This window comes from Juglans microcarpa x Juglans regia, chromosome 7D (assembly GCF_004785595.1).
Source record: "Juglans microcarpa x Juglans regia isolate MS1-56 chromosome 7D, Jm3101_v1.0, whole genome shotgun sequence".
Classification (NCBI taxonomy): domain Eukaryota; kingdom Viridiplantae; phylum Streptophyta; class Magnoliopsida; order Fagales; family Juglandaceae; genus Juglans; species Juglans microcarpa x Juglans regia.
This window is the reverse complement of record NC_054606.1, coordinates 2,307,745-2,449,469: the sequence shown is the minus strand read 5'-3', so window position 1 is coordinate 2,449,469 and position 141,725 is coordinate 2,307,745. Positions and strand designations below refer to the sequence as shown.

General features: G+C 34.6%; 15 protein-coding genes and 1 pseudogene across 27 annotated transcripts; 5 read left to right on the top strand and 11 right to left on the bottom strand.

Moving 5' to 3' along the window:
• Positions 1 to 5,968: 5,968 nt before the first annotated feature.
• LOC121238529 (hydroquinone glucosyltransferase-like) lies at positions 5,969 to 7,648 on the bottom strand. Its single transcript, XM_041135441.1, has one exon. It carries the CDS (start codon positions 7,628 to 7,630, stop codon positions 6,092 to 6,094), a length of 1,539 nt encoding a protein of 512 aa, XP_040991375.1. The 5' UTR covers positions 7,631 to 7,648; the 3' UTR covers positions 5,969 to 6,091.
• Positions 7,649 to 27,267: 19,619 nt separating this feature from the next.
• On the top strand, positions 27,268 to 30,275 carry LOC121238527 (MATH domain and coiled-coil domain-containing protein At2g05420-like). The gene is made up of 6 exons (XM_041135439.1): positions 27,268 to 27,411; positions 28,343 to 28,472; positions 28,894 to 29,063; positions 29,197 to 29,476; positions 29,591 to 29,760; positions 29,887 to 30,275. The coding sequence occupies exons 1-6, from the start codon at positions 27,405 to 27,407 to the stop codon at positions 30,051 to 30,053; spliced, it is 924 nt and encodes a 307-aa protein (XP_040991373.1). The 5' UTR covers positions 27,268 to 27,404; the 3' UTR covers positions 30,054 to 30,275.
• Positions 30,276 to 31,749: 1,474 nt separating this feature from the next.
• Positions 31,750 to 36,005, bottom strand: LOC121239439 (annotated as a pseudogene).
• Positions 36,006 to 56,116: 20,111 nt separating this feature from the next.
• Positions 56,117 to 57,754, bottom strand: LOC121238526 (hydroquinone glucosyltransferase-like). The gene has a single exon (XM_041135438.1). It carries the CDS (start codon positions 57,677 to 57,679, stop codon positions 56,255 to 56,257), a length of 1,425 nt encoding a protein of 474 aa, XP_040991372.1. The 5' UTR covers positions 57,680 to 57,754; the 3' UTR covers positions 56,117 to 56,254.
• A 4,807-nt stretch (positions 57,755 to 62,561) lies between these two features.
• Positions 62,562 to 63,915, top strand: LOC121239438. The gene is made up of 2 exons (XM_041136687.1): positions 62,562 to 63,307; positions 63,708 to 63,915. The coding sequence occupies exons 1-2, from the start codon at positions 62,562 to 62,564 to the stop codon at positions 63,913 to 63,915; spliced, it is 954 nt and encodes a 317-aa protein (XP_040992621.1).
• A 5,108-nt stretch (positions 63,916 to 69,023) lies between these two features.
• Positions 69,024 to 71,229, top strand: LOC121238525. Its single transcript, XM_041135437.1, has 4 exons — positions 69,024 to 69,445; positions 70,317 to 70,472; positions 70,590 to 70,698; positions 70,915 to 71,229. Exons 1-4 carry the CDS (start codon positions 69,113 to 69,115, stop codon positions 71,124 to 71,126), a joined length of 810 nt encoding a protein of 269 aa, XP_040991371.1. The 5' UTR covers positions 69,024 to 69,112; the 3' UTR covers positions 71,127 to 71,229.
• Positions 71,230 to 72,109: 880 nt separating this feature from the next.
• On the bottom strand, positions 72,110 to 74,591 carry LOC121238524 (transcription factor DUO1). Its single transcript, XM_041135435.1, has 3 exons — positions 73,683 to 74,591; positions 72,963 to 73,221; positions 72,110 to 72,786 (listed from the first exon to the last, which is right to left on the bottom strand). Exons 1-3 carry the CDS (start codon positions 73,871 to 73,873, stop codon positions 72,274 to 72,276), a joined length of 963 nt encoding a protein of 320 aa, XP_040991369.1. The 5' UTR covers positions 73,874 to 74,591; the 3' UTR covers positions 72,110 to 72,273.
• A 600-nt stretch (positions 74,592 to 75,191) lies between these two features.
• Positions 75,192 to 82,472, bottom strand: LOC121238523. Of its 2 annotated transcripts, none has more exons than XM_041135433.1 (7): positions 81,941 to 82,472; positions 81,714 to 81,810; positions 79,549 to 79,820; positions 78,817 to 79,468; positions 78,531 to 78,730; positions 77,396 to 77,640; positions 75,192 to 77,127 (listed from the first exon to the last, which is right to left on the bottom strand). In XM_041135433.1, exons 3-7 carry the CDS (start codon positions 79,818 to 79,820, stop codon positions 75,692 to 75,694), a joined length of 2,805 nt encoding a protein of 934 aa, XP_040991367.1. In that variant the 5' UTR covers positions 81,714 to 81,810; positions 81,941 to 82,472; the 3' UTR covers positions 75,192 to 75,691. The 2 variants fall into 2 exon arrangements, with proteins under 2 accessions (XP_040991367.1, XP_040991368.1); XM_041135434.1 differs by having other exon boundaries at positions 81,719 to 81,810.
• A 621-nt stretch (positions 82,473 to 83,093) lies between these two features.
• Positions 83,094 to 85,410, bottom strand: LOC121238522. The gene is made up of 2 exons (XM_041135432.1): positions 85,083 to 85,410; positions 83,094 to 83,318 (listed from the first exon to the last, which is right to left on the bottom strand). The coding sequence occupies exons 1-2, from the start codon at positions 85,299 to 85,301 to the stop codon at positions 83,244 to 83,246; spliced, it is 294 nt and encodes a 97-aa protein (XP_040991366.1). The 5' UTR covers positions 85,302 to 85,410; the 3' UTR covers positions 83,094 to 83,243.
• A 5,359-nt stretch (positions 85,411 to 90,769) lies between these two features.
• On the bottom strand, positions 90,770 to 92,931 carry LOC121238520 (UPF0481 protein At3g47200-like). The gene is made up of 2 exons (XM_041135431.1): positions 92,683 to 92,931; positions 90,770 to 92,381 (listed from the first exon to the last, which is right to left on the bottom strand). The coding sequence occupies exon 2, from the start codon at positions 92,362 to 92,364 to the stop codon at positions 90,979 to 90,981; it is 1,386 nt and encodes a 461-aa protein (XP_040991365.1). The 5' UTR covers positions 92,365 to 92,381; positions 92,683 to 92,931; the 3' UTR covers positions 90,770 to 90,978.
• Positions 92,932 to 103,632: 10,701 nt separating this feature from the next.
• Positions 103,633 to 107,092, bottom strand: LOC121238519 (UPF0481 protein At3g47200-like). Its single transcript, XM_041135430.1, has 2 exons — positions 106,901 to 107,092; positions 103,633 to 105,325 (listed from the first exon to the last, which is right to left on the bottom strand). The coding sequence occupies exon 2, from the start codon at positions 105,287 to 105,289 to the stop codon at positions 103,898 to 103,900; it is 1,392 nt and encodes a 463-aa protein (XP_040991364.1). The 5' UTR covers positions 105,290 to 105,325; positions 106,901 to 107,092; the 3' UTR covers positions 103,633 to 103,897.
• Positions 107,093 to 110,939: 3,847 nt separating this feature from the next.
• Positions 110,940 to 112,953, bottom strand: LOC121238518. 4 transcript variants are annotated; one of them, XM_041135429.1, is made up of 3 exons: positions 111,663 to 112,953; positions 111,522 to 111,572; positions 110,940 to 111,252 (listed from the first exon to the last, which is right to left on the bottom strand). In XM_041135429.1, exons 1-3 carry the CDS (start codon positions 112,677 to 112,679, stop codon positions 111,247 to 111,249), a joined length of 1,074 nt encoding a protein of 357 aa, XP_040991363.1. In that variant the 5' UTR covers positions 112,680 to 112,953; the 3' UTR covers positions 110,940 to 111,246. The 4 variants fall into 4 exon arrangements, with proteins under 4 accessions (XP_040991363.1, XP_040991362.1, XP_040991360.1 ...); XM_041135428.1 differs by having other exon boundaries at positions 110,940 to 111,193; XM_041135426.1 differs by having other exon boundaries at positions 110,940 to 111,193; positions 111,501 to 111,572; positions 111,663 to 112,952.
• A 2,086-nt stretch (positions 112,954 to 115,039) lies between these two features.
• On the top strand, positions 115,040 to 135,540 carry LOC121238515 (homeobox-leucine zipper protein HAT3). Of its 2 annotated transcripts, XM_041135419.1 has the most exons (5): positions 115,040 to 115,063; positions 132,774 to 133,002; positions 133,609 to 133,916; positions 134,042 to 134,121; positions 134,851 to 135,540. In XM_041135419.1, the coding sequence occupies exons 2-5, from the start codon at positions 132,807 to 132,809 to the stop codon at positions 135,206 to 135,208; spliced, it is 942 nt and encodes a 313-aa protein (XP_040991353.1). In that variant the 5' UTR covers positions 115,040 to 115,063; positions 132,774 to 132,806; the 3' UTR covers positions 135,209 to 135,540. The 2 variants fall into 2 exon arrangements, with proteins under 2 accessions (XP_040991353.1, XP_040991354.1); XM_041135420.1 differs by lacking the exon at positions 115,040 to 115,063 and having other exon boundaries at positions 132,582 to 133,002.
• On the bottom strand, positions 115,078 to 117,788 carry LOC121238514 (transcription termination factor MTEF18, mitochondrial). Its single transcript, XM_041135418.1, has one exon. It carries the CDS (start codon positions 117,292 to 117,294, stop codon positions 115,621 to 115,623), a length of 1,674 nt encoding a protein of 557 aa, XP_040991352.1. The 5' UTR covers positions 117,295 to 117,788; the 3' UTR covers positions 115,078 to 115,620.
• Positions 118,563 to 123,704, top strand: LOC121238517. Of its 8 annotated transcripts, none has more exons than XR_005935136.1 (7): positions 118,563 to 119,177; positions 119,624 to 119,688; positions 119,796 to 119,884; positions 119,986 to 120,098; positions 120,768 to 120,829; positions 122,138 to 122,214; positions 123,316 to 123,704. XR_005935136.1 is itself a non-coding variant. In XM_041135422.1 (6 exons), the coding sequence occupies exons 1-6, from the start codon at positions 119,061 to 119,063 to the stop codon at positions 123,326 to 123,328; spliced, it is 453 nt and encodes a 150-aa protein (XP_040991356.1). In that variant the 5' UTR covers positions 118,563 to 119,060; the 3' UTR covers positions 123,329 to 123,704. The 8 variants fall into 8 exon arrangements, 4 of the variants coding, with proteins under 4 accessions (XP_040991356.1, XP_040991355.1, XP_040991359.1 ...); XR_005935139.1 differs by having other exon boundaries at positions 119,095 to 119,177; positions 119,630 to 119,688; positions 119,794 to 119,884; positions 119,969 to 120,098; XR_005935137.1 differs by lacking the exon at positions 119,796 to 119,884 and having other exon boundaries at positions 120,047 to 120,098.
• Positions 135,541 to 137,353: 1,813 nt separating the features above from the next.
• Positions 137,354 to 140,543, bottom strand: LOC121238513 (actin-related protein 2/3 complex subunit 5A). The gene is made up of 4 exons (XM_041135417.1): positions 140,361 to 140,543; positions 140,182 to 140,254; positions 139,701 to 139,801; positions 137,354 to 137,639 (listed from the first exon to the last, which is right to left on the bottom strand). The coding sequence occupies exons 1-4, from the start codon at positions 140,456 to 140,458 to the stop codon at positions 137,504 to 137,506; spliced, it is 408 nt and encodes a 135-aa protein (XP_040991351.1). The 5' UTR covers positions 140,459 to 140,543; the 3' UTR covers positions 137,354 to 137,503.
• Between the last annotated feature and the right edge of the window lie 1,182 nt (positions 140,544 to 141,725).

Genomic DNA, 141,725 nt, shown 5'->3' with positions numbered 1-141,725 from the left:
ATCATTTTCTGGGAAAATGTTTTACGGATATTTTGGGCCAAAATGAGATTTTGGCGTGTGTTGAAATAATTATTTTAGGGGAAAATAATGTGTTGAGTAAAATGCATATTTTTCATGTGCATGCATGTTAGTTGCATTTAATGTATTTTATATTACGTTGTTATTTGGGGTCATACTTACCTGCGATACCATTTTATGGTAACGCAGGTTTTGATGCAGATGAGGAGGAGGAGGGCGAGCCTGAGGAGACGGCTCCGCCCGATGAGTGATCTGGGATCACTCGTTTGTTTATTTGAAAACTATTGTAATATATTTTTATGGATGACTGTATAACTGCTATTCAAATTTTTACTGATGTTTGATTGTAAATAAATTCTGGTACTTAGTTGACTATCCGCTGCGTTATTTTATTTGTACACTGTTGCATGTACACACACTGGCACTTCGTTGGGATGTGTGACCATGTTGTCACCATCCTGGCGTCTCGATCCCTGTGTATTTATATAAGGAAGATTGGGGGCGCCACAATATTGTAGATTCATAAGAGAAAGAGGAGTTGATCAATCGTGTCAGGGAATTGAGCTGCAATATTGAAAAATTTGGAAATTTAGAAAGTATTCCAGTTTTGGTATATTTTAAAAGTTGTTATATACATGGACTGAGGCATTTTTGGTGTAATGTTGCAAGCTGATTTCATCCTAGATTGGAGCAAAAGGAATCATCGGGAGATGGTCGAGAAGAATCTCGGGAAGAACTGCAATGACTTCCACTAGCAGCTTCATAAAATATACATGGATTGTGCAACACACCAAGGGGCATTACTGAAGACAACATCATTGGTGGAACTAGATGTATAGAAAAAGTTATGTGAGAGATGGGGGAGTGACGAATTCAAGGTAACAAGTGACGGGTAGAAGTTTGAAAATATAAGATAGCATTTGATTTGATGAAAGGTTATTGGAATGAGTTTCAGTTTTGATAATTGTTAACATTATCATTATTAATATTGTAGAAAATATCCAATCAAAATAAGGCCAATAGGAAAAAGCAGCGTGCGAATCACACAGCAAGCAGAAAGTCATTTGTGAGATTAATACAAGAGATGGTAATATTCTATTGATTATCAAGATCTAAGCTGATTGGTCTATAGCTAGTGTGTTTACAAAAGAATGTAATTTGTTTTTTCATGTATATGATTGAAGGGTCCAACCTCAAAAACTTGGTAAACTTCTATAAAGAAACTAGATGGTCAAATAAGAGATGGGCATTTGTTACTCCCATGACAGAAACACTCTATGTGCGTGCTCTCTAACTTATCATCTATACTATATTGTTCCGTTCATAGATAAGATAAGGAGTTAGTTATTTCTCCTAATTATAACTCATATAAGATATGTGCGTGCTCTCAAAATACGATGATTGAGAAGTTAGATGAGATCGAGCTTGATGAGCGCACAGATGAGGCTGCTAATAAAATATTCAGAAATGTGCTAGGGCATAGGTCGGGTTATGCAAGAGGACTTGGTGGTTCAGTTATACTCAAGCCTAGACCATCATATATGTCGGCACAACTTGAGCACCTAGCCCAAGAAAATGTGAAACATAAAAATGAGGCAATGATATACAAGACAAAATTGGATGAACTGAAAAGGGATGTGAGACAATTACTGGTTTGGCAACAATCCTATGACCAGAGGATGAATGGCTATGAAATTGAAGGAGTGTCTAATAGAGACACTCAAGGAAATCTTTAGCTGGATGGGCATGATCACTGGGAGTTTTTTTTGATATTTTGTTAAGAATCATAGGCTAACTTTTACTTACATGCACATATTTTGTTTAGTAGTTGTCTTAGAAAATGGTGCAGGTTTTTGAAGTTGGTCTACAGCTTGGTGTTCCATTTTGTTAAAGGTTATTTTTTAACTTTGTAAGTATGCTTTAAAGCCCCTTCCAATTGCATGTCTTGTTAGCAATTGTTAAGAGAGTTTGGGTGTATTAGGTTGGTGATATTAAAACCTGGAATTTGGGGGATGTCTTGTTAGTAATTGCTATTGTTCCTTACTTATCAAAAAAACAATGAGAGATATTGTTCTTAATATTAAGGAGGAAAACATGCGTGTATGTTTGTGTGTATATATATATATCTCGATCGCTAGATGAATAAATAATCTGCTCAAATCAACAAGGCTGCCAAATATTTATACATTCTTTCTTTATATATTGAGAATAATTTTACTTGTCATGCTTGGTAGTTTTCTATGATATGGGAGATTTAACAAATTGTTGGTTATTTGTTGAAAGACGTGATGCAGGGTGCTGAAATATTAACCATTGCTACTTGTTTGAATTTATCTAACTTGCAGGTAGACATAAGCCGTTTGAGGTTGATTAAAGAGACATGACAATTTTTTATGCACCAATGAGCCTGCATGCAGGATACAAAAGCTATACTTCACTCCCAGGTTAAAATGTATAGCCATGTTAACAACAAATCCAATTTTCATCTAGATAAAAATTTAGCTTTATGTGTTTAGGAAAATTAAGCTTCATCTCCATATTTATGTGTTTAGTGGCAGTATATATTTAGGAATTTAAGCTTGATTTTGCATGACATTAAATCTTTCTACCTGCTATAATTCCCAGATGTGAAAGTAAATGTGATGTTCATTCAAGCTTGTATGAAAACTGGATGGCAATGTACATGAAAATGCAAGTAAAAAATATAGCATTTTATTTAAGGTTGTATCCAAGCTTGACATTCAATCTTTTATTTATACATGGATGTCTATTTGCTATATTAAAATCTACAATAAATTAAAAGGCCTCAAATACAGGCTTGGCATAGTACCAATTAGATGGAGAGGAATCTGATCAATGAAGAATTAAATTGCAATTTGAGATATAATGAAATTTGTTAAGAGTTTTTGTTACATATAATGAAATTTGAGATATACAAAGGAAATGAGATATACAGACTGGCAGAAATGAGATATATAGAGCAATCTGTTCAATTGATACATATATTTGAGATATACAGAGATATAATAAAATTTGCAGTACTTCAATATTTCCAATAATAATTCTATGATTGGCGGAAATGGGTTGAGATTGAGGATTAATTACCTGGATTCATCATCGTGAGCTCCAGCCATAATAACAATTAGTTATGCTTTTGGAAAAACTAGAAATAAATCCATGGATATATTTCTAGCAGATGGTAAACCCATTGATTTGCTGAGTTCGTTCCTCACCGATTCTGGGAATTCTTGTAGAGCAAATACCCATGAATTTTAATGGCCAGAATTTGAAAGGCTATAAACAAATTATTCCTGCGCGATTCATCCCTCCCCTCAACCAATCCTTACGAATTCCGGCGTAAGAAATATATGGCCGTGTTGGTATGAGTTTTATTTCCGGCATGCCCCAAACACGCAGCAAGGGATGGCTTTTGCAGTGCCCTAGTATCGCTGTAGGTTGATGATGGCAACACCCTGACATTTGCGGGATATGTCGGTGGCAAAATATTTTTGCAATTGCGGTGACCCATCCTTGCCAAAGATTGCATTTGCGGTGACCTATATTTTACCGTAAATTTCGTGACTTCCCGACGACGTCCCAGCCGTAATTGCCCTTCAAACCCTACCTATTCATCGAGTTTTGCTGCGGGATAGATTGGCAGCAACATCTGCAGCAATTGCGGCCCCTTGCAGTTATCACCGAAATTGGTCTGACCAGACGTTTTACTCTCGACCGATTAGCGATGGATGAATATCGCAGCTGCTACTCGGTTGTTGTGAGAAACCAGAGAAATTGTGGTGAGCTTGCTCCCCGCAATAAGCCAAATTCTTTGTAGTGGGCCTAAGAGCACTCACAATGGCTCTCGTAAAATACAGTTTTTTGTATAATATAAAGAAAATTGGTCAAAAGTAGATTCCAATGGATTTTGTATTTTCTTCTTTATTTTACATTTTACAACAGTAATTCTCTACATGCAGAGAATACTATTCACACCTCTAAAACATTTTTAATTATTTTATCTCTCATTTAATAGTTGTTTAGTGTTATGAGTTTCATGCACGGAGATTAGAGAAGATTAAAGGTGGAAGCTTGAGATGCGGCAGAGGCAACATACCAGGTGAAAGAAAGAGACGAATGCAAAGTGAAAAAAATAGGGCTCGCAATGCATTAGCAGTGGCTGGAAAACGATGTAGCTTAATATTCAATAAATGGTGTAGTTTTGGGTTTATGCTTTAGCAATTAAACGGTGTAGTTTTGTATATAGAGATATTGTAAATATCAAAAGATACAAAGATATTATAAATTTAATGGTAGTTAGAGAAAGTATTTGAAATGGATAAAAAATATTAAAAAATAAATATTTAAATGATATAGAAAAAAAATAGATAAGCTGATGTATGATCTATTGTAAAACTCAATATGTAAAATAGAAAAAAGTAAGTTTTGGTGATGTATTTTGAAGGATAGGATAGATGAACCATTGGGAGTGCTTTAAAAGCTCTATATTAAGAAATATAATCCGGATGTAGTTTTTTTGTCGGAAACCTTGGTGTCAAATGATCGCACCATATCTATTGTAAATAGTTTAGGTTTCCATCTTTCTATTCACTATCCTGCAGTGTGTAAAAAAGGAGGATTGCTTCTTTTGTGGAGACCGGGTGTAGAAATATAATCTGTAAATATAAATACTAATGCAATTTCAGTTTTAGTTTACTCTGATCCTACACATCAACTTTGGATGATTACCTATGTTTATGCACTGGCCCAATGGAATAACAAAGCTAGCTTTTGAAGCCACTTAGTATCGTTTGGATTCGAAGATGAGTTGAGATGGATTGTGAATAGTAGTGAGATGGGTTGTGAATAGTAGTGAGATTTGTGAGTTAAAGTTGCTGAATAATAGTGAATAGTAGTGAGATGAGTTGAGATGAATTGAGATGGGTTGTGAATACAAACCGGACAGACTCATTATATCAAGCTTTTCTAGGGCCTTGAATTTGTATGGGAGACTTTAATGACCTCATTGATCAAACTGAAAAATCTGGTGGAAGACCTATCTCTTATAATCCTAATAAGGGCCTAAAAGCTCTGATGGATAGGAATGGCCTTATAGACATTGGCTATATGGGACCAAAATTTACATGGACTAATAATAGACAGGGTTAAGCACTCATACGAAAGAGATTAGACCGAGCTATTGCAAATCAAGAATGGAGACTACTTTTTTCAGATGCTACTTTGCAACATCTTGCATCTTGCATCATCAGCATCAGATCATCATCCCATCTTGTTATATACTACAGCCAATATTCTTCAAGCTCATTCTTTCAAATTTGAAGAATTTTAGACTCGTGAGCCATTAAGCCATCAAATAATCAGTGAAGCATGGAGTAAATCTCACTTGGGCAATCCATCTTATATTCAATGTAAGAAAATCAAGTCAATCAAAGAAGCTCTTAAAGTCTGGAATAAAGATTACTCCGGAAAAATCAACCACAATATACATCAGATTAAAAGTGAACTTCTCAAGGTACAAGAAGACAATATGACTGACTCATTCCAATCAAGAAAAAGAAAGATTCTTGTAATATAGACTTCACAAGCAAAGAGAATAAGAAATCTTATTAAAGCAAAAATACAGTCTCTCGGAGGTCTCCAAGCAAAATACTCTAGCTTTCCCTTTCATTTAGGCTTCGTTTGGTAACTAAACTCCTCTCAACTCATCATTACAATTTTTTCAAATCTCAACACAAAATATAATAAACAATTCAACTTTTTCAAATTTCAAAATAATAATAACATTAAAAAATAATATTCTAACAATATTTTATCATCTCAACTCAACTTAACTCAACTCAGTTCAGTTCAACATTCAAACGCAGCCTTATTCTTTATTATTTAGAGTCACAAAAAATGGTCAAAGACAACGACCACCAAGGAACCAACGACGTAAAACAGGGCATGACCAAATTACCAATCATCCGATTTTCACTTATTCAACAACAGTACATGACAACGTGACTTAACTAAAAAAAAACAAAAACAAGAACCATAAAGAAGAAGAGCAAGAAAACTAAAATGATCTCGGTTTAAAAGCAAGTTTCGATGCTAATTCAGAGAGTGCCCTTGTGGAAGAACCACCTGCACTTTTTGCTTTCTCACCAGCAATCATTAGCTCTTTTGTACGCTTGCGAACACTCTTCCCCTCTTCTCCGGCCATTAGACCCTGCACGACTTTCGCAATTTCTTCTCTACCTACAAGGCCTTTCTCATCAGCTTTTGGTCTTAATGCCACTTTTAGATCCTCAACTAAGAATACTGCATTCATTCTTTGCTCTGCATAAAGCGGCCAAGCAATCAATGGTGTGCCATTGATCATGATGCTCTCCAGGGTCGAATTCCAGCCACAGTGGGTTAGGAACCCACCCGTGGAGGCATGGCTTAGGATCTGGGCCTGTGGTGCCCAAGAGGGTACGACTAGACCTTGACCTTTGGTCCTCGCTAGAAACCCTTGTGGTAAGAAAGCAAGAGGATTGTCATGGCTCTGATTTTTAAGGTATGTGGTGTTAGCAGATTCATTGTTTGGGCTTCTAGTCACCCATAAGAATTTTTTCCCACTCGATTCCAATCCTAAGGCTAGCTCGTTTATTTGATCAGACGACAGGGTCCCACCACTCCCAAAAGAGACAAATAGGACAGAACCACCTGGTTGATTGTCCAACCATCTTAAACACCCTGACCCGTCATTTTCATCATCAGTACCTGAGCCACTTTGAATGATTGGTCCAACCGGATAAATTGGAGGATATCCAGCTTCGTCCTCTTTTAGAGCTTTTATAACTCGTCCTTCCAAGTCGGTGAACGTGTTAACAATGATCCCCTCGGCTAATGGGAGACGTTTTGCACTGCGAAGAAATAGTTTGTACCATTCACTTTTTCGGTCTTGAATTGGGTATATTAGATCTCTACCGTGAATAGGTATGCACCCCGGGAGTTTCAATGGTTTTGGTAGGTCTCTGTACTCACATGGAATTGTCTCGTCCAGTGTCGGAAGATGCAAGAGGAGCGACAAAACCATGGCATTTGTGGGGATGAAAAAGTACGGTGACAGTTGTAATTCCTTGGCAACTTCTAGTACGTCGCTTGCGAAAGGGTCAAAGACGAGAGCAGACAACCGAGTTGTCTCAAGTAATGACTTCAACACATCACGAAGGGATGGTAGAGAGAGAGTAATGGTAAGGAAAATCTGGATCCCAGGGTGTGCTTCCTCGAGGTCCTTGGGGCTCACTGGAGGAAGAAAGACATGGTCTATGTTGGTGGGGAGGCCTTCAAGAACGGCTTTCATGGCTTTTGATGGATACCCAATCGTGGGAATGATGCACGTGACATTGAAGCCATGGGGAAGAGCAAGTAGCACCTTGGCAAACTCGATTAGTGGGATGAGGTGACCCATCCCTGGACTGGTTAGAATAGCTATATGGGGTTTTTCTGCCATGGACATTAATAATAACTCCTTGTTTTGAGATTTGAAGGGATATGTGGTGTTGATTAAGTAGAGATAAGGTGGTCTTTTATTTATCGGAGGGAGAGAGTGCATGATTGGTGTATACATTATTTTATGTTTTATATATTTTGAGTGGTACTAATTATATCAGTCGTGCAAGCAATCATGTTGATCTTCATATAATTCTTCATATAATTATATAAATTGAATTTTTACTCATCATCTTTACCCCACATGACCTTACACTTGATTTTTTATTTATTTATTCTTACTAAATGAAAAAAATAAATTATTCTATCATCATCCATATACTACATATGATTTAATCAGAAAAAAATAAATATAATTAAGAAAATTATGTGTGATGTGTGGTATAAGAATGATGAATATAATTTTTTTTTTGTATAGAATCCAACTTTGTTTGACTTTGTGCACATGAAAACTTAAGGATATGGAAAAGAAAAATACACGCTAGAGGATGAATGATTTTGAAAATGCAACCGATCAAACGTTGAAAATTCATGCTAGAGGATGAATGATTTTGAAAATGCAACCGATCAAACGTTGAAAATGCATGCTAGAGGATGAATGATTTTGAAAATGAAAAGAGGAAAATTCCAGAGAAAGGCCAGGATGCGTCTGTGTAACGTTACTTCAAACGTATATTGAGGATGATTTTGTGTTAAATTTTCATAAATGTCCTTTACATGATGTAAGTACGCACGTAACGCTTATGCCTCCTCCCCTCCGCCCGGGTCCCCCATTTTTTTTTTTGAAATAACGCTTATGCCCTTTAGCTGAAAATATTTCTTTTCCGTCTCGTACGTTCATAATATACATAACATTCACAATATGGAAAACGACCACAGATGGAAGAAAAGTAAATAATTACACATGAGGCAAGACAGCTAGATAGCTAGCTAGCTTGGACGATAGGGTCAAACATTATAAATTTAACACCAAATTAAAAGATAGAATACAACTATCGACGAAAAAGAAATATTTATTTATATATATATATATTAAATTATATATATACCTACTATATATATAAACACTAATGATTGAGTAACAGTATTTTCGCCTAAACTTTTTTTTTTTTTTTCATTTCTGTCCCTACTTTCCTGGTTTTGATTCTCAAGTCTTCTTTATATAATTGTTTTACTTTTACCAACTACCTAAATCTATTATTTCCTAAAAAACCCCTTCTTTTTCCAGAAAATTCTCACTTGTTTTCTCTTCTGCTTTCATTTGCCGGCAATGTTTTCGGTCTTTATGTTTTGCAACGTTATCCCTGCCGCATCTTTATCCTATATATATTTTACACGCCGCTTTGCCATACAACTTTTCATCAACTTCAATTCACAGTATATCTATTTCTTCAAATCTTCAGGGTGTCCTTCAATTTTCCCAAATTTGGTTTTCTACGTGTTAATCTCGACATCACGTGGTATGCTTTCTACTACTTCTTCTTAGTAGTTAAATGTTTTTGATTTTTTTTTCTTTAAGAAAAGTGTTACTCTATATGCCAATTGCTAAAATAATTGTAATAAAAAAAAAATTGAAAAAAAAAATTCTAAATTTTTGCAGCGTTGTTTTCCGTCTATTTTGTACTATAATAACTAATTCAAATTTAGAGACAGTATTTGAGGACTTTTACAATTTGTAATGTCCTACGGTTTATTTGCAATCTTTTTTGTAGTTATAAATGATGAAAATTTATATTATAATTATATGGTTAAATTATTTAACACCTAGTAATATACTTTCTAAATTTAAAATTAACACATTATATATTTAATTTATAAGTGATAAATATATAACATATTCATTCGACTGTAATTAATAAAATTAACAATAATAGTTCTATTTATTCATATGTCATATTTAAAAAACATATGAACTTGTAATTATTGATTATATTGATTCGATATTTCTTATATGTAAATCTTTTTTTTCTGTAGTTGCAATGATGAAAATTTATATTATAATTATATGATTAAATTATTTAATACTTACTAATGTACTTTATAAATTTAAAATTAACATATATGTAAATCAGTTAATTTGTTGAATATAATTTAATTATAAATTTTCATAAGATAAAAAAATATGTTATTGATAATTTAAATAGATTCATATATTGATTAAATCACTTAATGTTTTCATATAGCCTTATTTAATTTAATTTATTACTAAATAAGTTCGATATTTTAAAATTTTAATATTAATAACTGAATATTAAATTTTCTATTATTAAAGAATCTTATATTTATGACATTATTAATGTTGTTTTTAGTAACACTATTAATAGAAAATTCTGTCTCGTACAATATAATATTCTGTTTAATTTTTTATTTTATAAATTTCTATCTTATTGACTGTATTTGTTATTATTCTTAATATTTTATTATAGCCTCATTCAATAAATATAAGTCTAACTTTATTATATTCTATTTTTTTATATGTTCTTTGATTTGCTGATTTTGTTCTTATTTCGCTCGTCGTCATTCCGCTGCCTATTGATTTGCTTCATTTCCACTGCTCTTTTATTTGTCCTATACTTTGTACTTTTTATCCTTTTGAAATAAAAATGCTTATTCTATTTTGTAATATTTATTCTATTTATTCATATGTCATATGTAACAAACATATGAACTTGTAATTACTGATTATAATAATTTCATACTTTTTATATGTGAATTTAACCTTTTATCTCGAAACAATTTAATGTTATATTTGTTAATTTAATGTAATGTGTAGGGGTTTTTTTGAAATTGAATGTTTCTTTCTTGTGCTTTAAATATAAATAGTTCTTATATTGTTTGTGTGTTATATTTTCATATATATGGAATGTATATTTGCATGTTTTGCTGTTTATTTTTTAGATAAATTGGCGTGGAATCCCTAATTTTTCATAAGAAATGCCTACGGGTAAGACGATATTATTAGATAAAAAATTACATTTAAATTTTATAAATACCACCTTTATTAACTTTTATATAAATCTTTCAATAAAAAAAAAAGGTTTTAAGAATATGAACAAAAAGCCGTAAAAAGAAATTTGTATGCTGCCAATCAAAGGAGAAGAAAGAAGAGATTCGCCAGAAGAAAAGAGAAAGCATATGCTGAGTTAAAAATATCTTGAAGTCACAAAATTCAAAAAGTAAGACAATATATACTTGCTAATATAGTTGTGAATAGGTTTTTGTGAATTGTTGTATTATAATTGTAGATATTTTGCATGTGGTGTATATGATACGTGTTATAAATATGGAGAAAAATTTAAAAATATAGACAATTGTATCTGTTTATAGTTTAAAATTTGAGACATTACAAAAAGGGACTTGCTAGATACAAGTAGTTTGATGCACCAAATCGCGTACCAACACTTACATACCTTTTTTTATTACAAAAAAATTTAAAATTTTTTTTTTAAAGAAGAATAAGGTCCTCTGTTTCACGAAAATTATTTTTATTTTCAATTTACATTATTTCATTAAATGAATGTCTTACATTTAATATTAGTGCGCAGTTTGATATGCGAAATTGCTTGCAAAAAGACTTTTCCTTATAGAAATTGTCAACTAGGCAAACGTGCAACGCACGTTGCCCTTACTAGTGTGTGTGTGTGTGTGTGTATATACAAAGTAGAAGATTTGGGATTGAGAAACTTAAACCGTCTTGGTTTAAAATCCTGCTTGAATGGTAACTCAGGGAGTGCCCTAGTAGAAGACTCGTCTGGGTATAATGGTTTCTAAACGTTCCCTTCCGCCTTTCTTGGGTTGGTTCCCTCTAACACGTTTGGCACCCTGCAACAGTTCGTTTGCACTATCAATAACTTGATGACGCCTCAGGTTCTTCCCACCCCCTTATCATCCGTTGGTTTAAGGCAGCGAGAAGCCTGCCCACACACTAGGTGGGATATTGGACTGTGCTTCCCTCGCACCAGTTGCTTGCTTTTCATACTTTCATGGGTTCTCATTGGTTGGGTTCCACAATACCACTCTGTGCGTTTCTCGAGACCTAGCATGTCTCTTGGATTTCTGGCTCGAAGTCACTTCATTGCCTGCAGAAGGCCAACCGTCACGCCCTTCTCTATATAAACTCTCACTTTTCCTCATTATTTGCCATTTCCATTCTTCTTCCTCCCCCATTCTCTTTCGAGCATACTTTCTCAATTTCTTCATTCACTCTCTCACTTCGTTCCTTCTTTCATATAGTTCTTGATGGATCCCAAAAGATTTTCCAATTACCAGTACTTGTATATGTCTACATACATTGATACTAATAAGTAATGACTCTTTTCCTTCATTTTTTATTTCCGAGTAAGATGACAATGATGATTTTAGCTTAGGGATCGATTCGATCAATTATTGTCCCATCAATTTTGATGCATCAGCGTGCTACTAAATCTTGAACATCACACATAATATATTTTTAAATGATTTAGTTGAAAGTAGTGATGCCAAGTAACTTACTGATATGACGTTGAGTCTAAATATGGATATCAAATTTAACAAACTCAAAATTATATTCTTGATGGAATCAAAATTGTAAAAAGGAAGAGAGAACATTTTTTCTGAATTTTTCTTTAAAATGTTTGTGTTATTAGAAAATTTTTACACTACACACTATACATATGATATTATTTAATTTGTAAAATTTAAAATTTATCTTTTAAAGTTAATGGTGTATAATATAAAAACATTCAAATTGAAGTATGGTTGATAGAAAGTAGTCTGGTGTGTCATAGTCCTATATCATCACGCTGCTAGATTTAGACTAAAAATTAGAGTACTCTGGTCAAAGACGTTCAATTTGGTGAACATCAACCGACGTGATTTTATTTATTTATTTTTATTTATTTCTTGAAGCCGCCATTCACCATCTTGAGAATTTTAGGACCGTTTGGTTACATTAAATTAAATTATTTTATCTCATCTTATTTTATATAATTAATATAATTTTTTTAAACTCTCATATAAAATATAATAAATAATTTAATATTTTTAAAAATTAAAATAAAATTAATATTATAATAATATTTTATTTAACTTTTAATAAATTATTTCATTTCATCTTGACTGCGCTATTCATTTCATCTTGACTGCGATAGCGAACGAGACCTTAGAGTTACAAAGAGACAAAGACAACGACCACCAAAAAACCAACGGCGCAAAACAGGGCAGGACCACTCATTCTATTTTCACATATTCAGCAACACGTGACAAAGTGACTTAACTAAAAAAAAAAAAAAAACCAAGAACCATAAAGAAGAAGAGTAAGAAAACTAAAAGAAAAATATTTTAATTATAAAGAGATTAATATTTTAGTTATAAAGAGATTACATAAAAGTAAATCTATAAATTGATGTAACTTTTAATCAGCAATGCTAACGGCATTAGAAGAACTAGTGCCTTCCGCTTTATTTTTTAGTTTAGAACACTCATTTTTGTAATGACCAAACTTATGATAGTAATGATATTTAACATTTTTCTTGTTAAACTTTGACTGTGACCTGCATTTGGATTTATCATTATTCTTCTCTGAACCCCTACTTGAAGAACCATTAACAAACAAACACTTGTTTGATTATCCGTGCTATTCACATTCAATTTCGTTAACAATTCCTTAAAATTTAAAATAGATTTTACATGTGTCAAGGAAATAGTATCTCTACCATATAACATGAAATTCACAAAATTATCAAAAGACATAGGTAACAAACACAATACAATTGAGGCTTGATCCTCTTCTTCAAGCTTATGTCAATATTCCTCGGATCCATAATAATTTTATTAAATTCATCTAATTATTCAAAAATTGGAGTACCTTTCTTCAGCATGTATAACCTTTGCTTCAAATACTAATGGTTGGTGAGATTTTTCTTCATATACAGGTTCTTAAGTTTAGTACAAAGACCAGCAACGGTCTGCTCAATAGCACTGTGTGTCTTCTCTTCTTCTTCTCTTAATGGCGCAGGAGAATCATCAGACACATTCCTATCCAATACCTTGGACAACCCTTGTTGTCGTAACAAAGCCTTCATCTTGATGCACCATAAACTGAAACTGTTCTAACCGTCGAATTTATCTACTTCAAACTTTTCCATAACCATCCCTCAAGATCTTGCACAGATCCTGACGCACTGATACTAGTTTGTTGGGATTAACTGGTTATCAAAGGCTAAGTTAAAGTGAAATAGCAGAAGTAAACAAAAGGAAAACATGACAATCACACACACAATATCGAGATTTAAGTGGTTCGGCTCAATGTGAGTCTACATCCATTGGCAGGGTCGGTTTCAATGAATTCACTATCAACAAAAATGGAGTACAAGAGATCAATCACAAAAATCCTCAATCCCAAAGCCCCAATATACCCATTGAACTTTAAGATTCTCACAAGAGGACAACTCTCTCTCTCTCTCTCTCTCTCTCTCTACCTACTATAATTATACGACTGCTTCTAATGCCAAAAGTGTTCAATACGTAAAGAACAATATGTATATATAGTGAAACGACACGGAGCACTTAAAGCAGAACATTTGATCGAGCAAGGCTCGAGCGAACGTCAGGGTTTGCATCCTGCTTGAGCTGAGTGTCAAGCGGATGTCGAGTGAACTCAAGGGTTGGCATCCACTCGAGCTAACTGTTGAACGAGTGTCGAGCAAACTCACAGGTTGTGCACTGCTCGAGCTGACTGTTGAGCAATTGATGAGCGAACTCTCGGGTTGAAACTTCGCTCGAGCGACAAAAACACCGCTCAAGCAAGAAATTTGTAGAGGCACTTTTTTAACAGGATTCAAGCCACCTCTCAATAGAAGCCATGGTGAAGAGCAAGTAGCTTGGCTAATGTAGGTTCTTACAGTCAGTCCAAAACTTCTAGGTTGATGAACACCATATTCAAGGTTGCACCTTAAATGTCCATGATTACGAGCCTAAGAATGGATTACGATTATATATATATATATATATGACATGAAAAAACAAAAGAGCCAAAGAATAAGGGAGTTATGGTTGTGTATGATATTTTAGGTGTAGTAGTTAGGGTGGTTTTTGGGATTTTAGGTGTCATATCTCTTTTCTCCGGATCATTGAGAACATCATAGGCTTGAGCTATTTCCTTGAACTAATCCAGGATGTGAGTAGATGAGTGTTAAGAGAGTAAAATAACATTACACCAAGTAATGCATGCCATCAAAAGGTACAAACTATTATGATTAGCATAATTATTCTTCTATGTAACCACATAAACCCCTTTTCCTCGATAATATTATGCAAATGCCACATTACAACCTTAAACAATACGTGAATGAAAATCCTTTAGATCATGCTAGTTAAGTATAGCATATAAAGACAATATCATCAAGCGAAATCTAAATAAGGGGAGACGTGGCCGAAATGACCAAATCCATAGGTTGGCCATCTTAACCACTTCAGTAAGGTTTTTCATCTGAAGGTGTGAACTCTAGTATACATTCTCGAGCTTCTTGAAAAAATGATTTCCTGGATCTGAATTTAAAAAGATTAAAAAGTCTTAGAGATTGAGATATTCTTATCAATGTTGTACTTATCACGACATATAAAAAAATGTTGTACTTATCACGAACAATATCATTTTATCATTCATGTGAAAGAGTATCTAAGACACCTTTGAAAGTAGCTTTCTTTATATGGACAGCTTGCTTGGGAAAGATCCTCACATTAGACAACCTATAGATATCCTGGATCATCATAGTGGAGTGGTGTTGCATGTGCAAAGTGGGTGGGGAGACTGGGAATCATTTACTCCTCCACATTGAGGTAGCCATGACCTTATGGAATGAATTCTTTGTCAGAATAGGGGTAACTTGGATGATGCCAAGAAAGGTAGTTTATTTTCTAGCAAGTTGGAAGGGCTTGCATGGTGACTCACAAATATCGGCCATATGGAAGATGGTTCCCATTTGCCTATAATAATGTCTTTGGAGGAAGAGAAACAATAGAAGCTTTTTGAAGATTGTAAGCAGTCAATGAACGAGCTTAGAGTTTTCTTTTTAATATTTTATTTCATTGGTTGATTGAATTAGACTTCTTTAGTTTGAATATCCAAGATTTCGTTGTTATCCCTAATCACTCATGATTAGGTGTTGCTCTTGTCTATATCCTGTGTATTTGGGCTATGCGTAGTCCTCATCAATAAAATTCTTATTTACTAATAAAAAAAATGTTGTATAGCCTTTTCAGGATAAATACTCTTAAACTAGCACTCGAAGATCTAAATTCACTGCAATATATATGACTGAGCCTAGAACGAATTGTTTATCAACCACCATATAGAGATAAGGCCCAATAGTTTCTCTAACATGACAAATAAGGCAAGCATATGACATACATCATATATATAAGGTATTTACATATCAGTATATATACAAGTGTGTGTCTGTGTGAGGCCTTCTCAGGATCACCACCTTTGTTCGGATGATTCTTGATTGAAGCTTTTTCATATGCCTTCTTCAATTCATCTTGACTTGTACTTTTTTTTGAAACACCAAGAATTTCATAGTGCTTGGTGTTGTCACTCTTCTAATTTGGCCCACGCCCAAACATGATGAAGCCTTCAAAACTTCTGCATATTCAAAAAAGGGATAAACCATAATCGAACTCCACAGAACTCTGAAGGCCAATGCAAAATTTGAAATGAGTTTGTATAACAATAAATTTTCCAAATAAAAGACGTGATCAGGACGCTAGTTGGTAGTAAAATCACATAAAAAATATATATATATATAGCCGAACAACCATGACAGAAATAATGCACATACATACAAAAAAAAATAAAAAATATATAACTACATACAAAAACAAAATAACACACTAGGCATCCATGTTACACCTAAAAAAAAAAAAAAAAAATCTCCCCATAATGGATTTTTTTTATGAGTAATATATATTTATTGGATAAGCGCAAAAGGCCCAACTCGAGTACTTGAGGAACACCCATAAAGAAGGCGAAGATCAGCTCCCCAGAAAAGTTTCCAACAATTTTCTTCCAGGAACGCTAGCTACTCTAGATGAATATATTATTTTTGATTTAGAAGAAATCTCAATATGCCAATTCCATTAGTAATTGAGAGTAATGATTGACAAAGAAAAGTCCCCAATAAACTTGAAGAATTTCAAGTAATCATAACAATTCACAAGGAAGAAGACTGAAACTAAATAACAATAGACGGTAGCAGACCAACCTCGCAACCAAATCCAGTACTAAAGGCATTATTAACCATTAAAGGCAAGAATAGGGCAATAGTCGTCCATTTCTCATCCTACCAAACCTAGCATTTAGACTTCATCAAACATAAGCTATGGATACGCCAACAAAAATAAAAGGAAAGATCCCATCTATATACAAAATGGGGGTTACGGATCGGAATAAGTGGGTCTACACTCTAATATTGTACTGAGATATAAAATTTCAAACAAGTGCTTATGCCTGATGGAGATGGGGGTTACGGAAATTCGGTAAGTTTCTTTACAAATTTACGCAGATATGATCATCAATTTGTTACCTAGTAGCAAGCATCTTATATAATAATTCTGAACATAGAAATTAAAATTTTCCCAACAAGCCATAAGAACTCCCTAATTTCATTCAAATCTAATTGAAAGACGAGAAAAATATGAGCTTTTGACGAATGAATAGGCTTCCTGGGAAAGAAAGTACAAAGAAAGATATCTTACGAGCTTAGAGAGAGAATATGGATGGTACCCTCTAGTCTCTCTCTCTCAGATGCAGAAAGGATTTCGAAGTTTTGCCTCGTTTCGTTGTTATGCGTTGACGTGATGAGAAATTTGTGGGACAGTAATAAGATATTTCATCAAGTAAAATGATTTGACTTAAAATTGAGAAATACTTGAGTCACAAATGGATTACACAAATATAGAAAAAACCGTTCAGCGGGTCGGGTTGTCCAAACTCAAATAACAGCCCTCCAATAACAACCTTTCACATAAGTCATTTAATTTACATGACCTTCACCTTTCTACACCAGATCAATTTCTCACAAAACTCCTCAATCTTCTCCCGTTCCCAGTTTCTGCTCCATCTCCTTCGTTGTCATCTCTCTTGTCCTCCAAAGCACCCCTATTTTCTGCTCCTTTTCCTCACTTGGCTGCTCCATCTCCTCCGTCGCCGTCTCCCGGGTCCTCCGAAGCACCATGACTAGCCGAGAGCGGTGCCGTTTCCAACCATCTCGCACTCGCTAGATCTGTGGCTCTAGCCGTATGGGTTTTTGATAATCTAGTTGTGATAGAGCTGCTCAAAATATTTTACATTTTTACCATGAGGCTTACAGATCCTTAATTATTTGTTTATGTACTTAATAATATTCATTTCGGCTATTTATTTTAGGAAATATAAATTTCTTGTTATATTCTTGGATTTGGATTTGGGGTTGTTAATGTAATTTGAAGGCTGAGGATTTTGGGATAGGAATCTTTGAGGGGAGGTTGGGTGGGTTCTAGAAGTGGTGGTGGGTTCAAAAGTGCAGAGAGTGAAGAGAAGGAAGGTGATGAAGATGAACAAGGTGCAAATAGAAATGGTGTATTGGGCTTTAGAGAGGATAAAGTTGGAGCTGCTGCTTCTAATTCCAAATTTCGACGAAGAAGAAGATGATGAAGAAGAATATGGAGAGGAGAAAAGCTTGTCTTTGCCATTAATGGAATGGTTATCCTCGGGGAACAATACTAGAAGAAGACCAGGCTTATTTTGTCAACAACTTTTGGCAATTTCTAAAATTTATAATAATTCTTGTTCGTGTTTGTTCATTCTAGACTTAATTGTCCTTATAAATATGCCATTTCTACGTTTTCTCTTCTTACAGGAGAATGTTCTCTCTTTGCAAGAAGCAATTTTTCAACTGTCCAAGGTTTTAATTAGGTGTATGTTTTGTAGTGTGCATTTAGGCCACTATCCTACATGTCTTACTGTAATTGGCGAGCTGTTATTTTGCATTTAGTAGATGGGTTGTTCCAAAGAGGAACTCACAAAAATAAATCTACAAACAGATGTGACTTGATGCAGTGCGTCAGATTGTAAAGTTACTTTTAGTATAAAATAGATCTAACGGATCACATGAAATCATGTCAATTTGTGAGTTTACTTTTATGTAATATTTTTGTGTCCTATCAGTTTTCCTTAAAATTTTCATAAGACTTTGAAAGAAAAAAAAGTTGAATATTATTAAAAGGGGATGTTCTTATTTTACCTGAGGGGTTTGAATTAGCCCCTCCCGATCGTACTTCACCCGAGATTAAAGAAAAGATAGGCAATCTGTCTTTTCAGAACTATCGCCCTACTAAAAACAATATTCTTGTGATAGGTCCTGTTCTTGGTCAGAAATATAGCAAAGTAATATTTCTTATTCTTTCTCCAGACCCCACTACTAAGAAAGATGTTCACTTCTTAAAATATCTCATATATGTAGGCGGGAACAGGGGAAGGGGTCAGATTTATCCCGACGGTAGCAAGAGTAACAATAATATTTATAATGCTACAACAACGGGTATAGTAAGCAAAATAATACGCAAAGAAAAAGGAGGATACGAAATAACCATAGTGGATGCATCGGATGGATTAAAAGCTTTTGGTATTGTGTTAAAAGTATTAAAAAGTATTTAAATCGGTTTATAAGCTTTATAATAGAAAAATTAGGTTGTTTAGGTGTTACATATCAAAGTACTTTTAATCTCAAATAAACTAAAAAGTACGTTTGAGAAAAAAACATATATCATTTTGATGTTTTTTCTCAAAAGTATTTTTCCGAATAATGCAGAACATAATTCGAATTTTAAAAAGACTATCAATAGACGAAAATGCCCATACAACTTTCAGATAATTACAATTTTCAAACTTTCATTAAAATGGTTATAGTCTTTAAAAATTTAAATAATCATCATTTTTACTTCAAAATTACCTTTTTAATTTGTTTCAAACAAATGTAACATGATTGAAAGTGTTTTAAGCATATGGTTACTAAACGGTAAATAACTTTTTAATTGTAGAACTTATTACTTAAGTTATCCGCTATAAGCCCTAACATGCACTTATTATATAATTTTTTAATATAGTTTTTATTTTAAAATTTAAAGAAAGTTGAATTCTTTTTTGTATTTTATTTAAAAATTTGGAAAAGTTGAAAAATCTGAAAATTTAAAACTTTAGGAAAAATATTTGTGTTTGAGTTTGAATGGTATTTAGATGTTGTGATGAGATAATCTTTAAAACCAAACGGGACCTAAATTATTCTTTTGATTTTTTTTATAATATATTTAGATATATTTGTTAGACAAATTATACTTATCACCCTTACACTACACACTACACACCACATATAATTTTTTATTTTTTTCGTACTAAATGTGTGGTGTATGGATGATGAGCAAAAAAACTCAATTAGTTTAAGAAGAATAAAGTAAAAATAAATAAAAATAAAAAAGTGTGGTGTGTGGTATGTGGGGATAATGAATATCAAAACTTTATTTTTTATTCCTACTCTTTCTTCAAAACTAGAAACAATATCAACCAATGGGTTCTTTAACCCACTGCGGCTGAAACTTGACCTTGGAGAGTATCGTCGATGGGGTACCATTAACTGCATGGCCGCTTTACTCAGAATAGGGGATGAATGCAGTATTAGTCTTCATTTGGTTACACAGATGAGATAAAAGTTGAAAGTTGAATAAAATATTGTTAAAATATAATTTTTTAATATAATTTTTGTTTTGAAATTTAAAAAAGTTGAATTGTTTATTATATTTTGTGTGTGAGTTTGAAAAAGTTGTAATGATTATATGAGATAAGATGAGATGAGATAGTTTAGTTTACTTAACCAAACCAGGCCATACTTGTTGAGGATCTGAAAATCACCTTGAGACAAAAACTGATGAGAAAGGCATAGTGAATAGAGAAGAAATTGACGCGCCTCCACAGACGTGCATGAAGAAAGTTGGTTCACTGTAGTTTAGTCCATTCGATTGTGGCCAAAAACAATTGGCGCGAGTAAGTTTTGGACGCAAGAGACTACAATTTACTTTAGCCGCATTTTTGTTCTAGCGATCGAAAAAATTCGCCACAAAAAAGAGCTTTTACGGCGACTTTGGGTCATCACAAATATTTTCGCCTAAAAGGGGCGGAAATCACAACTAACCACATCAATATTATAACGTGGGTGTTATGATGTTACATGTGTCGATGTTTATGTCGAAGCCACCAGTCAGCTACCTTAATTTCTCGAAAGGTTTAGGGCAAAAATCCAACTGAAAACTTTCCTTGTAATAAGAGTCACATAAAAGACAACCACCAAGGCACAAAAAATTAATATTAAGGTCTCATTTGGTTGTACAAATCATCTCATCTCATCTAATCATTATAACTTTCTCAAACTCCCGCACAAAATACAATAAAGAATTCAATTTTTTTAAATTCCAAAATAAAAATTATATTAAAAAATTATATTCTAATAATATTTTATTCAACTTTTATCTTTCATCCCATCTCATCTCATCTCATCTCATCTTATCTGTGTAACCAAACGAGACCTAAGATTCGTAATTCTGTCAAACCTTTTGAATTCAACTATAACACATGATAAAATGATATAGAACTGAACTCTTGAGGAAAAAAAGGACCAATGGTAGAAAGAGCGAGAAAACTACAATCGCCTACACTTAGTGCTCTCTCTCTCAACTAGTTAGTATTAAAGGCCAGCTTTGATGCAAATTCAGAGAGTGCCTTGTGGAAGAACCATCTTCGCTAAAACCTTTCTCAGTTGCAATTTTGAGTTCTTTCATACGGTTGTGAACTCTCTTCCCCTCTTCTCTGACCATTAGTCCCTTAATGCCTTTTGCTATCGTAAGACTTTATTATCTCATTCATGTTTCTTTGAAGCATGAAAGACAAAAGTATGACCCAAAAAAGACAAGTATAAAGTCACTTAAAAACTGTAACAAATTCCTCCTTAGAGAAATTTAATATACATGTTAGTCTTTCAACATTGTTAAGTCCTCATCATATATAATAAAAAAGTGAGGTGTCTACATGATATTGAACCAACTCCTACTTCATTTTTAATCCACTTTTTATAGCCTAAATGTCCAAACAACAACAACTACACATATTTGCCAAATAACTCATATAACAAGTTTAACAACAACTCAATCGATTATAACCAAACAAACAACAAAATAAGGTTTCATCACTTGAACCACAAATATATAACACCAAAGTTTCTCTTCCTTTTCATGCTCATTGGGACCAACAACTTCACCAGGTTCAAAGGAGATTACAGGCACAAAAATTGGACAACATTTTCCATTCTCTACAACTATTTCTTTTTCAATATGTTGCTTTCAGTTAGCCTCATCCTCGGATTAAAAAAATAAAAATAAAAAAATAAAGGTCCAAAGCTTCACCAACCTTTCTTTGCACCCCCCTCATCCTCACATCGAGATCTCTAAATAACATCCCTAAAATCAATCCATTAAAAAGAACCTAAAATCTCTAAAATCTATCCAGCTTCAAATAAGCACAAACCAATAAACAAAAACCCAAAAGAAGAGCATATGAGAAATCAACCCAAATCTCACTTAAAGTCACAAACTAGTAATATAAATTTGAATCGATATAAGGTCTTGATTCTTACCCTTGATAGAGGAGCTCTATGTGGTGATTGGAAGTGGTGCATCACTAATTGAAAAGCTTTGTGTAAAGAAGAGGAGATAAATGAACCCAAGATGCAATAAAGCTAAATGAGTTTATGAAAATGGCAAAATTAAGATGTAGAAAATGGCGAAACAAAGATGGCAGCGTGGATGATGGAGGAGTTCAAGCAATGCCGATGTAAGTGGATGGAGGAGTTGCATCGGTGATGGAGGCACAATCACAAGAAAAATTACCAAAGAATGAGCTATGAAGAACAAGGTGTGGAGAAGAAATTTTGGGACTTGGAGAAAACTTTTCCTCCGTGAAGAACAAATTGACCCCGTGAGGAAGAAATTTTGAGAGAGTGGAGAAGATGACGAAAACTTCACTGGCGACAGAGAGGAGTTGGCGATGGGGACGACCTGATGATGGAGACGAGGTGGAGTGAAGGAGCACAAAAGGAGGGAGAGAACATGAAGGAGTAGCGGGAAAGAAACAGATGAAGTAGGGTCTATGAAAAAATAATAAAAAACACATTTGACTCTGCTACAGTGCGAGTCATATATGACTTGTGGGATAGATTTATTGTAGCTCACATGGTGGATAAATTTAGTTTGACTAATTCAATGTGGCTCAAATAATGATGATATTAGCTAAATCTATACCTTAACTTGGCCAATGCGAGTGCTCTAACCCATGATCAACTTCATCACTAGTACCTGAATGACTTTGAATGATTGGATCAATCGAATAAATTGTTGGTGCAAAATGGGCTACAAAACAGAAAATAATGAGAGAAAAGTTTGCTTTAAAGCGTGTTACAAATATCTTTTTCCTTAAGACAATATTCACTCCTATCAATAATGATATGTACATGGGTTACAAGCAAACTTGCCTCTAAGATACAATGAAATCTAGAACAAGTCTATTTATCTAATTACGTTATGCATACACGAAATTATACCCTGAATACCCTCATAATGAACAGATCGTAATGATAAGTTTTGAATAAATGAAAACTTTTGAGAGAGATAGAATTTAAATTGCCTTCTTTCCATTCTATAATTCTATGTTAAAATTTGTAAGCCAATAGGTCTATTTATAGAGGGCCAAAGAATGTGAATGAAAAGCTGTAACTTTTCATTTTTCTAAAATCTGATCCGAACAGGTATATTTATTATGCCTATTACCAAGTGACACAATTGTTGGATCTAGTCCAACGGTCACATTGCTTCCCTCCATCCCCCTTGCCCAATTTCAACTCCCAACCAATGCACCTTTTGCATTTTATTTGCAAGCACCTGTGTGGCTGTGTGCCAAACGCCTTGGGCCGCACAGATACATGGGTTGATTGTGTCCCAGCCCTTTTCCACAATAAAAATCTTAAAAACGTATCTTATTGTGTTTCGAACCTCTATCCACTTGATCAATTTAAGTGTTCTACACCACCAAGCCAAGTATCTAATTTGACTTGTAATGCAGACCCAAAATATTATAACTATAAGCAATAGCTTATAAATTTCTTATAAACTTTCCTTAATTTCTCTATTTCCAAAATAATTCACAACTTCTAAAAATAAATCTCAATATATTATTAATAATAAATATAATATATATTATTTTAAAAATATTTCTAACAATCCCCCTCCCCCCCATTTTCAAAATATATCCTAGTTAGAATAGGAAAACTTATACATAAATGAAGGTGTCTTTTAGACTTGAACCTTCACATAGTGAAAATAAATCAAAGCTAATAAGAATGGCATAGTAGAGATGCTTTCAACTAGTGATTCTATACGATTAGCCGAATATATCTCACATATAAATTTTCTTCTCTTCGGATAGTTCATAAAAACCGACACGTGGATTGACCTTGTGTCTATATCTTGGTTTCATGAGTGCTCTAGAGACAAAGCCTAATTCGTATAGGAGGCGGCACCACCTCCAACACTAATATAGGAAGACTTATTGAAAGTGTCCTGTAACTAAACACTTTAACATAGCCATGTTATAAGTATATTAAGAGCTTATTGTCCAACCTCACATTTAATTCATTACAGTACTAAGCACTTAAAACTTTGGGATGGTAAATTAGTTTTCAAACTAATTTTAATATCATAATGCTTGCAAACCACGAACATATAATGTACTTTGCTCATCGAACCCAAGTCATGATATGTTCAAAAGTTGAGTTGAGTTTCCATTATTGGTGATTTTATTGTTTTGGCTTTAAACCCATCCCTTTGATGTCCCACATCAAATCTGTTGCAAGTTCTTTAATTAATAGATATGCCAGTTCTAGCAATATCTTATAAAATCAATTATAATTACTCAATCTGTGAGTAATTGACTTAATATGCTTTGACTTGCTATTATATATATGGCTTAGGCCCGTGACAATATAGTTTGATTGTCATAATGCAAAGATGTTGGTGGCATTGATTTTGGCCAAATCTGAGACCTCTACAAATAATTTCTTAGTCACTCTACCTCTTTGCTACAAGAAGTCAATGCTATAAACTTAGTCGTCATAGTTGAGTAAGTTATGAATGTTTGCACATTTGATTTCAGGAGATTACTCATCCACCAAATGTAAATATCCAACTACTGGTTGATTTGTGATCATTATGCTCAGTTCCCAACTGGCATCTATATTCCTTCTACAACCGAAGGAAACCTCCTTCTATAACTGAAGAAAATCCATTTTTCTCAATACCATAATCCATGATATTTCTCAAATACCATAAAATGCTTTGTACAAATATCCAAATAACTTGATCCTTTAAATGCATTATATAAACATGGAAATATATATAAAGAAAAATCATATGTAGAAGTCACATTTTTTATTTGTTTGCATGCATATTCATAAATTAAATCATATAAATTCTAGGCATCTAGCATTTATGTGTTCTAAATAACATAAATTAAGGAAAATATTAACTTAATTATTAATATAAAGTTTGACCATGTCTTCGCTTAAATGCCTGTGACTCGGAAGTCATGGTGAAGTGCAAGTACCTTGGCCAGCTCGAATGGTGGGATGAGGTGACCCATCCGGTCCTGGACTCGATAGGATTGCCATAAGCAGGTTTCAGTGCCATGGACATGAATAATTGTTTGTTTTGAAGAGATCATGGTGTCAATTAAGGAGATGAGCCGATGATTTATAGTGTAATCATATGTTTTCTATGTTCTGATCGATATAATTTATTTTTGTCTTTTGAATGCGCATGGTTGTAAAACAATGGGCGAGATGGCCTTCCTTCCCTAATACAGCTGGGTGCACTGTGCACGTAGCACATGATATGTATGCACCCTGGATTTCAAACAGGGAGAGCACCTTCTCGCCATAGGCACTCATGTGCACGTAGCACAAGAACCCACTGTGGATCGCATGCACAGTGGCATACGGGTGCATGTAACGTGCACCCGTGCACCCATGCGGGTCATGCAGGCCTCCAACAATGAGCCCGGTGTGGCTGCCGGTGGCCAATAAAACTCAAGTTTGTTGGATTTTGTACGTATAAATTCAAGGATTTGGTAAATGGTACAATTCAAGGATTTGGGCACGTAATTACTACATCAAACGTAAATTTAAAAGCATATATATATATATATATATATATATATTTCGTCAATATATTTCAAAGGAAAAATCTTATTGCAAGTAAGTTTGTGCACCAATTCGTGCACCAATATTAATATATAATACATATGTTTAATGAAACGATATGAATTAAAGATGAAAATAATTTTTATGATATAGGAGATTTTCTTCTTCTCTTAAAAAATTTTTTTTCATTTTTTTTAAATAAAAAAAATCATTGGTACGCGATATGGTGCACGAACTCGCTTGTATCTAGCAAAGCCCTATTTCAAACGACCTTGTGTATGATTAATGCAAGTACGCATATATGCACGAACCCATTTAAAAAAAATGAGTTTGCTCTTCGCTAATTATATATAAATACACGCTGTAATTGGAGGAGTACTGCGCTCGGATTTTAAGCCTAAAAAAATCACAACATAGAGTTGGAATTAATGTTGACGACGTGAATAAAGTACATGATATTTTAGCGGACAAAACTCACTTTAGATTTAAGTGAAAGAAATTGACTTAGACATGAATATCTAAAAGACTAAGTTATACAACCATGTTTAAAAATGAATGTGTTTTTTTTTTTTTTTTTTTTTGGTTCAATGATGATATTTTTATAAATTATTTTATAAAAACGTTCCTTTTTTAAAAATTATTATGATCAGTTCTATTCTTCACGTACACGATCATTCATTTTCTCAAATATCAGCACCCGAATATTTCTCCACAATCAAGCAACCACCTATTTTCTTAGGAGTTTTATGGAATGGCCGGAAACAAATATTTAGTAAGGCCAAAAAAAAAAAAAAAAAAAAAAAAAAAAAAAAAAAAAAAAAAAAAAAAAAAAAAAGGGTGGCCTATCCACTAACTAGTTATATTCTATTCGGTACCAATAATTCATCCCAAACCTTCATTAGTTTCCGGTTCACACTCCCTTTACCTTTTTATAAACAATTCACAACTACTTGAAAATTGGAACTCAAGCTGCTCGATCAACCATTGATAGCTGTAGCCTGTACCTTTAAACATAGTGGTTGTCTATGCCTGCATCACAGCCGTACGTTGCATTTATAGAACCATGTCCACAAGGAGCCTATCCATGTGTCCACATGTAATTGATTCTTCCACTTATACTTAATATAAGATTAATATATTGTATTTATTTGATCTGTTTAAATTTTAAAAGGTATTTGTGTAAAAAATAGTAGGAAATCCTCGTCCATGGCATTGACGCTGTCACCCAGGTTACAGTGAGCTAAAGAGCGGAAAGATCATGTCTCATTGGGCCCACCACCCTAACTAAACGGTTAAGATTGGCTGCTAAGCTTGCGGGTCAAGATTGTGGACTAACGCGCATATATATAAATATATATATATATATATATATATATATATATATAGTTTCTACGGCCATATATACCCATGCAAGTCACCTAACATTGGAATTAAATATAAAATTAGTATTTGAAATAAGCTACTCCTATCTTTTAAAGCCAAGATGGTTGAATAGAAATCCCAGATCTATGCCTGCCTGCTCACTATCTGTGGCCTCCTTCTCTAGCAGTTCAAATATCGTTTGAAGTTATTTACTCTGCCATGGACAGTATGTTTCTATCTTCCCTAGCTAGTTCCATTTTTTTTCTCTTGTTTTTTCTCTTCATAAATGTGACCAATTTTCTCCAATCTCGACTGTCATGTGTGTGTGTGTGTGTGTGTGTGTATATATATATATTATCTGCACATATAGTACGTATAAATTGTATAGATCCCAATTAGGGTTAAGCAATAGCATCACGATCATCTAAACATGCGTACTAAGATATATACTTGCCGATTTGAATTTGATCTAATTTATTCTTCAGAAGTTTGGTTGGCAGGAAAATAGATTTAGGTTTAGGATCATCAGGTAACAAATTAATTGGGCTAGTTTGATCCTAGCTAGCTAGTAGTCGATCTAATATTTTTGTTTCTTAAAACCTAAATGAGTCAGGCTAAACTTTTAACACTTTTCGTTCTTGTTGTTTTCGAAATATTTTAGGTCATTTTTGGTTAACACTTCAAAAAAAAAAAAAAAAACTCAAGTTGAATTCAAATATCTTTTAATAAAAATAAAAATGATCTAATTCATCTTTTCATCTAATTATTTAGCCAGATTTCAATTAAAATAGAAAACAAAACACAAAAATCAAAATTTCATTTTTTATTTGTTGGAAACTATATATCCTAAATAAATTATATTCAAACAATCTTTCGATTATAGCTATCCGCTTTCACAAAACACAATACAAATTAAATATATATATTTTTAAAAAATATGTACAAGTTCTTCTATCTACTTTCACAAAATTCAATAAACAACCTGAAAAACCTGAAAAAATCTCAAGCATTTTCAAAACCTCTACAAAACCAAACATAATTCTCTTACATTTCATCAAAAGGCTTAGCTGAACATATATATGACGGCAGTGATTTTTGCCAATGTGCTCCTGTTTGATGGTACGTACAAGTTAACCATGAATGGTTGACATTTTCAGGGATTTTAAGGTCTAAGAGAGATTATGCGCCAGCTCACTATAAATTGAAGATATTGTCATACAGCTTACTATCCAAAGCACATCAAGAGAAGTATGAATCTAGTTCCTTTGAAGCGGGGGAGTACAGATGGTAAGTCCGATCATCAAATGCTCCAATACGTCGCTTTTAACTGATCACTTACAAGTCAGATACATACATACATACATACATACATACATATAATAAGCTCAGTAAGTTTATTAGCCAAGATCAATGGTTTGATATTTTTCATTAGTTATTAAGCCTGCCTACGTGTTAAATTCACATTGGTCTATTAATTGACCAATTCGAACAGGAAATGATGAATTCGACCATGCACGTAATTTCTACTTTTGACACTGAATTTATTTTAAAGGAACTCCTCTGTTTAGCTTCTTTGTGCTCCTTCCTAGAGGTCTAGTTTGCCCCTTCACTTAATTACCTTGTGATTTTTCTTTCATTCGCCATATAATTAACCATTCATATTATATAAGATGCTCATCAAATTAAAGCTGTTGTTTTATGCCTGCAGGAGATTGTCCCTTTTTCCAAATGGAAACATGACCGACCATGGAAATGGTTATATCTCCCTCTACTTGGCAATTGATGGCCCTGAACAACTTCCTCGTGGTCAGGGGGTTGATGTCAACTTTAAACTGTTTGTGTTGGATCAGAAACACAACAAATACTTAACTATCCAAGGTAATTTAATTTCATAATTGAAATGTCACACAAATTAACACGTGTACATAGAAATTTTCTAGGATTAGAATAATATGATTTATAAATGACTATTATCAATTACATGATGCACATGAATAATTTGTATATATAGATTCTGAGGTAAGGCGCTTTGATGAGAACAAGACAGAATGGGGTTTTGGGCAGTTACTTTCCCTTGAAGATTTCAAGGCTAGTTGTAATGGATACCTTGTCGAAGACACTTGTGTTTTTGGTGCAGAGGTTTTTGTTAATAGCCCCAGTGGCAAGTGGGAATGTCTTTCCATGCTTAAGAAACCTGCTAATGGCATTTACACTTACAAGATGGAAAACTTCGCAACTCTGAATAAAAGTTACTATCATTCTAGGGCTTTCAAGGTCGGGGAGAGGAATTGGTATGTACTTTCTAATATTAATTGCTGCCTTCCAAATCATAAACTAGTAAACTTAGATGGGTAAAGTTTACTGTTAGGACTTAGTTCTGCTTTTTTCCCCTTAATTTGATGCAGGAAGTTAAAGGTTTATCCAAAAGGAAATGACAGTCACATGGGCAAGGCATTTTCCGTATTTCTCGAGCTAGTAGGTGAGGAAAGCTGGCCACCTAAGAAAACAGTTTATGCAGAATTCAAGCTGAGAGTAGTGGACCAACTCATGCAGGGCAAGGACGTCGAGAAAAGAGGTGAATGTCATTGTTCTTAACTGCTTGATTATAGCAACTTTCAAACATCCTTCTAGTTACATTAATGCACTGCAAATCGTAGACCTCAGTCATATATATACTACTGACTTTAATAATCTCTTGCAGCTCACCACACCTTTTCTACCGCAAGCCATTATTGGGGCTACGGGGCGTTCATGTCCTTGGAGGATCTCTATAAAGCCTCCAAGGGCTTCATAAAAAATGGTACTTTAATTGTGGAAGTTCAAATCCTGGTCATGTCCCAGACTGAGGTGTACTCTGAATGTCCCTGATCAATGTTTTCTCGTAAACACAGTACTTGGCATTAAGTTTGAAACTCATGTATGCATGGCTAGAATCCATGCCAGTTGGAGATACTGTAATATTTCCGAGATGGGAGAACTATTTGGATGTGTTGCTTTTATAAAATTGAATCATGCTAATGATCTAATAATTATGTGCTAGCTAGCATGCATGTGTAGAAATTTATAAATTTGATTTTTGATTTTTGAATATGTTATGGCTAATGCATGCTAACTACGTACATCGATGTGTTATATATGTATGTTTTTTTATCAGTAAATGTGCAGATGCTAATGAAGTTATAACAAGCATCAATATTAATTAATAAAATTACATCTATTTAAACCCTGAAATAGGTCAGCTGGTCGCTCGTTGACGACCAAGCAGTTTGCATCTAGCTACTTAATGCACAAATCACATTCTTAAAATGCAAATGACTATTTCCAAAGTATCAGCTAGCTGCCTCGTAATTATGAAGAGGAACTTCACTTTTGGCACCAACATGAACTAAATTTAAAAAAAAAAAAAAAAAAAAAAAAAAAAAAAAAAAAAAAAAAAAAAAAAAAAAAAAAAAAACCTTACCATGTACATAATTTTTAAGGTACCCACAAATTAAACAACATCTAAGCGTGTTAGTTTAATAACATATAGCATTTATGAAAGGAAAAGTCATGAAAATCAATTACAATCGATAAAGACGTTCGTTTAATTAGACAAAAAATATAAGTCCGGTCAAATATGTTCGATTTGATCAACAACTGACGACTGACGTGTTCTGTGTTGAGTCCGGTCAAAAAACCCAGGTCAAGATTTTTCTTCTCGTAATAAGCTGCGTCTCGTGGAAATTCAATTAAAAATCCTGATATCGTCAAACCTCCTAAATAATTCCACAACAATACATGTTAAAGAGATATAGAATCATACCAAAGAGAAAAAGAGGATCAATGTGCCGTTTAGATAGTGAGTTGATATGAAAGTTAAAAGTTGAATAAATATTATTAGAATATTATTTTTTAATATTATTATTGTTTTGAGATTTAAAAAAATTGAATTGTTTATTATATTTTGTGTGAGAATTTGAAAAAATTGTAATGATAAGATTAAATGAAATTAAATGAAACACTTTTAGTACTATTCAAATGGGGCAAAAGTAGAAAGAGCTAGAAAAAATTCAGATAGTGCCCATGTGCTTTCTCGGAGCATTAGTAGTGGCATAGCTATTCTTTAGTTAAGATTTGATTAGAAAATTCATTTTTTCTAACCTAGCTAGCCACTTTTCAATAAAACTAAATAACAAACTATCTAAGTCTATCACTATTCTATTAAAATATTGATTTTGGCATTTTTATTGATTGTCATAATTCTAATGGTAATTGAAATATTTATTCATTATTAAAAAAGTGAACATTAATTTTTATATTATTCTAACGGATATAATTTTTTAACAGTTTTTTTTTTTTATAATGATCATATTTTTTCAACGGATATATTTTTCTAACGGTCATATTTTAATAAACTACTTCATTTCTTGAGCAACAACTTTGAACACACTAACAAAGCGAGTGCTAGAAAGAATTGATATACTTCATTTCCCAACTTCATGCTGCAAATAGTACTGGGAAAAATTGCTCTTTGGAATGAAGAAAGTATCGATATGAGATTTGATGGAGACTAGAAAGTATTGATCTAAAGAATCAAAATCCAAAATAAATCATAGAGTAGTCTTTCTGAGTCATTTACACAAGCACTTGGGCTAAGATAGAGGAAATACCCTTTACATTTTTGGCACAAGATATTCCTAGAAAGGGAGAGTTTCTTTGATTTGCCATTGTACAGGTCATCCAAAGAAACCTTCAGAGTATGCACCACATCCTCTCCATGTTCCTACTTCTTCCTCGTGAGCTATCGCCACCTGGATCAGAGTACCAGAAAAATATGCACTTACGATTAAAAATTTATTTGAATGAAAGGCCAGATATCTCAAAAGAGTATATATACATATTCTCTTACCACCAAAGGCTCCTCCGCCAACAAATGCCTCATGTATATCAAATGGATTATGAGAGGGACCAACTCCTCCCATTCCCTCCTTGAGAGCATCTTCACCATATTGGTCATAGATTTCTCTTTTCTCTGGATCATTGAGAACATCATAGGCTTGAGCTATTTCCTTGAATTGATCCAGGATGCGAGCATAATAGTGTTAAGAGAGTTGTTAATGTCGTGTTTCGTAGCCTGAACAACTCCACCATTCTAAGTTGATCCGTTCATGCAATGAAGGGGAGAAATATAGGCTCGGGGTGTTGGGGGGATACCTCCGATGCCTAAGTCAGTTTGGATTTTGTGTGCGCTTCTAATTTTTTTTTTTTTTTTTTTTTTTAGGGAAACCTCTCCAAGGCAGGACCCTTCGGACCAACTCCTGCAGAGTAAACTTCGGTCTCATGCACCGCACCCTCGAAAGTTTTCCTACATGGAACTAGTTAAATTGCTAGCTTTTCACCATGAGGTATGGTCTCAAAGGATTGATACCTGGTGGAGGTATCAATCCCAAGACCAAGGCCTTCACCACTTAGGCCAACCACTTGGGATTAAAGTAATGTATATATGCCAAAGAGTTTTCCCCCCAGGGGGAATATTTATACTTGGTGGAGGTGGTCCCTTGTCAGGTTGTTTGTGGTGCATCGCTCCATATCGAGACCATGTTCTCCTGCCATCTCCTTGCCAGGTGACAAGCCAGCCATACCTAGTCATGGCGACCGCTAACAGCCCTGGGCCTTTGTCGTGATGTGCCCACCTCCGTTCTTCATTAATGCGGCTTGGCCTTAGTTAGGTGCTCTCACCTCCCAGGTCTTGTCCAGTCGTTGGCGCGTATGACTCGTCTGCCAGTTAAGGTGATCACGGGCCTCATGTCCTAATCCCATGCTTCACACGTTGTCGTTGTCCCTCTGGGCTCTGTGGGCTGTTGACCCTCTAGGCTTGACCTGGGTCACCCTATCCTCATACAGACTTTGCTTTGCCAGGCTGTTGTTAGGCCCACCTGTATCTCGTGGATTAGGCTTGCTCGGTCGGGCCCGTTACTAGGGACAACCCCCCTTCTCAAGAGTAAAATAACATTAGACCAAGTAATGCATGCATCAAAAGGTACAAACTATTCAAAAATTCTACTTACAACCGACTTGGGGAACCGCCGCATCACCGCGTCTTATGTGGCATATTGCAAAATGACGTCGTTAATTCAAACGAAGATGAAGTTGCCTCCATCCTAGTAGAAAGTTAGAAAGCCTCCATAGTCCATCCCTATCCCTTACGAAGCCAGCCTTCATTGAATCGAAACCCTCTTCTACACGAAGCTTGTGGGTCTTCGTCTTCTCCTCGAACCCAAGAGTCATGAACCCACAAACCCATGAACCAGAGCTATGAATGACTACGATGCCAAGACGAAGGAGGCTTAGTTTAAATTTAAATTAAATTCTCCTCCTCTTTCACTTGCTTTAGTAATTTCGTAGGCTGTAAAATATCTATCAATGGTTGCCTATTTGGCAATGTAAAGATAATCTATTATACTGCACATCTCTCACGCTCTGCATTTAATTTTTACGACGTCAAAGTTGTCTTTGGCTGTTTTTTCTTCCACGCATTTAATTTTCATCTGGATAGATTATGTTCATCCATGAAACTGGCATTGGTGACATGTCACTGTATTTTATTTTATTTTATTTTCAACTCCGATCCCCCAAAAGTTTTGCTTCTTTGCTCTTGTATGATTGGCTGGGGCAAGCTGGGTAGTAAGAGTGTATCAGTTTGGAAGAAAAGAACGAACAACCACGAAAATTTGTATTAATTAACATACCAAAAACGGGAATTCTTCCTTTTAAAAAAGGAAACGAAGTCTGTAATTCAACAAGCGAAGTGATGCACAATAACAAAGTCCCATTCAGCTTCTCCACGAACCCAAACTAAATAAAAAAATTCAACATTGCTGGTGCTTAGCAACTCAGTATTCCATTTGTGGTTAACTAATTGTGAAAGAAGAGAAATCTTATGCAACTAATTGTGAGGATCGTGGTTGGGCTGATCAATGCTGCAACAGAAGCTGCTGGGATGACAACAAGAAGAGGGGGCCTGGGGTACAGTGAAACTAATAGAGAAATAAATGGAGGTGTAGAGAACAATTTCGTTTTTCATTGAACGGAAAAATGAAGGGGAGAAAAAAAGGGAGGAAGGATTACAGAAAAAAGAGAAAGTGGGACCCACTGTATCAGTCGGTTACACGCCGGTTGCAAATGCCAGTTGTACATAGCAAAGTTGCAAACTATTATGATCAACATAATTATTCTTTTATGTAACCACGTAAACCCATTTTCCTCGATAATATTGTGCAAATGCCACATTGCAACCTTAAAACACTATGTGAGTGAAAATGCCTTATAAAGGGGCATGTTTGTCAGGCACGCCAACCAAGAGACGTGGCCGGAATGACACATCCATAGGTTGGCCATCTTAACCACTTCAGTAAGGTTTTTCATCAGAAGGTGTGAACTCCAGTATACATTCTTGGGCTTCTTGAAAAAATGATTTACTGGATCTGAATTAAATAAAGATTAAAAAAGCCCAGAGATTGAGATATTCTTATCAATGTTGTACTTATCACGACTTAAAAAAAAAGGTTGTACTTATCACAAACAACACATTTCATTCCCGTGAAAGAGTACTACTATCTAGAAGATTAAGGGCTCGTTTGTTTTCGGATATGAGATGAGATGAGTTGAGATTAAAATTAAAAAGTTGAATAAAATATTGTTAGAATATATTTTTTAATATTATTTTTGTTTTGAGATTTGAAAAAGTTGAATTGTTTATTTTATTTTATATTGGAAGTTGAGAAAGTTGTAATGATTAGATGAGATGAGATGAGATGAGATGAGATATTTTCTGAAAGCAAACGAGGCCTAAGACACTTATGAAAGCAGATTTTTTTGTATGGACAACTTGTTTGGGAAAGATACTTACATTAGACAACCTACGGAGACCCCGAATCATCATAGTGGAGTGATGTTGCACGTGTAAAAAGAGTAGGGAGACTGTGAATCATTCACTCCTCCACTGTGAGGTTGCCATGACCTTATGGAATGAATTCTTTGTCAGGATAGGAGTAGCTTGAGTTATGCTTAGAAAGGTAGTTGATTTTCTAGCAAGTTGTAGGGGCTTGCATGGCTACTCACAAATATCAACCATATGAAAGATGGTTCCCATTTGCCTATGATAGATAGAAACTTTGAAGATTGTGAGTAGTCAGCAGACAAGCTTAGAGTTTTCTTTTTAATATTTTATTTCATTGGTTGATTGTATTAGACTTCAATAGTCTGAATATCCATGATTTCCTTATATCCCTAGTCACTCATGATTGTATCCCTAGTCATTCATGATTAGGTGTTGCTCTTGCCTATGTCCCGTGTGCTTGGGTTATGCCTAGTCCTCATCAATAAAATTCTTATTTACTGATCAAAAAAATGTTGTATAGCCCTTTCAGGATAAATAGACTCTTAAAGTAGCACTCAAAGATCTAAATTAACTATATATGACTAAGCCTAGAACGAATTGTTTATCAACCACTATATAGAGATAACGCCCAATAGTTTCTCTAACATGACAAATAAGGCAAGCATATGACATACATCATATATACAAGGTATTTTTTACATATCAGTATATATACAAGTGTGTGTCTGTGTGAGGACCCGCCTCTCGGGATCACCACCTTTGTCCGGATGATTCTTGATTGCAACTTTTTTATATGCCTTCTTCAATTGATCATCTTTACTTTTACTTTTTGAAACACCAAGAATTTCATTGTACTTGGTGTTGTCACTCTTCTTTGGCCCACGCCCAAACATGATCGAAGCCTTCAAAACTTCTGCATATTCAAAAAAGGGATAATCCATTATCGAACTCCACAGAACTCCGAAGGCCAATGCAAAATTTGAAATGAGTTTGTATAACAATAAGTTTTCCAAATAAAAGTCATGATCAGGACGCTAGTTGGTAGTAAAATCACATAAAAAAAATATATAGCCGAACAACCATGACAGAAATAATGCACATACATACAAAAAAAATATACAAAAAATCTCCCCATAATGGACTTTTTTATGAGTAATAAATATTTATTGGATAAGCGCAAAAGGCCCAACTCAAGTACTTGAGGAACAACCAATCTTGAAGGTGAAGATCAGCTCCCTAGAAAAGTTTCCGACAATTTTCTTTCAGGAACGCTTATCTAGATGAATATATTATTTTTGAATTAGAAGAAATCTCAATATGCCAATTCAATTAGGGTGTACTGCATTTTTGTTTGCGACGATCATGCAGAATAATTTTCGAGACCAGTACTGGAGCCTATAAGAAGGAAACCATCTTCTCATCCCATTATATATTGACTTTAATTTTTTTTGTTGCGTTTGAATGTTGAGTTGAGTTTAATTCTTTATAATTTATAATGAGTTAAGTAGTAAAAAAAATTATATAAATTTCATCTAAACTGAGTTTAAAGTGTGTTTAGATATTAACATGAGTTTAGTATTTTTTATGAGAAATTGAAAAAAATTATGGATCTCATGTATAAAGATATATTAAGTTAAAAAAAAAGTTATGGGTTTCACGTGTAAGCAAGTTTTGAATTAAGATGAGTTTAGTAATTTGAGAGTTTGATGTTTAGATATTAGACTCAACTTAAAATTAGACTGAACTTAACTGAGTCTTACAATCAAATACAGCCTTAATGTCTATATTGCAGTGCGTTTTCTGTCCACTTTCTTCCTTCCCATAGAAATTATATGCTTCACAACTTAGTTCTAAATATATATATATATATATATATATATATATATATATATTTTATAATTAACTTAGTTCCAAATATAACTAAACTAACAAGATACCGATTCTGCATTCAAAATTGCTAGTAATGATTGCCACGGAAAAGTCCCCAATAAACATGAAGAATTCCAAGTAATCATAACAATTCCAAAGGAAAAAAGTGAAACTAAATAACACTTGACGGTAGCAGACCAACCTCCCAACCAAATCCACTAAAGGCATTATTAACCATTAAAAGTAAGAATAGGGCAATAGTCGTCCATTTCTTATCCTACCAAACCTAGCAAAAGACTTCATCAAACATAAGCTAATAGAGACGCCAACAAAAATAAAAGGAAAGATCCCATCTATATACAAAAGGAAAATGCTGGAGAGAGAGTAAAAACTAGAGGTGTAACCAGTCCAGTTTAGTTTTGGATAAAATTTAGGACCAAACCGGTATATACCGATTTTATATTTTTGAAAATCGATTATGCACCGGTTACCCTCCTAAATCTGTACCTCCGTTTTTACCGGTTCTAGTCCGGTTTTCCGCTTTTAATAGTATTACTATTAGGGCATAAAATATAATTAATATACTAATATACATTAGTATACTAATTAATTAAAGTGAAATGTAATTAATATACTAATGTATATTAGTATTACCAATATATTATGTGTTTATCAAAAGGAATATGTTGAGAATTTATTAGGCCATAAAATGTTATTTATATATATATTTTATGTTTAAAGTATATGATCAAATAAATTTTCATGTTTAAGATTAAAATTTTATATTATAAATTATAATAAAATTATCTTATATATAATTATAATTTATATTATTATATATAAAAATTATATATAATATTAAAAAAACTAATTTAACATATATATTATTTTGAACCAATCCAATCTGGGCCTAAAATGTCTAGAACTGGAACCGGACCGGTTCCAACCGGTTTTGCCATTACGGAAATCAATTCCAGCCTGGACCGGTCCAAAACAGTACCGGTTTGGGCCGGTCCGGTCCGATTTTTTGATTTTTTTTTTTTACACCCCTAGTAAAAATCCAATTCTAGGATGAAAAAAAGGAGTCATTATACCGTCAAAACTACAAGCTTACTACAACCAAATAGTTACACATTCTTTAATTTCTGAACCACACCCTCCCAGCCAAAAAAAGCGTCCCAAAAAATAACCTCCTAATTACCTATAAATCTGAAAGATGGCCAATTCCACGAGAGAGAAAAAGGAAGCTTCTTTAATTTTAAACAACAAGGTTGTCACTAGGCCTACAACCCGAGTTGACAATACCAGGTGTGTGCCCGACCCAAAATGAATATCTCCATTTAAGGCACCAACCCGATCCGAACCAGTCCTTCAAAACAAAATCGGGTCAAACCCGTATGACCCGACCTGGTCTTAAAAAAAAAATGAAAATATTACCCTATTTCTTCTTCATCGGCAGAGGGACCTTGTACCCATACTGATCAAAGCTTCAACTTGCAATCTTATCTACAATTTCCATGTACTAATCTCTACAAAAATGCTGAGATTAAAAGAAAAAAGAGAAAAATTTAATGAACAAGGAAAAATAAGTTTCCTACCCCTTTTACATTTTCTTGGAAACCAAGCATACTACAAGAAAAACAAGTATTTGTGACAGATTATTTGCAACGATAACGACTATTTGTGACAAAACAGACTCATTTTGACAAGAAATAACTGGTCACAAATAAGAAATTTTCTTGTAAGTACAACAAGTAAAAACCTGATCCAAAGCCGCACTACATTTCCAAGAAAGAAGCCCAAAAAAAAAAAAAAAAGAAGATACCAAACCAAATATGGCCTTCATGTATGAAAGGAGCACAAGGGACTCAAGAAATGACATTGGGCTGAGCCCAGGTGGCATGGTGATGCAGGCAAACCTCGAGAGCTTGAATGGAAATGAGAAGACGAGGGGATCTCATACTATACGGGAGCTTGAAGCTAGGGTTTGATCTCATACACTCATTCTTTCCACGAATCCTTACATAAACACTAGTAGACCCAACAATTCAATGAACCCCGGAGCTCGCCAATAGTGTCCTCAAGTGCCTTTGGAACCACGAACACAAGGCTCCCTACTTCTTCATAACCCTAAACCACCACCACTACCACCACCCCACCTTTGCTCACTCATCTTTCTCCTTCAACCTCGGCATTGAGATTGCCGCCCGCATGCGCGACTACAAGGCCGTGTGGGTCTCGTGGCCTGGATGCGTAATCATCGCTCACCATTGGAAAGAGTGGGGCAGATGGAGAAGCACGTGAGACTTGAGAGTGGGCAGATCTGGACCTTGTGGAGAAGCAACTGAGGGGATGATGCGGCAAACGGCGACAAGAATTGTGACGACGAACAGCGACGACGAACTATGACGACGAACAATGATGAAGAACGGAGAGTTTGCTAGGGTTTGAGGAGAGAACTCTATTCAACCATATTGTGAATGTGTGATCGGTTTCGACAGATATTATGTGTAGCCAAGCCGTTATTCAACTTGATCCGATGAACTCGACTTTTGTCCGGTGGGCCAATATCGGGTCTTGTGGACGGATCGGCCCTGGGCCTTTTATGCATAGGCCTAGTTGCCATGATTACATGCATGCTCTGTACCCTTTTATCTCTAGGAAAATATCAATAAGTGGGTCTAAACTCTAATGTACTGAGATATAAAATTTCAAACAAGTGCTTATGCCTCATGGAAATGGGGGTTACGAAAATTCCATAAGTTTCTTTACAAATTTACGCAGTTATGATCATCAATTTGTTACCTAATAGCAAACATCTTATAATTCCGAACATAGAAATTAAAATTTTCCCAACAAGCCAAAAGAACTCCATAATTTCTTACGAATCTAACCGAAAGACAAGAAAAATCTGAGATTTTGATGAATGAACAAGCTTCCTGGGAGAGAAAGTACAAAGAAAGATACCTTACAAGTTTAAAGAGAGAATATGGATGGTACCCTCTTGTCTCCGTCTCAAAACCACAAAGGACTTCAAAGTTTTGCCTCGTTTTGTTGTTACGCATTGATGTGATAAGAAATATGTGGGACACTAATAAGATATTTTGTCAAGTAAAATGATTTCACTTAAAATTTTCATAATACTTTGAAAGAGAAAAAGCTGAATATTATTAAAAGAGAGTTAGAGCTTGTTTGGTAATGTGTTAAAAGTCTTAAAAAGTATTTAAATAGGTTTAAAAGCTTTTTAATAGGAAAATTAGATTGTTTAGATGTTACATATCAAAGTATTTTTAATCTCAAATAAGTTAAAAAGTACATTTGAGAAAAAGTATTATTTTGATGATTTTCTCAAAAGTGCTTTTTCGAATAATATTTGAATTTTAAAAAGACTATCAATAGACAAAAATATTCATACAACTTTTAGATAATTACAATTTTTAAACTTTCATGGATATGGTTATAGTCTTTAAAAATTCAAATAATCGTCATTTTTACCTAAAAAATGTACTTTTTTAATTTGTTTCCAAACAAATGTAATATGATTGAAAGTCCTTAAAATATATAGTTGTCAAACAGTAAATAATTTTTTAATTGTAGAACTTATTACTTAAGTTGTCAGCTATAAGCCCTAACATGCACTTAGAATATAATTTTTTAATATAATTTTTATCTTGAAACTTAAAAAAAGTTGAATTATTTTTTGTATTTTATTTAGAAGTTTAGAAAAATTATAATTATTAAGTAATGATTAGATGAAAAATTTAAAAATTAAAAAAAATTAAAATTGAAAAATATTTATATTTGAGTTTGAATGGTATTTAGATGTAGGGATGAAATGAGATGAGATAGTATTTAAAACCAAATAGGACCTAAATCATTCTTTTGATTTTTTATAATATATTTAGATATATTTGTTAGAAAAATTATACTCATCATACTCACACTACACACCACACATAATTTTTTCATTTTTATATTTTATTTTTTTTCTTACTAAATGTATAGTGTATAGATGATGAACAAAAGAACTTAATTAGTTTAAAAGGAATAAAGTAAAAATAAATAAAAACAAGAAAGTGTGGTATGTAGTATGTGAGAATGATGAATATCAAAACTCTATTTGTTATTCCTACTCTTTCTTCAAAGCTAAAAACAATATTAACGGGTGGGTTCTTTAACACATTGTGGCTGGAACTCGACCTTGGAGAGTATCCTCGATGGGGTACCATTAATTGCATGGTTGCTTTACTCAGTATAGAGGATGAATGCAGTATTAGTCTTTACACAGATGAGATAAAAGTTGAAAGTTGAATAAAATATTGTTATAATATTATTTTTATTTTGAGATTTGAAAAAATTAAATTGTTTATCATATTTTGTATGGGACTTTTAAAAAGTTGTAATAATTATATAAAATTAGATAAGATAGTATAGTTTGTGTAACTAAACCAAGCCATTCTTGTTGAGGATCTGAAAGTAGCCTTGAGACCAAAAACTGACGAGAAAGTCATAGTGAACAGAGAAGAAATTGTGAAAGTCATTAAGGGACTAATGGTCGAAGAAGAGGGGAAGTGAATTCACAACCGTATGAAAGAACTAAAAATTGCAGATGATAAAGCTTTGAGCGAAGATGGTTCTTCCACTAGGGCACTCTTGAATTCGCATCAAAGATGGCCTTTAATGCTAATTAGTTGAGAGAGAGAGCTCTAAGCGCAAAATATTTTAATTTTCTCGCTCTTTCTACCTGCGGTACTTTTTTTCCCTCAAGAGTTCAGTTCTATATCAATTTATAGTGTGTTATAAATGCGGAGATATTGGGGTGCAGACAATATGGCCCCATGGCCCCAATATCCCTTCAATCTTATTTTCTAGTGAGATATTGGGGTGCAGACAATGGTCTGCACTAGAAATCCAATGGCTCGAAATCATTGTCTGCACTAGAAAATGATTTGAAGATGTGGGCCATTGTTCACTAGAGTACTATTTATAATGGGCAAAGAGTATTATAAATAATTCAGGGTTAGAGAGTTAAAAAAAAATTTTAACTCTCTAACCCTGGATTAGAGAATTTGGACCCGAATGGGCCCCATTTTGCTTTTTGCGAATGTATTTATAAGTCTAGCCCCATTTTGCTAGGAATTAGTGAATGCATCGAGCTAACACTGATCAGAGAGAATAGTTGCAGATGGATAGTAGCAGCAGCAACTCCAATCTGAGGTTAGCAACTTAGCCATTATAGCTATTTATAATGGGCAAAGAGTATTATAGCTATGTATAATGGGCAAAGAGTATTATAAATAGCCATTATAGCTAGGACTCAGATCATTCACCATTCCAGTTTTTAACTGAGGCAACCCAGGGAGAGAGAATAGGAGAGCAAATGGCCGATAGCAGAAGCATGAGCAACTCCGACAATCTGAGGTTAGCACTACTACTCCACATTATTTCTTGTCTCATCATTTGGTACTTATAAATTACAACGGGGTGTTTCCAATTGAGATCTCTCTTCAGATGTTTTGTTAGATCTTTATTCATATATTTTTGGTAAAGAGACAATATTAATATCGTATATGCGTCTCCCGGAATATATAGTTTTTCATATACTAAATATTATATCTAATGCTCTTTGAGATAAAATTTGACTATATATTATAGTTCATCTCCCGATAGTTCGTCTCCTGGAATATAGTTTGTCATATACTAATATAGTATATCTAATGCTCTTTTGGACCTGTGTTTTACATGCTTTGGTCTACTTTTATTTACGTTTGTATTAGAACTGGACCATGGCCTCTATTGCTTACTTGTGGAAAAAGCATTGTCCCTGCAAGAAAATTTATAAAACAATATTTCTACAAATCAGATAAATCTTTATAGAATATCTTTCACCATAAAATAGATCTGAGTCTAGACGTGTTTATATATATTATCAAGATCTTGATTTTTTGCGAGACTTTTCAAGACAGTTTCTTGTATTTTTATTAGCTAATTTTCAGCCGGATCTTGCAAGATAACTGAAGGAAGAAGAAGACAAAAAGGAGACTGAGTAAGACGGAGGGAGACTCTGTAGGGCCGGAAGTAAAATTTCGTTTGATTTTGCATATGATAGATGAGTTGAGATTAAAGTTAAAAATTAAATAAAATATTATTAGAATATATTTTTTTAATAGTATTTTTATTTTAAAATTTAAAAAAATTAAATTATTTATTTTATTTTATATAAAAATTTAATAAATTTATAATGATTAGATAAAATAAAATCAAATAAAATGAAATCCTCTAAACGATCTTTGGTACATCGATCTTTCAACTACGGACAAAGGTATAGCTACTACTATTCGACCTTGCAAATTTTTATTGTTTTTCTAATTTTAACTTTCTTGGACCTTTTACTGCGAAACCCTAATTTCTATCTGGGCCTCGTTTCTGGCGAACGAGATGATGACAAAATTTGAAGATTTTTGTCCTCATCGAGAGCGAATCAACTATGAATCTTGGATTTTTTTTTAAAGCGGTAAATAAACTGTGATGTAAGTTTGAGAGGAAGAAAATGCCTAGAGGCAAAAGGTCAAGTTCGGACAAGAACTGAAGAAAGTGTAATTTTTCAAACGCAGAAAGGGGCAGGTGTGTTGAGTCTGTAGACTCTCGTGATTATTGTTCAAATCAAAAGAAAAGGCAACAAAAAGCGACCGGCAGACGGCTAATTTTTTTTTTTTTTTTTTTTTTAAACTGTTATGAACCCAACTACACTGAACCGGACTTGATAGGCTTCCTAATATTCCTTAAACCTAATTTATTTACGATTATAGTTTCTTTACTATAGGACTTAATTGGACTTTTTCAATTACTTAGAATTGGCCTGGCCCATGGCCTTAGTATTTGGTCTGGCCTATGGCCTTCATATTTTCCTTAATGGTTGCCTGATAGTATATATATATCTAGGAGGAGGGAAGAGTGGAAAATCATATGAAATATTGTCAAAATTTTTTTAGAATTCTATAAGGAGATTGGAATCTCTCGAAGTATTCCCTTATCAATGAATGAATGACTCTTTGAAGCCTTTTCACAAACAGCTTGCATCCTTCTTCTATTTCTTTGCTACCATACCATTTCTGCTACTACATTCATTTCCTAGCTACACCCCGTCATCACCACTACAATCATAGTAGGATCATTACAAGTGGTATCTAGAGCCAACAATCTTATCATGGAGTTGACTAATGCAAAACTTCAAGTATATTTTCAAAATTATCACCGTGCACTCTATGATGAATTGTATAGAGATTCTGGAGAAATGGTCCTTACAGTGAAATGTTCAAACGGAAAAAATTTAAAAATCTTAGTTGAGCCTTCCTTTAAGATTTATTATGTGAAACTGAACGTTGAATACGCACATGGAAGGCATATATATCCATTGGAACAACAAATATTGAAGGATGGAGATGTTCTTCTGGAAGATGAGGTTGAGTTAACAGGCACAAAAAAACTGAGCACTGGGTATCTTCTTTTGGATATGAGGAAGGATGAATTCGGCTCAAAAAAATTAGAGAATGAGGGAGTAGAGAAGGAAGCTACGGATTCAACCAAAGAAATACAAAACTCCATACTGCAGATGGCAAATGAATCGATAGATGAAGATGAACTTATAGAGGAAAGAAAAGAAGAGGCAGTTGAAGTGGAGAACAGATTTGAAGGGAGACAAAGTGAGAAAGAGAAAAACAAAACTCATGGCCATCCCCAAAAATCACTCACAACTTAAACACCTCACCATCCCCAAAATTCACTCGCATCTCAGATAATTCACCATCTCCAAAAATCACTCGCATCTCAGAAACCCCACCATTCCAAAAAATCACAAGCCCAACCCTCTTCACGTTCCAAAAATATCTTCAGCAATGCCTTCCTTGGGTCCGAGATGGGGGCCAAGCTCACCGCCGACCTGTAATAGCTTGAAAATCTTAGGGATAAGATTTGTTTGGCTCATCTTTTGCTTGATGTATTGCAATCGAGGGGTGTGTTAGAGCCTTTTGATAGAGGAAGAGAGGCCTTTGATGTATTGCTTGCTTCTACTTGTTCAAAGATTCGAAGTGGGTGTAAAATTGTGATTGAGAAAATGGCCCGTAGGTATGTGAAATCTTGTGATGCTCTTCATGGTCTGATTAAACTAGGGGAGACTGGAATTGGTGATACAAACGAAAGGAATATCCTGATTTGTGAGTCGGTGTACTCACGGTAAAGGGTGGAACGATAATGGACCATGTGGTTAATACTGTTAGTTGTGCTCGTGTGGCCTGGCAGCTGTTTGATGAAATGGTCGATGGCATTATCACTTCCTCTCAAAACCTCATGGAAAGATGTTTTCTCTGGGACCAGGTTGGTCATCTAGCAGCTGAATGTCGTGGTAGGCCTGGTAATGAAGCTAAAAATCGAAATGCAGTGGATGATAGTCCAATTCACAAGAAAAAACATCAATTTCTCAATCCTTGGGTGTATCTAATGTATACAAATGGTTCAGTGCCTGGAACTCTATCTGTAGCCTTAAGGCTTTGTGTGATGATTGAATTTGGTGGGTTTTTCCCAAGAAGCACTGAAATGGCTAATGAAGATGTAAATGAACACGAGTCAATGGATGCGCTTGAGAATATAAATCCCCACAGAAAGAAGGATCTGAGATCTATTTGAAGAAAGTTGATAGCTTTTCTCGATGGGTTACTAGAGAACTTGGAGATGTAGATGATTTGCATTTACAAAGCTCATCTGGTTTATCATGGAGCACTGTTGAATGTGAAAATGTAGTTGATGATTCTTGGTTAAGTCCCTCTCTATCTCAGGACCAATTTTGTAGTATTTTAGATTTTTGACCAAAGTGGGCTCACACGAATTCAAAACCTAAGGTTCTAATAACTGGAACATTTTTTAAGAGCCCGAGGTAACAAAATGTAGCACTGTTCATCAGGGTTCCGACTGGGAACCCGGGTTTCAAACCTGAGCCAGAAGCCGGATCGGGTTGGCTCAGGTCAGACCCAAGCTGAAACCCGAACTTTTTAACTAAATGCATGTAAAAAAAAAAACAAAATCAATATTCATCATGTAAAATGCATGCGAGATACACGATACAATCCACATATTACATTGTTTGAACTAATTTGCTAAAAATATTACAAAACACATACATTGCTTTAATCAAACTTTAATACACAACAAATTGTTTGCAAAAAATCAGAAATTTTTCCATCAATTAGCTCTTCTTCCAACAATCACAAAATAGTGGTTTTGACAAGCTCTCTTGGTTGAATCAGAAACTAGTATTTGATGTTGTTGCAGGCCATATGGGAAAGGTTCATTTGTTACAACCTCTACAAACTAGAAGCAATATAATAGGTGTGTGTACATAAACCAGACAAAAATAAAACTCCAAAAATCTGCTTGTTTTGTAGCAATTTTATTCTCTCACCAAGTTTCCTTATAGGAGGAGAAGTCCCAATTCCAAACTCTCAAAAAGAGCATCAGGAAACAAACATAAAAAGAGCATCAGGAAACAAACATACACTGGCTCTGATACTATAAAGGAAGTAGAAAACCCTGCACAGAACCACAATGACAATGGCATCTTAGTTTCATGCATGAATGGATTCTCAATCAAACATTTCTCAAGTCCATTTTCCTTCAACCTCACCACTATCTCCATCATTATTAATTAGAAGGCTTTGAGCATTTGGAGCTAACAACTCTAAATGCTGAGCTCAATTCCAACTAGATTTAAAGTCAACAAGGTTCTTCAGTGTTATAAGTGGGTAAGAGTGCAATCAGGATCACGTGTAAGGTTCTTCAGTGTTAAAAGAGTTGTAAGCTTTGATCTCACATCAACCCTAATGAGTGTTCTAAAGAAGAGAAAAATAAATAATAATAATAATAATAAATTAAAAAAAAACCCTAATAACCAAATTGGGTCCAAAGGCTCCCAAGAAGGCTTTTTATTGAAAATACCAAAAACAAGATGCTATAAGATTGACCAATGAAAAGATGCTTTAAGAAGTTAGGTTGGCAAAAGGCAGCAAAACTAAGAAATAACAGCATTCAAGATCCGTGAAAGAACAAAATAGAAGCAATGCTAATCATTTTCTAAACATCATAAATAGTTGTAGTCTCTAGATTATGCAAGAAGCAAGCACTTACTCTAGATTTTTTTAGCATAAATGGGAAAAGAGACTTACAACAGCCTCTGTTGAAGATGAAACTAGATGATCATCTAAAAAAATTAAAAATGAGTTAGATAGATAATAAACCAAGATAGATAGATATTAAAAAAAATATTTCAAGTTTCAAACTTACCATCAAGGTCCATCGACTGTACGTATTCTTCCAACTCCCCCATATGTCGACAAGTTTGGTCTTTAATCAATTTTGAGTGCAAATGAGGGCTTCGATAGTTTCTGGAGATAATGAATTCCTAAAAGGGTCCAATATGCATCCTCTAGTACTGAATGCAGACTCCAAGCAGTGGATGAAGGTGGAATGGAACAGGTAGGCTATTGTGTATATGTGGATAAAGGGGTTGGAAGACTCTCATGCTCCTCCACACCCACTGGAATAGACAAGGAGTCACCACCAACCCCCTGGGTTGTACCGACATTACAACTTACAAAATCTTCTTCCATGTGTTATTGAGTAATAAAGACCACCAAACACAATATAATCAATAATCAAGCACTAATATATAATCAAATATAACAAAATAAATAATCAAACACACATATAAAGAAACAGAATCAACAAAAAAGAATAAGGTAAATATGTTGCAGTGTTCCTGTTGGTATGCAGTAATCTTATTAGGACGTATAAGTGTATTACATGATTAAGGTAAACACACAAATTAGCTCATAATGTTCAATTTTGGAAGTGGAACATAACATGGGTATTGGGTGATCAATGAAGACCTGATGGATATACAGTAGGGTTGGAAAATGCAATATGGCATCGTCAATTTAGTTTCCAGAAAAGTGACAAGTCTTGTGCTCTCTGAAGCTAATGGAAATAATTCTGGTTATTTCTAGGATGATTTAATAGTGATTCACAACTTACCATCTTCAAAAAAATGAAGTCTTCCCTATGTTTCAATTTCCTGCTGTGGTGATATAGATATTTTATTGTTTGGAGTGCCATCAATATGAATGGTCCAAAACTATGACAACCTTCTTGTTGTTATGCTGAATGCAGTTTGAAAAATTTACACATCAAATACAAGATCATGGTTAGGGTTTGGAGTTTATTGAAAAAGAGCCAATTATTGGTAGGTGTAAAACAATGAACCCCACTAGATGAATGTACGCTTGGTTAAGCGATTGAGATAGAGATGATTTGTTTTCAAGCTTCCAAGCAATAACAAACAAAGTTTTCTTCTTTATGAATGGTCCTCTGGATATGCGAGCAAAAATATCTTGACTTGTCATTTTTCATGGGGAAATGACCAATTATCAACCAAAACTTAAACATAGGGATTCCCATAATCATTAGGGACAGACCAACTACCCTCCAAAGAGTATAGAGATTAGAGGATCAATATTTCAAACTCTGGCATTTTATGGTTTATTTTATGGTTCATTATATGGCATAAACATAATAGTCTCAACTTTGGTCATATCATTTTGGTCAATAACAGACCAGTTCCATAGTCCATGATATACATAATACCCATGTTCGTAAGATAACAGTTGCTTTGTGGCCTGAAATGGTTTTGGTAAATAAAATAAGAAAAAGTCTTCTTACAAATTATTTCACGCACCAAACTGCACATTAATGTTAAATGTAAGGAATTCGTTTAATAAAACAATGCAAATTGAAGACAAAAATGATTTTCGTTAGACAGAGGACCTTATTCTCCTCTCAAAAAATTTTTCTTTTTTTTTTTGTAATAAAAAAAAAAACTATGTGAGTATTGGTATACGGTTCGGTGCGCCAACCTGCTTGTATCTAGCAAGTCCCATAAAATAAAAGCCTCAATGAAATGAGACTACTAAATGCTAAATAAATATGGGTGGAGAAACAGGGGAGGATTTTGTCGAGCTCTTTCTATTCTCATAGGGAAAGGCCCTTTTTTTCTTCCAAGTTGGGGGAAATAAACAAAGTGCAAATCAAATCAAGACCTGAAGGAAAAAGACAGTGTGTGAAAGGTATTGGTGCTAACAATTAAGGCATTAAAGAAAAATTGAAAGTTTGCATCTCCTTACAGGAACCCAAATCACCGAAATCTTCAACAAAATCAAGCTATTTCAGCCAAGAACCGAAAACTCCCCCGAACATAATTAAAGAAAACAGAAGCAATTGACGGACTTACATGAGGTTTTGGACTATGTTACAGACCCTAAACCTCTCGGTATTGCTGTGCTACTATGCCTGTGAGAGAGAGAGAGAGAGAGAGAGAGAGAGAGAGAGGTATAGAAGATGACGAATAGAGAGGTTGAGAGTTGAGAGTCTGAGACTTAAGAGTTGCAGCGCAAAGGAGAATGAGAGATGAAGACGAAGACGAAGTCCATAGGAGAAACCAAGAAAGGGTTTTTTTTTTAACGCTATCATGCCCATCGTTTTGATACTCATAATTTTTTTAAAAAAAACAAACCCGGGTTCCAAGTTTCAAATCCGAGTACCTGGTATAAAACCCGGTACCCGGCTCGGGTGGACCCAAGTCCCAAAATGTTATGATTTTACATTTCAATGTACAGGTATTTATACACAAAATGTTATGTTTTACAGTTGTATAATGTAAAATAGGAATGCATAGATCTTAGGATTATCCTAATGACTTTCCTTCTTGAGAATATGACTTGTGTTGCATATCTGTAATAGTTGAATCCATGTGGATTTGAGCTGAATTTACGAAGGCTAAATTCTTGGGAGTTTTGGCTATAGTCTTGGGATCTTCTGTAACTAGTCTAACATCCCCCCCACAAGCTTAGAGGAAGTTCACAAACCAGAAGCTTGTCACACAGCAAAAGAAATCTGGTAAAAGTTAATGACTTGGTGAAGATATCAACTATTTGTAATTGAGTGGAAATGTGACCCAGCAGAACATATTTGCGAGTTACTTTCTCCGTAACAAAAAGATAATCAACTTCAATATGCTTCATTCGAGCATGAAATACAGAATTCAAAGCAAGAGAGAGAGCACCCACATTATCACTCCAAATAGTAGGAGCTGATGAAAGTTTGATTTTTAAATCACAAAGGAGCATATGAATGAAGTACATTTCTACTATAAGTATAGCTAAAGCTTGGTATTCTGATTTGGTGCTAGAACGAGAGACTGCAAGCTGATTTTTGGCACTCCATGAAACAAGACAAGGACCAAGAAAAACAACATATCTAGTAGTTGACCTTCTATCATCAAGGCTACTAGCCCAGTCGACATCACAGAAACCATTCAACTATAGGGAGGCGAGGCCAAAAAAAAGGCCATGATGGAGAGTGCCTTCAAGATATCGAACGACACGTTTAGTAGCAAACCAATGAGTGGTTAAAGGGGCATACATGAACTAACAGAGTTGATTAACAGCAAAGGCAATTTCAGGTCTTGAAAGAGTGCAATATTGAAGTGCACCAACAATTTGCAGGTAGGATCATCCAAAGGATCACCTTCTAAGTGAGTGAGTTTGACCCCTAAAGCTAGGGGAGTGGAATAAGGCTTTGCACAAGAATTTTTGAACGTTGCAGCAAGTCAAGAATATATTTTGTTTGGAACAAAAACAAACTCGAGGTTGTTCGATTGACTGGTATTCCCAGGAAGTAATGTAGATACCCCAAGTCTTTCATTGCAAAATGAGTTCGTAATTCCTAAATGATCTTTAAGATAAATGAAGAATGTGTCCCTATCACAATGAGATCATCTACATAGACTAGAATGTTGATATGCACATCAGCTTGATGATAAGTGAAGAGAGAATAATCAACAGTAGGTTCAATGAATCCAATGTTAAGTAAGCATGTCAACAACTTGGTGAAGAAAGCCTGAGATGCTTGCTTGAGGCCATAAATGGCCTTGTTGAGATGACGACCAAAATTTGGAAATTGGGAATCAAGAAACCCAATTGGTTGTTCCATGTAGACTTCTTCTTGGAGTGTGCCATGTAGGAAGGCATTTGATACATCAAGTTGACGGATAGTCCATCCAAAGTGTACTGCCAAGGCAAGAACAACTCGAATGGTGGATGGCTTGATGACAGGGTTGAATGTGTCAGTGTAATTAAGGCCATCATGTTGTTGGAAGCCTTTTGCAACAAGCTTTGCCTTGAAGCGTTCCACAGAACCATCTGATTTGTATTTTACTTTGTAAACCCACTTATTCTTGATGAAATTTTTGTGCATTGGTCGAGGAACTAAGTTCCATGTACTATTTTATTAAAGAGCCTGAAATTGAGTGAGCATTGCTTGTTTCCACTCTTGATGTTTCACTGCTTGGGAGAATGAAGTGGGTTCTAGAGGAGTTGTGACTGCATTGTAAACCTGCACAGGATGTTTAGTAGATAAATAAACATGATAGTCAGGAAATAATCATGGTTGGCGAGATCCTGTCCTAGTCCTTGTGACCATGGGATGAGATGAGGCTTGTGGAAGCAGAGGTGAAGGCTCGAATTGTGGGAGATTGGAAGATTGTGGTTCTGCAGATTGTGAGTCAATGTTCGGAGCCTGAGGGGTAAAGTTGAGGGAAGTTTTAACAAGAGACTCAGTAAAGGAAGGACCTCAATGAGAGTTGATGTGGAATGAGGTGTAAGCAATTAAGAGAACTGTTTTAGAGATGGCAATGAGAACCTAGCTGGAAACTTTGTTTCATCAAATACGACATGTCTGGTGACATAAACTCTTTGTTATGAAAGATCAAGACACTTATATCCCTTGAGGTTTGGACTATAACCAATGAAAATGCATTGCTTGGATCTAAATTGAAGTTTGTGAGTATTATGAGATCTAAGAAGAGGATAACAGCCACAACCAAATGTTTTGAGCATGGAGTAATCTGGAATTTGATTGAGCAGCATTTGATAAGGGGATTTATTAGCTAGGACAAGTGTGGGCATCCAATTTATTAAGTAAATGGCAGTGTGAAAAGCATTAAGCCAGTGAGTAGATGGTAAATGGGAATGAGCCAATAATGTGATACATGTTTCAACAAGATGCCTGTGATTTCTTCAGCAATGCCATTTTGTTGGGGAGTATATGGACATGAAATGCGATGCATGATGCCATTTTTCTCAAGAAATTTTCAAAAGTCATTAGAGAGAAATTCTCCCCCACCATCAGTTCGGAATGATTTGATCTTTGTATTTAAAAAATTTTCAGCATTGCATTTGAATTTCACAAAACAAGAGAAAGTGTCTGACTTATGTTGCAATGGATAAATCCAAGAAAAACGACTATAATCATCTATGAAGATAACATAGTACTTGCAATCATTAATAGCAGGTAGAGGAGAAGTCTATAAATCTGAATGTATTAACTCAAGAGGAACTTTGGACACTCGATGTGAAGATTGAAAATGAAGACATTTACTTTTAGCCATTTGACAAGATTCACAGATTGATACATTGTTAAAGGAGCTGATTATTGGAAGCTTAAAAGTATGCTTTAACAACTTAATAGTTTGGACAGATGGGTGTCCCAAACTAGAATGCCAAATGGAAGGATGAGCAACAACTCCTAGGAATGTTGTGTAGGCTCTCGTCTTTTGATAGAGGCAGGAAGTTTGATTGGGTACAAGCCATCTCTACTTAGCCCTTGTAAAAGTGTTAGCCCTGTATGATTGTCCTTCATAAGAAAAAATTTGGAAGTTAGGATAAACCAACAATCATTATCAATGCAAAACTTGGGAATTGACAAAAGGTAGGTGGCAGCAATAGGACATCTCAAAATATTTTTCAAAGTAAGGTTTCAAGTAGGAGTTTGAAAGTGAGATGAGCCTATGTGAATGATGGACAAACCAGATCCCTTGCCTACAGTGATCTCCTCACCACCTTGATAAGGTTCACTAGTGTCAAGATTCTCCATATCAGCGATTATATGTTGATTAGCTCCACTATCTGCTAGGCAAGTTTTTTCTTCAGATTTTGAATTGCAGTTGGCAACCATGGCAGCAAGCTGGGATGGTGGATGGCGTCCTTGATAGGCAAAGTCCATCCTATGAAAGCAATCTAATGTTTGATGTCCGTTGTTGCCACAAATTTGGCAAGGAGTTTTATTGTTAACAAATGGTGAATCAGTGGTATTTTGTGAGATGAGTTATTTGAAAAGGACTTTGGCTTGAAACCATGTTGATTATGGTTCTTGGATGACCAGTTAGATTTTTTTTTTACTTTTTTTTTTTTTTTTTTTTTTTTTGTTTAGGGATATGATTTGGGCTTTTGGGAATAGAGAGTGAAAGAGCCCGAGTCAGATTCAGATGCTGGCTTTTGATGGGAGATCAGAAGTTCATAATTCTCAGATTGGAAATCAGCAAAGGTAAAAGAGGCTTCTCGAGAGGCAAAGGAATAAGAACTGATGAAAGGGTGAAAGGTGGGATTTAAACCACTTATGAGATATGAGATTAAATCATCAGAATCAACAGGTTTTCCCACTGCTGCAAGCTGGTCAGAAATGCTTTTAGCAGTTTGAAGGTAGTCATTGCAATTTTGATTACCTTGTTGAAGAGTTTGTAACTGCCTCTTCAAATGGTTGATTCGTAATCTTGAATGGGAAGCAAAGCAAGATGATAAATGATCCCATACTTGCTTTGTTATGTTGAGTCGAAAAACAGAGGAAAAAACACTATCAGACAAGGTTGAGTTGAGCCAACTCAATAGATATTGGTCCTTCTTTTGCCAAAGAAGAAATTGTGGACTCACATGAGTGGTGGGGTGGCCATGTTCATCTAGTAAGAACTTAGATGGACATTGTTCAAAACCATCAATGACACCCAAGAGATCATTACTTCGAAGGATGGGTGAAAACTAGGAAACCCATAGTAGGTCATAGTAGGTAGTTGGTGTTGTCTAATTTGACAGACACTAGGTGAGATATATTTGGTGCGGAAAAGGTGGTGGTGATGTTTGTATTGGAAGAGGCCATTAGGATCGAGAAAAAAAAATGGTGTTTACCAGAGATGCTCTGGTACCATGTAAGATTGGCAGAAAAAGACATTTTTTGCATATATGATTTTACATTTCAATGTACAGGTATTTATACACAAAATGTTTTGCTTTACAGTTGTATAATATAAAATAGGAATGCATAGATCTTAGGATTATCCTGCTGACTTTCCTTCTTGAGAATATGACTTGTGTTGCATATCTGTAACAGTTGAATCCTTATGGATTTGGGCTGAATTTACGGAGGCTGAATTCTTGGGATTTTTGCCTGTAGTCTTGGGATCTTCTGTAACTAGTCTAACAAATGATGCGCATTGTTTCTTCAAAGCTCTTTAAATATTGCTAGTATTGTTGTGCCGGCCTGCTATTGTATTAATTTCGTTCAAACTCTAGTATTTTTTTAACTTCTATTTAAATGATGGATCGTGGTGTCATATAGGCTCCGTTTGGATAATAAAAGTGTTTCATCTCGTTTCATCTCATCATTATAATTTTTTCAAATATTTACATAAAATATAATAAACAATTCGATTTTTTCAAATCTCAAAACAATAATAATATTAAAAAAATAATATTTTATTCAACTTTGAACTTTCATTTAAAATTATCTCATCTCATTATCTTAATTGCGCCATAGATACTATATACATAGGCAAAAATAAAGCACCCATCGCCTTTTAAAGGAGGAAAAAGACATTTTTTGTATATATTTTCCATTTTATCATCCTCTTGTATCCTATCTAGGGGTGGACAACAAGGTCCTGCACCCTACTGCCTCGCCCCTGCATGGTGGGGAGGGCAATCCCGCCCTGCCCTGCATCTGGCCTCCCTAATAGGGGCGGGAGGCGGGGAGGGCCCAACCCCACCCCGCACTTATATATTTTATTATATAAATATATATTTATATATATATATTTATACTATACATATCTATAAATATTTATTATTTGTACTATATATAAATATAGTAATATATATTAAGTAGAACTTTTATAGATTGCCAAGGTAATACAAGAGTCTCACATTGCTTAAGTGTGAGACTTATATTGTGAAGGCAATTTATAAAAGGGTTACCCTACTACACTACAACTTTCACAAAATATGCAATAGCAAATTTTAAAACTATATAATTTTTAAATTATAGTCATATTTACAAATTTAAATTTACAATTTGGATTCAAAATGTGTTTTTGATCACTTTTGGACCCAGAAATAATTTTTAGACCTAATAGACTTTAGTATATTATTGAAGTGAGCGGAAGAAGAGGCAGATTGGGAGCCTCTCAACATGCGAGGCGAGGGTGAAAACCCCAATCCCAACCCATGCAAGGTGAAGGGCGAGGAGGGGACTACCCGCACCATGTGATGCAGGTAGCACCCCTAAATTCCTATCGATAAATTATATTCTTTAAGTTGCCATAAAATTTAGAAAAAGAAAAACTTGCCATAAAATTTTACCAAGGTCCCATGATTGATAGGTGCCTTCCCAATCGACCTATACCTTCTCTTGGAACCCGAGTTTTCACTGATTTTCAGGGCATGCATGTAATTTACGCTACATTTAGGGCTCGTTTGTTTTCAGAGATGAGATGAGATGAGATTAAAATTAAAAAGTTGAATAAAATATTATTTTAATATATTTTTTAATATTATTTTTGTTTTAAGATTTGAAAAAATTGAATTGTTTATTTTATTTTGTATTGGAAGTTAAGAAAATTGTAATGATTAGATAAGATGAGATGAAATGAGATAAGATGTTTTCTGAAAGCTAACAAGGCCTTAGATAGGGGGTTGATTTCAGATTATTTATAAATAATAATTAAAAAGTCGTAAGAAAGTAATGATAAAATATTGAATAAAAGTAAAAATAGTTAAAAATAATTATAAAAGATTGAATAATAATATAGTAATCTCAAATTACTCCAGTGCCAAAGACAGCCTTAGTCTAGCTGAAAATCTTTCTTTTCCGTCTCGTTCATAATATATAACATTCACAACATGGAAAACGGCTACAGATTACAGATATTGGAAGAAAAGTAAATAATTATACAGGCAAGACAGCTAGCTAGGACGATAGGGTCAAACATTATAAATTCAACAACAAATTAAAAGATAGAATACAACCCTCGACGAAAAAGAAATATATACATATAAATATACATACATAGAGAGAGAGAGAGAGAGAGTAGAAAATCTGAAAGATTGAGAAACTAAAATCGTCTTGGTTTAAAATCCCGCTTGAATGGTAACTCAGAGAGTGCCCTAGTAGAAGACCCGTCTGGGTACAGTGCTTTCTCAGCTGCAACCTTTAGGTCTTTCATACGGTTGCGAGCATTCTTCCCATCTTCTCCAACCATCAAACCCTTTATGACTTGCGCAATTTCTTCTCTGACCACGACTCCTTTCTCGTTCTCTTTTGGTCTTAATGCCACTTTCAGGTCCTCAGCTAGGAAAACTGCATTCATTCTCTGCTCTCCGAAAAGCGGCCATGCAATCAAGGGTGTGCCATTCATGATACTCTCCAGAGTCGAGTTCCAACCGCAGTGTGTTAAGAATCCACCCGTGGAGCCGTGGCTCAGGACCTGGACCTGCGGTGCCCAAGATGGCACTACTAGACCCTGCCCTTTGGTCCTCTCCACGAACCCTTCCGGCAGAAAAGCAAGAGGGTCCAAGTCATGACTTTGATTACTGAGGTATGCAGCATTTGCTGGTCCATTGTTTGGGCTTCTTACCACCCACAAGAACTTCTCTCCACTCAGTTCCAATCCCAACGCCAGCTCATTTAGTTGATCATTCGAGAGGCTGCCAGCACTCCCGAAAGAGACGTATAGGACGGAGCCACCTGGCTGATTGTCCAACCATGTCAAACACTTTGACCCGTCAACTTCATTGCTAGTTCTGGAACCAGTTTGAATGATTGGTCCAATCGGATACAGTGGAGGGTATCCAGCTTCTTTCTCCTCTTCCAAAGCTTTGATGACCCTTTCTTCCAAGTCTGTGAACGTGTTAACAATTATTCCCTTAACTGAATGCAGCCGTTTGGTGTGGCGGAGAAACAATCTGTACCATTCACTTTTTCGGTCTTGAATTGAGTGTATCAGATCTCTACCGTGAATGGGTATGCATCCCGGGAGTTTCAAAGGCTCCGGCAAGTCTTTATACTCGCAGGAAAATGTCTCGTCAAGCTTTGATAAATGCAAGAGCAAAGACAACACCGTAGCATTTGAGGAGAAGAAAATGTAGGGTGAGATATTGAGTTCCTTAGCCACTTCGAGTGCATCGCTTGCAGAAGTATCAAGGATAAAAGCATCTAACGGAGAAGTCGCCTGCAATGACTTCAACACATCACGGAGAGATGGAAAAGAACGAGTAATGGTAAGGGAGATTTGGATACCAGGCTCTGCCCCTTGGAGATCATCCTCCAAGCACACAGGAGGAAGAAAGACATGGTCTACGCTGGTGGGAAGAGCTTCGAGGACGCCGATCATGGCTTTTGATGGAGATCCAAGTATTGGAATGATGCACGTGACTCCGAAATCATGGTGAAGTGCTAGCAACTTGGCTAGCTCGAGTAGAGGGATGAGATGCCCCATCCCTGGACTTGGTAGAATTGCTATGTGGGATTTGAGTTCCATGGACAATAACTCCTTGGGTTTGAAATTTGAAGAGGAGGTGATCTTCAAGGGGACCAGCCAGGAGAGCAAGTGGTTTATTAGTATTGTCATGAGATACTGATCACTTTGTTCTTAATTATATAATTCAAACTCAACATTGAGAAGCGTGGGACCTAAAGTAACTTAAATATTATGATATTATTCTTTCGAGATTAGAAATTAATGTTCGAGAGAGATTCCCTTAAATGGCTATTTATTTATTTTTAACAAATATTATATCAAGAAAATGAAATAAATAGTGAAATAGGTTCTAAATTAAAGAAATGTGAGTGGACATGCAATCAATTTGTACATGTTAGAGTAAGATCTAAAAGCAAATAGTGAGCAAAAGGGGGAGGATAAAGTTGGGTTACATCCAATAGGATCAAAAGGAGATTTTAGGTAGACACGCAATTTCCGCTTTGTCGACAAATAGGTATCAAATGGTGTGTATATATATATATATATATAAAGCAAGGATAAGAAAGTTCAGCTACATGACTAGGATCCGAAGAGATATAAGTGGACACGAAATTTTCTTTTCCGACAAAAGAAATTAGTGTACATAAAACAAGGATAGGAAAGTTAATTAAGGCGTCCGCAGGATCTAAAAGATCAGATTTGGAAGAGAAGAAAGGATCGAGGAGCTAGAATCTGTCCGGATGCGGGAGAGGTAAAAGGTCCATTTTGCTAGAATATCATGGGCTACAAATTTTGCAGTACATTGATATTGCATCTCTTGTGCAAGTACACACGTAACACTTGGTTATGTTTGGATCGATTTGACCATCATTATCCTCCATATATATATATATATATATACTAGTAGTGGGACAACGAACGAGGCAACTTTGCCCGGTTGAAAGGAAAAATAAAACGTAATGATGATAAGTTAAAGAAGGACAGTAATATCGTGCGTCAGATTGTGATCAAGAGCACTATCATTGAATTACGTAAAGATAAATCCAATAAAGGATTTGACTAACAAAATCTCAAAATGTATTGTATTGAATTACGCAAATGGAAGAAAGTGATGACTTTTAATTATAATAAATTAATTTTTTAGGCCATATTTGATGGTCACTGTAGCATGACTAAAGAAAATAAAAAATATTTTCTTCCTTACAAACTCTCTCTCTTCTCTCGGTTTTGGTTTCTATTGAACTCTCCTTTTTTTTTCATTTCTTTCCACGTCTTCTTCCTCTCCAGCAACACTTGTGTTTCGTTATCTTTTTTTTTTCTTTTTTTTCTATTGCATTAATAACAATAATTGTTAAACCTAATTTTTTCTATGTAACATTAAGAGCATTAATTGTTGTATATTGAAGGATCGTATTAATTTTTCAATTAATGTTTATATCATGAATGGTTGTATACTCCAAGTTTCATATTATATAATATTAATATTTTTATGTAGTTCTTAATTTAGAAAAAAAATAATAGAACAAAAAAATTGAAAAAATATTATTAAATTTATAATATTTTATTATTATTTTGACTAATATATGAATATAATCCAATATGAGAATAGGTTTTGAATGAAATAATTAAATATAAAATTATGTTATATTATGTAAATTTTACGATAGTTACATTATTTGCATAATCGAAGGCTAATCATGCTCTCAAGAAATTATCTTTTGTTGACAGCTAGTCCGTTTGATCCAACTTTAAATCTATTTTCTGACAGCTAGTCCGTTTGATAAGATTAAAACAATGTCAGTCTAGATCAGCAATGTAGCAACGTCCCATCAAGTAGAATCATTAGCTTACGGATCGAATACCAGAAGTGAACATAAATTATGACAGAAGCGAATTCATTCAGACCAATTAACGCATGCATGCACACAAAGAGAATGTTTATACTATTATTATTTTATTCTCCAAAAGAGAAACTTTTTTCTTGAAGGAGATTAATGATCATGCACTAAATTGCCAGGGAAACACAGGTAGAGATAACACATGAATCCGTAGTTATTAAATGCAACTTAATCCCCAAATTTCTTATTTTTTGTAGCAACTCTTCGAAATTCAAATGAAGCTAGGGCTGCGTTCACTCCGTGTGTGTGTGTGTGTGTGAAATATATTGGGAAAAACCCCATTACATTCAATAGAAATACGAACCTAATTATAGCCATGGAGAGAATCCAAACGCATTTCAGTGCTAGCTAGCCACTCTACCCTTATTGAGAGTGCCTTCAAAGTAAGCTGATCAGGGAAAGATCGATGAATATTCTAACTCATGTCATGATAAGAATCAGCGATCTACGTGTCAAATAATTCTACGCCCTAGAATTATTGGTGATTTTCATCTCTTAATTATTAGACTCTACGTGTCAAATAATTCTTTATCAACATTAACATTTTCCCTTTCTGCCTCATAAATTCCACACAGCTTACATACTAAATAAATACCAATGGCTCTTAGAAGCCATTCTTGGGAGAGAATGGAAGAAAAATCAAATTACAGAGGGCTTAAAAAAGAGAATACAAATATGAACACATGGGAAAAAATTGAGAGGAAAATTCTAGATCCAAATACATTTAGTTACAAACCTATTTGTAGGGCGTTTCCCTTTCTAAAATCACATGAGTGTTCCATAAAATGCTAATGAAACAAACAAAGATACCATAAAATACACCAAACCGAAAGCACCCGTATATTAAATATAAATATAAATATGTCACACAAAGCTACGCAAACTTAATCCATTATTAACAAATTTAGGGATGTCAAATCGTGTTAATAAATTGTGTTCATGTCGTGTCAAGACATGTACATTATACTTAATGAGTCAATCAAACACGATCCGTTAAGGATTTCGTGTCAAAATCTCAAACACTAACACGACCCATTAAAATAACAAGTTAACACGACTCGACCCGACCCGTTTTGACCCGTTACTAAATACGAAATAGATTTACACGATACAACCAGACCCATTTCAACCCATTTACGTTAATGCAGTTAAACAGACCCGTTTTAATCCATTTGACCTAATTGATTTTATATAAATATTAAAATATAAACAATATCTCAAAAAAAAAGGCACTACGTACAAGTCCAAAATTACAATCCAAACAAGATAAATACCAACATTAAAATCCCAACAGTATCAAATATGATAAACACACAATTATACAAATATGATCAAGACATAAAAGTTCATTAATTTGGGGGGAAAAAAGATAACTTTGTATGCATGTAAAATGAAGGATGAACTAGATAATGTACGTACGTAAAAACTAGCTAAGAAGTATAAGGAATTAGTGATCATCAATCAAAATCCTCCCCTTTAAGAAATTGTTGCATTTGGATGCTGAGATGGTCTCAGATAATCTAAGTTAATTTGTGAATAGTAGCATTTTGTAAATCTCCTTTAGATGTATTTGAATGTAAATAAGTTAAGATATGTGTTTAAATATCTGAAGTAGATTGAGATGTGTTGAACTTTTTGTGAGAAGTTAAAAAGTAGTGGGTCTCATCAGTAATTAGTTTAAGATGAGTTTGTGTTCTAAACATAGCCTAATAAGGAGGGAATCTAGTTGGGCATTTTGGATCTCTTTCTCTCACACACACTCACACAGATATTTGAGGAAAAGTCACGGCATTATTCAAAAAAGGAATGTACCTGATTACATGTTACCCTATCAGTGATTTTTGTAAGATCTAGTGAAAAATTATATATAATTGCAAGTCAGTGTAAATTATACTCTCAATATCTCTATAATATGAGATGATTTAACTTATAAAAGAAATTAAAATTTGATTCTCTTATAAATAAAATCGTGACATGTTAACTCAGACTCTATGCTCCAAACTGGCATCTTGCAAATAGCATTACTCTCTCGTTTTTTATATCTTTATAGGAAAAAAAAATATTGTTATACACCACACTTTCGTCTCACTATGTAAGATATGACACATTTATCACAGTTAGATGATAAAGAATCATCCAATAAAAAATCATCCAATGATAATAAATGTTTCACATCTTACATAGTATATTAATGAAAGTGAGATGATAGTGTTGTATATAGAATTTTTTTTTTTTTAAATAGTGATATTGACCAGCCAGTCTTTGGTGATTGTTACCTAAGAGTTACAAAATAATCTATTCATTCAAATCATTTATATTTCCATCGTTCTCTCCTTTTTAGAATTTGTTCCGGACATTTGCTTGATCTATTCATTCAAATTCCTTAATTAGGATAAATTTTGTTTTTCATCTTAATTTGTTTTTTAATCTCTATTAGTCATATTAAGGAATTTGTCGCACTTTAAATGATTTAATATGTCAACTATTAAATGAACAGTTGTCTAAGATGTGTCATGATTGAACATGAAATAATTTAGAGTAAGGATTAACATTGCTCGTTTGGAAGAAACTGGAGAAATGAGTTTTTTTTTTTTTTTTCTTTGTTTAATTGGGGGGTGGGGGATTTTTTCAATTTTATTTTATTTGATCATTTTTATTTTATTTTATTTTATTTTATTTTAATATAAAATCTATTCATCATCTTAACTTTCATCATTCTCTCGTCATCCCATAGAGCTTCCCTGATCCGAAAAGCACCAGATCCTTTTCAAAGTTTTCCAACCGTTGCGACCGCGCGAAACTATACCCTTCCACCCGACACTACTCTTTCCATATTAAACCCAATGTTCGGAACGTCGCAATGCTTCAGACAGAAACATCTTCCTATAAATCCAACTCCAAACCCTTTCCATTTCTCTCACACTGATCTCGATCTCTCTCGTCCGGCCACAGACAGACAGGCAAACACAGTTTTCATCACTTTCTCTTTCTGCATATACACGCAATTAACTCTGCACTCTGTGCCCGGCCCCTAGTTTGATAACATGGACGCCGGGCCGTCTTCCAACATTGTCGCTCACATCACGGAAAGGATTCTGTTTCGACGTATGATCGATATTGGATTGAACCCAGAGGAGTCCATGAAAGTCATGGCCTTTTGGATGTGGCTGGAGGCCCAAAGCTTCAAAGAACTGGTGCGTAAGATATCCTCCAACAATGACAAATTTTTGGCATTGATCACTGACGAAGCCAAGGCAGTTCAGGCCATTCTGGACTCCAGTTCGACTAAACCAGTTTTGAAAAATCTTTGTCCCATTACATCCATATTTTCCCCATTCTCCATCCATGAAATCTTTGGGGACAAAGAGAGCGTTTCCAAAGGGGTCACGGACGTTTACAACAGGGTTTGCTGCGTGATATTTAAGGACTTGTTGGAAGAAAGAGGTTCAAAAGTGAGGACTGGTGATGAAGAAGGTGGTCGGGCTGGAGACGAGAAGGCTGTTACCCGAAGGATGAGGCAATTTGGGGAAGGTACGAGCAGATCAAAAGGAGCTGTGCTGGACTTAGTTGAGGCTTTTCCAGATGGGGTTGAGAAAACTTGGCTGCCGAGTTCTTTGGTAATAAGTGAAGGGGACGGTGATGCAGAGACTGTTCGATCCACACTAAATCCATTTGCTAAAGAATGGAATCCTGCAATAGAGCGTGCGCCAGAGGAAGAGAGGTGCTTGTTTCTGACTTTCTCTAAGGGCCATGCTCTTACTGGGAACCAAATCACCAACTTCTTTAACCGGTCAGTCTTCTTAATATTTTCTGTGTTTCATTAATAATGAAGGAGAAACGTACAGTTTGATATTGAACCACATCATAATAAAGTTTCAATATTTAGTTAAAAAAATGACATTTAAGCAAGTGATCTAGCAGATATTTTTCTTTTCTTTTCTGCATGCATGCATGGGATATATAATTTTTTTACTTTTCTTGGCAACAGTACCACGTGATTTAAGATTATCAGTGCTTCCCTGTTCCACGATATCAAAAACAAAAAAGGAAAAGAATAAAAGCAGAAATTAAGTGAGAAATAGGTCATATATATACACATGATCATCTTTTACTTATATATACTATATATAGATATAAGACATGTATGGTAGATTATATATATTAATGTTAAATAATATGCGAGCATGCAGGAAATATGGGCAGTGTGTGGAAAGGGTATATGTACACGGCCCGGATCCAAAGAAGCCGGCACTTTTCGGGAAAGTAGTGTTCGAAACAAGTTCGATACCAGCAATAGTCATGGGTAAACTTGAGCAGGCCAAGTTCAATGTCGATGCAAAACCCCTTTGGTGCAAGTGGTTTGACCTAAAGAAGAAGGGTCTTGCTGCAAAGAAATAATAATGAGCTTTTGTTAATCCTAAATATTGACAATATTATATATATATATATATATATATATATATATATTCTGATCTGAATATAGTTTTCAATATCGAATCTTGTTTTTTCCCTGTCAAATAATGCCATCCACTCTCTCTCTCTCTCTCTCTCTCTCTCTCTCTCTCTACGTGTAGTCCGGTGCTTTAATAATCTAAAACCTTTTTCCATGACTCATGTTCTTGTAAGTACTACAACAATTTAATAATTTGAAATGTTGGGTTATACTATTCTATACGCAAATCAAAAGAAGATCATGCTTTGAAAATGATATTGACATCCATAACCCCGACTTTAGCAATTTATTCAGAAAGTGAGTTTTTATAGCGTTATTAATTAAATGGAAAATAACAAAAAAATTATACAAAAGTAATCCTACGTACAAATTGATGTAATTTGATATTTTCATCAGATTATTAAATTATTTTTATTATAAAATAGATATAATAGATTAAATAAAACTACACGTTAATTTATGAGATTATTTTTATATAATTCTTTTGTAGATGTTGGAGCAATCTAATTAAATTGATCTATTTGAAGAGTCGGTAAAGGACCAAAGACCATTCCAGTACGTAAAACAAAGCACTAGCTAAAAAGTTAACGTGAAAGTTGATATCCATGTGCGCCATGGCACTTGCATCCCGAATCGCACGACTCTGCCGAAAGCATATTGACCCAATAAATTGTATTTGGTCGTCATGCAAATTGTATTATTATTTTATTATATAATTATAAATAAGTTGGTATATAGTATAACACCACACAATCTCTATATACATATCATTTTTACACAACTTTCTATTAAATTGGTGTATTCTGAATCATTTTATGAATGAGATGAGACTTTTTTTCAAAAAAAAAATCTATTAAATTTTTATTACTTTTTAAATTTGTATTCGTTAAAATAAAATAAAATCCAAATAATATGAAGCAAAATAATATTTTAATAGTAAGTTGTGGAAAAGTTGTATATAAATTCCATGCATAATATATATTTTCCTGTGGGCATATTCTCAGTACTTGAGTAGAGACTTAAAATAGCAATTGCTATCTTAAAAAAACACGTCAGTCAATTGTTTGAACGATGTCGAAGAAGATATATCTTTCACGTTTCGTTGTTTGAGATTCTCAATATAAGTTGGTAGCTTGAAATGGTGGGTCCAAGTATTGCTCATTAGAGCACTTTTCTTGAATTAGTTAAAAGTTAAATTTATTGAAGATTTAATTATTAAATCATAAAATATGATCACATTAAAATAATTAAATTCTAAATAATTAAAATTTAGCTACAATTACTTTTAAAATTATTTCTAAATTTAAAAGGAACTATTCATTCATCAAATATATTTTATATTAATTATTTCTATCTCCCTTTTATATCAATTATTTTTCTCTCCCTTTTAAATGACAATTGAAAAAAATATAATTAGAATATGATTACTAATTAATATATAATATTATGAATAGTAAAATATGATAAAATAAAATAAATTCATAAGTAAAAAATTAAAATATTTTTGAAATTATTAATTACTCTTTACTATATAATGAATAAATAGATAATCCAATGTGGAGATTTGATGTGAATAGCTAAAGTCAAATTCATCTTATATTATTTTATTGTCATATAATGAAAAAATAGTTATTCCAATATGAAGACTTATGTGAATGGAATAGTTAAAAGCTAAATTTATCTTATATTCATAAAAAATGTACTTTAGTTTTAGCTAATCTAATGAGAGTGCTTTTAGGTGCCGTTTAGATAGTGAGTTGAGGTAATATGAACTAAGATAAAAATTAAAAAAATTGAATAAAATACTATTAAATTATTCTTTTTTAATAATATTATTATTATTTTGATATTTAAAAAATTTAAATTATTTATTATATTTGTGTGTGAATTTAAAAATGTTGTAATGATGAGATGAGATTAAATGAGATAAAACACGTTCACTATCTAATCGGAGCGGGCTCCGTTTGGTTTATCTGAATTCAACTCAGTTCAACCTAATTTTAAGCTAAATCTAACATCCAAACACCCAACTCTTAATTAAATTACTAAATTCATCTCAATGCAAAACATCTTTACACATGAGACTCACAACCCTTTTCAATTCAACACTTCTTTTACGCATGGGATTCATAACCTTTTTAATTTCCTATAAATACATCTAAACTCACTTTAACATTCAAATATGCATTTAAACTCATTTTAGATAAATCTTACAAAGCCTACTCTATCATCTTAACTCACTACTATTAATAAAAAATTCAATTCAGTTCAACTTAGCTCAATATCAAACGCAGCCCAATGTGGAATTTTCTTTTGTAGATTTTTTGCATTCACTCATGAAAAGTCTAGCTACATATATACCATTCTTACAAGTTGCAACGACAGGTTCGTCGTAATTAACATGTTAATTTCTTCGAAAGTACAAGATCAAAGATTCGTCGCGTGCAACTCAAAATTCTCAATCTACTAATTTGGTCTAATGCTTCATCGCCTCAGCATCAGCAGTGTTGCATATGTAAGCCATCTAGAAAAAAGCAACGACTAGCATCGACAAGAGTCAATTCCTAATTACTTACTTTACCTGGCTAAGAGAAAAATAAGTAATTATAATAGATTATTTATGATAATAATGATTTTTTGTGATAAATAAATTTATTTTAATATAAAATAGTTATTTTTATAAAAAATAACTGATTAGGAGTAAGTAGTTTTCTTGTAGTAATGTTGAAAGACAATAATTTTAAGGAAAAAAAATAGATAAACATTAAAAAGAAACAAAAAATTATATTTCTATGCCATGGTGTAGATGCACTCTCCACACTACTGAATTAATATACGATGATTTGTAAAAGAATTTAATTACTCTTAAATTAAATTTTATCACGTTACCAAGGCGGATAATGAAAGATCAAAAAAATGATTTTTTTTATTTTTTAGGGAAACTTTTTGGGATAAAGCTCGATTATGATGGACGATAGATTTCTTGTAAAATTCTGTTCATGTTAGGGCACTCCCAATAAATTCTTTATCTTATCCTTTAAAATACATCATCAAAATTTACTTTTTCTATTTTACATATTAACTTTTATAATATGTCATCCATCAGCTTATCTATTTTTTTTTTATATTATTTAAATATTCTTTTTTTATTCTTTTTAAATATTTCATTTCTACCAATAAATTTGCAATATCCATATTTTTTTTATATTTGTAATTTATTTTTATATACAATGTAAAATAATTCAGTCCTATACACGTAAAACAAAAATATATAAGCCAAATAAAAATTAAAAATCAAATCAAATATGAAAAAATTGGTTTAAAAATATTTTCAAGATATTTTTTAGAAGAAAATAAAATATATGTGTTTTAAATGATTAACAATAAAAAGAATTTGCTTATATGATAAAAATCAAAGTAAATAAAAATAGGGAGTAAATGAAATATCAACAATAAAAAAAATTTTACAGGATGAACAGTACCCGCTACATGTAGCGGGGTACTGTAGCTAAATGTATTTTATAGTTCATTTTACATAATCGGATGGAGCTTCTTTTTAGAACAATTCTTTAAATTATTTATATTTTTTGTATAATAGAAAAACCATTGGGAGTGCTCTTAAGAGACATCCAATATTTCTCGATTTAGAATATAAACTTTAATGTATATTAAATTCTAATAATGGTGTTTAGAAAAGTATAACAAAAATATCTCATACTCTTTTGAAAACATTGATTCTATAACATAATTCGTGGAAAATGATAGTATGACATATCTTTTAATATAACTAATCAAATATATATAATAGTGAACTTGAATTTAAACGTTGAGCTGTACTGAAATGTGGTTTTATTGTGTGTGAAAATACAGCATAATAATTTATGGTAGTTAGGTATAATTTAACCTTAATTCAAGATTCAAGATTATTAGATATATGACCAACATCAAAAACTCTAAACACGTGTTCTTTCTCGAAAGCTATCTAATAACTACTTTAAAATAAATAAGAGTATTGTTAGATGAAAAATTCTATTAATCATCCCTACACACCACACTTTTTTTTTCTTATCAAATGTATGGTATATAAATGATGAGTAGAAAAATTCAATTAGTTTACGAAAAATAAAACCAAAAAAAAAAAATGTGATGTGTGGTGTATGGCATGATGAGTAACAAAACTTATTATTAGATATAGTTTTAAGATGTGTAAGTCCTAATATTTTTTTTAAAAAAAAGTAGAGTTCACTATTAAAATATGAGTTTTTTCTTATGAGTTTTAGATTTTTTTTAAGAGAATACAACATTTAAAACATTTAGAAGTGTACAAATATTTTAATGACATATAATGATAAAATGAAATTTATATATATATATATATATATATATATATATATATATATTGGAAAAAACAGACCCCTCTTGGTGCATGTTTACGATTGTAGTGGTAAGATAGTTTTATTTTGATGCTTATAGCTGTCGAACTTAAGTAATAAGTTATATTAGTAAAAAATTATTTACTGTTAGGCAATTATAGGTCTAAAGCACTTTTAAACACGTTATATTTGTTTAAAAATAAATTTTTAAAAAAATTTTTTTTGAGATAAAAATAACATAAAAAGTCATTTAATTTTTTAAAATTATAACCATATCCTTTATGTATTTCCATGAATAAGATCAAAGGGCAAGACAGTAATTTTTTAAAATTTGTATAGATATTTTTGCATATTGACTGTTTTCTTTAAAACATATTTTTTATCTTATTTGAAATTAAAACCTATTTTAATATGTCACACATAAATAATATAATTTTATCATTAAAATTTTTTTAAAACTATTTAAACAATGTTTAAGATTTCTTAACTTCAACCATACACTATTCTTGGACAGTTAAATACTATAAGAGTGCGGCTATACCTCAATTTTTTTTAAAAATTCCGTACTCTTTACACACTCCACGTGTAATTTTTTTTTTAAATGCAGCACAAACTGCAGCAAACGGCATGCTGCAGTAAATATTTTCCCATTCTATAAATACGCTCATTGCTAAACATGTCGCTTCAACAAATCTCGTCTCCCTCACCCTGTCGCTCTTTTCCTCGGCGGCTCAGCTTGTTCTCATTCTCTATAGCTAGCATACAAGTAATGGACTTGTCGGAAACGCAGGCCCAACGGGAACACCAAAACGTGGTGGTAATGAGGCACGGCGACCGCAAGGACAACGTCGATCACCTATGGGTGACGAATGCTGCGAAGCCCTGGGACCCGCCGCTGGTGGAGAATGGCCGGGTATGTGCCTTCTCCACGGGTCGGAAGCTCCGGACCCATCTCGGCTTCCCAATCCACCGGGTCCTCGTCTCTCCCTTCCTCCGCTGCGTCCAAACCGCCTCTGAAGTCGTCTCCGCGCTCTGCTCCATCCACGACGACCCAACCATCCCCACCTCCGATGACGTTTCCATCGATCCCTCTAAAGTCAAGGTCGAGTCTTTCTTTTACCATTACTGATGTGTAACATTTATCTTTGTGTATATGCAATATGCATGTGTTTGTTGAGCTTGATTACCTTTTGATACGAGAATCGGTATTACATTTGCTTAATCTGAGTTCTTGGTTTTACAAGATCTAATAAATTTATAAAAAATAATAATAATAATCAGGATTCAGAATCATGGTAAGCTTTTGTTGTGATCATGGTTTTTAAGTACATCTCTAAATTTAGATGATTGTATCAAGGATTGGATTATTTGATTTTTGAGTGTAAGACAGGAAAACCCATATCTCCCATTTCTGAGAAATTGTATTAGACCCAAGTTCTTGATTACAAGCATAATCTGGATATCAACCACTCTAGATTGCAAGAAAGTTCTAGATTGCGTCGTCTTCACCCGCCGCATACAAAAACATTGAAGTAAGAAGGATCAAACCGGCAAACCCACCACGACACTTCTCTTTAATGCTCGTTAAGGGTGTTAGGTTCATAGACTGGTTGGCTAGATTTGGCTTCTGGACCTTTTTTTTTTTTTTTTTGGTTTTCTTGCATCTGACAAAAACTGCGCAGAAATTGAAGTTATAAATGGAAGGAGAGCCTGACCTTATCCTTTAATTTAATAATCTTACCATGTTGTATATCGATGTGACCAATTTAAATATCATTAGCATGTTAGGCACTCAGCTTTGGAGTTATTAGAAAAATCTGAAGAGCTAATTCAAAGAATGACTTAGTCCATGAAACGGAAAGATTGGATTGACTTTGTGCTTTATTGTTTCAGTCACTGCTTATCACCATAAGTAGAATTGGATATCTGTTAGCTAATCAACTTCCTTCTTGAACTCTTTCTCCAAATTTCAGGTCTCTATCGAGTATGGATTGTGCGAGATGCTAAACAGGGGAGCGATCAGATCTGGTTTCCCTCAAGACGGAAACTGGGGCTTCAATATCTCAGAGCTTGAAGCAATGCTACCAGCTGGGACAGTGGACAGCACTGTGGAACATGTGTATAAGGAGGTATACATCGTTTTTAAATTTCTGTTTCTATCAATAGTTTCATGGCACAAGTAGAAATAGATGCGTACATCTGCACAATTTTGCCTGATAGAGGGATCTTTTCGGGAGGAATTGTAGTTACCGCAGTGGCCGGAGACAGTAGCGGATGCAAGGGCTAGATATTTGCAAATCTTTCAGGCACTGGCAGATAAATATCCTACAGAAAACTTGCTACTTGTCACTCATGGTATGCTTCATTCTTGGTGACACTCTTAAATTTCAATCTGTGCAACTATACTGAGGATTTATTTAGCAGTTTGGATTATGCAACAAAATATGGTTACATAATGCACTTCTTGGTGATGGTTCCTTTCCTCCTACCCAAAACTATAAATTAAAAATAAAATAAAACCTCCTCATTACAAGAAAAGAGCCTCTAAGTAGTGAGTCATTCTTCATGCAGGAGAAGGAGTTGGGGTGGCGTTTTCTGCGTTCAAGAAGGACACTACCGTTTATGCTGTAGAGTATTGTGCATATACAGAACTAAGACGACCCATCGTCCATAAAGATGGATCATTTGTTGCTGGAGATTTTGAGACACGTAATGGGCAGGGCATCAAGTACATTCCATCAAATGCTGTGGCAGACGATGTCAACTGCAGTGACCGTGCGTAATATTTTCGATTGAACTCCTATTTCAATTCGAGTAACGATAGATACAATAGTAATAATAGATACAGTTGGGTCTATTAATAAAAAAATAATTTGTTTACGTGTATTTTAGATTTATCAATTTTTTTCAAAAAGAAAGTACAGGATTTGCACACCGTATTGTCGATCCTGACTAAATCAAAAAAATGACGGTGCTAATATGTCAACAGCTGCCTTCAGTGCATTTGTATTTATTTTAATTTTTTTTCTTTTAAACAATTTTTAAACATCTTTAAATATTGAAAAAAATACCAATTCGCTAATAATACCTTCTTAATCATTAAGAAAAAAATTAAAAAAATAAAATAAAATGCATGAACAATCAAATTTAGAGAACAAACTCAAATGGCATAGTGTCATTTTTTTCATGGTATCTGATGCCAATTTCCTGCAAGTATCTGATGCCAATTTTTTGGGGAGTGTATACACGGGCCCCCTTTATTTATATTTTCATGGGAACTTTTTTTTTCATAATGCACAATTATCTTACGGAATTCAGTGTGGAAAAGATGACCAAAAGTGGCATTGTTAAAACTACCCCTAATGAACGATTGTCTTGAGAATTTCAGTGCTTTGGATGTAATATCTCTGCGGTTTGGCCCTCGAAACATAGAGTTGTCCCTCCACTTTTGCTGCTACAAGCGTCGTTTTCCCTCTTTTAGTAGCAATGAGATGGACAAGAACTTAGAGATTAATCGAAAGAGCAACATGATTGAGGCTTTTTGTTATCTTTTGTTAGGAGTACTCTATTTGAGATAAAGAACCGTGGACATAAAGTCTATTCTAATTTGGGGGGAATGAATTCGAGGTGTCCAGTTTGAGAATGTGAGAGCTGGTTGACTACATTATATGGATTCGTGGAACCTTAACCAACCACCAGCCCCCCTAAGAGGCAATGAATCCAAACACGAAAAACACTTGCAAAGATGAGCATAGACTGAAAAACAAGGAAGGAAAATTCCCATTCATATAGATTACACACAGTTTAGAACAAATAATTGCAATTACATGCAGTATTTGTATGCCACAAGGACCTTGTATTTCTAGCCAATAAACTAAGTACGAAGAACTGCCCCCGTAATACCAAAACAACAACAATGGCACGGACAATTTATAGGTCTGAAGAGCTTGGAGCTGGCTCAATATGATCAAACACGTCGGTTGGGAAGTCATCAAAGATGCTGTCCGGGGTAATGGGAATGTCAATTTTTTCCTTGGTACCATTTCTGCAACTTCCTACAGGTTCAAATAATTGAGTTCCAATGGGAAGCTGAGCTCCATTTCCGAGTCCAGAAGCATCCAGTGTTCCAAACATATCAAAAATACTGGGGTCTTCAAGTCTGGCCAAGAGTTCTTGGCTTTCTGGTGAGAATGTGACGTCTGGTTGGGGTTGTGGAATTTGAGAAAATGGGATTTGTCGTACTTGGGACTCAATGAATGGGCTCTTCTTGGCTGGGGAGAACTCATGATGAATAAGACTAGTGTCAAAATTAAGCAACTTGGGGTTAACAAGATCTGGTAGTGGAACCATTCTGATCATTTCAGAGTTCTCCATGAAGGATGATGAGCATGACTGAGCCCTTGCCGATGATTCTCCCTCCGATGAAGAACTGAACTTTGGAGCCTAAAAATAAATAAGCAACGATTATAATCGAGGTTTGTGTCCTGAGAAAATAATGAGTTCTGCAAATAATATTAAATGCAAACCCCATAAACACTATGGATTATGCTTCAAACACCCTGAAATGAAATAGATCGAACTTTATAATTAGAAAGATAGTAGCTATTCTCTGCATTTACCTCCAGTGCAGGACAACTATTGGACCCTTGACAACAACCGTGGCTAGACTGAGCTTCCCTTTTGTTCTTCTGTGGTTTGGAGGGTGTTGCTGAAGTCTGCAGAATCCTCGCTAGCCTTTTCTGCCTGCTACTCCAAAAGTTCTTCACATCATTATCGGTTCTTCCCGGCAGATAGGTTGCGATTTTTGCCCATTTGTTCCCAAACTGTGCCTGTAACTCTATCACCACCCTCTCCTCCTCTAATGAAAATTTGCAGCCACTAAGGGAGAGACACACACACACCCCAGGAAAAAGGATTAGAGGACACCTATCTCTCTTATCTTGGTTATAAATCAAACAGGATATGAAACATGGCTTTGACAACTGCGGAGAGATCTATGCTCAGCATTTTCATAAAATGACAGTACAGAGAATACATACAAAGATCCATGATTGCATGGTTATACCTAGTATGAAACATCGTAACGACCACAATTGGAGAGGAGAGAAAACCCATGATCAACATTTTCATCATATACTAGGTACGAACAAGATAACAGACATTTTAGGGCATATAAAGGTCGAATTGAAGAGAAACCTATCACGAAAAGTATAATTAAGTACCAATAGATACATATAAACGAACTTGCATACAAGCAAACATGTAGACATCAACATAGAGAGAGAGAGAGAGAGAGAGAGAGAGAGAGTGTGTGTGCAATAATGGTGGGTGGGGTTTACTTCTTCAAATTGGGTCTAAGCTTATTGACCCAACGAAGACGGCACGACTTTCCGGTCCTCTGCAAGAGGCCTTTGGATCGAATGGAGCTCCAGTCTCTGGGGCCATACTTCTTCACATGGTTTAACAGCACTTCATCTTCCTCTGCCTTCCACGGCCCTTTTCTTATACCCTCATCTCCATTCGCTTCCATTTGTCACTACTCTCTCTCTCAAATTCGCAAGTTTCTCTGTTTTTTGCTTTCTCCGTGTATTTTTCCTTAACTTTGTAATAGAGTGACAGTTAAGACGGTTATCACTGCCCTCCACAAACGAGCCCCACTTTCCCACTTTCCCGTATTTGTCTCTGGTTTTTGAAAAATCACCAAACAACTGCTAGTCGTGCCGCGCCAGCATCTAACATTATTTTTCTCTATCTGCAACTTCGGTTTTTTGTGGGTGCAGAAAATTTTGGCGTTGAAGAAGGCGTACGTGGCTGCTGTCATTTTTTTTTTTTTTTTAACAAAACGCACGTCCCTGAGCTTCGCAAACCACAGAGAGAGACACAGAAGTATCAGAGCAGTAATTCATCTTCCTTCCAAAGCCAAAATATTGAAAAAGCAAACACATTGAGTGACAGAGAGAGTGTAGGCAGAGAACTACACCCAAGTTGAAGAAGCTTCATCAAGGAGATTCAAGCATAGCTTGCTTTCCAAGCCAACAGCTCGAAGAGTTCTCTCTTTTTTATGTTGGTGTTCCGCCATTAATAAAAGCTTTCACGCCCTTTCCCTCAATAAATCGATCGGTCCTCTTACGGAAAAGCATTCCCCATTCAACCATCTCTCACGGTCCTATAAAGCCCTCCCACATTCACTAGCTCAGTAGCCACTTCTTCCATGGCTGACTTAAGGGGTTTGAGGGTTTTCATTGTGCTTACTTGTGTTTGTTGCAGTGTAATAACTCTTGGGTGTTTGCGATTTTAGACCCGATTGATTTTCTGGCTATGCAATCGATCAGGAAACTGTCTGCGCTGGCCGCAGATCTCTTCAGCAGAAATAAGCGGTATTCAAACTGCGCAATCAGAGGATGGGCAGAGGGAGGGTCGACGGCAACCAACGGGGGTGGGGGTGGGGGGCGACGCGGCGGGGGGAGATGAACAAAAGAAGATGGGCAACGGGGAGGGAGGGGTACTTGGGGTAAACCAAATGGTACTGTGTGGTAAAATGCCAAATGGAGTTGTCTACAAAATGTCACCTACTGCAAGATGTAATGGAAAATACCACATATTTTTTTTTCATCATGAAAATTTACATTTCTAGTTTCATTTAAAGAGCCTGTCTCGTTAAGGACAATCTAAGATGGATCAAATTATGCCAAATGCTACCAAGGACAATCTTGTAGACAAGTTAATTGAGAAAATAAAAGAAAATGAATCCCCAGTTTCATCTCAGAGAAACATAATTTACGAGCTTCAATCATGTCACCATTTCCTGTTGTTTCCATGCCATATCACTCAACTATAACTTCCACAAGTATTCTAAAGACAATTTTCTAGTTGTGCATGCTGCAAATTACACTGTTTTTCAACAGAAGTGAAATCTACGAATCAAACCTACAAAGACGGCATAGGGATCAAATTGTCCCAAATAGTAGAAACGCACTTATAACACCTAGATGTTTTGACAGATACCGATTTAGAAAAGAAAAAAAACACAAAACAAAACACCAAGATACAGGATATCCAAGCACCAAGGAACTTTAAAAAATTCCTGGCTACGTAACCCACCCTGCACGAGTGAACCACGCATCCTATAACTATATAGCAGCTACGTTTCCCAATGTTTCGTGACCAAGGCAAAACAGAGGCCTCTCTTTTCTCCCACCACTGACACCATTAGCGAATGGCTTCTATTCAGATCCCCATGACAAGAACCGGTTCCAAAAGCTGAAACCTGAGAATGTCATTGTTCCTTGATGTAATCTGCCATTAATGGGCATCATACCAATGATTCCGAGCGTTCAGCCACCATGGTTCAAACTGCCTTTGTGTCATGACCAACATCAGAATCATGTGCAATATCATCATGAACACCATCTCCTGAGATATTATTGACAGCAAAGGATGTGTTCTTAGTTATGCTTCCATTTCCACTATTCAAGTCTACACCTTCATTCTTCTCCTTGATGCCAGAAGTTTCATCCATATCAACCACCGGTGACTCGACAGGCAAGGATATGGACGGGGCATTGGGATCGGCATCATGAATGCCAGAAACTGTAGGCTCAACACCATTCTCTCCAAGACCATTTTGATGGCTCACTATGTGTTTCTCCCGAAACTCTGCAGTTGGAGCAACATCAGTTGATACTGGCTCCACATCCATCATACTTTCATGGCAATCTTTATTTAAGATATCATCTTGAAACCCATTACAATCACTGAAAGCATCTTTGGGGAGTGGATTCTTGCTCCCTGTATTAGTCAAGACTCTATCCCCGCTTTCCGAAAAGACAGTGCGAGCTACAACCTCATCAACAGAATACAATCCAGGTGGAGAAATACAGATGGATGATGGCTCAGCATCCATATCAGCACAAGGAATTTCTTCACCAGCCCCCTCACCACAAATGCCATTTCCACTGGCAACCATATCAATCAGCCCACCACCAACATCACCTACAATACTGTCAGGATCATTGTTTACATTCCCACAATTTTCATCGTGAGAAGATATGTCTTCATCCATACAGTTACTCTGATTCACTAATTGTCTATCTTGATCGGCACAAGGCACCTCAACAGTTTCCTGCTCAATGTTGTCTACAGTAAGCTTCTGATTGGAATCCAACGTAGTTTGACAGCTATCTAAATCAACTAGTTGATATAGCTGCTTTTGTACACAAACTGCTAAAGAAACAGCATGATCGCGAATCAAAGAATCATGGGGTGGGCAATGTAGTAAGTCTATCAATGCCTTGTGGTACTGCAATAGGCTGATAGATGGCATAGTAGATCCTCGATGACGGCGTACATTAATAACTTTGAACATATGCTCACAAATATTGCCCATTTCAGCCCAACTGCAATTGCAAATACCAAACTGCGAGCCGGGATTCCAGACGACATAAACTTTATCTCGATCAAGCTGGTCAGAAACTTTTGCACATCTATCCTCTATGATAACATCAGTGTCTGGAATCTTCCATGCTTTCCGCCAAGTAGTCAATCCACTCACCCACTCATCTTTCCAATATCGTGCAAAATCATCCTTCCCTGAGTACTCATCAAGCCAGAAGTAAGAATGAACTTTTGTACCCAACTTATCAACCAACCAATCAGCACGTTGGTAAACACCAAGGTCCTTCTCATTCAATAACCTGAGATTCAACTGATTGTGATAAAACTCCATTGCTGCACACGTCTCCTGGCTGGCAAGGGGAAGAGATTCTAGTGCCGCAGTCCATGCTCCTGACGGCAACAAAAAAAAAAAACTCAATTCAATAATTTCTTTACAAAAAGGAAAAAACAAAGACTTAAATAGGAAAACCCATGGAATCTTTTTTAGGGCAAACATTTATATCCTTCACCCCAAATACAATCAAGTTGATCTTTTATCAACCAAGATTGTTGACTTCATCTGACCCTTTCAGTGGTGTTGAAGACCTGGAATAAATTATACATTTCTTAGCTTCTCTTACAAGAGGGGTCATATAATTCCTCCATTTAAGTGACCAACCTATTCTAGGATACCATATCGCCTTAAAGTAATCCACAAAATCTGACTCGTCAACAAAATCCTCCAATAGATCCTCAAACAAACCAACAGTTCCCTGCCTTCGACAGATGTCATCCACTGCCTGCCCAAGCCGTCTTGATATCTCAACTCGCATCTCAGTTGCCAGACATTTCTTTATTAAGTTCTTATGCCAAGCATGACGGACACGCCAAAAGCATATCAATACAGAGCACTCAAATACATCCCTGAGAAAAAAGCACAAGAGATATAAATTCAGTGACGCATCTCAATTGCCAGACATTTCTTTACTAAGTTCTTATGCCAATCATGACAGACACGCCAAAAGCATATCAATACAGAGCACTCAAATACATCCCTGAGAAAAAAGCACAAGAGATATAAATTCAGTGACTCAAGCAAGTGTTGTTCATTAATATATAGAAGTTACAGCTCATCATGCTACAAGGTCCTGTCCCACTATAACTAGTTTTCAGCGTGCTTATTAACCAAACTGCCAAGAAAAACTCATAAATTGGACTAGGAACCCAAAAAATGATGTTAGTTAACATTTTATCCTCATCACAATCCTTTTCTATGCGCAATGATATGTGCTCCAGAATTGATTTCCCATATGGTTAGAATGATATCACTGAAGCTACTTCTTTTTTGATGAGTTACTTATCATTTCATTAAAAAAAACACATAAAAAATTTCCCAGTACAGAAGAAGTGTGCTAGAGTTAACTTCTAGAAAATTACAATCTAAAGTTCAAAAGATCTATAAATACTACAAAAGAAGTGGAATTAACACTGCCTAAGGTAGATATCCAATAATGCAAAGTTCTGAGGAATAGAAATTAAATCGGGACCAGCATGTTATTGAAGCTACTTTTAGCCATAATATACAATAGGAGATGAAGTGTCAACAAGCTGATCTAAGTCACCAAGCATGCAAACACTAAAGAGGCTAGAAAAAAGGATGTCAAGTAATACTAATCAGACTATCGTATGACCAGGATCCCCTTGCCACCTCTATAAGCCAATGACATCCTGGGACTATTTTTTTTCATATATAATACACTTCAAACATATATTTAGCCATATCTAGAATTAGAGTGGTAGACTTTGCACCCAACCTGATTGTATGGACATCACTTAGAGGATCATCCACAATGAACCCAGCCAACTTCCAAGTGGGATCTTTCGTGCGAACTCTATTGTAAAGAGCTCTCATCCATCTATGCAAATCTGAACTTGCAAACCTCGGTGCTATTATCCAAGCCACAGGGATAGCCTTGTTGTCAGAGTTGAACACGACAAGACTGTGAACAGGGTACTGGATCAAATTGCACAAGGCACACAGTTAAACTAAGGTCACACAAACTTTAAATAAATAATAAAAATAATAAAACAAAAACAGACCTTCAATTTATTTGTTCCAAACCTTGAATCAGAAGCCAGAAGGCTGCGATTACCAAACCTAATCATTTGTTGCAACTGCCACTCTGTTTGAATGCCCAATGTAAAAGGTCCAGAATCAGAGAAATCTTCATGATAGAAAATGTGATCCTGGTGGCTTTCAACCCACATGCTGATACTGACTGCATCATCTACATCTAGTTCATATGTAGAACGTCGGATGCTCCTCTCCTGTCTCCGAACATACCGATGGGTTAAAAGGTCATCACGGTTACATGGACCGCCCTGTCTCTCTACTGATTCATTGTGTCTTTGCATTATGGTCTCCACAGAAACACCAACATATAGTAGAGATAGGACACGCAGACGGAGGTCCTCTGAGATGTATGGGGCAAACATAGCACGTGTTCCAGCAGCCTTCTTGTCTTGTGGACCATGGCAAGGCAGCCCTTTTTTATCTATATGCTTATCTTCATTATATATGATGAGTGCTACTGATGGTTCAGCAATTAAGCGTTTCACGATAAAGTGGCAAGTGCATCCTCTCTTAGTATTTGGTCTGCCAGCATTTTTCTTTTTTGGGACATACGTAGTTCTACTGGGTCGTACAATGCCACCCTTCCGGTGGTCATCAGGACCAAAAGAACACCAATACCTATGCAATCAACAGGATAACTTAAACAAACGATGCAGGACCAGTCATTAAAAATCCTAAAAGAACATATTTGAACTTACAGAATATATTCAAGAATGCCATCCACCTTTGGCTTGTATGCCATCTCTGGAGGTCGTCGCCGCCTTGCTTCAACATGAAATCTCGTTGGACACTCTTTATTTGCAGATTCACCCCTTACAAAATCATCCACTCTGGCAAATGGGATTAGAACAACTCTATTCGTTTTGTCACGCCAACCTTCCACCTTTGACCACACAAGGTCAGCAGAAGAAAATTCCAAGGTTGGAGGATTCTGTACAGGAAGGGAGAGAATCTCGTCCCATCTGGCCATCTGCAATGGATACAAGCATATAGAATAGCTATAATATTACAAATATAATTTTAAAAAAAATTGAAATTAATTAATCAATTAGCAGAGGATTGAAGTCATAAATCAAGCATGCAAAAATAAAGCCAAGTTGAAAGGGAACCAAGCTGAGAGATAAATATCATAACATCAAAAAAAGCAAAAAGGTTTTAACACGGCCATGAGAGACCATTATACTCCAAAGCCTTGATCAGTTGGTATAAGTACCAGAAGCATATGGAAATTAGCCACATCTTAAAAGCATTTATGGTGGGTGTGTTTTTTTTAATATATTTTAAAATCCTTCCGATTGCCCTCACATCAAGTGGCATCCCTAGCCACAACAACAAAAGGGGGTGTAGAGTGATATGAGGACAAAAATATACTACATAACCGTACCTCTGACTCTTCCCCACCCAACCCCCCACAACCCCCCCCCCCCCCCCCGGCCCAACAAAAAAAAACCTCCTGCGGTTGTTTTGGGATGTGGAAGGAAAGGGCAAGATGTTTTACCCTCAAATTAACTCAGACATGGCCCTCATATAGCATATAGTACATAATAGAACAATTAAAATTTAGAAACAATAACCATTTAACCAAAGCTGTATATATCAAAAGAAACCTAATACCTCATATAATAAAAGGCAGTACTTTTACACAAAATCTCCAACAACCATTCGAATTGATTACCTTGTAAAAGAAGAGCAAATGCAACCAAGAATTTGACAATAAAATTTCCCACGTCAACCAATTTCACTCCGCTAGGAATTACAAGGTTTTGATTTTCTTGCATTCCATATAAAAAGAACTCTGCACTTCTCATAATATACCATTTCCTTTACTTTCTTACATTTTGCATATTAGTAAACTCTCTATGTCACTCCCCGTACCCGGGGCTGAACCCTTTAAGCTGAAATCCACAATAATAAGAACTTAAATACAAAAAAAGTAAACACTAGCAAAATTTCTCTTCGCTCAGACAAATCCACTTATGCCACCTGTCACTCATCTCACATTTCTCTTATAATCATGTCAAAACAGAGGCCATCTTTACCCCCATGGCCAGGTTATACATTATGCGAATAGCCAAGCAAAACATAAATCACTTTGTCACCAAAGTGATTGCACTCAAAACAGAGGCCACTATTATAACCCGTGGCAGGGTTGTAACCAAAGCAAAACAGAATCTTATGCCTCAAAGTTTTTAGATACAAATGCAATAACAGAAGAGTATATTGATCAGACAATATCATATAATTGGATCAAAGTTTCAGATTTCATATTCACATTTTATACAGTAGAGAAACAGAGTAAAAAAATTGTTCATGTCTACACCAGTTATGTTTAAATGTTTAGATACAGAGATTAGTGCAGAAAATAACCGAGGCTACTTTCGTAACAAAATATGCAAGCTTTTTCACAAAATCAACCTCAATCAGTTCTAGGCAAAGTCTAGCATATGAGCACCACTTACTTTGACTTTTACAAAGTACTATCTAAGCTTTGAACCCAAACTGCAGCAATATCATGACTTAATCTAGAAAAATATCACTAACATTAATAACTCATATCAGTACAAAACCAACCTAACAAATTCTATAACGCGATCGATAGCTCAATAAGAGCCAGAATCCAGCCAATTACAATTAAGCTCAGCGTTCCAAACATTTTTTGGTTGATTGGTGGTAAGTTAAATTATTAGAGGTCGGTCGCAACGCTGTCCCAATAGAGGGAGAATGATTCTGTTGGGTCATTTGATATGATATGGTTGTGCTGACCATAGTACATTCAATTCCACTACACCCTCCAAGAACAATCTAATTAATCAGCAAACCCCAATCATAGTTGAAATGATAAGTACACGGGTAGAGAGGATACCTCACCAGGCTTCAGGCGGTGTTCAACTGGACTCGGTGATGGAACGGCACGGATTGAATGGTGTCGTGTTGCGGGGCTTGTGGCGCTGCAGTCTCCACTGGTCACGGTGGCGGTACCGGAGAGGGGACAAACAGAGGGTTAGAGAGAGACACACGAATTTTGAGAGTGAGAAATACGAACAGAGAGGGTAGACAGGGAGACGAACGGAGAAGTGGACAGAGGTTTACCGGTGCTGGGGTACGACGTGCTAAAAACGGCAACGTGTTCTGGATGAACGGAGTGCGAGCCGTGAAAGGTGGCAACTGCAAGGCAGAGACCGAGGGACTGGAAACAGTGGTCGTGGAGCGGAGGACGACGGTAGCGTGGTGTGGAGGTGCGGCTGAGGAGTGTGTATCGGAGAGGTGAAACAGAGGGAGAGAAAGGCCGAGGGTCTCACCGGCAAGGCGAGGTGCGGAGAACCGATGGAACAGAGGGCATACAGGTGGGCAGCGGTGACGTGGTGTAGGGCTTGAGCGGCAGCTGCATACGACGTCGGTGCCGTGGAGCACGGTGGCGGTGTGCAACCTGCACGTGTGTATCAAGCGGCAGCGGCGGAGAGATGTGAGAGATGAGACACAGACTAGGGTATAGCTGGTAAAGGCAGAAATGGAAGGAAGCTCTGTATTGTGGGGGTTCAGACTTCAGAATCAGAGCTGTTGTTTTGGCCTTCGGGGTCACTCGGAGGCAGGAAAGGTATAGAGTGAACGGTGTTGTCGTCGTGAACCACAAATTAAGAACCCTTTCTGTAATGATTAATGCTGCACAACCTTCGCGCAACACATTTTTTTTAAAATTTTTTAAATTTTATAATATTTTTCTTTTTAAAAATTTGAGTTTATTTTTTTAAAATTAATTCAATTCGTCTATTTATTATTTATATATTTAATATTTAATTAAAAAAATATAGTGTATAAAAATTGTGTGAATAATAATCTCTCTCTATGCGCAGCAAATATCTAATTAATAATTTCTCTTGTGAGCTATATTTTCACGAAATATGTGGTAAATTTTAGTCGAGCTATAAATAATCAGCACATGTTTAGAAAAAGTCGCAACTTCTCAAAAATTAAAAAAAAAAAAATCGAAAAAATCTCACAATAATAATAGTATAAACTAATGTATTTAGAAGTAATACGTTACATTTATTTTTTATATATTTTTTATATAAAAATAATTTTATAATCTAATGTATAACAACAAATCACGTCAATTTATATATTTTATTTGATGAGATATAAACCAATCATTTTTCAAAATATAGAAAGCATCTGCTAGTTTCTCTTGCAAAGAATAGAAAAAAGAGTAACCATAGGTGTCTTTTGCACATGCACGAAGTCCGTGTTATCTCTAAAATTGGATTTGCTTTCATAAAGAGTATACATATTGGCCTTCGAAAAATGAGAATAAGACAAAGCTAAAGTCCTTATAAACACAATTTCAAACCCTACAAAACAACGAAAATCTTCGATATTCAAATAAATGAATATATTCTTATTCATCTCTCGCCCTTGGACGAACACCAAGTCCAGCTCTTATATTTGCACCCACTTCCATGAGGTCTTCCACCTATACAAGAAGATAAGCAACCAATTAGTGCACTATCAAAGGGTAAATGCAATTTCAAAGTAATCATGTTTAATTTGCTATCTGTAAAAGGTGATATAGACAAAGGGCAAAGAAAATAATATTTGATAGACAAACCATATATTCACTTGAAGTTAAACAATGTTATTCACTTTCATGTTTGCCAAGACACTAATTATTGAAGTTATTTTTTTTTCCCTCTTTTTTATCCGTTTTTATTCTTTTTAGCAATTAGAAATAACATCTTCAAACGTCTTGATATTAAAATTACTATCCATACAGTCAAATGCCATAAAGTCCTATATCCATGCACTCGGAGACTTTCTTCTACTATTAAAGCTGATAATTTGTTGCCAAAAGAAAACGAGCCAGTATAGAGAAATAAAATGAGGATTGGATGTCACGTGCAGGGAAGAGAGCTGAAAGTAGGACCAAACAGGTAGATTTTAAGGATGATAAAGGGAGGTAACAGCTACTTGACTGCAAACCGCATGGAGCTTGGAAGACAGAAAGGACAAGAGGAAGAAATGGATATCAAATTAAAAGCTCATTTCTAGCTTCAACCAAAAGAAAGATGTTTTTCACACCCTAAATTTAGCTCAAAGCAATGGACCAAAAACTAAATGAAACATTGGCCCAGATCAGGCAGTCTAGAGGGCACCACTAGAGTCTTTGCAAAAGTACTAGGTGCAACTAAGCACAAGCAAGGTAACATGAGGAGACGGTTTTTCCTGCTGTCAATTCGCTGGATGGATCAAGGAAGATAGGATAGGGTGATGGAGCCCAATACTGGTGGGAACTGGGAAGTGGCCAATTGGCCCAGATTGTGAGCTGCAGAGTTTGCTGATCTATGAATCTGTCCAACGAAACATCACATGAAAAGGGTTGAGTCTGCGGACTTGGGAATGACTGGGCAGGTTGGAAATAACTCCAGTTAAGAGGTTCAAAATTCAGAGGCAGTCAAGGTAAATTATAGCTCAAGTGTGTTTGAAAGACTGTAATACTCTAAGCACCCAACTTCAAAGTTCAAATCATTCTTAGGAAAGCAAGTTAAATATTATAACAAAATGACCCAACCAACGATGACTCCTTCATGTCAGCATTATAACCAGATTATGTTAAACAATATATAGTTGGAACAATATGTAGACCTATTAGACAATTGAAATACCATTTCCAGATATTATGCGGTAAGAATAGGTGCTTGTTCCAATGCCCATCATAACATGCAAACATTACCACCAGGGTGAACTGTCAACATGCATATTCAATGGTTTTGACTTCAGCCTGAAACAGGACTTAAGTATCAGATAGACAGAGTTTTTGCAACTAACAAGTGACATTAATGCATCCAACTGGTGTAAGATTACGTTAAAAACCCCTTTGATTTTCCCCTATGCTCGGTTTCCATTATATGAAATTAAAAGGGAACTCGTTGACCTATCTTGTTCAATTTAGAATATAAAAGCATAGGGGCAACAATTGAGAATGCCATTACTAGGAGCAGTAATTTGCAGATACAGTTTCATTCACCACATACACAATGCCAAATTTCACCAAAGAAAAAGGGGAAATTATTGCAATAAAAAGAAACTCAACAAACAGTGTCACAAGCGCACGACACGATCAAAGGTCGATGCTGTGGTCCAGAGAAATGAACCTTAAATCACCGAGGTATCTATACCATGATCTCCTAGTTACACCTCCCAGAGAGAGAGAGAGAGAGAGAGAGAGGGAGGATCAGACCTTGTGGATGCCGGAGGCCTTGAGAACTGATACGGCGGTAGAGGCAGCGGCGCCGACGAAGAGAGAGGCGACGACGAAGGCTTTCAAGGGCATGAGGCGTGAGTCGCCGGCGTAGCCCCTTCTGTAAGACGATACGCCCAACCCTAACTGAGCCCCACTTGCAAGTGCCCACCACCAGTGGCCGTAGTCCCTACTACCTTCCTTCTCATCCTCCATCATTCTTGCGATGTAACTTCGCCTCTCACTGCCAGACTCGCTCCGGAGCTGAAGCAGCTCTCCTTGCTCCAGAGTCCATCCCCACAGTTCTGATTAACTTATATTTATGGGCTCAGCTTGGGTTACTTTTACCTGAGCGAGGATACAGTTACCTTCACCGATGGCATTACACAAAGGGAAAAGTTTCTAGTCGGATGTGTTTAAAACTATTTTTGCGCCAACCAATGAAATCACAACACGTAGACACTCTAGGAAAATAGAAGCTGCACCTGGCAACACCCGATCCGATCGCCCTCTCATCTATTTCCTCCGCATGCACGTCACTGTATCTATTTATACACTTCATGCACAACCTAGCACACACTGCCTTTCATATATTTTAGGGTTTTCAGAACAGAAAAACAAGCCCACGCCGCTGCACCATGAGGCAATTGTATACTCCTCGACACCGCATGGAAGGTGCACTGCGAAAGCCGCACGTCCAACCAATAACCCAACGTAGCCACGACCCCTGCACCTCGGTAAGCTGCCAAGTAACGGTTGCATCACCAGTAACCAAATCGAGAGCCACCATAAAGCAGCCCCACCGCACCGCCAATCATCCTCAACCTCTTGGAATACTCTGTTTTTCTATACCAAAAACAGAGCAGCCCGATGACGAAACCACCGCGGCAACTCCACCATCCAGACCATGCACAACCATGCACGCCATTGTGAAGAGACTTCCACCACCGTGACCTCACTTCGCACCACCAGCCGAAGCACCATGTCGCTACATCAGTAGACCCCTTGCACGACTGTTCGCTTTAGGGAGCCATCAGTAGACTCGGGTAGCCACCACCCAACGCACGAAATCAACCGCCGACCACCCCAGGGCGTCGGAGCACCACCCATGAAGCCAGAAACTGCCGACCAGCTCAGCCCCAGCGCACCCACTCCCTTCCGGTAAGACCTTGACCGCCGCCAGCCTCTGTTTTGGTTTCGGTAGTTTTCGGTCAGCATAATTCTCTCTCTAAACTCTCTCTCTCTCTCTCTCTGTCTCTCACTCGGTGCCGCACCACCATTGGAACTCCCAGTCGCGTCGCCGGTCACTCCCAGCACCCAGTACCGCCGTCGCACTCAGCCCTCTCTCGGTGAGATCCCCTTGCGCAGAACTCTCTCTCTCTCTCTCTCAAACTCTCTGTTTCCTTCTTAAGCCCATGTGTTTCGGGTTTTGGCAGAAACCCGTGAGTTTATTTTGATGGGCCCTTGGGCCTTAGGCCCTTGTATGCGTGGGATGGACTATTTCTGTCGTTGGATTCATGTAGTAATATTATATTATGGGCCAGATTGTAGTATTTTACAGAAACTATTATAATTATTTTAAATGGACTTGTACTTTAATTTGTATTTGATTTTATTTTATTTCAACAACAGTTTACTAATTTATTGGGCTTAACATCTTAAAAGTCAGTTTTTCTTAAATAAATATATTAAACAAATACTATTTTTATAAGGATGTTTTACAAATATTTTGTTAATATTCCTTTGTCTATTTAGTAGAATTTAATAAAATTATTATATTAAGAATTTAATAAAATTATGATGTAAAGAATATTTAATAAAGTTTATTAGGTTTCTTATAAGATTTAATAATTATGTTAAGAACTGAAACTTAGTTTAAGAATTTAAGTTTTATGAATTATTTTAAAATAGTTTGAGTATTCATCTAAATTATGAATAAGTATTTTAAGTAATTTAGATACTAGGATTTATTGATATGTTTAACACTATTTTTAGATTTGTAAATTTAATTAAGTAAGATATTAGTACTTATGTGATTCCAAACCAATTTAGTGATAGTTATTATTTCATATAGGTCTCAAGTTACGAAGTGTTATTCAAGAAGAAACGCAGCGAGGTAAGTAATTTGATCACAAGCTTAGGATTATCACAGTTCAGTTTATAGATAATTAGTATTCAAGCCAGTTCATTTCCAGCCAATTAGTTATGCACCACTCATGTCATATGCAAACATGTCATTCAGCATAGCATACGATCATGTCATTCTGCATCATGTTTAGATTCAGAAATTATGATTATGCATGTAGTATGTCATGCATCTCATCTGTATAAGACACGTAAGCCATCTTAAATTCAAGTGAAAGATAAGATCAGATCAGTTAATAAGATGGCCATTCAGATGCATGGTACCAATGTAATTCAGTTTCAGGGTGGATGTGCAAGCCACGAACTCAGTCGTGGTCCACCATAGTATGCCAGAATACTATCAGCGGCTCCCCTTGCGGCCACGGGATGTGGGGCTGGTGCACAACCTCGCACACAGGGTTAAGTGTGTTGGTCAGTCAGATAAATCAGATCAGTCAGTTAATTCAATTAAACAATCATGCATAGCACAAGCATCAGTATGAATAATCATGATTTTAAACTTTCAGCATGAAAGTTTTTATGAAAACCTTATATTTAGTATGTTTACGTTGTGATGGATTCATTGCTGAGTCTTCGACTTATTTTTGTTTATTTTCATGTTTTAAACCACCCAGGTGATGATGATGATTATGAGCAAGCCGGCCAGGAGTAGAAGGAGCATTAAATTTTTGTTCAGACTTTCTAAAATAAAACATGTTTTTATGACATGAGTTTTGTTTAGTTTATTTCATCTAATGTTTTTTGAAGACTTTTTATTAGACTTTTTCTACAAAATAAATTGTTGATTTCATTTATAAAATTTGAGATCTCTTGCTGGATTTTATTTTTATGAAAAGTACGTGACACTCTTAGCCTACGGGAATGGGGTGTTACACTATTAGAGAGTAAAATATGCTCACAATAAATTAGCTAAATTTTAAATAATTGGAATTTAACTACAGTGACTTTCAAAAATTTTTTCAAATTTGAAAGTTACTGTACATATATCAAATATATATTTTATCAATTATTTCTCTCTTGCTTTATTTTTATCACATATTTTATCACAATTTGATACATTAATTTAATTAGAATATAATTATTAATTAATATATAATAGGTAGAATAGTAAAATATGATCAAATAAAATAAATTAATAATTAAAAAAATTAAATATTTTTAAAATTATTAATTACACATAATGAATAAATGAATAATTCAATATAGAGATTTAATGTGAATAATCAAGACTAAATTTATTTTATATTATTTTATTGTTATATAATAAAAAAAATAACTATTCCAATATAAAAATTTATATGAATAGAATTGTTAAAAATTAAATTTCTCTTATATTCATAAAAAAATATCATATAACTTTAGCTCATCCATTGATAATGCTGCGAGACATCCCAAAGTCACCGACGAACTGCTTGCAAAACCATCCTTCTTCGAGGATCTCAAGTAGTAATTGACCATTACAAGCACTTGAGAACTGAAACCCCAATTCCTACGGAGAAAATGCAAGCTTGTACAGATCAGGGTACCAAAAGCTAACCGAAAAGAAACAGCCCACTAAGTAAAATGCAATAGTCATCCCCGATAAAGACTTGAGTAGCGCAAAGAAGATCCTGGGAATCAAAGATTCTTTACAAAGTGTGAACTGATAATTATAGCACATGCTTCTCCATTAATATATTGAAGAGCATGTGGAGTAAATAATTAAGGACTGCGAAGCCGAAAAATAAAATAAAACGCACTAACTCGGAGTAGAGTTCGACACAACTACAAGTAAGCTGAATTTGAAAACCCACCAAGGATTCAACAATATTGGCAATGATTTACGTAAGGACTTCGTTGGCTTCGCACATTTCACCAACGGAAAAGAGATTCGGAAGGAGGGAGAGGGATTTGAGGATGCAGAGTACTTTACCTTCCGTCGGCTTTGAAGACGAGTGTCCAGTTAGTGTTGCGTCGAGTGGGGCTTCCGGAGTAGAGTTGAAGGGAGAGGGAGAGAACGGAAGGGAGAGATGGAGAGAAGGGAAATAGATGAGAAGGGGATCGGGTGTTGCTGGGTGCAGCTTACATTTCCTCGAATGCTTACGTTTCGCAATTCTATTGGCTGTTACGAAAATAGTTTTTAAACCCATTCGGCTGAAAGCTTTTCCTTACACAAACACCCTCATCTCTCTCTCTCTGTGTTAGAAGAATTAGCTATATTATGAAAATTAAAAAAATAACTTTGTAATAAAACCTTTTTGTTTCTTTGTTATAAAATTGTCAATTTTTCACCCAAACAGAAAAGTAGTTTTATCACAAGTCTCGCAGTTTGATATCAACCACAACCAAATCATACAGATAAATGAGGCACAAAATATATCAAGAACAGAAAGATCAGATATCAAGAAAAAGGAATAGAAAATAACAGAAATATAAATTGCAAAAGGAAATGAAAGAATATAAGGAAAGAACACACCGATATACGTGGTTCAACCCTAATAGTCTACATCCACGGCAGGAATGGCCTCAGACAAGGCACAGAGATCTTTATTTATAAAAGATACTTCACAGAAAAGTCTCAGTACACCAGAGTTACAAAACCCCTCAGAACTCACAAAAAATGCATTGATTTCTTCCCTCCAAGAGCAAACCTTAGAAAGCTCTAAAAACCTTAGAATCGCCTCCCTTCTCTTCTCTCTCTCTCAGACTGCCGTATTTACAAAATGAATTCATCCATCTAGGGTTACAAAGGAAATGAGATATATATATATATATATATATATATATATATATGTATCAACAGATGCTACCACGTGTAAAGATCCAACGGTTCAATATACAGCCTTTTAGATTAAAGAAGTCACGAGCATCTCACATGCTTTCCTTATTAACACTACCTTATAAGTTTCAGAATTCATCACTTTAGAAAACAATTAGTAAAAGAAGAAACCACATTAGTAATAAGTAACAAATAAAATGTATTGACATATATATTACACTCTCTTTCTCATTCTCATTTAACAACTTATGCACCGTAGAGAAAATTCCAAAGAAAATTAATATTTCAGTAAGTTAAATATTAAAAAAAAAAAGAACCAAATAAATATCCCAAAAGACCCTTTGATTTTCACTTTCCCTTCTTGACAAGGCGGGCCAAGTTTAACACCATGGCTGTTAGGCCCTACCACCTTCCTTCCATTCCAAATTCCATCTTTCTGGGATGGAACTTCGCCTCTCTCCGGCTGCAAAAGGTTTTCCTGCTTCCCCCTACCCCTTTCTGATTGCGTTCTCCTTCTCTGTGCGGGCTCAGCTTTGGATTTGTGCCGTTTTCATTAGAAAAGTAGTCATATATAGACAAAAGTGAAACAAAAATTCAACTTCTGTACCTTCAAACAGAGCAAAGAGCTACACCATTGCAGCTTTCTGAGGCCAACTTTCTATATTCCAGAACAAGAAAAAAATCCCATATATATCTTTTTTTGAACTCCAAAGAATAGATCTATATATGTGCATTACCGGGCGGAGGACTGATGTTTATCACAACTGGAAAAAAGATTCAAATCAAAGGTAACAACAGGGCATAGAATTTTATTTTGCTGAATCACACTCTCCAGTACCGATACTGAAATAATGCCATAAACTTATTACAACATCAAAATGATGTTTGGCAAAACCTATGAAGATCGAAATCGGATATTACAAGCTAAACAGGATTACAAAGTTCAGATGCGATGCAACAAACGTACGTACCAAACCACGGAGGCTTCAATTTTCAATGCCACCTTCTAAAAAGCCTAATAAAATTCCACATAGTGAGAGCCAGGACAACGAGACCAATTACAGTTGCAGTTCCTCTCCAGAAATCGTGGAAATACACACTTGTCAAGGTTGCCACGAGACGGTTCCAAGTGTTTTCGTAGTATCCATTAAGCCTTTTACTGAGATCCGAGTAAAAGGTTCCATTTTCTTCAATCTCAAGGCCGAGTTTGTTGATTAGATCCGTCACTGCAATGTTGCTACCTAGCTCGTTGACAATAACCTTCTTTTCAACAAGCAAACTGACGTCTTTTTTAGTGGTGATGAGATTATCCAACAGCACAACATAATCGCAGATGAAAGTTTGAGATGGGTAGTGACACTGCTCCAAGGCCATGAGGTTTCGGAAAAGACCTTCAGTTTTGTCGTCTACCAGAAAGGGTGGAACTTCCAAGAAACGTTGCATTCGTGCCAAGAATGTGGTTTTCAAGCATGGTAAGCAAGATATGAGCCATGACAAGTTCAAGCACGGGCAGTTTTCCAAGCATTTACTCTCAGGAAATCTTATTTCAAGCAAACTTCTATCCCCAGCTGGCCTGAATTTTAACGCTGCCTCGCCAAGCTTTGTCGCTGTATATAGGCATTGAATAGTACTTTTACTTTCTGAAACTTTCTGGTTCGGTGGTGGGCTGATAGGAGTAGGTTTTGTTGGTGGAAAGAAAAAATTTCTTACCAAATCTGTGAAATGTTTTACTTCCCGGGTACTGCAGTACTCTGGCGGCTTTCCATAACTCTGAAAGAACTGGCAAGAAAGCTCGAGAAAGCTGGAACTAAACACCTTTTTGCTCAGCCCTTCTTTGAGCTCCTCAAGAACGAAAAAAGGGACCTGATTCTCAAGTAGAATCAGGTCAGACCTTATACCTCGTTCCATACACGGTTGATGTAATATATGGTCTGTTGAATTTTCAGATTTCTTCAAGAAAAGCTCAATTATGAAGACAGCATCCAACAGTATCATGCGCACAAACTCTTCACTGCTGATCTCGAAGGTCTCTGAATAGCAACGGCGGATTTTCACTTCGCTTCGCTGGATGATGACTGCAAGATCCTCGTGGCTCGTCCGAGTTCGGTAACAGAAATCCCTCAAATATCTCAGTTTTTGCACTTCCATGTTCCTCAGTTCTTCCCGGCGGTGATGAAATGGGCCAATCGAAACCAGCCTCGGGGTGTATGCCTTTTCATTTATCTCCCGAAGTCTCTTGGGAACCCTGTAGATGCAGCACTCCGGCCAAAGAGGAGGCTCCAGAGCAAGTGGTATGTCGATTAACAGCTCTTTGCAATCATCGAGTTCTTTTCCAATGGGATCAGAATCTGTAGCTGCGGGGCCGGCCATCTTTGCCATACCTCGAGTTCCTTTTCCTGTACACGAAAAGCAACAGTGATATTTTTCTGTAAGCACCGTTTGCAACGATTCTACAAGAACTTACTATCACTGAAAACACAACCACGGGATACCAAAAGATCCATGAATTTCGACCTTATATATCTTGATCCAAGTTTTCGTTTCTTTGCTCCATTAAAAGTACAAGCATACAAGTAATTTTCTGTGTGGAGTTTATACCGAGGCATATACGTATCAGCAAGCTCAACGACTAGATTTTCAAAGAAAATTTCACTCAAAATATACAGCACAGGTGAAATAGGAAGCAAAGGAATTAACCTGCAAAATCTGCTTTCAAGAAATGCCCGTTTTGCTTCAGATCAGTACGAAGAAGTCTTCCTCTTTAGACTCCCAATGAGGCCGATCGAGACATCCTCTTTCTCACTGATTTTGTATTCCCTCTTCCTCTGCGCGGGCACATATATTATAGTGTACAGGGTCCGTCCCTGGCTATATGTGACTGCGATGTGTCTGTCTGTCCCAGGCTGTCACCATGTCCCCCTCACTTTTATCATTAGCCAAGTGTAATTAGCTTTACTAGTCAACTACAATACATAACAAAAGTAGCTTGCATAGTCTCAAAGGCTTGCTCGCTATGTTTTTATTTTGAAATGAGATTAGTTAAGTTTTGAACAGTAATATTTTGTGTAAGATAAATTAAATATTTTTAGATAGGAACTAAATTAATTTTTTATGTTAAAATATATAAAGTAGGTTGAGATAAATTTAATTTCTTTTACAGATATTTTTTTTTATACATGGATAAAGAGATTCAATCATTGATTCTCTTAGTAAAAAATTAAGGCGTTACCAATTTATTTAAAGGATTTTTACTTTTTATGGATAGTTACAAAAATAATAAATTACATTAATAATTAATTTGAGATGAATTGAATTTAATTGACTAATTAAATACAACCTAAAACTTCCTTTCAGTTTGAATGAAAATTACTTTCAACTTGTGCACCCCTGTAATCATTTTGCTAAAAATATGTAAAATGGCATTTACATTAATCATGATCTTGTCCTCATTTCTTTTTATTTATTTATTTATTTATTCTTGACTCGGATGATCAATCAATTATCTTTGCCCTCTTGGCTCTCTCTTGTCAAAATTTGGAGGGAAGAGCTGGTTTATATTTAGAGATACGTTGAGATAATTTTAAATGAAAGTTAAAAGATAAATAAAATATTATTATAATATATTTTTTAATAATATTATTATTTTAAAATTTAAAATAATTAAATTATTTATTATATTTTATATACAAATTTATAAAAATATAATAATAAAATGAAATAAAACGCTTTTCGAATCCAAATCACCAAGTACAAAAAATTATTGAAACTGGTTCTGCGGCCTGCCCCTCTTTGTTAATGCATTGAAGTCTAGCGCACGCTTTTCACACTCTAGCCGCTCCGTCAGTCAATGCAGCGAGGTTTGAGTAATAAATATACAAAAGTACTTGTTACGACCGTATATGCAGCCATAAATCAGTAATTGTAAAGATGATGCAGCCTGCATCAAATATTTATGACAATACAAATGCGACTTGCAGATAAAATAAAACAGTAAACAAAAATTCTATGTGATTTATAATATGTCCACGTCTACAGAGCTAAGCTACATAAAATTTTATTGAAATGATAATTAAAATACAGTACAACAACCGTATAAATTTTAATATAATATATAATAAATTTTAATTAGTGGGTCAAGTTGAGAGTAAGAGCAAGATAATAAAATAAGAGTGACACAGTAATATAACATATACATTTTTCTTTTTTCATAATAATAATACTCAACCACGATAATTATCATGGTTTGCCTCTCACTTACGTGTCATTTGGATACAATAAGTATTTTATCTTATCATTATATTTTTTTTAAAATATTTACAAAAATATAATAAATAATTTAAATTTTAAAAATTTTAAAATAATAATAATATTAAAAAATAATATTCTAACAATATTTTATTCAACTTTTAACTTTTATCTTGTCTTAATTCATTATCCACGTCTTAGACTTACAAACCAAAGACTCGGAACAACTTGCAACTACAAATAGGCTCGACTCATAGAGAATATAAATTAACTTTAAGAAAATACATAAATGCATTAGCAGCAATCAAATGCAACAGGCAACATAGTATCTTCCTAATTATATCAGCACGTACAAATCATCCAACAACAATAAATAATAAAAAAGAAATAATATTATTATGTCATCTCATTTTATCCTCTCATTTCGATTGTTCATGTATTTAATTTTTTTTAACATTTTTTCTTATTTATTGATTAAGAAAGTAAATATTAACGTATTAATATTTTTTAATATTTGTTTAAAATGTTAAAAAATATTAAAAAATATGAATAAAAATATTAAAAAATAAAATTTTGCCTAAGAGGCACGCTCAGCAGCCACTGCTCAACGGCAACTTAGCAGCACTAAAAATAATAATAATAATAATAAAAACAATTGTAAAACAATCAAGAATTCCTAATGGATTAAAAATTTAAAAGAAACATAATTGAAGGAAAGATTTATTTTTCTGTTCTTTGTATATATACTATATAGGATTCCATCTAACATTTTGATTATGTTTGGTTGTTGAATCAAACTCAATGCATTTCAAACAAATCATTGATAAGATTCATTACTTTTTTAACATTTCATAAAAAAATGAAACTCATCTCAACCTATTTCATACATTTTAACATAAACAGTTAAACTATCATAATCTAAAAAACTTAAACTCATCTCAATAGGACATATAAAATATTATTATTTACAATTTAATTTAACTCATCCAAACATCCAAACGTCGTCTAGGTCTCGTTTGGATTGAAAAGTGATCTCAACTCATCTTATCATTATAATTTTTTTAAATTTTTACATAAAATATAATAAACAATGTAACTTTTTTAAATTTTAAAATAATAATAATAATAATATTATTATTATTATTATATTTTATTTAATTTCTAACTTCCATTTCAATTAATCTTAAACTCTCGATGATACCTTACTCTATTACTCAACCACTCTTGCCTACTGTCCTTGCAACTCTTCATCAGCAGCTCCTTCATCTTCCTGCCTTTCGCTGGTTGTCCACGACATGCAGCTAATTCTTTCCCCTTATTGCATCGAAAGGCCGCGCGTCTTTATTTACGTGTCAATATTAGGTAAATAATTAGAAAATTCTTAGTTCTCAATAGCTCTATTTGATTTGAAAAGTGATCTTAATTCATTTGATCTAATTTCAATTTATTATTATAATTTTTTAAAATTTATATATAAATTATAATAAATAATTCAATTTTTTAAAATTTTAAAATATTAATAATATTTTATTTAACTCATCTTACTATTAATTTAAAAATAAAGATAGTCTGTCGTCCCATTTATACTGCTCAGTATGACTAGTTGTCATTTTTTTATTTAATAATTAAAGAAGTAATTTTAAATGTATTGATATATTTTTTTTATTTTTTTTAAATATTTAAAATTGATAAAAGAAATATAAATAAAAAAATAGATATAAAAAATAAATAAATATAAATAGAAGTCACTATTAGAAGCATCTATTTTGCACACATGATGTTTGATATCATCTAGACCACATATCTCTCCAAGTAAGTATTAAGAACAATTAATTAGAAATAACTATACAGTAAATATAAAGTGTATATTATTATAATAATTTCTCTATAGTATTACTCGTAAAAAAAACAGTAACTTTACACCAGCGAGCGGCACGTTAGTGCTACTCTTAACTTAATTTAGTATTTGATTTGATTTGAGCTGATTTGGTAATCCTTACTTTTGGCAAGTCTTTGTCAACGTCAACGTATGCAGTCTTCTACCATATTTGTGAATAATGAGCCAGTTGCCTTATCAAAACTTTAATTATTCTGAAATAATCTCCATGCAATCATTCGTTAATAATGATCGAGCAAGTCGCTGATCTTTTATTTTTTGATAAGAACAATCCTAGTCTGGCACCTGTCCCTGGTATTTTTCTTTTTATGGTAATTATAGAAGTATTTATAAATGATGTTATATTTTTATTTATTTTTTAAAAATATTTAAAAAAATAAAAAATAAAACACATAGATGGCCTAGTGGGAGCTCCCACGGGAGACCCCAACGATAGCTTTAGTATTACTTTTTTGATAAATAAGCAAGCCTGTTGCTCTTGCTGTTGTAAAGAATGAATAGTACGCTCTTAATAACTTTTAAAATCATATTAGGTAGAAGAGAAATAATATTTATAATTTTAGATTGTGTAAATTTTACACTTAATTTAAAAAAAAATAGAGAAATTTAAAATCTATATAAAAATTATTTTTTCATAATAGTCCTCACTTTTTTTAAAAAATGAATGTGCATAACTTGTACATCCTAAAAGTAGAGAAATGTATCTAACCTTACTATTTGAGAAATACTTTAACTATAAAGAGATTATATAAAAATAATTCTACAAATTAATGTGATTTTATATGATTCATTAGATTTTAAAATTATTTTTATTATATAAAAGATCTAACAGATTATATACAACCGAAAAAATTTATGAAATTTTTTTGATGTAATTTTTTTTTATAACTATAGCAATTCTCTTGTTTGTTATTTTTGTGTAAATTTATTTGTAAAAAATAATATTTTTAAAAAATTAGGAACCATCCACGTGGCCTCTTTCTTTACCTCAATCTTGATAATATTCGATCTTGTCTCATCCTCTTATTATCCTTTTTATTCTTATTTAGGAAAAAAAATTTTGCAAGCGAGTTTGCGCATTAAATCAAAGACGAAAATTATTTTTGTAAAATAGATGATCTTATTCTTCTCTTAATTTTTTTTTATTTTTATTTTTAATAAAAAAAGTTATCTAAATATTAGTATGCAATTTGATGCACGAACTCGCTTGTACCTAACAACCCTCATTAATTTATACGTGAGCGGATGGCTTCATCTCTCGCGTGCGAAGGGTGAAAAAGCGCAATCAACATCCCATTTTTGAAAAAGCAAAAGATGTGATGAAAAATGGACATGTCTTCTAAATTTAGATATATAATTCTGTGAAGATCTTAATTGCTGTCAAATAAGTTGGTTTAAATGCTTATCTTGACAATATTAACTTTTATAAATAAATAAAAAAATTAATATGATTTAAAAATATCATATTGTAAAGTTTATTTATAAATAATAATAGAATTGAAAGGAAGGAATTATAATTTCGTATACAAAATCATGAGATAAAGAGAAAGTGCTTCCTGAAGTGGCGCAATATTCATCCACTCGTCGCATTAGTATTACCACTGAGTGTGCAGAAGGTCTGTGTTACACAGACAAAAAGTGATAACAGCACATACCAAAGTCAACCACAAAGTAGCCAGTTGAACTAGAAGCTGATCATTTTTCACAAATCTTGAGTAATGAATAATGATAGACACAACACAACTACAGTTTATGTAATGAAAAATATTTTAATAATTAAGAGAATTTATAAAAATAAATTTATAAATTGATATGATTTAATATAATATATTAAATTATAAATCACATATATATATATATATATATGTTAGACAGTTATTTTTTAAAATTATTTAGATAGATGCCAACAACCAACTGATAAATATTAAATGTTATGTAGCTTGATCACGACCAGCTGTAACCCACCGCTAAAAGTTGGTATGAAAATGAAGTAAAACTAAACCATATACATGCATTTATAGTGTTTTTCCAAAGCGACAAAAGTCGGAGAGATTCCTTGTGTTTTCCGCTCTGCTCTGTTTCAGGGGAGCCACAAGATCAAAAGCACGGTATGAAATAACCAATATAGAAAAATTTAATTATAAGTGATTCTGCACATTAATACATACATCTATTTAATATAATTAATTAAAAAATAGATTTTATTAAAAATAGTGCTAATTTAAATTTAGAATATGAAAGCAACAATATTAATACGCAGATTGGTACGCAAACTTGTTTGTACATAGCAAAACTCAATTAATATAATTCATTACTTCTTTACTATTTATATTATATTTAAAATTTTTTAATTTTTTATTAATTTTTTAAAGTATTTTTTTAAAATTCTTAATCATTAAAAAAAAAAAAAACTATAATTTTATTAATAGTGACTTTTTTAATAAAATAAAAAATTTAAAAAAAATATATAAAAAATAATATAAAAATAATAATCTTATCATTTTCTGACCAGTATACGTGCATTATTCATTCATGAATAAAAAGACTTGTACGATAACTGACGGACCCATTATCGATTTTCTTTTTTATTGGGAAGCCCATTGGCCATTACAATGAAATGACATTCACGTTTTGACGGATCAGAAGTACGTACGTAATGTGAGAACATTATGTTGTGAGATATTTTCATATATTCATATATTATTATTTATTATTTTATTATTATTATTTATTTAATTTTCACTATTATTTATTATTGATTAATATTTTATTATTATTTTTCATTACTATTTACAAAATACATAAGAATATTTTACTATTGAATTACTTTTGGATAGTGAAATATTTTTAGATATTCTGTAAATAATAATAAAAAAAATTATAAAATAATAAAAAAATATTAAATAATAATAAATAATAAGTAAAAAATAATAAATAATATTAAAATATTCTTAAAATAATTATGATATTTTCGGTACCCAAACTAACAATTGAAATGAGATGTATATGGAAGCTACTTGCCGGTGGCGTGAGTGTTTGGTCTTGTGGTGCAGAAGTAGCTAGCAAACGTGAAATATGCTATAAATGATATTTACAGTTGAAATATGAGATATATATATATATATATATATCTATATATAATAATAATTTTGTAACTATACTCAAACTGTGATGTGGTTTTTCTACCATATTTATGTGACTGGTTGTGCACCACATATATAAAATGTATATGTCACATTGGGCTGGAGGCGCGTGCGTGGAGGCCATGGCCTCCAGTTTATTTTTTTACAAATTTGTGAGTGGAATTGTGTCTTTATTAGTTATTTATTAGCGTTTAGATAGTGAAAATATTTGAGAGTGATGAATAGTAATAAAAATAGATAAAAATTAATAATAAAATAAAAATAACAGTGAAGTATTATGAGGTATTTTCAGTATCCAAACGTCTACATTTTAACTTATTTTAAATTAATCATTGATGAGACATAATTTTTTTTAACTTATCATAAAAAAGTTAAACTCATCTCATCTCATTTCATTTAATCATTACAATTTTTTTAAAATTTCATATAAAATAAAATAAAATAGATAATTTAATATTCTCAGCTCTCAAAATAAAAAAAAATATGAAAAAATATATTTTAATAATATTTTATTTAATTTTTAACTTTAATCTTAATTTATGTTCATCACAGTCCGGATTTAGGGCTCGTTTGGATAATGAGATAAGATGAGATGAGATAAATTTTAGATGAATTGAATCAAATATTATTAGAATATTATTTTTTAATATTATTATTAAAAAAATAATAATAATTATTGATCATCAGAGAAATTATTGATCATTGGGGTGCCCAGAAAAACAAAAACAAAGTGATGTGTCCGTCATGAACGACGTTCCGAGTATGATGTCATTCTATTTCACGTTCTCACGTTCTTCATGCAAATTAAATTGGGAAACAATGATACATACAGAAATATCTTTTTTTCTTTTATAGTTCTTACGTAGTTTTTTAATAAAATATTAAAATAGTAGTATCTTTGTACGTAGACCCTTTCGTTGTTAAACTGAGTCTGAAAATGGTGTTTCATTGATGGAGACATGCCAACTAACCTTTGAAGTTTGAATTGGACTGCTAGCTAAGACACAATCGCTGGCCATTATCGCCCTCCATCTGCCAACAACGGATAAGCATCTGTGTCGAGTCGAGAAGAGAGTTTATACTATTAACTATCATTTTCAATCAAATTTTTTTTATTTAATATTTATCTTTCTGAAGCATCGGATAAGCATCGGAAATTCAACCTGCCATGTTACAGGTCACTTAGGTTTAATGGTGACTGCTTCTGATACTGGGTCTTACGTTGAGCTTATTGGGCCCTTAAGATATATTGAATGCAGCATACTTTCTTCTTTTATTATTGTTGCATGACCTTATTCAGTTATTCTTACATTCTTGTCATGTCTAGCGTCGATATTTAGAGCCGGTGAATTTCTCTATTTGTCGGTTAGTGGGATGTCAGACTGTCTTTCCAGCTATATATTTGTCATGATTTCTTATCGAACCATCTCATCTAATTGGGCTTCTAAGATACGCTCAGTCCAGCCCAGACCTCACGTCTGGATTTTGACCCAGGGCCTTTTAGGGTGCTTGGCCCAGTCTAGACATCATGTTTAGATTCTAGACCGGGTCTTTCTCTTGATCTGACCCAGGAATAACACCCCTCAGAGTATTAGATGCTCGATGGCTTTACTTTTTGGAGGTTCCAAGTTCGGTGGACACAAAAAATAAGAGTTTTATTATATACAAGTAAGTTTGCGTGTCAATCTGTATATTAATATTGTTGTCTTCATATTCTAAATTTAAACTAATATTATTTTTAATAAAATCTACTTTCTAACTAATCATATTGAATGAGTACGCGTGTTAATACGCAGAATCGCTTACAATTAATTTTTTTTTTTAAAAAATCCGTGAAATGTTTGACTACCTCACCAATGACGTTGTTGGAATATGGCATTCGCTCATAACAAGAAAAGTACTGTCGGGAAAGCTCCAGAAAGGGAGTCCTTTTTGTTCGGTTCTTCTACGTGAACCTTAATTTGCTTCCCTTTCTTTGTGATGGTCGCAACTAGAAGAGTCACCCAAGACAGACGTATACAAATCCTCAAGGACAAAAAAAGGAAGCTGATTCTCAAGTAGAATCAAGTCATGTTGTATACCTTCTCTCAGCCATGGTTTTACTAGTATATAATCATCTTCATCTTCTGCATTGCCAGAAGTCCTGAAGAACAGTTCAATTATAAAGATCCCATCCAGTAGAATCATGTTGACAAACTCTTTAATTACTGCTGAGTTCTGAGGTCTCAGCATAACAATGGCGGATTTTATCTTCGTTCTCTTCAATGATGCTTGTAAGATCCGTCTGGCTCTTCCCAGTCCCGAAACAGAAGTCCCTCAAATATCGCAGCTTCTGCATTTCCATGTCCCTCAATTTTCCTTTACGGTGATAAAGAGGGCCTATTGAAACCAGCTTAGGAGTATACGCTTCTTCATTTACCTTGCGAAGTATTTTGGGAACCTTGTAGATGCAGTGCTGGCCTGGCTGTTCGGCGGGCTCCCGGACTGAAGGGATGTCAATGACAAACTCTTTGCATTCAACGCGATCAGCAGCGTGACAAGCCATCTTTTTTTCTTCTTCAAGTTCCTTTTATTAGTCATGGACAAACAACTTTGCCAGCAATAATTAATAGAACAGAAATATTATCCTTTAAGCTCCAATGATCAATAAAAGCAACAAACTAAATACATAAATGTGGCATTCGGATAGCCGGAGTTCTGTCCTAGCACCCTTGAGAGAAAAAAAGCAAATATTTTCAAGTCTTGCACAAATATCAAGACAGATGAACACAGCAAAAGGCCATTAAAGGTCATCTTTTTCACCTTTACTTACCAATAAAACCATTCGGAAACCGGCCACTACCACAACCGGGACCGCAAAAGGCCAGCTTTAACAATAGAAACAGATCTATGTAAAGAAAGCTTACAAATTGCTTGAATATATAGTAGCTAGATCATATATATAATACTCATTGAGTCATTTTACAAAAATATCAAGGCATAGATACAACTTCTGGGCAGATCATGCGTCCTGGTTGTTAAGGAGGTTTTTTCAAGGTTCTACTCTGTTATAGCTTTGTTCTATAAACTAAAACGCTCTGGAAAGAAAGTGAATAGATGATCTGAAGAACCTCCACTTCTCTGATATTCAAGGTAGGTTTGTGCAGGCCAAGGCAAGATTAAACACTCTCTTCACCATCTTCGGAGAAATGATTTAAATATACATAGGGTTCAAGGGGAAATAACTCAACATATATCTGCTTTTATCTTCCATTTTAGTGAAGATATATACATTATGGCATGTTGTAAATGCATTTACACTACCAATTTATCACTGAACTAAACACTAGTAATGTCAAACAAATCATGTTTTTAAAGAAATTAAATTATATATCATGAAGAACGTGATTAAAGTGACATGAGATTAGAAAAAGAAACCCGCAAAACTTGCTGTAGGAAGCACAATGTGTGTTTGAGCACCACGGTTCTCCGCCTGCTAAATGCCACATGCACTCGTGTAGTCTCCCTCTCTTTCTCACGGATAGCATCTGCTGTCTTCCTCTTTCCCTCAGATATAGTATGTGTGGCCTCTCTCTCTCACTCCCTTATGCATGACAAAAGCACAAACCACGTCTACCTTTTGCAAAAGTAAGAAAAGGCGAACTTGAATATCCCATATGATCATGAGCATTATTGAACACTTTATGCCACCATATAAATTGACATGTTCAACAGATATATACATGTTCCAGACAAGTAAATAAGACTCTAATTAAGAGGTTGTGTGAAATTTAAATATAACTGAAACAATTAACAATATAAGATTACACACTAATGCTATTGATTACTCTCCGTTTAATACACAACAAATTCCTTCAAGGTTTTTTTTCCTTAGGCAACTTGATTGGGGGCTGCAAAATTGGACACAACTTCACAAATTCGAAACAATAAGAAAATATTAGATAGAACTTATAATAAAGATGGAGAGGATATCACAAAGGGTAACCAGGATTACAAAGCTCATAAGCAGAGTACTCAAACAAACACAGATGCTTCAATTCTCCATGAAAGAAAACACACACTAGCTTTTAAAAGAAGCAGAAGAAGAAGAAGAAGACAGCACTCGAGCAAACACTATAGCACAGACACCTCATTTCCTTATAACTAAAGGCTCAAGGAAATCCCAGAGAGTTATAAGCATGAATATAAGTCCAATCACAGTTGCAATGGAAGTATCTTTTTGACTAAGAATTGCTTGAATATATAGTAGATCATATATATATATATATATATATAATTCACATCTTACAAAAATATCAAGGTATATAGAACTTATGGGCCGATCGATCATCCTGCTTGTTAGGGAGGTTTATTCAAGGTTCTCTTGTTATTCAAACTAAAAACTCTGGAAAGAAAGTGGAAAGGATATCTATCACAAGGTAAGCAGGACATGGATTACAAAGTTCATAAGCGGAGCACTCAAACAAACAATAAGCACACAAGATCATGCATCAATTCTTCATGAAAAACAAAAAAACAAAACAAAGAAAAGAAAACAAATCATGACTTAAGCTTTTAAAAAAGAAAACGGGGAAAAAAAAGACAGCACTCGAACAAACATTAAAGCACAGAGTGACGGACACTTTATTCATTTCTTCATAACAAAAGGCTGAAGGAGTCCCCAGAGAGAGTTGACCAATAATATTAGTCCAATCACAGTTGCAGCGCCTCTCCAAAAGTCGCCGAAATAAACCCTTGCCATGGTTGCCATAATACGGCTCCAATGGTCATCATAATGTGTTCGAAGTCCTTTAATTACCTCGGCGTAACACGATCGGCCATTAGTCACAATCTGAAGGCAGAGTTTGTTAAAAAAAGCCGCAGCTGCAGTATGGCTACCGAGCATGTTAACGATGATCTTTTTCTCAACAAGCAATTCTATATCTTTTTCGTCGTTGATGATATAATCCAATAGTATAACGTAATTGCAGAAGTGGGCTTCCATTGGATAGTGACACTGCTCCAGTGCCATGATGTTTCGGAAAATACCTTCAGTCACGTCATCTATCACCAAGCGTGGCATTTCAAACAAAGGTTGCATAAGCTCCAAGCACGCAAAGCATTTCAACCAAGGTAAGCAAGCCAAGAGCCATGTAAAAGTTAAACATGGACACCAGTCCAGGTACTTATATTTCTTTTTGAATTTTATGTCAAGTAAGCCTGATGTAGCTGGAGCTAGCTTGAATTTCACTCCTACTTCGTCCAGCTTTGTTGCACTACATACTTGATAAAATCGATCTGCGCTCTCAAAAGACTTCGAGCTTAGGTGCGGAAGATTGTAATACGTCCTCAGTAAATCTGTGAGATGTTTCACTTCGTTCTCCTCGGTCACCGCGTCCGGCTTTTGGAGTAAGAAATTACAGGCAAGCTTAAGAAAGGGATCAGGAGCCTTACCCTGCTGATTTTTTTCTACATCGAGGGCAAAGTTATATAGTTTCTTCAAAACAAAATATGGAAGCTGATTCTCAAGTAATATTAAGTCATGCTCTATATAATGTGCTAAGCATGGTTTACTTAATATATGATCTTTGTAACTTCCTACCGCGTTTTGACTCCTCAAGATGAACTCAATGATGAAAATAGCATCCAATAGAATCATTTTCACAAACTCTTCACTGTTAATCTGATCAAAGGTCTCTGAATAGCAATGTCGGATTTTTAACTCGTCGCTTTGAATGATGCCTGCAAGATCATTCTGACTCTTCTTAGTCCGTTCACAGAATTCCTTCAAATATCGAAGTTTCTGAATTTCTATATCCTTGGGTTGCTGCATGCTGTAATGGAGAGGGCCGATATGAACTAGTTTAGGAGTGTAGGCTTCTTTTTCTACCCGGCGAAGCAACTCGGGGACCCTGTAGATGCAACACTCGGGCCATTGACCAGGCTCTATTGCAGGCGAAACGTCAATGATAAACTCTTTGCGTCCAGGTAGTACTTGCTTTTTCTCACCTGAACCAGTGGCAGTAAATGCTCCGGTCATGATGATCCTTTCAATCGTCAAGGTCCGTAATTTTGCCTATGTTCGACACAAAAACAACATGAATGTATGTACGTACGTAGATAGATACCTAATACCAGGCATTCGAATCTTCGATAGAGCCTACTAAAGAGAAACAAAATAGAATAGCCAAAAGACGTCAACCCTACATTAACATTATAAATTGTTTTAGCTCATCGTATGTTTATTAATTGATGCCCTCTTACCCATATCTAATGATCTTTTCTTTTTTATTATATTTTTCTCTGTTTCACTTATAATATAACGAATCATGGCCATGAAAGAAAACACGCAAAATCCTACTAAGATCACCCTTTTCCCTACATTATGGGGATATTTGAATGTTGAGAGTTTTTATGAACAGTGTGAAAATGTTTATAATTAGTCAATAGAGTTTTTACAAAACTGTGAGATCCATTTATATATATGGACGTAGTGGAATTTTTATGTAGGGTGTAATAAATAAATTTATATATATATATATGTATGTATGTATGTGCGTCGTGTCAAGTTATGGATATTCAATTATATGGATTAATCTGAACATGATCTGTTAAGCTAAACGGATCAGAACTTCAAACCCTAACATGATGTATTTAAATAACATGTGACATATCGTGACATTTTTTGATCAATTTAATAATTAATTACAAATTGGTTAATACGACATGACCCATTATATTTAATAATAATTAAATAGAAATTGGTCAATCATATGTAAACGGATTAAACTAGCATGTATAACCCATTTGATTTTATTAACATTATTTCATATAAAAATTAAAATTTATATTTATTAGGAACCATAATATCTCAAAAACAATAAGACTACCAGCTAACAAAAAATATCGATATTTTTTAGATTTTAACATATAATAAAATCAATATTACAAACCTAACAATGACAAATATGAGCATAGGTCTAAAATTACAATTTCAACAATAAAAATATAAACATATTAAAAAATATCAATATTACAATCCGACAATAATAAACATAAACATATTGTAATTTTGAAATAAAATTCAAAATGATTATTACGAATTGATCTATTTATTAATTTTTTCTCAAAGGCTAAACCGTTTTAAGTCGAACTTATTTATATTAAGGCTGCGTTTAGTTGCAAGACTCAGTTGAGCTCAATCTAATTTTAAACTAAATCACATCTTTATACGTGAGACCTACAACCTTTTTCAACTTTCTATAAAAAATATTAAATTCATTTTAACATTCAAACATACTTTAAACTCACTTTAAATGAACCTCATATAATTTTCTTCACTACTCAACTTATTAATACTATTCATAATCAACTGAGCTCTTAGCTCAACATACAAACCTGTTAATTATATATCTATTTATGAATCATATCACATGTTGCTATCCCTTGAGACCATAGGCTGCCGAATCTAGGCTACATGCCAGCTACCCACCGCAAAGCAACCTAGAATGTACAACGTAACTACTGGTGATAGCCGCCATAGTTGCCCAAGCGGGAGAGCTCGATCCAGCGGAAAGAGCTGCATTTTCCGTTTATATATAGCATTTTATCACTGTTAACAAAATATAAGTGAAATGGTGGAGCAAAGTACCTGAAAATTTGCTTGAAATAATTAAGAATGCCTGTACGCTTGAGGGCACCTCTCGAATGCTACAGTGATAGAAAGTGAAATGTACCAGCTTGTGATTGTGAATTTCTCCTGCTCTACTAGCACTCTTATTTATAGATGAGAAATAGTTTAGCTACAAAAAGATTTTATAAAAATAAACTTATAAATTAACGTGCCTTGATATGATACGTTAGATTATAAAATTAGTTTTATTCTAAAATAGATCTAACATATCATATGAAGTCATGTATATCAATTTATATTTTATTTTTATAAAATATTTTTATAACTGTAGTATTTCTCTAGATAGAATAATGTCCTCTCTCTCTCATGCATAACAAACACACAACACAATATACTTTCCTCGTCGTCATCATCACAAAATCACAAACATCTTTGATCTTTGCTTTCTCTACTACCAAGTTATTATTGATTCCAAAATCAATAATAAAACTCAAACTTTGCAAAATGTTAATTTATAGAAAATACTTTGTCCGTCTGGTATTATTCCTATGCCTCTCTCTCACTCAAGCATAACAAGCACACATGCAACACAATATACTTTCCTTATCGTCACCGTCACAAAATCACAAACAACTTTGATCTTTACCTTTTCTACTTAGAAGTTATTATTGATTTCAAAATAAATCAACAGTAAAGGTCAAACTTTTCTTTCTATGCTCAAGCCTCATTAAAAATTTATTAAAAGATTGTAACGAATTATTGTTTAATCGAGTCATCAAACTGAACAAACTACAGCTACACACAAAGTCTAATATTTTCCTAGGGTTTCCCGCCGGCTTCTTCTCATAGATGGACAAAGATCCTCTTCTATGTCCTCTTGTTATTGTCAAGTCTTAGAACATCTTCCTAAAATGAGGCATAGATCGATGTTTAATTTTAAGATAAGACAAACGCATGACAAGGGGTTGCACTCCTACAGGCTAGAGCAGCACTATCCTCGAGGGAGTGATGGTGTAGGGTTAATTGTTCTAGAGTGATCAACAATTGTAAGATTATGATCCATGTTGTGTCCATATGAGGAGGGAGTAATTAACTCCTCATCACTACTACTGAACTTCAGAGAAGTTAATTAACTTCCCATAAGAAAACTATTTAAATAAGATTTTTACATACATTAAATTAAGAAAAGTACAAAAATGAGCGTATAAAAAGAAAAGCTCTCCTCTCTCTCTACAATTTCTTAGAGCAACTATCTAAATCTCTTTGATCTTGAAACGTAAAACTTTTTAAAAGACCAGTAACCTCTTAAGTGACGTAGAGGTGCAAACAACAAAGTGAGGTGGACTGTAAGACGAGCAAAGATCCGAATTTGTAAAAATTTCACTCCTTATGATGATTTGAATTAATCTTATTTAACAAGCCCGTGAGACTTGATTTTCTTGTTGATTAACCGACATATATCTTCCAAAAAAAAAAAAAAAAAGCCTGAATCGCGTTTATCCCTTGTGACGATTATTCTGCAACAGTCATTTTCTTCTCAACCGAAACATGTTGCATCCTCAACAAGTCATTGAAGACGTGGACTGAAGCAACCCTCTGCCACTGCAGCATCGTCAAAGTTCAGTCAACAGATTGGGAACAACATGCATTGCCAAGTGAATTCAATGCTGGAATTGCTTCAGGTTATTTTTCTTAATTCCTTCCTAATTGCAGTAGGAAATTTTAATTCGGTTACATGTTTATGTTCTTCATGTTCCCCTTTGGCATTAATCCAACAAACAGATAAAAAATAGCCACATTATTTCAAGTTCTTGCTAGATATTGTATCATTCTGATCCAGAACAAGAAAAATAATGGAAACCATACCATCTTTATAGCAGCTAAATAATAAATAAATGTATCAACATTGTTATGTATAAACTTGCATCTGGCAACAAAGGAAACTTTAAAAATGTCCAACCACGCACTCGTAGTAGCAGCTTACCAAATTTGCCAAGCATTCACACTAAAAAATGCCTAATAACTAACCATGCTAAAAGGATTCATTCTTAGTTAATTACCCTTCATACTTCAAGGATTCTGCTCAGTGATGGATTGGACTTGACTCCAAAGGAACGTGCAAGCACATTATCCTTTAGCTTCACCATTTGCTATTTTGCTAACCCCCCTTGAACTGAGAATAAACTCCACTCTGGTGGGGGCAGCTGCTTCTGCTTCACTTTTCTGTACAGTACATCGGTAATCAAGCTTAGATTTCTGTCTGATAAATGCTGCATTTGAACCTATGCTGTGTAAATTGAATGTTAATGACAATTGACAGACATTCATATGCCTGAAATATACGGAAAATGATTGGTCATATATGAGTTGCATTTGAACCTGATCCGTTCCAAATAAAAGCTCCTTGAAAATATACATTCTGGCTAATTTCAACCTCCAAACACTTTAAAATTTCTGAAAATTTAACGATATTTAACTATGCAGAATGCAATGACAACCATGGCTATTACCGATTCAGCATGCACTAGATCTAGCTAGCAGTGGATTACATATCAAAATGAAAGTGCTAGATGATGCTACAGCCTACCAGATACCAGAGACTTGGATCCTGGCAGTGACATCATACAACAAATAAAACAAGACTTGATCACTGTGAATCAAATTGCCTCTGTTGCAGGGTAGATTCTAGCGGAGACTTGAGCTCCAAACAAATTTAAGGCCACCAAACTTTGCAAATTAATACTTTTTCCTTTTACACGATCATTCAAAAGCTTATCCATTTGCTGCTGCTGATTGTAAGAGAGGGGAAACAGAAGCAAATATACAGAGTAGGACAATTCGTGTAACTTGCTGATAATACACTTGGCAGATCAAATAGCTAACATGAAAATTATATTACCTCCTGAAAGAATATTGTATTCCGACATCTTGTGGCAAAAGCAGATAACTAACACTACTATAACAACACAAACTCTAACCTAAACTATAAGCAAAAAAATTTATTATGCATGTAAGATTAAGATAAAATCCACCATCCTTGTTCAACGGATTATGTTGTCACCAATAAGATTTCCCTCTATGCCAAAAAGCAATACTGAATAACTCATTTTGTTTTGGGGAATGAATAAACTATTAAAACAAAGGGACGAAAGAACAGGGAAAAAAGACCATAACAAGAAGCACCTATAGACAAGCTTGGAGCTCATGCAACCACAACTGCAACCGCTCAGGTGAGCACCGGGCTAGAAAAAGGGAACCTGTACAATTGCATTTAGAGGCCCACGGGAAAGCTCATGAGCAGCAGCATTGGAGGATGTAGCCAAAAAGTTCATCTTGAAATGACTTAAAACAATGAGTTAAAGGGGAAGTATGGTAAAAAAACGTACGTTATTTACTTTTTCTTGCATATTCCAAAAACTCTCGGAACTCCTAAATTTGCAGTGTGCGTGCGCCCACATAACAGATAGCCCACAGAATTCTGGTTTAGCATATACGTTCCCTATCTAACAATGACAAAACAAAACGGTTCTCTAGTATTGTAGTTTATTAACTCCTTCATTTAATATATATATATATATATATATATATATATATGAAGAAAACCAATTGAAGCTACCCTTTAACGCGATAATTTAGATTTTCTCTCTCTCCAAACAAGTTTTCTTGGGTCAAGAGTGCACAACTCTTTCATTCTCCCCACTAAATTTCTCTCTCCAACTTAGTTTGTACACAAATTCTTTTTCTATTTTATTTGGTACATGAATTCTTATCATGGGAAAAAAAGAAGAAAAAGATAAAAAGATCACGACAAACTACCTAATTCATTGATCTTAAATCCATGAAAGCATGAAAATGTAAAAAAATCAACTAACCACAACCAAACAAGTGCAGATTCAGAAAGAACGAGACCAAGTTGAGACACTATGCAAATGCTCAGCAGTACATATCCTAACATTCTGGGTTCCAGTAAATAAATTCTGCTCTGCTCAACTGAGAAAATAACAAGCTCTTGTAAGCTAGCATGTTAAGAGGCTCTCTAAAATCATACTCGTTCAAAGAAAATAGAAAACATAAACACAAAAAACTATTCAAAAGTCTTATCCTTCGAACTTCAATAGTTTTAACTCTTATGTACATCTGTGACAACTAATAACCAGTAAAACGATATAACTCTTCCAACTTTTTATTGAGCTGCTCACGAGATAGAATTGTCATCCATTCATCTTCAAAGTTCTATGGTCTGTTGGTGTATAGTTTGTTTAAACCTTGAACCTTCCTTTGCCGTCTAAAAAGGGTCAGCAGTCACAAGGCCTTCAAAATTCCAACAAACAGTCAAAAGAATCACAAATTGCCAACAGTCCAACCTAGCACTGCAAGCAACATAAATAAATCGAAGTCATAAACGCTATGTTTGGTCACTGAAAAAAGAAATTCAATTATAAAATCTAACAAACTCCCATTTTTCATTTTCCGTTGCTTGTAGCCAAAGAAATCCAATCATTATAGAATAGAAATATGACCATTTTATCCAACATCAAATTAATTCACCTTTTCATTTAACAATAAAACGAATACAAAAGGTCAAAGCAGAGACAGAGAGAGTCGTAGGTTTAAAAACCTTCCCAGGAGCATCACTAACCCTATATGTCTCCGGCGTAATCGAACCGAGCCACAATCCCGGAAAAACACTCTGCAAAACGAATAGATGTAGAAGTCCTTAGTTATGTAAACAATAAATAAATATCTTGGGCTTGTAAATTGAATTGCAAAATTGGTTTACATCGAGCTGTTTCTGAACGTTCTTCGCTCGCTTCTTGGGCCTCCTGGCGGGCTTGGACCCAGTGAACACGAGGATATCCTCTTCAATCTCCTTTCTCGACAGCGAGATCGAAAGTTTCGGCCTTTTCTCCGAAACTTTCGCGTCCGTTTCGTTTCGGGCTCGAGCAGATTCAGCGCGAGCCGGAGACTGGGTTTTGGTCTCCTGCACCGGTGCTCCATCAGTTCTAGTTGCTCCTCTTACTCCGTCGGCGTCGAGACGCTTAGTCGCCGGTTTTCTTGGCCGCAGATTCCACGTCTTCTGCGCCGGTTCTTCGACTTCGGCGGCAGCTGCAGATGATGTTTGAGCCGGTGCTTCTGCGGCACGATCCTCATCTTCAGTAGCACCAGTCTTGTTCTTGGTTCGGAGACGAATGAGGATCTTCGATTTCGGATCGGATTCCATTGGTTTCTCCTCCGGTTTTCCGATCTCCCGGCCAGAGTTAACCGGCTTCTTATCCGAAGTTTTCTTAGCTTCCTTTCCGATCATGCGCTCTGGAACACCAAAGGAGGGAAGGCCATTTTTCCCACCGTTTCTCACCGGATCATTCCGATTCTCCGATTCAGAACCCCTCCAAGTCGAACCGGCGAGTTTACTGCTGTGGTGATCGTACTTGAGCGGAGAAGCGACCCGAGGTTCCGAGCCAGCAGACAGAGTCGACTCTCCGAGTTTGCGGGCCACCCGGCGACGATGATCTTCATTGACCGGGAAAGAATAATTTGGCCGGAGCTCCGAGTCGCGAGTCAAACCGGCAAGTCCGTAGCGAAACCGGTGGTGATGATTGGTGGTGGTGGAGTGGTCAAGGGGCCACTTGTAGTTGGAGAAAGCGAAGCTTCTGAGAGGTGGACGCTTCGAAGACAAAACGGAGGAGGCCATGGGTGGTTGTGGTTGCCGATTTGATTGTGATTGTGGTGGTGACGGTGATTGAGACGCTACTGGCGCTACTGGTGTATCAGTTTCGGATACAGAGTGTAACACCATGTTTCGGTAAGCGACAACGAGAGAAAGTATCGGAAGGCAACAAAAAAAATGAGTTGGAAGGAATCAAAGGGAATTCGGAGGCTTAACAATGGATGGCATAGAATGGAAGTGCATGGGAACTGAAGGGCAATCGCAGAGAGAAGGATTGGGTATGGAGATTGGAAGAATTAAGCGCATGTGTTTGTTGTGCGTGTGTTGTTGCATACAGTACGGGACACGGAAGTTCTGAAACTCTAATTTCATCATGTCTTCATCTGTTTATGGAAGGTATATACAAACAACATAAACATCCTTGTATCTCTTTTTGTCTTTTTACCCATAATGCCCCCTTTGAGCTTTTCTTTTCTTGCTAACCAAACATAGTCAAAACTCTCCTTTTCAACAAAACATTTTTTTTCTTGTTAAATTTTATTCTTATTATTAATTTTAATAGAAAAATTTTAGAGATAAGTCTCATACTTTTACACATCATTTAAAAATATGTAATTTTACTCTTTTATCAAATATGAAGATAAAAAAAATAAAATTATATATTTTTAAGTGATGTACAGAGTATGAAATTTTTGTATAGCACGATTCTAATTCTCAATAAAAAAATAATGGTTGTTTATAATTTATAATTGATAGTTGATGTTTGGAAAGTGAAGCCAACAATTCCAAGCCAAACATTTATTTATTTATTTCAAGATGTGAATATGGTGTGGGTCCAATAGGAGGGTTTGTGGTTGGTGTTTAAGTGATTTGGTGTGTGTGTGTGTATATTATGAGTGCCCTTATCATTGAGTAATATTGCCTAAAACCAAACATATTTGTGATTGGTATTTTAAGTTATTGATTTTCATTTCTTGTGTTGTTCGATTTAGCAAACTTCATTGAAAGATATTGATGTGATGACAGTAAGCTAAATATTTATATTTATTTTTGTGTCCATTAACATAAAGTTTCTTTATTTAATCTGTGTTTTAATAATACATGCCAATTGTCCATACATAACTCTCTTCAACTTTATCCACTCCTTTTAAACATCCGACTATGCAGATTTTGCCACGTAACCTAATTTTTATTGATCTTGATGGTTAGAACGGGATAACAATGTTATTTGTCATTTTCTCTATATTTGATAGCACAAGGTATCAATTTTATTAATGCTTTGTGTAAATTATAAAACAACCTATTAGAGGGTGTAAATTGTGTTTTAATTTTGTACAAAAAAAACACGTTTTAAATCCTCAACAGTAGAGAGAGAGAGGAAACAAGTATCTACAATCGCATGGTCAGAAATTGAAAAAGAATAGATTTTTTAAGTATGGTCATTTTGAAAAAAAGTGGAGCCTATTGTTAGAAATTTGATTTTTTCACGTGCATCCAAAATTTACTCTTTTTCTTTTAGAGGGAATAAGCGGAACTTGCACATACTAATACTGTAAATATCATTTTTCTTTTGAAATATCGTCCGTGAGGTATATATGCTCTTATTTCTGATTCTAATTGTTTGAAGCACAGACATCCAACCAAGGGGGCGCAGGCGCATTTAGAGAAGCATTATGAATAGAATAGCTTCCTTCACTGTAGGTGTTCAATTACCCAAGAGAATTTCAGAAGAAAAAAATCTGAATATCTTGGTACTTGCAAGCGTAAACTGTAAAGGCATTTCATCAGGGAATCATGCCACTATCTCGCCTCGTAGCAGTGAACAGAACCATTATACATACATAGCCACATTCCATTGGAATCAATAGTTCATATTCTGGGGTTTGCTTTTACACGAAGAGTATCGATGAGTAATTGAAGAAGAAGTGAAGAGAAAGAGAGACCTTATGATCGTCAGTTAGAAATACTTATGTTTTTCACATGATCTGGCAAGTTTTGATTGGGAGATCATCTCAACTCATCTCACTACTATTTACTATTATTTATAAATTTCAACTCACAAATTTCATTATTATTTACAAATCATCCTATTTATCTCTCAATCCAAAAAAGAGCATGTCTTATAGTAGAGAATTGAAAAGGAACTTGAATGCAGGAAGAAAAACTAAAGCTTTGGCAGTGTGGCCTGTAAGTCAGATTGAGAATCCTAAACCATGTGAAATAGCAACTTCTAATAGGAGCTACAGCACCTCACCCACCTGTCTGAATAACACAACAGCTTACTTTTCAAGTTGTGTCTTTCAGATTAGAACTTTTTTTAAAATTTCAGCAATGATCATCTCGTATACATTATATAAGCATTCTCCAACACCAACCCCCCCCCCCCCCCCCCCCCCCCCCCCCCCCCCCCAAAAAAAAAAAAGAAAAAAAGAAAAAAAAAAAGCGGATATTATTTTTGGATGAGTCAAAAGGCGATCTGCAAGTGTAATAGGCTGAGAGAGAGAGGGAGAGAGGTAACTTGGTAATCTTGGAATGGAAAGTTTGTTTGTTGGATGGCACTAAATATCATCCCGATCTTTTCACGATAAACATACAGAGAGATACAGAAGCTACACAAAAATAATTCACAAATATGACGGCGGGACGAATCATTCAGTACAATGCAATGGTCGAAAGTACAATATACAAATTGCCTAAAAAAGGGTCTCGAAAAAACTTACTTCTGATGATGGAGGATCCTCAACAATTACAGATGCTAAAGTAAGATCGGAGGCACATTCTACCTATCAAAAAAAAAAAAAAAAAAGATCGGAGGCCCATTCAGGCGCTTTCTGTGGGCAATTAACTAGACAACACTGGAAATCAATAACGGCAGTGGTTGATGCCTTGTATCCAGAAATAATTAGTAATGCTATTGTTAGCTGGGGATTTTATATTAATTTACAAAACTTCCAGATGGATCAATCCAAGCATGTGAGTTTTGTTACAGGTCTTCCGACACCATAAAATTCATCTTTAATTTTGTAAACCATAGAAAGTAGCAAACTGCTAAGAGGCTGTATAAACTCAACTATGACCCCAGTGGTTTTTTGTTTGAGTAATGCTCAGACCACCTTTTTGGAGCATCTGGATGAATTGCAGAAAGGCGAGCTACAAAATTCTTTTCACTTGTGGCAATTATGCTTGCAATGGAGTAGGTTTTTGTACAAAAACCCTTCTCTGTAAGCCACACATGAAATCTGTACCTGGGTTTAATCCGGTTCTCTAGGTTAAAACACAAAAATGCAGGAAAAATATCTAGGTACTGTAAAGAGATTCCCATTTCCTGGTTGAGGAAGTTCACTTTCTGCTCAATAGTTTCTGGTTTTTGGTTCATGACCTTTGGCGTTGACCCTATCATCCTGCAGAGCTTTGAGAATTCCACACCAACACGAAGGAAGCAATCAAACCGCTCCTGCAGCTCAATACCAGTGCCATGCAAGTGAGCTAGCACCTTCATGGTCAAGGCATTTTCGCCAAACCCAATCCCATGCAAGAATTTTAATTTATTCATAGTATGAGTAGGGGTTCTTGAAGATTGGATCTTCTCCAAGCCATCTCCGAATTCCTTATCCAAGTCTTCTTCAGGATCTATAAGGACGTAATTAGCTAACAATTGATGATTACCCCTATTAATTCTATGGAAGAACCATTCGTGTAGATTCAAAGCCTTCATCACATGAGGCAAATTAGCCATTTTATTTCTTCCCAACACGTAAGGGTACTTCTGACCAATGGACCTTAATTCGCTTGAGTTCAATCCGAAATGTTTCAAGAATCCCAGCACTGAAATCACCGGTGTTTCCAAGTCAAGTTTCAAAATATCCGGGAGCCGAAGTAGAAACAAACCAGCATCCTCCTTAACACCAAATCTACAAAAGTACTCCGCTTTTTGGGCCAAAACCTCTTCTGGGTATTCGAGGAAAACGTGCTTGCTCCTACCCATCAGCTCCCCTGCCGTTCCTTTCTCACAACCCAAATCATAAAACAACCGAACTTTCCTACAGACCTCATACCAAGCATCCACATTTCCCTCAATATAACTCGCCAAATCAAAATCTACAAAGATCCTTTTCAAATCATCAAACAATGCGTCAACTTCATCCCCCAATTCATCTTCCCCACCCAACACATGCGGAAAAGTTAAACAAATACCGATCACGGAAACATTGCTCAATCCATATCCCTTAAACCCACATAGCTTAGTCTTCAACTCCTCCGAACTCTTTCTGAAAATCGAAACATCGTCCTTATACAACTTCCCCAACCTAGTCCACGGAAACCCAAATCCCGAAAGAGCACAAGCCGCATTCAAAACAGTCCCATCTTCGGAGAAAAAGAACTTGTTGGCAGGCAAAAACCCATTAAGTTCACCATAACAAATACCAATGCTTTCAAAGAAAAATTCAAATTCATTGACGGGATGGTACCTGAGGAGTCTCTGGAACTTCTTGAAGAAATCGGAGGGCGAGAAATCGAGCTTGGCGATGAGGTTGGAGACCGAAAACATGGAGTTCTTAGCAATGTGCTCGGCAAAGGTGTAGGGTAAGTTCCTGGTGGTATGGAGGTACTCCGTGAGAGCCTTCTGGGCTTCTTTGATGGCTTGGGGCCTGTATTTGGAGGGGATCTTGGAAAGGTTTGGGGGCTTTCTGGTGGTAGAGAAGTGGTGGGTGAGGATGGTGAACAGAGACTTGGGGATGGGCATGTCGGGTGGTATTGGGTAGGTTTTTTTCAGGAATTTTAGGGTTTAAGGATTGTTGGGGATGTCATAAAAGCTGAGCTTTGCATTTGCTTGACAAAATGGTGACTTGACTGTGATTGCGAATTTTAACCAACAAAATCGACGAGGGCACTTCGGTAAATTGACTGGAAACCAATCGCTTACTATATATACTTTTCGCGATTCGTTAATGTTCTCCTTCCCTGAGCACCTAACAATGGCCCGACCAGGCCAATTCCCCGTGAACCCGTTACCCATTGATGCAATCGTCGCTACCGGTACCTGTACCCGTACCGGTGAACTTGCCAACTCCCGAATTAGGAACTGGACAATCGTCTGTTGGGAAACGCCGCCGAGAGGACGAGCTTTTCTTCTCGGCGTTGGCTGACGAATCGGCGGCGAAGCTGCGCGCGAAGTTGGCGCCGGACGTGCTATTTAGAATCGTGGTTCCGTCGAGGCAGATCGGTAAGGAAGGTTTCCAGAAGAAATTAGGAAAACGTTGCGAACTTCAATAATCTTTTTTGTTACTTTATATAATTAATGCATTTTATCCAGAGGGCAGACCGGCAGAGGGGTACAAAGGGAAACATCCAACTGGCTAACACTTTAATGCAAATGAAACGATACACTGTAGATTATTGAGACGCGGTTATTAATTTGCACGGGAAGCTCGTAACTTGTAAAGCTACCATTATTAGTCTGTGTTTGGATTTATCTCGTTTGTTTTCATAATTATTTTAATCTAATCTCGACTCTCATTTCAGTATTGTAATTTTTTTAAATTTTTACATAAAATAAAATAAATAATTTAATTTTTTTAAATTTTAAAATAAAAATAATATTTAAAAAATATATTCTAACAATATTTTATATAATTTTTAACTTTAATTTTAACTCATTTTATCTCATCTCATTTTATCTACGTTTGTTCATTTTATCTGCGTAAACAAACGGGATGCTTACTTGTGATAAAAGAGTAGATAATGTTCAATGTGTGGTCACTGGAAAGCAATTTAGTAAGCTTTTATTCTGAAGATTATCTTTAACACCAAAAGTTATATCACATACTAAATCTAGACCCGAAGATAGTGTGATATTAATAAGGTGGCCAGCCACTTGGTCTCCAAAGGATATTATTCACTTTGGTGAATGTAATCACTCAAGAATCAAGTTTAGATTTGAGAGCATTGATGTGAATGCAACTCATCTGTAATGGTTTTCATTGAACTGTCTTTCTGAAACCTAATGGCGGAGGTCTGGAACACGAAGTTTGAGGACTTTCCCTTCCACAAGATATCCTCTTCAAGTAGGCAACCGTCAACCATTTCTTATTCTTCAATATATCCTTTTCAAATGATATTTATCACATTCTGGCAGCCCTTGGATTTGCGTTACACATGGGATAATGAGTTGGAGTGTTTGGGCTCTGTCTTGTCTCAAGTAGAAAAGCATCTTATTTTTTCTGAAAAAGACTGTCATTGTGTGTACTAGGCTACTAGCCATGTCCACAATTACTGATGGCACAATAAGAAGTGAAAGACCTGTGGGCCGAAATTTAAAAACTTCGCCCCAAAAAGAAGTCATGCAACTTTTTTTTTTTTGTGATGCTGTGGTGGCTCTAACCAAATAAAAAAATTTCCTTCCTACAGGAAGATGATAGTATTACAGAGACAAAAGTTGCTGCAGGACAAGTGGCTGCCAATAGAATAAGGCTTTTGATTGCTGGGTCCCAAGCATGTTCTTTAATTGGGATGTCTAGTCAAAACATTGAGAAAGTGAGAAATTCTTTTGGTGCTACAATTACTGTTCTTGCTCAGAATCAGATGCCTTTGTGTGCGTCTGCTCATGAATCTGATCGAGTGGTACAGGTGAGTTTGTGTACAGTGTCAATGCTGAATGGAACTAAAATTAATGCTCTCAGTGGTATAGTAGAGTATGTTTTATTATTTGGTTTTTTAAAATTATTTTACCTACATAAGCTTGTCAAACATGAGGAACGAAAACTTTTTTTGCTTGGTTTCATTTTTCTAACTAGATGCATTTTCAGTGCAATCAATATATGCAAAAGCATTCCAAGTAAACTGTTAACAATTAGGTGAAAATAGCTTCTCCATCCATTGTGTAGTCATTTGTTGAAAGATGTTTGATGTGGTGTTGCATATCGTTAATATTTAAGGTGTTGAGCCATTAAAATACAAGACTTCCATTTTGTTGTGCTAATGAAGTTTAATTCATTTCATCCTATTCATGCTTATATATGCCTCTTTTGTTTCTTTCTACTGCTAATAATGAATAATGATACGGTTTCTGTTAAACACAGATATCAGGTGATGTTCCTGCAGTACTGAAGGCTTTGGAAGAGATTGGTTCTCAACTAAGGTCTTACACTGAATCCTGATTGACAGTGCTTTGTCTTTTAGACGTTTATTCAGTCTTCTTTTTGAAATTAATGTTTATAATCATGATCTAATCCATTTTATTTAGAGAAAACCACCACGACAAGTGATTTCTATTAGCCCAGCATACAATTATACATCAATCAGACCACCCCAACAATATCTGGACCCAACTTCAGGTTATTGATGTTTTCCCATATTAAATGACCATCTTTTGCAGTTCTATCAAGTTTTAATATTTTTCATAACCACATCATCTTTAGGACAACCAATCTTGCAGCTGATTATGTAACCTTTGAGATGGTGATATTGGAAACACTGGTTGGTGGGCTGATTGGCAGGTGCGGCTCCAACATATCAAGGGTTACAAATGAGTCTGGAGCAATGATAAAGGTAGGCAGATCTTAAAGTCTGAAAACAAGGCAAGGAACTCCTTATTGCACGTTCCGAAAAGTTAAGGTTAAAGAATACCGTGCATTAAAAGGTTGTGATCTCTAATTGTGAAGTTGCATATTGTGCCTAGTTAGGAATCTATGAGAGGAACAAGTTACTGCTTGTACCCATTAGGGTGTAGTCTAGTGATCGAAGGACAGGTTTGGGATGTGCTGTAGAATCGGACATCCTGAATTCAGTTTTGCACTTGGAGTTCCTTTACATAACCTGATACACAGTTCTGGCGGTTGGGGTCGTGTATCCACGGACACTCCTCAGGGATGTGTGTTCAAAAGGCCTTGCCATGGTGAGGTTCCGTGTCATTTAAAAAAGAAGAAAGTTACTGCTTGTTGTTGCTATTAAGGACCCACAAGTCGTTACTTCACACGAGCTACTTGGTTGATAAGAAATATTTCTCTACTTGAATAGGACTCATTGACATATATTGGTTTCAAATTTCAGGGTTTTTCTATTTCCAACCAGTACGTATACATTCTTACCATGAGGATAGAGTTGATGATTAATAGATAAATATGAGAAGGGCATATATTTAGTGTAGCTTTAATTATTGAAATAAAACTATAGAGGACCTTGGATTTGTTTCAGCTTCTATGGGTTTCTTTTTTGCAGGTTTATGGTGGGAAAGGTGAACAAAAACATAGACAAATTCAATTTGGCGGTTTTGCTAACAGGTATATTAATCTTTCTTGGTTATATCATGATCAAGGGAAAACATCATTGTCAATGGAATCCCATCACTAGGCACAGGTAGGTAGGGGCTTGGGCCTCATAATGTGCTGCCTGTTCTAATGGTTACCAGTAGCAACGGTTGGACCTAGCTTAGGCCAATGTGGGACCATTTCCCCTCCAATTTGAAGAATTTTCCAAACAAATTTTCTTTCTTTTTTACCAAGTTTTCATTAATATATTATATGAATTACATCATGATCACAAGTTTAACTCTGTCTCAAGCGCCCACAACAACTAAAGTTTTTTACCATGCAGCAATAAAGATATTTACTTCCATAAAGGACATCATCTGATGAAAGGATTCAATTTCTTCCTAGCCAAACAGTTTCTTTTGTTGAATGGGTTCCCCTTTAGAGTATGAATTGCGATGTCCTTTTCATATAATCTTATTTGAAGATAATAATTTTACTTTCAGTTTGGAAAAAGATCAAAACTCTTACAGAAAGATTAACCCTTTAATTAGCCCCCTCCCTGGCCAAAGAAAAAACCCAAAAAGAAGCAATGGAAGTGGAAACCGTGCAGAAGGATAATTCATTTATGCAAGGACTAAGAAAGAGGATAGTTGTGCTAGTGTGAAGGGAAGAAAAAGACTAGCAAGAGCTTGTTGCACTGTTGGTTTAGTAATAGCTTTTGGTCTGCGGTTGACTAGTAGCTTTATATAATATAAGTTTTTGGATAATATCAAGAATGCTGTATGAAGTACAAAACAGTGATTATATTATTGGAAATAGTTAAAATTTGATATCTTGGAAAAGGGTGGGATTCCTTTTTTCTTATAGGAAAACAGAGGCTGATTATTTTTAATCTTTTCTGTAGAGAACATGAATATGTTATCATGATTCTTATTTTTTTCTGTTGTATCAAAACCACCCAAAATCATACTTAAACACAAGATAGAGACAATATGTAAGTGGTTCGACAACTTGCCTACGTTCATCGTAGCGGTAACAGTATATTTCAAAGTGTTTGTACAAAATATATAAACTCTAACAAGATTATCTCTATCTCTACAAATGGCCCTCTTCTATGTCCCACACAGATATTATTTCGTTTACAAATAATCTCCTTTTATAGGAGAAGTCTCAGGAGACAAATAAATAATAAAAATGGTTGTAAGAGATAAGCTTGATATTTTAGAGATAAGCTTGATATTTAGAGCAACTATCTAAGACTGTTGAGGAGCTACTATTTATCTACTATTTATACTATATTTAACAATTTCTTTTTGAAACTTTTTGGGTGTATAAAAGGTAGCTTTGGCTAAACAGAGGGTTGACGAGTACATATATTCCCAGTTGATACAACAAGCCAGTGCTCAACAGCAAGCGTACTGTGCCTTTTAAATGCTTTCTTCTTTTGGGTCCCATATGGGGTTTTTCAGGTGTGGTAGCATATAACATAATTTAAAGAGTTTGGTGTGTGGATAACGTGTAGAGAGTTGCTCACTTTTCGTTTGTTGATATCGACTTCTAAACTCCTGTAGTTTGATGCAATCACACCAGATGATTGGTGTGGCTACTAAAACATGATAAAATGATGCGGATGATGTCTTTCACCATGGATACTAAGATGTTTGGGAAGTAAAATGAGATGAGAAATATGTAAATAGTAATGAAATGATATGTGAATAATAATAAAATGATTTGAGTTATAATATTTTATAGAGTTTTGGAAAAGAAAAGAGAAAAAATTGAATAAAAATATTATAAAGTTAAAATATTGTTAGAATATAATTTTTTAATATTGTATTTGTTTTGAGATTTGAAAAAGTTGAATTGTTTTTTATATTTTGTTTAAAAGTTTGAAAAAGTTATAATGATTAGTTTGAAAGGGTTTGTATTTAAGTGATATTTAGAAAGAAAATGAGATGAGATGATATGAAATGAGATGAAAAACATTACCAAACATCTCCAAGTGTAGCTATAGATAACAAGGGGTGCGGTCTCTGTTTGCTGATTGGGCATTTTGTTAGGTTCTGGCTGTCGGTGTCTTACTTTACCCGGATATGATGTACATCATGTAATTGAAGGTTGGTTGCTGTATTAGGTTTGGTTGTGGACATGTGAGGATTTCAGCTTGCTGATCCGGTCTTATCTGGCTCTAAGTCACGATCCTCTTTGGTTTTCATTGGAGTATAATTTTTGGAGAGTACATTCAAAAAAGAGATGTCAGTACAGCAAAGAAAAGATGCACGCGTGATAGAGCCATATGAAAGATCCATAAATAAGAGCCTATGATGTTCAAGGAGAGTGGTCGTTGCTTGTGGATGTGCTCTGTGCTTTTGTTACGATTATGACAAGTTCCCCACCACATCATAATAAAAAGATGCACCGAAATCAACATATTTTTATTTTGTGATGGATTTGCATATTTTGTGTCCCATTTAATTTTTTGGTCCCTTGAAAAGCTAACAGAGCTGTTTTCTCAGTTTGCAGAGATGATGAAGACGGAATGGCAAGATCTCTATCCCCATGTTCGGTAGCCATCTTAATTGAAGTACCGGGTAGAATCCTGTCAGTGTTTCATTAGTCCCCAAGTACTTCGTCAGTGTTAGTACGAAGGTAAAGATGCTGCTGCAACGCTGTTGTACCAGACTTTGGACCGCAGGTGTTACATCTGACCATCTTCTTGTATTTAATGTTCGGCTGTGAACGGTTGTTGGGTATCTACATCATTTCATTCCAAAATTCAGGTGGTGCATAGGAATCATGTGTTTGGTTCGATTGGCATTGTATTGAGGATTTATATATCAGAGTTCACATGCAACACGGTGTGCTAGTCTTCCTGAATGTAAATTTTGAGTAAACATTTATTTAATTCATATATCTTTTTTATTTTTTGTTTTTGGGAAGGTTTACAGGGAATTAATGGGAGGATTGTTCCTCCAAAAATGGGATAGGGGTCTAGGACTACTGTACCCCTACTCGCTCAAAGGTGTGTCTGAGAGTTACAAAATCAAATTTATCTCATTTTATCTCATATAATTATTATAATTTTTTTAAGAGAAACACTACTTTACCCATCTATTTGTACCGCTCCATTTGACCGCTTGGGAAAAAAATTTTCTTTTTTTTTTTAACTTAGTAATTAAGGAAATGATTTTAAGTGTATTGGTATTTTTTTTATTTTTTTAAAATATTTAAATGTATTAAAAAATATAAAAAGGAAAAAAGAAAAAAAAATTTACACTGGACGGTACACCCAGCGGTCAACATCGGGCGGCATAGTAGCCGCATCTCTTTTTTAAACTCTCACACAATATATAATAAACAATTCAACTTTTTTTAAATTTCAAAATAAAAATAATATTATAATAATATTTTGTTTAATTTTCAACAAAACATTTCATTTTATCTGAACTGCGTAATCAAACGAGACCTAAATTAAAAAAAGACTCACCCAGACCCAATTGTAACGATTCCCCATTATAAAATCTGAACTATTTCACCATCTTCATCATCCATGTGTTTTCAAGCAATATCTTCAGCATTATTTCACTGTGATTTCTCAATTCCAATCTGTTTTCAAATAAATAGTTATTGAGCTGATAATTACACAAAGATATTTATTGTAGACAAGAATCAAATCCGCAAGGATGAAAAACGATAGTTCTATCACGTGACTCAAAAAAGCAAGCCGTGGTTCATACACTTACCATTCACACTTTTAGCAAGCAAAAAAGCAACGTGTATTAGATTCTTGAAATAACACCTGCACGTGCAATCACCAGCGTATCATTCATGTGCAGTATATACTATCATGTACTCCTCCACGTGCATGTGCATGCCGGGGAAGAGATCTCCCTCTAATCAAGAGATGAGATTATGGCCACGGTGGCCTTTGATGCAAATATCTATAATAAATAACGTTTACAACTCATAAAATATAGATATTCTCTAAACGGCCTCTCTGACTGAATTTTTCTAATTAAAAAAAAAAACATCATGTAGATTAATTTTATAACCTTTTCCGTTGCTCGTATATCATTTCTTAATAGTATAAATATTTAATAGAAAAAATCTATTCATCATCCTTACACTACACACCACACATAATTTTTTAATTTTTTTTCCTTACCAAATGTGTAATGAATAGATAGACGATGAGTAAAAGAACTCGATTAGTTTAGAAAAAATAAAACAAAATATTTTAAAAATCTTTAAAAAATAAAAATTAGTGTGGTATGTGGTGTATGATGATGATGATGAATAGCAAATCTCTATTTAATATTGTGTCTATCTCTCTTCAAACACTTGATCGAAGATAAAATCAATCTAAGCATGTATACAACACAGATCCATGACTTGAAGACACTCATATATAAATTTGGGCTTTCTCTTATGGGGAAGATGCATAAGATATGGTGCATTACTCACTAGCATATATATGATAGGAATGCATGCAGTTCAACCACCATATACATTTTGAATGATGCATATGGAATACGAGAAACAAAAATATATATATATATATATATATATATATCCAGAGAATCTCATTGAAACTAACATGTCTTTAAAGCAATATCACATGTTTTAATATATCTCATACAACAGAGACACCAAGATCCATATATATCCACTTCACTTTAATCGGCTGTCCTGGAGTACTCATGTGTTGTGGAAAAAGCAAGAGCTTTGCATGAGATACTCCTGGGCGAGAGCTAGCTTTAATTTTGTGCCTGTGGTTCGACTCTTGAGATCATGTCAATATCATGTATATGAAAGAACTCTCTGGATATCTAAATATATCTGAGGCGTGATGTACGGGGAAAAGATGGATACTTTTTGCTAACTTTTCATGCTACCCTTGGCGTATATATTACACACTCGTGTTTCCTGCGGTTGGGATACTCTTTCCCATAATACCTAAATTAGTTCCTGAATTAGCATCTGATTTGGATAATAAGATGAAAAGTAAAAGTTTTAGATTATAAATTGAATAAAATATTATTATAATATTATTTTTTGATATTATTATTATTTTAAAATTTGAAACAATTAAATTATTTATTATATTTTGTATGAAAATTTAGAAGAATTGTAATGATGAGATGAATTGAGAGTTTTTCTGTATCCAAACGGAATCTCTCTCTCTAGAAAATCTATTTAAAAGTTTTATTTTCTATGCAACTAGCACACCGTTTGATTTGATAATTTTGACGTGATATTTCTAAATTAAGTATGCTAAAAAATTATTAATATTTTTATTTTTTTAATTTATAATGAATCCTACTATAAGTAGTGTGCTAACATGCTAATTTATCTGTTGTGAAACTCTTTTTTCCAATATTACCTCCTAATTAGCAAATTTTGATACTTTTTTAATTTTCTTAAGAAAATAATATGTAATGTCCATCATCATTGTATTTTGATTCCTAAAACAATCAAATTATTCTCATTAAATAGGAAGAATAATATATCAATTTGAATAGTATACATATAGATTTTTTTGACAAAGTTAATTTGCATATAATTTATTAAAAACTGAATTTATAAACATTAAATACGATGGTGTATTAGTTTATAGTTTTTGCACCAAAAAAAATAAAAATGAACTTGCTAATTTGTTGGCTGATATCATTGTGTCAATGATGGTATTTTTCCAATTTATTTGAAGGGTGTGACACACGTGTGGTGCAAGCTGCAATGTATGCGCGTGAGAGTAGGAAGCTCAATCTTTGAACGCTTTGAGTCATGGAATCCCAGAAAGTGAGAGAGTGTATCCAATCATTGTAGAGAAGTGCGTGGTCGGTCGAGCAGAGACAATGTGACACGCACGAGTGCAATCATGGGACCACGTGCTTCCACGTGGCCGAGCATAACATGTTGGTGCACGTGAACTCGAGCATGTTCCCCACGTGACTCCCACTCTCCCTGGTCCCCACAAAAGTGTTAAACTCCTTTCAAACTACATCGACACTCTTGTCTTTTTCTGACCAAACAATAGACGATAAATTGTAACGTCATTACGTCTAATTACTACTTAAACTCCAATTATCTCTTAAGACGTGAGTTTTATTATCGTTACAGCCTTAATAAACTCATCCCACCTAGATTATTTGAAGATAATCTGTCAGTATCTTAGGCTCGTTTGGATAGTGAATTGAAATGAATTGAATTGAAATAAAATTTAAAGATTGAATAAAATCTTATTAAAAGATTATTTTTTAATATTATTATTATTTTAAAATTTAAAAAAAATTGAATTATTTATTATATTTTGTATAAAAATTTAAAAAATTTATAATAATGAGATGAATTGAGATTATTTCTCAATCCAAACAGGACTTAAGTGTAGTAATAAAAAACAAAAAAAAAAAAGTGTAATAATAAAAAATCAATTCCAAACTCTATTCGAAGAAATTATTATATACTTGCGCCATTACCATACTTTTTATGTTTTTTTTTTTTTTTTTTGGGTGATGATGAAACATTATTAAACAACGTACAAATTTATCATTTTAAAAGTAAGAAATGATGATGTACTATATATACACATGATTCTTAAATAATTATAATTTTGCTATGTATAATTCGACGTGTAAACATATTATTTACTATAAAATTCATTATAATTAAAAAAAATCAATATATTAATAATTTTTTATGATGACTGATGACTTCCAAGCCATGTCAACGATTTATCAAGTGTGTAAAAAAATAGACACGCAAATAGATCTGATTTTCAAAGGGTGGACAAAGAAGATTAAACATGTTAGTTGTTGTTAGAATTTCAAATAATCTTTAGATACGAAGGATTGGATATTTGGGAGCTTCCATGAGAAATTAGATTAGGACATACATGCAAATAATTATATTTGACCCTCTAATGGAAAGAACTGAAGACTAGCATATAAAAATTATTATGAGGGAGACATGTGGGTCTCATATAATGCACATAATAGTACAACAACAAGAGAGTTTAATTGGATGGGTTTGATTCTCTAGGCTTTGCTTGTATATAATCTCTTTCGCCTAATTTGAATGCCTTTATCCTAAATATCATCCATTCGATATAATTTGATTTGAAAGATAAATTTTAAAATTTATAAGTGTTAAAGATATAAAAGTAGACTCACAAGGTGATGTAACTTCATGTAATCCGTTAGATCTATTTACACTATAAATAACTTTACTATCTAACATATCACATCAAATCAAGTCACTTTGTAGATTTAGTTTTTTAAAATCACTTTGAGACTAAAATATTATATTTAAAATTTAAATTTTACAAATCAAATTATATCGTATAATTGATATATGATGCAAAAAAATCTCAAATGGCACTAATCAACACTATGTGCCGATAGGACTACTCAATACTATAAACCTAGTAGCAAATATGAGTTTGAATGTATTGATTAGTGTCATTAATTAGCAAGATGGTGTGGGGATTAAAGAAATGAAATAAGAATAGATCGATACATGAGAATTTATATAACCTATAATAATTCGTGTGTGTTGGAAAAGAGGGAATGAATCCATATGATTACGCGGTGGTACATTTTTTTTTTTTTTTTTTTTTGGGGGTCCAAAAGTTCGGAGGGAAGGAGAGGCAACCACGTGAAAAGCACGCTACCAGATTTTATTAAAGATTTGGTGGGTGGGTGGGTGGGGATGCAACTCCTCTGTCTCTGTCACACTGCCTATTCGTTTCGTCTTGTCACAACTTTTTTTCAACCAGAATAACTATAATATTCCTGTACTTTTTATTTTCTCTTCAGAGTTTTATTTTTGGAAAATACTATTATGTTCACTTATTTTGACATCTTTATTTAACTATTGGTTAAATTTTTTTTTTTTACTTAATAATTAAGAAAATTATGTTAAATGTATTAGTATCTTTTTTTTTATTTTTTAAATGTATTTAAATATGTTAAAAATTTGAAAAAAAAATTTTTTTATTTTTTAACGATAAAAAATAAGATAGTGATAGGGTTAGTATTCTATCATTATCTATTTATTGCTCATAGTTAATTTTAAATTTTTTTTTATTTTTGTTATCATTTTTTAAGTATTTTTTAACATTATTAACCATTAAAAAAATTAAAAAAATATATAATTTTACATTTCCTTAACTATTAAGTAAAATTAAAAATTTTTTAAAAAATCAAATATAAAATGAATAGTAGAAGGGTAATAACCCTATCATTTTCCTTAAAAAATAAATAGATACTATAGGATTATAATAAGAATAATTATATTTAAATATATTTACATCACACATATATAATTTAATTTAAAAAACAAGTCTTGAGATTTAAATCTTACAAATTAAATTATGTATTGTGTATGGTATAAAAGCATTGAAATAGCTATACTCTTATATAATATATATATATATATATATATTGGAGTAATTTTTGGGGAGACAATTGATTTGATAATGCATTATCATTTCGGTTACGCTTGCGTGTTGAAATGATCTCACATTATTTAAGTTGATCTATGAATAATAATATGTAATATGAAACATTGAGATGCATTTGAATGTATAAAATTGATCGAAATGGTTTAACTTTTTTATGAAAAGTTAAGAAAATAATAAATTCTATCAATAATTAATTTGAAATAAATTTGGCACCTAAATATAACCTAATATTTGAGTTCAAAGAATCTCATAGCTCCACATATTTTTCGATTGACAGAGACATTTTTTTTCCTGTTCTATTGTTTATGAATAATTCTACTCATATGCCACTTAAATCTCAAACACCACACACCAGTTGAGCTATTTTTTTTTTCTCAAAACGATTCGTTTTGGAAGACTACTCCCACGTTTTCAACCTTCTCCCCCAAATCTTCCATTCGGATTTGCCCCTCTGCTGTTTCCTTACCAACACCAACTGAATATTATAATGAATGGCGTGGCGGAACAAAGTGTAGCTAAAAGAGAAGATGAATATCTTGCAAATGTCCATTGGGGGATATAAAACTCCAGCAAAATCAACTTTTTTTACAGAATTCATATCATACAGTAGTCAAGTGTGATTTGTACAAGAAAAACAATTACACTCATCTTCAAAAACATTTTACACCTTAATTATCAAATGATCTAAGGGCCAAAAATATCATCCACCCTACTAATTAGAAATCTAAATCAGCTAATCAAATTCTCCAAATTAATTGTCCATCCGTCACTGAATTCTGCAACTTTGTTCATTCAAATCATCCATTGCTAGGGTTCTCTTCCCCCACCACCTAAAGTTCCTACACTTTGTATACCCTAAGAAAAAAAAAAATACAAGCCATTAAAAAATTTACACAATCTGAAATGATTCATTGTCGTGCCGTCTGAGATGATTTGGAGCTTTGAAGGGGACTCTGAAGACTAGTGGATTTCTACGTGGTGCTTAGGGTTTCTGTGCTAAGGAGGAGACGAAGGGAGGGCGTGGGTTTGGGTTTCTGCACTAAGGAGAAGGGCGTGGGTGGATTTGATTTCGAGCCATTTCGTTGCAAAACCATAACATGGTGGTCAAACCGGGTTCGTCATGTCACGGTGTGTGGTGTTGGTAAAATAACCTGACTAAGTATAGACTTTCTCATTGTTTATTGTGTCTCTCACTATCTGTGCTAAATAATAGCACTTTCCTTTTTTAATATGCATGTCGTTTTATGAGCTGATTTCTCAAGCATTTTTTTTTGGTTGGGTTATCGTGTAAGTTCTATTTATTCACGTGTTTCCAGAATATCTCGGCCATGTGTTTTTACTCTAGACGCGATTACACATCGAAAATTCTCAATTTTTGTTATGTTCTTCAATAACTTTTATTCAAAGATAGTTTATATATACATTAAAAAAAAGGGTTGTGCCTATAAAATCACAACTTATCATAAAAATTTATGATGAAAATATATACATTTTATTATTTAATTTATTTCTTAAAACTATGTTCTCTTCATGCGTGGGTCAGATTCTCATATATGAATAGGTCAAATACATAAAATATTTAGGCTTCGTTTAGGATGTTAATTCATCTCAACTCATCATTACAATTTTTTTAAATTCTAATATGAAATATAATAAATAATTCAATTTTTTCAGATTTTAAAATAATAATAATATTAAAAAATAATATTCTAATAATATTTTATCATCTCAACTTAATATCTAAACGTAATCTTAATTAAAAATGATAAAATATAAAGTAAGGATTCAAATTTAAGACATTATAACGTGAATTTCCTATTTGTCCTATAAGCATAATTGCAACACATTATAGTATCCTACCACTTATAAAAGCAAGTAGAGGGAGATGTGGGTAAGATCCTTGTAAGGATCTTACCCATGTTAATTTTTTCCGTCCAAATAAGGACGAGATTGTTGTGGTTCGTGGTTCTAATAATTGTTCGTTTAAATGGGGTAGACATTACGGCTGGAAACTGCAACCACTCGAAATGTTCAAATAAGAAACTCATTTATTACTTCTATAGATAAAATAGATAAAGGAGAAAGCATAGGATTGTTTTTTAGAAAATAATTTAGACCTACCAGATTTATTTTATCAGTTTTATTTTTAAATTTAAAATTTATAATTTATAATTTTCAGCATATCAATATCAGTACATATTATTATATAAATAAAAATTATAAATACAAATAATATTTTTTCTAAGGTTTTGTTTAGTTCATAAACTTATCTCAACTCATCATTATAAAATTTTCAAATTATAACACAAAATATAATAAATAATTTAAATTTTTCAAATTTTAAAATAGTAATATAATATTAAAAAATAATATTTTAATAATATTTTATTATCTCAACTAATTAAATTCAATTCAACATCTAAACATAACTTTAATCTCTAACACATCTACATTTTTTAATGAGATGGAAAGAGTCATAATAATGATATTTTATTAACCGACAAAAGTTGATATTTAATACTTGAGTAATTAAATCAAGGGTTTCAATTTCACATATAGGAAAACAGAGCAAAATAAATGTGGAGGTGGGGGGTATCAATGGAGCATTAAAGTCTTGAAACGCACGCAGGTAGCATTTGCATGTTCCCTGTTTAAAGGTAACCCCCAACACATCAATACCTCCGATTGGCCCAAACTGCGTATCCTTTTCTTTTCTAAACGTAATTTCCTCCCGCAATCTATCTCCAAACACGCGCCGACGACAATCTCTGGGGTCCCACTTTTCAATGACACTACTCGGGTTGCTTCGTTGATTCGATGCTGGCATGCTGGTCAAAAGGCCATGTCATCGGTCCCATCATCATTTACAGGGTCCCACATCAAAATGATGGCATATGAATCTCCCCCACCCATCATCATAATAATGAGATCATGATATCATCCGCGTGTTCTTACGCGCGTGCGGGGGAAAACTCCTAATCCCCCCATTTGGTCTTCGTAGTCAACGTTCAACGAGCGAGAAAGCCGCTTTCCAACAGGTGGGTAATAAAGCTTAGACAAAGACATATTTGCACACACAAACTCTCTCTCTCTCTCTCTCTCGTGTCTTCTATTTTTGACTAGGGTTAAATATAGAGTTAACCATGGTTAAAAAGATCTGATTGGGATTGTGTCAAAGCCAGCAAGCTAAGGCTAATAGCAAAGCCAATTATATCATCATTGAGCCAATAGCCTACCTGACACAAGTCATCATTAAATCTATACCCTTTGTGTATGTGGGTGTCTGTGTCCTATATCTATCTATCTATATATAGTCCCTTCCATCCTTTCCTACTGCCACTGCAGAAAAAAAAAAGAAAAGAAAAAAGGGCTTGTGACACCACACCTGCCAAAATTTCGGTCATTTTCCTACCCTCTTTTCCGTTTTGCTTTCTCAGAATCCAAACGCTGAGAATCAGAACGTAAACTTCAGATATCTGATGGAGAAAAGAAAGAAGCTTGGTGGGTTCTGAGAGAGAGAGAGAGACTCTGCAGGTTGCTGTTTTTATGGGAGAAAGAGAGAAAATGGGTAAGAAAGATGATGGTTTGGGGTTGGGATTGGGGTTGGGTTTGAGTTTGAGCTTGAGTTGTGGTACTGGGAATCAGGGCTCTTTGGAAAATAATCCCATCCACAAGCCTTCACAGTTGGTGCAAAACCATCCTGATCAGAAGGGTCCATGGAATGAGATGTTTCAGTTACCTGGTAAACTTTAAATATTTTTACTTTTTTTTTTTTGTCTCTATTTAGTTCATATCTTATTTTTAAGGCTAAGAATCTGAAGGATTTCAAGATTGGTTTTGAAATATCGGACTTGCCTTTATCTTCTTGAATATATTTTTTTCTCAATGACTTTTGTATTTTTCCTTTTCGTATTCCCTTATGGTCGTCTTTGTCTTCATGTTCTGGGGTTTTGGTCGTCTTTATTTAGTAGATGAGATTGTTTATCCCGTAAAGGTTTAAGTTTTCAGCCTCATATTCGTTATCCTAGCCATTTTATTCATGTTCGACATATCCCTTGCATCTTTAGCCTTTGTTTTTATATGGGGATGTGGAAAATCATGTTCTACTTCTACATAACCATTACGCTTTTTGCATTTGCAAGATAGAAGTATTGGTTCAACAACCTAAAGATTTGATTTACATATCCAAACGTACAACTTTTAATTGAGCTTTGCAAAATGGCCATTATAATGTCTTCAATTATAGAAATGCCATTTTCATGGCAATGTCTCCTCGTATAGAAAGTCTGTGACGTAAACTTTTATTGAGAAGATTTCCTTCAAAACTCACACAGAAACATGTTTACAGACAGAAACCCAGATACGAGGTCGTTCCTAGGAGGAGTGGACGTGAACCGGTTGCCAACGATGGTGGACTGTGAGGATGAAAATGGAGTTTCTTCGCCGAACAGCACGGTGTCGAGCATAAGCGGGAAGAGGAGCGAGAGATCGGAGCCAAACGGAGACGAAAACGAGGCCGAGAGGACTTCATGCTCTCGCGGGAGCGACGAGGAAGACGGCAGTGGCTGCGACACGTCGAGGAAGAAGTTGAGGCTGTCGAAGGAGCAGTCTTTGGTGCTGGAGGAGACCTTCAAGGAGCATAATACTCTCAATCCGGTAAGAGATTTACCCTTTTTTTGTGGGTGGTTTACGAGTGATAGGATGTCAACTTTGTTTATTTTCTCGGCGAAATGAGGGTGAATTCTGAACGTGGTGGTTTTGTTACGGGAACGTGGTTTCAGAAGCAAAAGCTGGCTTTGGCAAGGCAGCTGAATCTGAGCCCGAGACAAGTGGAGGTGTGGTTTCAGAACAGGAGGGCAAGGTGAGATATTTCTATACTGAGTCGGGGGTATTCTTGGTATGTTGAATAAAGGACACTGCAATTGGAATGGTCTTTTCACTTCGATGCCTTTCTCGTAACAAACTTGATACTTACTGACTACTCTGTCCTGCTTAATTAATTTTCATGCGAGACTTGTCATCAGCATTCAATGAGATACGTCAAGCTCTTTGCTGTTTTCAATACTAGTATTCTCTCCACTCTCCAAGTTTTGGCAGTAGCAATAAATGTTGAGAAATGATTTTTATAAACTTTAAATAGATAATAAGTTCAAAAAAAAAATATACATAAAATAAACTATTTGTATGAAACTCGTTGTTTAAAATTTGTAGAATGAAGCTCCCATAATATTTATGGTGGATTTGGATATGGAGTAGTGGTAGGCTGTCACCTCACATTGATTGCGGGCTACAAATTTATCTTCTCAATTTTTTTTAATTTTTTTATTCATATTTTTTTTTATCATTGTAAAATATTTTTAAAAAATATAAAAAAATAGTTATTTTCTTAAATATTAAATAAAGAAAAAAAATTAAAATATACGAGGTGGCAAATTAAGTGACAAAGTAACATTTTCCTTTGGCATTAAATAGTTATCATTCATTTCATTCGAAATAGAGAGGATAACTAGTTTTTGTTTTGCTAGAACTCCTGCAGTAATTGCAGAATTCGGTGGACTCATCAATCCTCCTTTTTGTGGAACTGATGCAGGACTAAGTTGAAGCAGACTGAGGTAGATTGCGAATACATGAAGAGGTGTTGTGAGAATCTAACAGAGGAGAACAGGAGGCTGCAGAAGGAGGTTCAGGAGCTTAGAGCTCTGAAACTGTCTCCACAGCTTTACATGCACATGAACCCTCCCACAACACTCACCATGTGCCCTTCATGTGAGCGTGTGGCTGTCTCCTCCTCCTCTTCCACTCCCCCTTCCTCCTCCACCATGGCTGCCCCAGTTGGCCCGAACCTCCACCGAGTTGCCCCCCGTGTCCAACGGCCTGTACCCATTTACCCGTGGGCGTCATTGCCCATCCATAATCGGCCATCCGATGTGCCTGCATCACGATCGTAACTGTGGTAAAGCCAAGTAGTCGATTCAAGGCCGGCATTGTGATTGTTAGGAGGAAGTGGGGAGAATCATAATGATAGAATTTTATCAAGTCAAGTCTTGGGCATATCTGTTTTTCTTATGTCAAGTCTAGATAGAGAAAAAGGTTGCAAAAGGGAGACAAGGAAAATAACTTTTGTGCTCATTCATGTATGTCAAACTAGGATGAGTTCTCTTTTACTTTTTCTTTTTTTTTCTATTTTTTTGAGCGTAAAGTAGGATGACTTGAATGGTACTACAATGAGATAGACTCTTGGGGACAATTAAAAAGGAAGCTTTATAATTTATTGTTCTGAGATGATTGTGTTGATCTTATATTGAAGAATGCATGGCATCTTTGTGTGTAAAATGGTTGGCAATTTGAATTTAGAACCGATAAGATGCAGCTGTTCCTTATTCAACAGCAACAAACTATAGAATATGGAGGATTGTCCACTTTATGCTAATTCCTTGAGCAGGAGTTAGTGACAGACAGAATCAAACTACCATGATGTCCACCATTTAGTGGCTATTTATCGTATTTACTTCCAATAGTTTATACCATCACCATCCATTAAAGCCTAATTTCATTAAGAGAAATGATAATTGCAGTTATGAATACGTAAATGCTATGCAATCATTTTGAAAAAAGTAAATAAATATGAGATCCACATGAAAAGAAATTAATTTTTTAATAGTAGATCACATTCTTTTTCAAAACGACTGCACAACGCTTGCACATTCTACAATAGTATTACACTTTCTTTAATGGGGGATCAAAGTTGTTGGGTCCTTTTAATAATAGGCAACATCTTAAAATGGCAGCTTCCTCATTAATTCTCATGTCTGCGTAATATAATTACCAACTTCTCACATGTATAATAATGCAATGAAAATACTAGCAACCGTATTATAATCCTATCATCATCATACTTTGCCAGTGTGACAATGTTGGGTACTCATTAAGATCACAGGAAAAGGATAAAAAAATTCAAAAAAATCCCAACATTCAGCATCAACAGAGTGGCATATGAATGAGATCATAATGTCGTTTCTACTTTCTAGTATTTACAAATGACGTTACAACTTCATCTTCAATACTACTCATCTACTCAAAGCAACAACCAGTATTATTATATATTTGATCATCTCAAACGACAACCAACCACATCATGAATTGATCATTCGACATTCTTTTCATGCAATTATAATTTGGATGTGGGTAGTGGGTAAGATCCAACCTGAATCAATGCTTGTAATTATTCACTGATCTACCAGTGGGTAAAACAATTTTACTTTCCCCAGGTGCCTACGTCCCTTGGAAGAACTACTTGCACCAATGACTATCTATGCATATGAAATCTTGAAACTTTTTCCTTGCTATATATGAGAAGCTGCATTCAACTTCTGAACATAGTTTCGATGACTCATACATATTGCCATCACTGTGTTCTACCAACTTCTGCATTTGGTAGTTCTAGAATTACTTGTTTTTTCTTTTAATACTATTGATGATTTGTCTTTGAATGGGTGATAAATATTTATCTTCTGAAATTTGCTATTTATAGTTACTTTCTTAGTGCAAAATTGAATTCAAGTGTCAGACTTGCAAATATTTTCCACAGAAAGAATATACAAACCAATAGAAAGTTTTCTACCTAAAAGGTAAAAAAAAAATTCAAAATTGCTGCTGCATAACAAACTGTTAGGAACCTGATGCGAAAATGCCGTCTGGGGAATGGAAGAAACATATCGTTTTTATAAGGGGGAAGAAGGAAGAGAAGAAGGGATATCTTGAATCTTGTATCTTCTGGTGAACATTCTGTGTAGGCAGGGTAACTCGAATACCCATTATCATCTTCAAGCACAGTGATGAATTTATGAGTCTATCATCTGTTTCCTTCCCATCCATTTCCATTTTGTTGCTCCATTTTTACTCGAGTTATCCAGAAGGTTCATAACGCAAACTCAGCCTTGTATCAATCATTATGCATTTAGGGGAAACCAAGGCAGCCATAAAAAAATGAGATAGATCAAAGAAACCAAGACATACGAGAGGAGGGGGAAAAAAGGATTGGAGGACTCCAAAAATACAAGGAACGTAAATAAAAACCTTTGCAAAACAGGATATTTTACAACAAAGATGTAATTTATTACACTGAAGTTTTCTGCAAGTTCTTACAGCTAAGACATATGGCATTGTGAGCTGCAGTTTGCCATACATATACAAGACGATAACAATAAATGACGACATCTTTTTTTATGGAAGGTGTGGGGAAATTAAACAGCATTCACGGTGTCGGCAAGGGAACGTAGTATGCATCCCAAACCAGCTCTCTCTGTCAGTTTTTCATGGATGCGAAGGCACTGATCGCATGTGGGACGATCTCCAGTAGACAACCCTCTGTACAAGTACCTGAAAATGATGCCAACAATCCCAAATTGTTAAATTTTTAAAACATATTATGTCATCTTTGCCTTATGAGGGTCGTTTGGAGAGAAGAATAATCGAACTCTCGAGGGAGTTGTGAAGTCTTTGAATTGAGATAAAATCTTTCTTTCTTTTATCTGTTTTAACTCTTCGCGAATGGAGTACTGTTATTGGCAGTGTTTCTTCTACTTGCTTTGTTGGTTTTTGGATCCCTTACTCGTTAGAAGATTCTCCCATACACTCAATGTACTCAGTTTTCTTTTTTTATTACAATTTTTTATACATATAAAAGATACCAAAAAGAAAAAAAGGAAAGAAGCAAATTCTATATAGGCATGAGGAGTTGAGATGCTTCACCAAAAGGACAACTTTGGTAAAATAGTCTGGAGACAGTCTAGAATATGTCTAACAAAGTGCAACACGAGAGAAGTGGCCAAAGACCATATTGGCAGAGAGTTCGATTCAAAGAAAAGGATGGATAAATAAGGGAAAAAAGTATCATGCAAATCAAATGCCACAAAATCGATCTGAACATACATATTAAACTTCCAAAAGACCATATAAAATAAAGTTAAGGAAAAGCAAGTAACGGGGCGACAAGGAGCAGGAACCCTGCTCCCTAATGCAGCTACGGAAGATCGATTTATTGTTACTTCACAACTTTAAAGATGCCACGAGTTGAAGGTCAAAACATTAGAATCTAGGCGGAAAAATAACTTTTAACATGGATCTTTAGCTTCATGAATTATAGTTAGTTTTTATCAGATTGGGCTAATAATTTTTTGCATTTACAGTGACTTAAGAATATTTTGGCAGCTGAGTTGAGTTCAAAATTTTCAATGCATTAGTGTCTTGGGTTATTTTCTTTAAATACAAGTTCAAATTTTATTGGATTGTGTCAAGTTTTTAGTTAACTAGTCAAATTAGGAGTCCTGACATCAAGTAGATTGAGTCACAAAGTCCTATTAATATGCGCTTCCATATCCATAAATAATCATGAGACTTTTTTTTTTTTTCAAGTAAAAGTACTTCTGAGACTAATTAATGGAAGTTCCCCCTTTCTCCCTTTCCTTCTTCTTCATTGCAATGTTACTTTTTGCGCAGCCCTTTGAAAATTGTAGCAAAATTCCTCTTCTTCTCTATTTACAACCCCAAAATAAATGTTTTCCCTAACGCTATCACAAACCCACAACTCCCTATATTTCCCCGACTGTTACTCATCAAACAGCCTCCACCCCAGTCTTAAAGAACCATTTAGCTCCTACTCATAAAAAAGAAAAATCTTAGCTCCTATATATCCAGACTTTCTTGTATCCCAATTCTAGATTCCAGTAACTTCTTAGCCATCAAGATACAATCCCTTCAAAGTCTAATTCAGTCCACAAATACTAATTCCTTTTTCTCTCCATAACAAACACCATGATCAAAACTTTCTACCCTAAAGCCCACCACAAGTACATGCAGATAGATTTATCATCCAACATGATACCTAGGTTTTCATAATTCACTACTTCAATTGGAAGAGAATCTCACATTTGTCGATCTAAATTATTTAAGTATTTAGGCCTAGGCCTTTTATAACTACAGACTGCCTTCAAAAGAGATCTCAATGCTATACTCAGGTCGCAAGAAGAAAAATAAGAGAAAGAGGAGCACTTCCCCGAAATGGGTCTTGAACCAACAAAATTACTTGTCACCCCATTCCTAAAAGAGGAAGAGATGCTAATTAAGCTAGGCTCATTGCGAAAGCAAAATGTATATCGCCAATCAGAGAACAAGAACTGCTAATTAAAGCACTCACCTGTTTAATACTGACCAATGTAAATTGTTAAATGTACCAATATGGCATCTCAAGTGCTATGTGGGAAGAGGAAAGGACCAAAAAAAAAAAAAAAAACTAACATAATTAACAACTCATAATCTAGCATAATCAGCACTATCGAAAAGATATATTTTGAACTTGACAAAAATATTTGAGATGCGACGTATATTAAAAAGAATATGAAAAATCGTGAATGTAAAGTAAATCACCGTTTCAGGACTCACTTCATGAGGATATCATAGTACTCGGCATCCAAAGAAGAAAGCAACCCGTCCACATCCTTTATAGCCATTATAGCTCGATGGACCACTATCCAATTTGCCGACTGCATAACCCCTAGATCACATCAAATTCTCTTCATTTTCTTTAGAAACTAAATCAACAACAACATGAACACAACAATAAGAACACGTTTGATTGTCGATAAAATGTAGGCAAAGAAAGCAAATTGAACTTCGAAACTTATGCTTTCCACACTCCACCGGAGAATCTGCCGAACAAACGAAGATTTCTGTTTGTTACCGTAAAAAATACAGCGAAAACGATGAATTTACGATTCTGAAACTTGTACAGACTGAGTTCAACCTTACAAAATTAATAGGCGTGATAACAGAAACCAAAAACACGATTCTTTCCACAATTTCCACGGGAACCAACACGAGGAAAGAAAAACATAATTATAGAGATAGCGAGAGAATGAAAAACCTTGCAACGTTCGTCTCGGGTCATTGGAGGCGAGCCTTCGAGAGCAGTTTTCAAAGCTTCAACTGGTTTAGATCTGTACGGACAAGGAATCGAAACTTTTTAGGGCTTTTCACTGTAGAATCAATGAAATTAGAGGGCTTCTCCGAAAATTAAACAAAGTCCAGTGACAGATTTATTACTGCTTTAGTAGACTCTCTATCTTTCGAGATTTGTGCTCAATTCTTGTGATTATGGCCTCTGCATTGTCTGCCTCCACAAATCCCCCTGATGCTGCCATTCTTTTGCTCAGTGGGATTTTCTCACCAGGCAAGGCTATGGAGAAAATATTTTCCCGAGAAAGTGATCGGTCATTATTAATGATCACCTGTTCACTGGACTGTGTCGTTTTACATGAAAAAAGTCCTAGCTTTTGCCGGGATGGGCTTTGACAATTTTCAAGCCCAATTGGCTCTGGTTCGGAGCATTCATAATTTCAAGTTTAACTCTTTATTTTTTTTTTTCACTCTTTAACTTTGTTTATTTTCACAAAATTTTTTAACTCATATTATCTTATTTAATCATTATAATTTTTTTAAATTTTTATAAAATAAAATAAATTTTTTAAATTTTAAAATAAAAATAATATTAAAAAAATATATTCTAACAATATTTTATTTAACTTTTATCTCAATTCATTTATTCTTATCTATAAAAATAAACAAGACGCTAATTTTTTTTTTCTATATTTCCTTAATCCTTCTCTTTTAATTTTATTTAATCTTTTTCCAACGATCATAGATTCTATTCTTTATCCATTAAAATTTTTAACCGATACTTTATGCTTTTCAATCATAACATTTGATGTGACACATTTAACTTATTTATTTAGCCAACAACTTAAATCAAAATCACTTAAAATATCATAATCACCGTTTGAAATAACAAAATTAAATATAAAAATAATATTTCTCTAATTTTAACTATCAAGTTTTTAAAAGTATCATATTTTTTCACTTTGCCATATTTGAACTCATTAACTATCTCATGCATCTAAAGAGAATTACAATGAATCTATCCTCAACAATCATATCATAAATCAATCAAGAGATAACTTTTCTCATTAAGAATTTGATGGGCGGATATTAGTTGTACAGGCTATGGATCCCATTCAAAAAGTTCTTTATCAATAAAGAAAAAATTTTTTTACCAGCTACTATTTACTATCACACTCTACACATATAACAAAAATTATAGGTATAGAATGTAAAAGTGAATTATAATTCTTTCTCAATAAAATGGAGGCACAAGCCATCTTTCTCCTCCCTTTGCGGCTGTTCAATTGATTTGGTAAAATGGGTATGTCATGAAAGATGAGAAAGCCTAATACTTCATACAATTACCTCATTAGAGTTGCATGATTTGTGGCTTTTTCTCATAATAGTGGTCATGGCTTCTAATGCGACGCAAATTGCGCTGGATTTGATGCTCATGGGATGCCAATGATGCCTCTTTCATTGTGCATGTGACTAACAAACAATTTTTGTACCCCAAATGAGTCTTATTTC

What these genes read in the sequence shown, in the direction of transcription:
- LOC121238529 (XM_041135441.1), bottom strand. Translation starts at nt 7,630, where the DNA reads ATGTATACACCAATCATGCACTCTCTCCCTCCGATAAATAAAAGACCA.
- LOC121238527 (XM_041135439.1), top strand. An exon ending in CAAATACTTAACTATCCAAG is followed by an intron (nt 29,064 to 29,196) that starts GTAATTTAATTT and finishes TTGTATATATAG; the next exon opens with ATTCTGAGGTAAGGCGCTTT. An exon ending in AAGGTCGGGGAGAGGAATTG is followed by an intron (nt 29,477 to 29,590) that starts GTATGTACTTTC and finishes AATTTGATGCAG; the next exon opens with GAAGTTAAAGGTTTATCCAA.
- LOC121238526 (XM_041135438.1), bottom strand. Translation starts at nt 57,679, where the DNA reads ATGGAACTCAAATCCCACATAGCAATTCTACCAAGTCCAGGGATGGGG.
- LOC121239438 (XM_041136687.1), top strand. Translation starts at nt 62,562, where the DNA reads ATGGACGCCGGGCCGTCTTCCAACATTGTCGCTCACATCACGGAAAGG. An exon ending in ATCACCAACTTCTTTAACCG is followed by an intron (nt 63,308 to 63,707) that starts GTCAGTCTTCTT and finishes GCGAGCATGCAG; the next exon opens with GAAATATGGGCAGTGTGTGG.
- LOC121238525 (XM_041135437.1), top strand. Translation starts at nt 69,113, where the DNA reads ATGGACTTGTCGGAAACGCAGGCCCAACGGGAACACCAAAACGTGGTG. An exon ending in TGGAACATGTGTATAAGGAG is followed by an intron (nt 70,473 to 70,589) that starts GTATACATCGTT and finishes GAGGAATTGTAG; the next exon opens with TTACCGCAGTGGCCGGAGAC. An exon ending in CTTGCTACTTGTCACTCATG is followed by an intron (nt 70,699 to 70,914) that starts GTATGCTTCATT and finishes TTCTTCATGCAG; the next exon opens with GAGAAGGAGTTGGGGTGGCG.
- LOC121238524 (XM_041135435.1), bottom strand. Translation starts at nt 73,873, where the DNA reads ATGGAAGCGAATGGAGATGAGGGTATAAGAAAAGGGCCGTGGAAGGCA. An exon ending in CTTAGACCCAATTTGAAGAA is followed by an intron (nt 73,222 to 73,682) that starts GTAAACCCCACC and finishes TCTCTCCCTTAG; the next exon opens with TGGCTGCAAATTTTCATTAG. An exon ending in ATAGTTGTCCTGCACTGGAG is followed by an intron (nt 72,787 to 72,962) that starts GTAAATGCAGAG and finishes ATTTATTTTTAG; the next exon opens with GCTCCAAAGTTCAGTTCTTC.
- LOC121238523 (XM_041135433.1), bottom strand. Translation starts at nt 79,820, where the DNA reads ATGGCCAGATGGGACGAGATTCTCTCCCTTCCTGTACAGAATCCTCCA. An exon ending in GGCATTCTTGAATATATTCT is followed by an intron (nt 79,469 to 79,548) that starts GTAAGTTCAAAT and finishes TTGATTGCATAG; the next exon opens with GTATTGGTGTTCTTTTGGTC. An exon ending in GATATGGTATCCTAGAATAG is followed by an intron (nt 77,128 to 77,395) that starts GTTGGTCACTTA and finishes TGTTGCCGTCAG; the next exon opens with GAGCATGGACTGCGGCACTA.
- LOC121238522 (XM_041135432.1), bottom strand. Translation starts at nt 85,301, where the DNA reads ATGATGGAGGATGAGAAGGAAGGTAGTAGGGACTACGGCCACTGGTGG. An exon ending in AGGCCTCCGGCATCCACAAG is followed by an intron (nt 83,319 to 85,082) that starts GTCTGATCCTCC and finishes CTTCTTGTATAG; the next exon opens with GTGGAAGACCTCATGGAAGT.
- LOC121238520 (XM_041135431.1), bottom strand. Translation starts at nt 92,364, where the DNA reads ATGGCAAAGATGGCCGGCCCCGCAGCTACAGATTCTGATCCCATTGGA.
- LOC121238519 (XM_041135430.1), bottom strand. Translation starts at nt 105,289, where the DNA reads ATGACCGGAGCATTTACTGCCACTGGTTCAGGTGAGAAAAAGCAAGTA.
- LOC121238518 (XM_041135426.1), bottom strand. Translation starts at nt 112,679, where the DNA reads ATGGTGTTACACTCTGTATCCGAAACTGATACACCAGTAGCGCCAGTA. An exon ending in ACGTTCAGAAACAGCTCGAT is followed by an intron (nt 111,573 to 111,662) that starts GTAAACCAATTT and finishes TTCGTTTTGCAG; the next exon opens with AGTGTTTTTCCGGGATTGTG.
- LOC121238514 (XM_041135418.1), bottom strand. Translation starts at nt 117,294, where the DNA reads ATGCCCATCCCCAAGTCTCTGTTCACCATCCTCACCCACCACTTCTCT.
- LOC121238517 (XM_041135421.1), top strand. Translation starts at nt 119,061, where the DNA reads ATGTCTAGTCAAAACATTGAGAAAGTGAGAAATTCTTTTGGTGCTACA. An exon ending in AATCTGATCGAGTGGTACAG is followed by an intron (nt 119,178 to 119,623) that starts GTGAGTTTGTGT and finishes GGTTTCTGTTAA; the next exon opens with ACACAGATATCAGGTGATGT. An exon ending in GAGATTGGTTCTCAACTAAG is followed by an intron (nt 119,689 to 119,795) that starts GTCTTACACTGA and finishes TTTTATTTAGAG; the next exon opens with AAAACCACCACGACAAGTGA.
- LOC121238515 (XM_041135419.1), top strand. Translation starts at nt 132,807, where the DNA reads ATGGGAGAAAGAGAGAAAATGGGTAAGAAAGATGATGGTTTGGGGTTG. An exon ending in TGAGATGTTTCAGTTACCTG is followed by an intron (nt 133,003 to 133,608) that starts GTAAACTTTAAA and finishes ACATGTTTACAG; the next exon opens with ACAGAAACCCAGATACGAGG. An exon ending in TTTCAGAACAGGAGGGCAAG is followed by an intron (nt 134,122 to 134,850) that starts GTGAGATATTTC and finishes GAACTGATGCAG; the next exon opens with GACTAAGTTGAAGCAGACTG.
- LOC121238513 (XM_041135417.1), bottom strand. Translation starts at nt 140,458, where the DNA reads ATGGCAGCATCAGGGGGATTTGTGGAGGCAGACAATGCAGAGGCCATA. An exon ending in CCCGAGACGAACGTTGCAAG is followed by an intron (nt 139,802 to 140,181) that starts GTTTTTCATTCT and finishes GGGGTTATGCAG; the next exon opens with TCGGCAAATTGGATAGTGGT. An exon ending in TACTATGATATCCTCATGAA is followed by an intron (nt 137,640 to 139,700) that starts GTGAGTCCTGAA and finishes CATCATTTTCAG; the next exon opens with GTACTTGTACAGAGGGTTGT.